Genomic DNA, 144,179 nt, shown 5'->3' with positions numbered 1-144,179 from the left:
TCGAGTTAAACAAGTCAAGGCAGCTACTTAATGATTTCCAAACACTCGCTTATTAAAGTTCAGACGAGAGGCTTGAGAGGAAAGCCATGTTAAAAAGTGGACTCCAAACAACCGTTTTTCACATTTGTTCAGTGACCAATAGCCCTAATGACTCCCTCCAGCTCTGAACTCCATCCCAGGAGTAGGGCCTAGAATGGTCAACATGGGTCACCAAGGAGAAGCAGCCCAGGATTTGGGGAGCCTCCTTTGACCTTTGCAACTTCCATTGTATGAATCACAGGCTTGCAGCCATTCTCAGATCTCGCTCTTTTAACCTGTCTTTAAGGCATCTTCCATAATGTGGAGAGTGAAAAGGACTCAATTTTGCCCAGTTGATGTGATCCCAGTGAGTTGATCACAGCCCAAATTTATGTAAATATAACACAGCACCTTATATGTAGATAGCCCTTTAGAGTTTCAGAGAATGTCCTCAGTATTTTATTTACATCTTCCCCTCTCTCCCTGTCACTTCACAGAAAAGTTGGAATGATCAAAAAAGAACCTTCTTGACACCTTACCTCCACACTACGATTTATCTGCAGCTCCTTTTCCATCCCTGATGTCAGGCTGTTCTTCCTTCTACACAAGATGCACCCTTCCACCTGTCCTGGAATCTGATTGCTTCTCCCCTTCTCTTTCCTAAGATACTTTGCTCTATTAAAAAGCTTCTCGATTTGCAGATACTGGCTACTATATATAAAATGGATAAACAGTTTATACTGTGTATAAACTTATATTCAATACAGTATAGTAACCTATAATGAAAAAGAATATGAAAACGTATATATGTATGCGTATGTATGACTGAAACACTATGCTGTACACCAGAAATTGACACAGCATTATAAACTGACTACACTTCAATTTAAAAAAAAAAGTTCCTCTCCTGGCTCTATTTTCAGCCTCTTCTTTTTACTATTCCCTTCCCATTTGCATTTAAGCAAGCACAAGTCTTCTACAAATTTGACAGAACAAATACATTTCTGCCAAACTCCGCCCCCATCTACTGCCTTATCTAATCCTTCTTTCACTACTAAACTTTTTGAAAGAGTCTCTCACTCACTGTCTTCTATGTTTCACCTTCCAGTCACTCCTCAAGCCCCTCCAGTCTGAGTTCTGTCCCTAAAAACTCCTCTAGAATCTTACCAAATTCACTGTGTAGATTAGAAGACTCTGGCTGCAAGTGACAGAAAATCCAATGCAAGGTCTACACTCCCAAATGAGTCAGCTGGGTACAGAATGGCTGCAGTAGATCTGGGCTGCACATCAACGCACAATGACATTCAGAAGAGAAAAAGCCATCTCTTCCTGCGGCTGTTTGGTAAGTACAGAACCTTTTCCTAGAAACTCCCAGAAAACTTGTTTTAATTATTCCTTAATGTGAATTGTGTGTGTTGTGCCCAGTCCTGAAGCAAGTCTTAAGGCCAGAGGCACACCACGTGAGTGCCTTACTTACAAGCACTGAAATTCTTCTTATAGCAGTGGTTCTCAGCCAGCAGCTATTTTGCCCCCAAAGGGACATTTGACAATGTCTGGAGTCAGTGTTGATTGTTACCACTGTGACTGAGGTGCCAATGGTGCCTAGAGGCTGGTAGTCAGAGATGCTGTTAAACACGCTGTGGTGCTCAGGGCAGCCCCCAACAGCTAAGGACGATCTAGCCCCATATGTCAATAGTGTCATTGTTTTTCTTTATTATTCCCACATCTCATCAATCACAGCCTCTGTCAGTGCCAGATCCCAAAGGTCTCTGTAGTTTGTCCATCTCTCTGCCTCCTCATGGCCACTTTCCTCCTTTAGGTCACTAGCACTTTTCATGTTTTTGTACAATTTTTTACATTGTTTTACTAGCATCATTTTTCTAACTGAGGTGTTGAACTTTGCTGCCACCCCATCCACTTAACCCTACACATCCTGTATCAGTTAAGGTTTGGCTATATAGAAAAGGACATGTCTGCTACAGAATATCTTGTTTTATTTTTTGTCTTTTAAATAGACACGATGAGCAGTTGTGCCATTCCTGCCTCTGAATGCTATCATCAGTATTTCATCCCTGAATCTGAGCTGTCTGAGGTCCACAAGGAGTGCCAACATGCTGAGGACGGCAGAGGGGAAAGACGGAATGCGTCTGATTCTTGACAACATCTCTGAGTGCTGAATTAGTCAACACCAGTACCATCCTATCTTAGAACTTCTTCTTATGTCTGAAACTAAGCATTACTGAGCATTTAAACCACATGAAACTTCATTTTCCTCTTGTGACCAAAAGCATTCTAAATGGAACACCAACCCTGAAATGCACTGAGGAACTCATTAAAATGAATTGTACACTGATCCTTTTGTAATGATAATAACATTTCTAGATGGTTCTTAAGTTTGGATTCAAAAAACAGTAGCAATGCTCTTACATTAAGTGCAGAATACATATTATTGCTACAGGAATATGTTGTATTATCTCTAAATTGTATGAAGCTGAATCCAGGAAAACCTGGGACATACTGCTGTAACAATGAGTGTGAGCTTTCCTAGGATTTTTCATCCTGAGACCTCAGTTTTCTGTTCTCCAGTCCCTTAAACACAACAATTATATTATAAATAACAATTCCTCATACATACCTTGGCCTCAAAAGTATTTAAAAACTTAGGAGATAATTCTCTGGGTCACTATCTTAATAAAATGCATATATTGCTTCAAAATAAGAACCTGCTGTGAAAATGATCCATTTTCCACACTCCATTTCCAATCAAAACTCTAACTCATGTCTTTAGCCTGCTTCACATCTTCCTCTGGAGAGTATGAAACATGCTGTCTTTGAAAATAGTGTTGGCTTGGGCAAGGGAAACTCATTGGTCATGTTTTCAGGTGTAAGTCCTAAATCACATATTTAAAGTAAAATATGCGCTCTCCTCTTGGGAAGGCTGCATAGCTTGACATGGGAACCTGAAATGGCCTGAAGGTTGTACTTGGCTAAGGAATGATTTGTATGCTTTTTTGGTTCATCTCCTATTATAGTCAAAAGAAATCAACTGAGTCGATGAGATTATCTTAGGTCTGGGTTCTAAATATATCCTGGAAATCATTCAGTCTAGCATCTTCATTTTACACGGGCCTGGGTCACTATCAGACAAAGTCAGTGGAGGAGGCTCCAATGAAGAAATCTTTACAGTTTCTGGTGTCACTCTGTGCACTTCTGGGGTGAGAAGGGGACGAGGAGAGGCAGTAAACTAGTTGGACTGTCCAAACCAGTATAAACAGGAGCTACAGGGGTAGCCATAGTATGGGAAGGAGGGAGACAGATGGAGGCAGTGCTTTCTGTGTGGTTTAAGAGGGTGAAGGTTACACGCACATAAGTGTATGCTTAGGTTCAAATCCCAGCTCCTCCATGGGCGACTGTATTAGTGTCCAAGTTAGTTCAGATATAGGCTAGGCTTCTGTAACAAAGGGATCTTATAATAAAGTTTCCAAATAACCAGCTGAAAAGATACAAGAGCCAACCTGAAGGAACTCCCAATGGCTAAATTGGGAAAATCTGAACAGGAAAAAAGAAAGAGGGGAAGGACAGAGGGAAGGAGGGAGAGAAAGAGGGGGAGAGAGAGGGAAGAAAAGAGAAAAAAGAGTGAGGGAGGAAGAAAGGAAGGAGGCTATAGAAAGATCACCACATATTTGTCAAACACCACAGTAACAGTTATTGCAGTCAAGGATCATAATGGACATTAAAATCAGTAGACAAAAGTATGATGAGATACAGGATATTCGCAGTTTCTCAAAGTATCTTCCCACAAGGTAGTTATTAACTGCAAAGAGGAAAAAGTTGTATAGAAACTTGGAAGTCACTGCCTTAACCATGGCATCAAAGTTAGCATCAGTAGAAAGGAGACAAAGCAGTATAAGGTGTCTTCTGATAGGATGCACTGAGAAGGGAGAAAAAAGCCTTTCTGTGGTATCCTTGCTAAAATGAGTGTACTGAATTAATCATGGGAAAGACTCAGATAAACCAAACTGAGGGACTTGTTGAAAGTTTCAAGGTCATAAAATACAAAAAAAGACTGAGGAAGAGTTCTGGATTAGATAAGACCAAGGAGACATGACAGCCAAATGGATCCTGAACCAAAAAGAGGACACTGGTGGGACAACTAATAACATTTGAATAAGGTATGTCTGTAGATTAGTTAATAGTATTGTATCAGGATTTTGTGTGTATGTGTTGGGGGTTGATAATTGTACTATAGTTACATAAGAATGTAATATTTGGGAAAAGTGTTTAAAACGTAGACTTTTAAAAATTATGAATCACTATGTTGTATACCCATAATTTATACAGTATTATACATCAACTAAAATTTAAAATTTACAAAACACAGTGTTGGGGCAATTGTGGGAACTTAATAAATATTAGGTGGACAGATGGTACTAAGAAAGTGACACTGGACTAGGAATTGCCAATAAGCATGGAGTTCCTTGAGATCTGACCAGAGTCACTCTTTGGGGCAAGCGTGGGACCTCTGGGGAGAAAACAACAGGAATTAAGTAGAAGGGCTTTGCTAGGAGTTGATCCTGCAAGAGTAGCCATCTCAGAGCTGCCATGATGGAAGATTTCATTGGCAGGGATTGTCTTATTAAGTCAGGAACTTTTTGTTTGAAAAAAAAAGGTAGACCAAAACATTTTGTACTGATTTGCAAATTTTTCGTAAGTCTAAACTATTTCAAAATTAAAAGTTAAAAAAAATACTAATTAAAAAATTAATCAATCCAAGTAGTAGTCTCAGACAAACAGACAATGAGATTCCAGTTTTTGATGGAACCCCATCAAGAGTCTAAACTTCAAACAATACTTCATTAACCAGTACCGCATCCGAATGAGGCAATGTAAACTCTAACCAAGCCACCCTAAAATCGAACAGCTTTTTCTACGGCTTCTTTCTCTTTACGTAGCTTTACGTCCTTCAGAGCTCCATCATTTCTTCCTGGCATGTGCAGTGTTGCCTGTAATTCTTGTGATAGGTGGCACTCTCACCTTTTCCTGTCCTCCCCGGCTGCCACTTGAGCCCCTCACCTTGTTACTTGATGTCTACAATTAGAGCCTCATTCCTTTGACTTAAGACAATTTATCCTTATTAAAACAAAAGTAAATCTCCTTGTATATGATTTTTAAAACATTGTAACTTAATGATAATTTACATCACTTTGCAAAGGAATTTTTTGAATAATAATCATCATAGTTTTTTACAAAGCGGGTGGTAGAAATAGCCTAAGGGTGTCGTATATCTGAAGTGGAAGATGAGGTAATAAAAGAGAAAGAAAAAGAAGAATTCAGGCCCCTTTGGAGAGAATATTTTCTTCTAAAATAGTGGTTCTCAAACTTAATCCCAATAGAGTATTGGGCAGAAGTGTTCATCTCCTACAACAGTGGCTCTGTTCTTTCAGTTCATAGAGAGGAAAAAAAGTGAATAGAATGTCTTCCTTTTTAATGTGCCTCAAGCTATTGCTCTCTTGGAAAAACAAAGTACTTGTAAACAACCAAAGGTGTTTAGCATAATACCTTGTTTTTCTGTGGGTAGTGTGCTGTGGCCATGACTTCACATTGCATACCTATAACAGAGTCAGACCTTGTGCTAGCAAAAACGTTCATATACGTTTGATAGAAAGAAATAGATCAGCGTACCCTGATGCTTTCTTTACACAGAGCATCGTGGCTTCTAGGTATTTTCCTGAGCAAGTCTGAGGACCACTACGCTACTTAAGAATCTAACAGATAGCTGGCTGTGAGTTTGCATCACACCCTCCTCTTCCACCATTGGCTGAGCCCTTTCCCAAGAGTATTCCAAAGCACAAAGCCAAAGACACCTCTGTGCCTCATTATGCTCATACAAGCTTGCACCCAGGATTTTTCCAGTAGCAGTAAACTTGCTTCACCTAATAGCTTGAGACTGCATCACAGTTTCATGTGAATACTGTTATTCACCATCCCGCATAATGGTTGTCTAATATAAAGACCAGTCCTCGCCTTTCACCAGTTTTATCACTCCTTTTTTCATGTGGGAAGTTCTTTCTGACAATGCCTTAAAGTTTGAATTATTGCTATGAGCTGAGTATTTACTAAAGGTCTCTTTTTTTTGTTGTCTTTGCTAAATTAGAGGCTTATTACTCTGTGTACACATTCTGAATAACTGCAGCTGATACAAAATCATGAAATTTTCAAAAATAAAAATTAAAAGTCAGTAAGCTTAATGGGTGATGAGCTTGACACATTCTTGGTATGCTACTTAAATTTGAGGTGAGCTGTTGGCATCACCAAGCTTTGAGACCTGCACATAACACAAGTACAGGGTGGTCTGGGGCTTCACCACCTATGGGCTGGAAGGTAAGTGGGATGCACAGTCAGAGCATCAGGGGAACACACTCCCACACTGGTCTTGATGAATCTCCTGTACACGACGGGGGGGCTCATAGTCCACAGGACCTGAGTTATATAGGGCCACCTGGCCTCAGCCCACAGAAGGGCATGGTGATGGATCGCTATAGAAAATGGACTGGGCCTCATGAGGCCAAAGTTCTGGACCCAGGTCTAGTACAACCAGCTGCAGGACTTTTGACAAATCGTGGAATCTCTGGGCCTTGCTGTCTTAACATGCATAGTAAGGAATTTGAGCCAGACGACTGCAAGTGTCCCATCCGGCCCTCTACTTCTGTGGTACTATTTTGTAATTTTTGACTGAACGCCTTTTATATATAAGCCCAATTCCATAAGCCTTAAAAACAGAATTCATTGCCAATTAGTAAGTTGCAGTGAACATGCTTAGAGAGAAGATAAAATAACCTTTTTCTCATGGGAAACTCTCACACAGCTTGCAAAACAAATGCCAAAAAAGGAAAGTAGAAATTTCCCACAGAACATTGAGTCTTATCTTATAGATCATTTATATCTTTTTAAGAGAAATACATTATGGATAAAGACAATTTTTCAGTATTATTTCTGTGTCCTACACGGGTCCAACCTCCAGGTGACCTGCGGTTTCACTTTCCTGCAAGTATCCCTCCTCTGACTTGAAGCAGGTGCCTAACCCCCCACCACACATTATTATCTGTGTGTGTCCAGTGATTGGGCTTCAAAAGAACTAGGTCGAATGTGTACAACCTACTTTTTCATACGAATGGCATAAGGATACACTGAATTGAATTTTTTTAATTTAAAATGCTATCTCATACCCACTAACAAGAGAATTCATAAACAGATTTGTGGTTTATCTTTACAATGAAACACTATTCAGTAATAAAAAGGAACAAACTACTTCAACACCATAAATGAATCTTTAAAACATGATGAGCAAAAGACAGACTCAGAAGAAACTAGAAAAAACAAGTCTAATCTTTGCAAAAAGAGACTAGCATAGTGGTTGCCTGAGGTGGGGTGGACAGGGAGCAGCTGGTAAGGGGCATGAGGGAATTCTCCGGGGTGATGGAAATGTTCTGTTTCTTGTTTGGGGTGTTAGTTACACAAGTGTACACATTTATACAAACTCACTGAGCTGTATACTTAAGGTCTGTGAATTTCACTATATGTAAATTATAACATTAAAGCTGTTCATACTTTGTTAAAATCCTATATCAACAGTCTCAGGTGTTCTACTGGTGGGAATATAACTGAGAACAAATGTTTGGAGGAGCATTTTTGTAACAAGTATTAAAAACTTCAAAATATTCATACTTTTGACTCCAAATTTAAAAATTTATCTTAAAATAAGAATAAGAGTTAGGGGACAAATATTCTTCTACACTTATGATCACAACAATAATATATTTTCCCCAGCATTTTATTATAAAGAGTTTAAGCATCTGGAAAAGTTGAAAGAATTTTACAGTGAGTAAATTCATACCCCTCACTTTGATTCTACCAGTAAAATTTTCTTTTTGATTTATGCTATATCCATCTATCCCACTATACTTTGAATATACAAATAAATTTGTGGAAATTTGACAGCTTTTACAATATTCAGCCCTATCATTCACAACTGGAAGGAATACTTTGAAACACTAATAGATATTTTTTTCTTCCTGTGTAATGGGATTCCACAAATTTATAAACCCTATCACGGGTCACCAAAACATTCTTTTAAGTGTATTTATGGAAGCAGAGTTGAATCTACCCAGAAACAGATCAAGTATCTCTGTGTCCTAAAATAAGAGGAAGATACCTCTGCTTTCAGACACCCTCTCTAATCTGCCTTGTTTCCTCAAAGTTCCACAAATAGTTATCTTTTTGAGTTAATGCAGTAATTAATTCTAGGATTAAAAATATGACCATATCTAGGGGAAAAAAACAGGTAGAACCACTCTTACTAGCTATATATTGATATATTCAAATGAGCAGCTATTAAGCAGAAGGGACCACGGGAGTTGGGCAGGCACGCACTGAACTGGGAGGACACAGGGAAGAAAGCTTAGCCTAGCACTGGTGATTCGGAGTGGGGCACCAGGCGACAGGATTAAACCTGGCATTTGTGCGGACTGAAACAGGTATCACGGTTCACATGAGTGCTGGGGACACTGTAGTGTGGAGCTGGCTCTGTATCCTGGAGTGACCATCCGCAAGGGTGAACATCTGATACCTAAACTTGTAGCAACGGGTTTGTGGATAGTCAGATAAAGCTTTTACTTCCTTTGTAATTATTAAAAACTCTGGACTACCCCCAAATTCTAAATTAGGTTTGTATTAGATATTTGGGGATGCCTAGAGGTTGCAACCCCCTTGGCTGAGTATTTCCTGGTCTGTATGTTGTGTCATTTTGATTTTCTGTTGAAGGGCCGTGGGACTTGGAATGGGCATCCTCGGGGGGTTCAGAGGGACTGTCCACCAATTGAATTCACAAGAGCTCTGGCTTAGTTAGCTTGTTTTCAAAATTGTAGGCACTGTTGTTCCAAAATTAATATTTTTGGATATTCGACACATCCCTGGAGGAAAGCAAAGGGCCTCCCCACCTTTGTTTCCCCCACAGAACAAGTCAAGATGAAGCCTTCGCTGATGAAACTCTTGGCTTTCTCTTGTTCAGCTGTGCTGCATCCCTGCAGCCTTCCCTCTTGGAAATCCCAAAGCAGTCATGGAGGCTGGCCTGCAAGGCTAGGGCTGACCTGGCCTGTCTGGCTGTCTCCCAGAAAAGGTTTTTATGAAATATTACTTTTTTTTTTCTCATCAGAGAGTTTTTTTTTTATTACAACCCATGCAAAGCTGTGGACTTCCCTTCTTTATCACTCCTTCATAGTTCTAAAGTCTTTCTTTTCTTACCCTATCAAGGATACATGCTTCCTTCTCTGGACCTAATAGTTTCTTAGAGGAACTTGCAGCGTAGAGACACATAGTGCCTTGATCATAAAAGTGTGAAGACATTTGAGGTCATGATAGGAAGATATTAAAACTGAAAAAATTGTCCTATCCAGCAATCAACTCCCTCTTTGCTTCAGTGGTACTTTGTTAGACTTTACTTTTCACATATACAAAAAACAAAAATAAAACAAAACAAAACATTGCTGTTGACAAAGGCTGGGATGTAATAGAGTCCTACCACCCAGTGAAAAAGATTGGACAATGAACATATGCATGTTCATGTATAACTGAAAAATTGTACTCTACACTGGAAATTGACACAACATTGTAAACTGACCATAACTCAATATATATATATATAAAAAAGAGTTCTACCACCAGTACCTTAATAGTTCTGTTTCGAGCGAGACTTCATTCCCAAATTTCCTATCAGAATGCTGTGGTTGTGCTAACTACAAGTAAGGGCGTGCTACCTCCCACTGTACATATCTGGTATGTTTGGCTGCATCTCCTATTCAACTGTGAGCTCCTGGAGAGCCAGAACTGGGCCTCATTCACCTCTGCATCCCCAGACCTTATGACAATGCTTGACATGTAGAATTGCTCAGCAAATGTTGGATTAGATCTACAGTCAAAGACCAAAGACATGGCTCCTTCATGGCTTACTAGCTCAGTGTTACAGGGAGAGTCGGTTAACCTTTCTGAACCTCTTTTTCATGTGAAAAATGGAAATAATATTACTAAATGCCTACATGAGTTGTAAGAGGCTTAAATGAAATAATTGTATGTGGAAATGATGTAATTATAAAGAGCTATGCAAAAAACTGATTGACATTTTGCAGGCCCAGGGCAAAGGGGCTTTTTCCTTTCCTCCTGTTTGATTATCATTCCAGAAAGGCTGGGACTCAAGAAAAACAAGGCATTCTAGTGCTGATCCCAGTATATACCAGTTATGTGAGCTTAAGCATGTCACTTTTTTGAGCTTCTTTCTTCCCTGTGGGTTGAGGAGATTATATTAGATGAAATGGCCTAATACAGTGCCTTGCCCATTTTAAGCCCTTAGGAGATGGTCACGGAGGGAACCCAAAGTAGTGTTGTGAAAGATATGGACTGTGGAGTTCAAAGATCTGTTCTGTCACTGAAATAGCTGGGTAATCTTGAGCAAGTTACTTATATTTTTAAACTTCAGTTTCCTCAGCTATAAAATAGAGATAGATATTAATATTATGGGATTGTTGTGGGATTGCATGAAATAATGGGCATAAAGTGCTAAGTACATGTCAAGCAAAGGAGTTTTCTGTCTGCCTGTCCTTCCCCCCAGATCAACAGGCTGCCATCCTCCCAGCCTTGACTTTTCCTGGCACAGTGCTCTAACCCCAAACACAATGGACAGTAGAAAAGAAAGGCTGAGCCCTACCCACCCTCCAAGAGAGATTCGTAGGCTAGCTCAGGCTTCTAGCCGTGCCTCCTTACTATTCACAGGCCCTTATCTGTACTTTACCAAATACCAACTACACTGTTCCCCTTTGGACCAAATCCCAACATCTGAAATGATGAATGACTCTACCAATTTGACAAACTATATTGGTTAAGTACCCTTCTCTTGCATGGACCAATTTCCTTGCAGCTATAAAAGTCAGCAATCCCTTCCTGATCCTTGTCAGACCTTCTCAGGGCAGTGAGCAGGGTACACAGACAGGCGGACAGGGAACGCAACTGGCAAATGCTCTTGTGGGTTTGATTTCTGCAGATCTAGGGATCTAGGAGCTGCCATGGAGGCCAGTCCTAACTCTCTGCCTAGGCATCTTCCTCTGTCGCCTAAGAATCTTGGGCTCACTAACTTCTCATTACCGATTTTTATGTCTCAATTGCAGTTAAAGTCAGCAATTGCCCAAACTGACTTCGTATACTTCTAGCAGACTGACCCAGCAGCCAATTACATAAACTATATTGCCCTTTCACTTACATTCTGACATGCCACATTCCTTTTAAACCTGAATTAACTGCTTAAGTAAAGGACCACTGGGATTGTTATCTAACTGGTTTCTAGAATGTAAAATTACAAAATTCTGATTATGATGGCTTCATGTTAGTCCAGGGAGGGCTGTGTATGTCAATGTGAACGTCAATGAATAATAGTAATAAAAACAGCGACAATAACCATAACTACTATTTATTGGGTGCATATATGTACTACGTGATTTGAATAAAGCCATGTTAAAGTGGTTGCCAGGCAAAGTACCCAAAAACTTTTCTTACATGCTTTACCAAAAGTTTGAAGATGGATTTCAAAAAGGTCTGATAATTGTATTGTTAGGCTAGCCTCGATTAGTCGGCAGGAACAGGGACATATGGGAACAAGACAATTAAACCTAAGCTGTAAGAGGGTCAATGACAAATAATGAAAATTTTAATAAAGATTTTGTTTTTTAATCAAAAATTCTGACCTTTTACATCCATGCTAGCTTATCATTCCATACTCCAGAACTCTTCATTATCAATAACTGCAATCCTCTGTCATCTCAAACATCCCATGCTTGGACCTAAATTCTCACCCTTAGTCCCCATCCTTCAGTGTTGTTGGTCCTTTAGTTATTGATCCTATGATCTTCTCACTGTACTCACTCCCCTCCACCTTCCTTATGCAGCTTAAACTCCATGATCAATCACAATATGAGTCCCTTTCACACACTCTCAAATACCATGCCCACCTCTTACTTCATTGAACTTGCCTGGCAAACCACAGCCTTGGTTCTAACCAACCTCTGCCCCCTTTGCACCAGCACCCATGCAGCTAAGGGTGACTGGAGAAGGACACAAACCACACTGACTGGTCTTCCTTACAGTCATTTCCAGCAGCTGAAGTGGGTCCTTAATGCTGCCCAATAGCCATATTTTACTCCCCTTTTCCATCCTCCCTCCTGGTCTCCCAATCATCTTACACTCTCTCTTTCTCCTCCTAGCACGCCACTAAAACTGCCTTATCAGTATTGCAGATGACCTACAAGGTGCTAAAACCAAAGATTATGTCTCAATTCTCATTTATTTTAGCAGAAGTATTTTACACACTTCTTAAAATCAGGGTTTTAGAATAGCTTCTTCTCTAATAGCTGTTCCTTCTCAGTTTCTTTTGCTGTTTTCCCCTCATCTCTCTGTCCTCCAAATGTTGAAGTGCCCGTCTTCAGTTGTTGGCTGTAGTCAGTGATCTCATTCTTTCTCAGTGCTTCAAATGCCATTTATATAATGATGGCACTCAAATTATTACCTCCTAACTTCCATCCCTGGCACTACGTTCTGTGCAGATGACTTCGACAACCTTCTAACCCATCTCCTGCCTGTGCCCTTGTGACTACTGAGGCTATGTTCACCTCCGTATCCAGAGTGATCTTATTAGAATCTTAAAAAAAGAAGAAGAAAGAAGGAGGAGGAGGAGAAGAAGAAGAAGACAAATGAACTTAAATATAAAACGGAAACAGACTCATAGACATAGAATACAAACCTGTGGTTGCCAAGGAGGGGAGGGGTGGGAAGGGGCAGACTGGGAGTTCAAAATTTGTAGATACTGGCAGGTATATATAGAATAGATAAACAAGTTTATACTGTATAGCAGAGGGAAATACATACAAGATCTTGTGGTAGCTCATGGTGAAAAAGAATGTGACAATGAATATATGTATGTTCACGTATGACTAAAAAATTATGCTCTATACTGGAAATTGACACACACTAAACTGACTATAACTCAATAAAATAAAATTTTAAAAAATGTAAATCAGACGATGTCACTCCTCTGCCCAAATGTATTTCCCTTGTTTTGTTTTTTCTTTTTTGCTATTTCCTCTCAACTCCTGTTCCTCATTCCTGCTTTGTTTGTTTGGTTTTTTTTTTTTTTTTTGGATTGAGGGAAAGGCTACAGATTGCTGTTGTATGTTTCTTAAAGATAGAAAAAGATTAGCATTATGTATACATATAACTTCCTTATTTTAAAGGCTTTGTGGTATATTAGTGAATCAAAATGGATGAAATTTCAGTAATGTCAATTAGTAATTTGGCCACTTTTCCCACAGCTGAAAACAGGTTGTTTATCTGAAGAGAAGGCAACGAAGAATTACAAATACATATTTTTAATTTCTACTAAAATGCTGGATGAAATAAAATTGATATACCTTTTGTGGAAAGATGTACTCTTATCATATTTAGTAAATTACTTGCGTTCTAGAGCTTAGTCATATTTGAAGCTAAATTAATAAATCCACATTTGCACAAATCTTTATGCTTATTTTCAGGTAAATGCATTTACATTTTGTTAAGAAAGGCCATTAAACTCCTATAGGGAATAAAATAGCATAAAGATAATGGTTAATACTTAGTTGAAATTGCTAGCATGAAAATTAAGTAACACAATGCATGCAAAGGGCACAAACACCTACTGGACACACAGTGAATACTCAGTCTCAGCTGTTCTTATAAGTGGAGTCGCACTACCTGCAATGACCTGGCTACTTAAGTGCCCCAGGTCTCAGTTTCCTCATTGATAGAACGAGGGTAGTAACAGTACCTACTCCAGAGTACTGCTATGAGGATCAATGAAATGCTCAGAACAGTGTCTAGCACTCAGTAAATTCTCACCAAATGTTAGTTTTCATTTTGAACTATTAGTACCCAACATAAAAGTATCTTGCCTGGATTATTACTAGTGGCATTTACATATATTTTATCTTAGTAATTAGATTGGCATTTATATATATTTTATCTTAGTAATCAGTAATCTTAGACAATAATAGAGGGCCTCATGTTTCTCTTGCAGTGCTCTCCTTTTCTAGCTTTGCATCATAAGCATAAAACTCAGATTCTGTAAATGCCACTGTTTCAATACACAAATGATTTAGTAGATTAATGTGTAACATCAAGAGGTATGAGTTATGGTTAAATTGGCACTAACAGAAATGAAGAGAAAACAAAGGATTCCTTCTCAGTCCCATCCAAAGGAAGGAAAAAGGGGAAAGTCAGATTTTTCCTATCGTTTGCTAATGCTCTATAACTGAAATGACTCATCAGCCCTATCTGTCTTCTCAAAAACGAAGTGCTTCTGGAAAGAGGGACATCTGTGCTCCTCACATCTGCCCCATTCTGTGAACAAGAGGTGTGATTTAAAACAACAAAAACAGATGTTGGAGGTTGCTTAGCTGCTGTGCTGGTTCTAAAGCCATTTATAAATCAACAATGCCACCTGTTGGATAGAAGAAGCAGGCCTGATACAATTTTTTGTTGTTCACTAGGCAAGTGTTTATTCATGCCTCTTCTAGGCAATGAACACTGCTGGACTGCAGTACGAGAAAGAAAGAAAAATAAAAAATAAACTCAATTTGCAATAAGCTTCCTATTTAGTAAAAGCCAGTGAAAGGCTGTTTCCACTCATAGCTAGTGGATGAGTTTCTATTTTAAAACCTGATCTTTTTCCCCAGCAAGTCATGACGAGGATTATTCTCCATCCTGGCATTTGCTCTATTGCTCCTTCATGCCTAGTGTGTTTGCTCTCCTTTTATAGGACTGCTGAAAGTAAAAACAGCAATCTCTAACAACTGTCACTTAACTAAGAGGAGACATTACTTTAAATAAAAATCAGATAATGCTTTAGCACATCAACAAAGATGGTTGCACTTGTGGGGCTTCAGCAGCCTCGCACTTTCCTCTACTTGTCGTTGCTGTATAGTCATGGTTTCGAAAATGTCAGGAAAGGAAAATCAGAGTTTGATACTCTGCTAGTGAGAGGACATGTGGCTCTTACTCCCTGACCTGGAAACTCAAAACAATTTACTTATTTGGGGCAGTTTTAGGACGTCTTCAGAGTTGGAAACCTATCACTACTGTTCAGGATGGCACCTTGTCACTCACTAAATGCATTAGTCTAACAACGAAACACTCGATGCTATTGCTTTTCCATTGCCAGCAAGCACATTAGTTAACTTTTGGTTTGGCATAAAAGAAGCAGAGAAAATCTGGAATTGTTTGCTGCCATTAGCCACATTTATCGAAAACCTAAGTGGGCATGGCAGGGGGGGGAATGAGGCATACTATCAAAGAAGGAAGGAAGGGATCTAAAGGAAACAGGCATCTCCGTTTTTTATTGTTTGGCAAGATAATTACCCTGGGACCTCTTCAGATCAATTTCCTGGCTGCAAAGGCCAACCCAGTGGGTTAAAGGAAAGGATAGGTGTGCACTCAGAACAGCACCTGCCACTTGTGTGTCTGTACAGAAACAGCTACAATGTAAGACAACAGGTAATATCATATGAGTGGTGTAGGTGATTTGGGAGTTTATAGGTCATAGATATTCTAATTAATATATACAGGGAAGACCTAAGCAAATTGGAACAGTGAATGCAAGGAAAATCTGAGATCCAAACAGAAATAGTCAGATTGTGGGAGCAAGCCATTAGGACTGTTCAATTTTTTTCCCCACTTCTCATTCTTCCAGGTAAATGGTAGAATTGCAGTTTCCTGCCTCACTGAAGTTAGGCATGGCTGTGTAACTTACATGAGTGAAATGTGAGGGAAAACAGTGTGTATTACTTCTGGGCAGAAGCTTTAAAATCCAGTACAGCATTTTCCAAGAATCCTTTTCCTGCCTCAGCAATCATGAATCCAAATGTCGAGATGAGGTTTCTCTCAGTCTGGTCTCTGGGGAACCATGATGATCAGTCCGCCTGTTAATCCACGTTGGATGTATACTTTTATGGGGTTAAATCATCAAGATTTTGAGGATCGTTTGTCACTGCAGCATAACCTAATCCTAATACACAGGGTTCCCAAGGAATATATATAATAATTATCTAATAAAAGTAAAAAGAAAAGTTTTAAAGGGGTTAAAACTAGAAAGTATTATTTTGGGGGGAACTAAAGGACAAGGATTTATTTAGTAAGCTGTAGAGAGCTTAGTCCACATCTATATCACCCACACTCTACACATATCTATACATCTGTCTCTATGTAGATATATAGAAAGAATATACAGATATAACTGGTTTAGACATGTATTTCCAAATTTTAACCTTCCTCTCATTGAACACCGTATTGTCTCCCCATTTCCCTACCCCCTAAAACAGCAGCAGCAACAACAAAAACAAAAACAATACAACAAAACAACGAAAACAACAGCCCACAACGTCACCAGAGGGGTTCTTTTCAGGTATCTCTCTTTTCTGTTATAAATCTTCTTTTTCACTTCCCGGACTGGAAATTATAGCATCACCTGGATTCCCTGCTTCTGCCTTTGTCCACAAAGAGTCCCTCCACACAGTAGCAGAAGAAACTTTATGAAAACATAGGTCAGCTATGCCACTCCTGTGCACCATGCCGTCTGATGACTCACCATGCACTCAGAGAAAAGCCAGTCCTTGCAAGGTCCTGCAGCTTCTGGTCCTCAACTACTTGTGATTCTCTGTTCTTTGCACTCCTTACCTCTGTGCACAGATGTTCCTCAGCCCGAACAAGCACACTCTTACCTAAGGGTGTCTGTGGTTACTATTCCCTGTGCCGACAGTGTTCCCCCTTAGACGTCTGCATTGCACACTCCCTGCCTTTCCTTCTAGTCTATGCTCAGAAAGACCCTTTTCATACCTTCTCTGACCCTTTTCACACCTGAGTGACTCTGCCTATCAGACTTACCATGCTTTATTTTTCTCTGTAGTATTAAAGACCACGTGATATACTATGTATTCACTGTGTCTTTGTTACTAATGTGGTTCTTTTGATAGAACCTACGTTCCATGAGGGCAGCTCTTGTGTCTGGAATGCCATCACTCAGAGGAGTACCTGGTTCCCCAGTGCTAAGCTTCTCAGCTCTGCAGTATGGCTTCTACTTTCCCTCCGAGTCCCTGAGTTTGCCATTCAGTGTCCAGTAAGCTATCCAGGGTCAGGCTCAGGGTGACAGCATGCCAGGAGGAGAGCACCAGAAAGAAACACCAGGCTTCCTGCTGAGGTTCCCAAATGCAGTCCATGGCCAAATGTGTACTTGCCCATGGAGGAAAGAGACAAACAAGGGCAAATTCTGAGAATTTTTACATAAAGCTAATTTTTAAAATGTGACATTATGTCCTTACATCTTTGGTGCTAATGTGTCTTTTCATTTGTGAAATGATGATGGAGTTTGATGACAGTTTGGGGGTTTGCTGTTTATTTGTTTGTTTTTTCCTTTTCATTGGCCTTACTTGGCAAGGCTAAAAAGGTTGGAGTCCTCAATCATTTTCAATTTTAAAATATTCTAAAATTAGTTCTTTCATAAGGTAGGAAACTGAAGCCCAAAGGGATATCATGACTCCTGCAGGTTCACAGATCTGGCTTTTCACAGAACTGGAACTACAACTCAGGCTTCCTCACTTCCAGCCAGCTCTGCTTTCTCCACACAAAAACTCCTTCCTCCGAGAAGCTGTTGAGAAAATCCCCTCCCCGACCTGGAGTGCTCTTTATCCCCTGATATTTGCTCTTTTGATTATTAAGCACTCTGGGGCTCTGGCAGAAAAACAGAGCTCCTCTTCTCATTTTTCTTTTCTTATTCCTCTCTAGAAATAAAAAAAAAGGTTAGGATAAAGATTGAAGACTTTCATCTCTTGCCATGCCCCCAAGGATGAGGATCACTGCCTTAAGTCAGAGTGAAATAACAGGTACTTTTTATAAGTAACTGCATAGGGGATACAGATTTCATTCTTACCCTTTAGAAATTTTACTCATTTACTTACATGCTTCTTTGTTGTTTAAAACATCAACACAAAAATGCACAGAATAAAAGTCCCAGCATCCTTCTTTCCCCAGAGAAAATCACACTTAATAATTTTTAATACATCCTTCCAGAGCTTTACATATATAAATGAGTAGGGTTCTAGGAATGGCAAGCAGAAACCCATAAATCTGTGAAAGAAAAGAATACATATGGAAAAAATGAGAGAAGATATAACACTATGCTAATGGTGGTTACATCTGAGTAGCAGAATTAAGAGTGATGCATAATTTGTATACCAAAAAATAGTGTTAAAAAGATGAGTTCAACAGATAGCAAGCTAAGGTTGCATGGAATTTTTAGGGGAGTCAAAGGGTTTAAGAAAGTCAGTTCTAATAGGGTGAAGAGAGTATCAGTGCTGAAGCAAAGCAGAGAGGTTAGGAAGGCTGGGAAGGTGAGTGGGAGGGAATGCTGTGTGTAGGACATTTCTGGATGTCATGTTATCCATGCACCTCCTTTACTGTCTTGGACGTTGTTTTGTACATTTCTCAAGTGCTGTGTGTGTGTGTATGTGTCTGTGCACGTGTGTGTGTGTTGCATTCAACTCATTTGTTGGAGGCAGAACCTTGTCTCCACGTATTTATTATCCCCCTAACCAGAGGGCCTGCATGGTACCCAGCACTAGGTAAACACTGAATGTCTGCCATATTGAGTTCTGCTTTTGTTTATTCTCTTTCTTAAAGATTGTTTGAGCTAAAGATTACCCCAGCTGTTAAGAAATTCCTCCCCCATCTCTGGCACTACATTGGCTCATGAGCTTCCTTCAGTTATGTTTCTTGTTTTATTTTGTTTTTTTTGGGTTTTTTTGGCATCTGACCCATAGGCAGACAGAGAATGCCAAGTCCACACCAGATGACAGTCAGCAGGGACTGGTCATCACAGCTGCCATAGAGAATGGAATGTGCTCCCTTTACAGAGACCATGACACTGGAAAGAAGGTTTGAGTTTTCATGAGTCAAACTGTTGACTCTAGTACCTTACCACCATTCAGAATGCCTTGATTTCTATGTGGGCTCTTATCTGGGCCACCATCATGGACTGTACATTGTGATCATCATCAGTAAACTCAGAAAATAATCAAATTCCAGAATCAAAAGGGATCTTAAAGTATCTTAATTCAACATCTGTCTTCTCTATATTTACTGATGACTGTTAGTCATTTACGTAATATATTTATTGCAAGGAAGTTTTCTTTTCACACATTTGAAGATTTGGAGTCTCCCTTCTTGAAACTTCCACCCACTGATTGCCCATTAATATTTGAAAATTGAACTCTATCAAATGTCAGGTTCTGTGCTATGTCTTGAGGCTAGAAATCTGGGTAAGACATAGCGCCTGCTTTCAATAGCTTCATGGTTGGGTTGCAAAGTAGTTACATAATTATACAATTAAGATACTGTATGTATGTGAAATGATAGCCATTTTTGTATAAAAAGCAGAGTAGAGAAGCACCTTACTCGATGTGAGCTGGCAGGGTAATGAAAGGGAAGATTCCTAGAATATGTGACATGTCACTTCTCTCTCTCTAGTTTGTTAACCACACAGCTATTTAATCAGCTACTAATCAACCTTACTATATCATCTAGACCAAACTTTTACTTCTTTTCCATAAACATAATAACATTTTCTGGGGACATGGTAACTGAATTCCCATCATTCTTTCCCAGTTCACTTCCATCCCTTTGTAATAAACAATAATGTTTGAGGAATTGAGCTTAACACCAGTCATAATACCATATCCCTTGCCAGGATCCCTAACCTAAAGCTGTCAGTGCATAGCGTTTCGTCAATGGCAATTACTGTTTAAAAAGTGGGGATATTATGAAGGGCAAAATTAAGTTCAGTGCTTGGGAGCTGCATGCTCTCTTTCATTTTCTCTTTCCAGAAGGGAATAGGAAACTTGTAACCTATTTCCTCCTGCTGAACAATTTACATTCATGATGAAGCTGACACTGTTATCAAAATAGAGAGAGAGAAAGAACCTAGGTCTTTGATCACATTGTGAACTGCTGGATCTACACATACTTCCAAGCATGTAAGCCAATAAGTGTACACACTTTGGAAGCCAGTTTGACTTGGGTTTTCTGTTACTTGCATGTAAAAGCATCTTAAGTGTTTAACTTGCCTGAAGACTTGGTAAAATGAAAGGATGTGATGTCTATGGGGTTTTTTTTCCTCTCCAAACAACTGATCTAATAATTTTAAGACGGGAATGAAAGTTTCTTTGGTATTCCTCATTTTTTATGAATCATTTATGGTTCCTTGTGTCCGAAGGCACATTTTCCTAAAGAAATGTTCTTCATTCACTTAGACTATGGTAACAGTTGGAAGCAATTCAGCGCTACAAGTATTGATTACATACAACTCTTTGCCCTGCATTATACTAGGCACCAAGGTATATGCAAAATGGTTCTGAATAAGATATGGCTCCTTTCTTTAAGGAGCTTAAAATCCTTTGGAAATCAAATGTAATATAAGGAGCTTGAGCTTCGGTGTCATATACTCAATTTCAAATCTTGTGCTGCCTATTACATGTCTGGAGTAATACATATGCTGTCTCATTTAATCTTCCCATCAACCGCTAAGGTCATTATTTATGAATGAGGAAATTAAGTTCAAAGAGGTAACTAAGTTTCCCAAAGTGACTTGTCAGACATGATGGCGCTGGGAAATGAATATAGGACTGAATCCAAAGCCAGAGGTATAACCGACATTTAGGTGGAATCTGAATATACTGTTAATAGGCAAGCACCCCAGGCGCCAATTTATGTCTATTGTAGTTCTTCTGTCTTGGAGCTATGTTCTGAGGTCAAAGATGGTGCTGTTGGTCTCTTAATGGCAAAAAAACAAAACAAAGAAAAACAAAAAAACCTCTCAAGCTAGGCAAAAGGTCCATCTGATGGCAATCAGTGCAAAAGGCAAACGCATCAAACAAGCTGTTTTGGTTATTCATCCATTTGATGAAGATTTATTATACCTAATATATGACAGGCATTGTGCTAAACACAAAGAAGAATACAAAGATACATAAAGTTCAGTTTCTGCTCTGAAGGAGCTGTGGCCGTTTAAGTACCAATAGCTTCCCTGTATAATCGGTCTACTAACTGCTAAGCACTTTTCATAAATCATCTGTAACACTTAAATGGCACTGCAGTATAAGTATTTTTGTTCCCATTCTATGGATGGGGAATCTGAGGCTTGGAAAGACCAGACCCAAGTCACATAAGCAAAGTCAAGATTTGAAAGCGAGTCTGACCCAAAAGCTTGTGTCCTTTTCATGGTGTCATTCAGCCACACAAACCTGAAGCCTAAACTTGATTGAGAAATGTAGCATCCAATAGGTTTTTATTTTTCATTCTCCACCCTGCCACTTAACTTTCACCCCCTCTCAGCACTGAGCACCTACCAAAGTGCTGAGTTCACTAGGCACTCAGTGAATTCATATCATGTATTTTCAGCTCTGTAACAGAACCTTGTCATCTCTTCCTGATGCTTGTCAAGTGATTGATCTTGAGGAATCTGAGGTCTGAGCATTATGTTTTAAGTTCTATTGGCCACAATAGGCACTCCTGCCTCTAGTGTAGAACTAGCTGTATTATTTAGATTCAACAAATACATTTTAAACACTTACTATATATGCTAGGCACCTCCACATATGGTATTTCATGACCTCCATTTTGCAAATAATAAATTTGAAGCTGTAGAAAATTGCTCAAGGTCACTCAAATTGTAAATGTAGGTCCAAGGTTCAAATTCCAGTTCTTTCTGTCCAGCATAGTTTTATGCATATATCCAAGTTTTCAATATATTTTCAAGGATACTTCCAAGTCAAGTATATTTTCTGTTACACCAGATGTGAATACTGTTGGGTTTCGTATGGTGAGAACTACTTTTATTTAAAGCATTTACTCTCTTCTCATTTCACTTCCATGATTGCTTCTGGAACATTTTATGTCTGTGCAACCTCTGCTTTTTCCCTTGGTGGCTCATAATTACTGGTCCTGGCTCCAAGTCTTCTCCCATAACTATTCCCAGAAGTCATCCCTCACCATGCTACAGTCTATCTATCAGTTAAGTTTTCATGAGAAACATCTCCTTTGTGGCATTTACCAAAGGAAAAAAAATCTCCCAAGCTTCTCTAAATAGCACAAAGTAATGCTTTTCTCATAGTCTTTAAAAAAAGGTTTTCTCTTTTTCTTTTTTTTTTTAACTTGTACAACTTGTCTCATCAGTAGGACCTAGACAGCTTGCCACATGAAAACTATTTGAATAGACTTTGCACAAAACTTTAGTGTGACTAAGACAGTGATTTACCCTCCTTAGCCCAAAGTAATCTTTGGGGAATACTTTATTATTTTCAGAAAGAAGAAAATATCAGATTAAACATGTGATATTTATTTAAAAAAACTAATATTTATGATAAAATTCAGTAGAGGTAAGGAGCTCATTTGGGTAAGGCCACAATAGTTCTTATGTCTGTTGCCTTATGAGGTTCTGGGCAACACGTTATTTTTTTCTACATCTTCATAAATGCATCCTGCTTGAAGGCTTCAATGTAGTGGCCTCTGAATTGAACTGAAAGAAAGAATGCAAATAGAAAGAGAGCAGTGGTCACCCACTGCTACATTCAGAAGCTGTTACGTATTTTTGCAATTCTATCAAGAGAAAGTTGGAGCAAAGTAAGGCTAAGACTATCCTCTATTTGTGGAAAAGACAAGAGGAAAAAATGTCCTAGTCTTCTGAGAGAATATCCAGAATCATGCTTTCAACTAACACCTCTCAGCAAAGTAGTGAAGAACAATCACCAAGGAGTGTGACAGACCAGATTCCAAATCCCATGACAGCTACGTATTAACTGTAAGTGACTTAACATCTTTGGGGTTAATCATAAATACCACTTCAGAATTGTGTGGTTTAAATAAGATAATGCAAACAAAGCACTTAGCACAGTGCTTGTTGATCTTAAGTTTGGTAAATTGTTTAGCTGTTACTGTTAATTATTTTATCTTTTATATGTCAATATTCAGTGCAGTCTAGGTGGCATGACAGGACATTTCCGTTTAGATATCTAGTCATCACCTCCAGTTTATAATCCTGTATGGCAGAAGTGGATTTTTCTGAGATCAAGGTGAGAGGACAGATGGGACAAATAACATTGGCCTAGTAAATAGATTTAAACTGCTCATTGACACCAATCAATTAGGCATTTTCAACGTAGGCTAGCTGAGGCAATTAGCCTTCAGTCTCTATAAGTATAGGTGGCTAGATTTCCCGAGGTATTGATGCAGAGAGATTATCTCATTCAAATTCTCAGCATTCACAATCTCAGCATATATCTTTAGAAATCATATGATTTAAATCCAATATTTTGAGAGTAAGAAAGTTTGGCAAGAAGGAATTAGGAAGCTTTTGGTTGACATTGGGAATGCTCTGGAGAAGAGGGCTACAAATCAGTCAAAGATTCAACTGGCTATCCAGATTCTGAAACATACACCTTATAACCCAGAAATCTTCAGCATAGTCCTTATTAGAATTTTTTTTTAATTCCTGTGTTACCTAGCACAGACCTAGGCAGAAGGATGATTGGAATTACCCTTTACAATCAAGGAGCTTACATGATGTTTCTGAATATAAGAAGGAGAAACAATCCTAAATTAATTTACTTATCCCAAACCATATTTAGCTTATTTATTGTCAAGTTTTGAAGATTTATGGGCAGGAAATAATAGTGTCCCACCCCTCAAACTGGGTGAACTTGCTCTGATTCTAAAGAGCAGAGTTTCTGGTCAAGTAAGCAAGACGTGAACTTAACCTACTCAAGGAAGGCAGCGAACCGCCTGGCAGACAAGCCATTGCCTGAAAAGCTGCCTCTCCAGAGATTATGGAGAACCCGGGAAAGACAGCCAGAAAAGGAAGCCCATCTCCAGCTCCCTCTCTTCCTCTCTTCTGACACCACCACTTTTTTTGTGATATATTGATTAGCTTTGATACAATATTTCAGAATAACAAATGACCTGAAGACTCAGTGACTTAAAGGAACAATCATTTATGTTCATCAGTGTGTTGGGCTGGCCAAGCTGGGACTGAGGCTGGGCTCTGCTGGGTAGATCTGCTTCTCACTGCAGATCTGCGGGCCAGCTAGGGCAGCTCTGCTCCACGTGTCTCTCATCGTCCTAGGACTGACAGCTAGCCAAGGCATGCTTCTCTCATAGAGGGAGCAGAAGCAAAAGGAAGCATGTGAGGCCTCTTAAAACCTTGGTGTGGAACTGGCCCCTGTCACTCCTAACCACATGATCAAAGCAAGTCATATGGACAAGCCCTAAATAAGAAGTAGGGAAATCCACTCTACCCACAATGAGGCCATGGCAAGTGTATAGATGCAGGGAAAAGTTAAGTATTGGGACATTTATCTACCAATCCAAATCACCCCCCAACCCCCCCCAAAAAAAGGTTGCTTTCACCTGGAGAATTTGAAGTTTCTTTATTTAAATGGTTTTTCTTCCTTCACTTTTTATATCATTTTTCAAGGTTCTAAATCCCTTCCACTTCTCCCTTAGCCAGAGTCTAGAATTTTCTATTCTCTTTTCTCTCCATTTCCTGCCTAAATTGGAAATGTTCTCCCTTCATTGTTTATCAAAGCATGATCACTTTTTGTGCCATATTTCTTTGTAATTCTTTGGGAACCAATCTATGTTCTGTTTTCTTGAATAAATGGTATTAATATTGTGGTATTGCCTAAGTTTACTCCACATAAATAATAAAAGATATCAGATATGTGCACACACACACACTAACTATAGAGACTGTATAAAATGAGGAAAAGTTAATTAATCTGAACCACTTCATAACGAATTTGAATGCTGAGTATATTCTTGAAGTAAGTCACTAATCTTAAGGGCTTAATTACTCAAAAAAATTTTAGTCCAATTTTAAAAATCCAATTGCAACATTCTACTCACTATCCATATGATGAGTAAATAGATGTGTGACCTGGTTAGTATTTTGCTGTTTTACTTGTATTTACTACAACCCTTTGTCCAGCCATCTCAAGAACACAGACCATTAGGGTAAAGGCAGGTGAGTGAGAGTAGGGAGAGCTCACACCTAACTCAACACCACAACTAGATAGAGCTTAGAGCCCATGCAACTTTGGTGGGTCAGTAGTACAGCTCATGCGTGTTCTCTGTGTGTCTCTCTCCCCATGTGTCACACATGTGTGTACATATAATCAAAAGTAAATTTATGCTGTGCTTGTTGATTAATTAACGCCCATCAGTGATCAATAAATTGTACTGTATCTGTCTGATTGCTGCTATCATCATTAGGAGCTACTAGTCCATCTAAAAGTACATGTGTTTGAGTCACCAAAGTGATGTATTGTACAGTTGCTTTACTCTTCTGTTTCTAAAACCAAGTTTAAGGTGATATGGTAGAAGCCTCTTCTTGGGTGAAGTACCCTTATTCAATGTTGTGATGCCACCCTGACTACCCTTCACCATAGAATATACCATCCTATATTGCAATTGTTCCCTTGTCTTTGTCCACCTTTCAATCATAAGATCTTACAAGGGCAAGTAAGCCCTAAGTTGTCTTTGTTCATTGTTTTATCTCCTGATATAGTGCCTGTTGTGTGTTAGATGCTCAACAAATAAACAACTATCTATTGAGAGAAATAAACATCGTTCCAATATGTTAAAAAAAAAAGACAAGTGAAGCATTTTGTAAGTTACCAAGATTATATAACTTCTTATAATTGTTCTAATCTCCACTAAAATTACCTAATGAGAAAAATTACAATAAGCAGATCCCAGATTACAAATGTACCAGCTCAAGCAATCTGACGAGTTTGCACAGTATCTAATTTGGGGGTTTTACGCATAGATATCAGCATGAATGTGTACAGCATATACTTAAAAACATGGGCTACAGGCAATATAAACACGCTTTGTGGTCGGGGGCAGGTCTGTACCCACTGCCTACACAGACAACCACGTTCATGACAGACAACCTTGGAGTTAACATTGAGATGGTTTCACTATGAAAGTGCCTCAAGATTGTAATATATAACTGAGATTCAGATGTAGAATAAAAGACTTACGGGGAGGGTGGGGAGAGAAACAGTTCTTCTCTGCATTAAAAAAATAAGAGAGAAGGTTTTTGTTTTTTTTTTTTCCTCAACGACAGGACCATAATGATTCAATTTCTCTTGCACCAATCAGTATCCACTGTGAGATCCAGACCTGGCATATGGAAATTTCAGCCTTAAGTCAAATATTATTTCAAAGTTAATGACAAAATCTATTTTTGCAGTGGTCTTGTTTAAAATATTTCCCCTTAATACTCTTGAAATGCTGTAATTGAAAGCAGTTATTTGAGATGCTAGTGCATACTTCTTTAATTATGTCCTGTACCATCTGTTTCCAATGAAAGGGCAGTATCTGTTTGCAGTTACCAATCTTATGAAAACCAGGCTTGTCCCGAAATAGATTGGAACTAAAACCAGAAAGCATTTCTTTCAGAGGCATCCTTTCAAGCCAATTAACTTTAATCATTATAGAAATGTTTATTTCCCATCCTAGTCTCTCTTCACATGTAAATTCCTCCAGGGGAAAAGATCTCTTTTTGTGACTGTTTGAATAGTTCCAATTTGGATTAATCAGAACCTGCTGGCCTGTTTATGTTCCAATTGTGAATGCTGGCAGATTTCTTGATGAAGGAGGCACACAGTCCCTGAGGAGAGCAGATCTAGAAATGCAGCAGATACACACCTACTGGTCTGAGAAAGTTCACTTAACCTTCAGGCTCCATGCTTGCCCCCACATTGCCTTCTAGGGTGGGGACCAATGAAGTGATTTGGTGAGTGGGAGACCTGCATCGGTATGAAGCCCATCTCCTCAAAGGAGCCAGACATTCTCTTAGACCACATGCCCACACGTCATTCTCATAAAAGCTGTAAGAAGGCTTGGTAACCATGCAAAACACAGCCTCTGTGGTGGTGGCTTATAAGTGGCATCATAACTACCTAGGGGAGAGTTATTTCTGAATTGCTTCTGTTCCTCAGGGTAATTGGCAACCCGTGGGTCAATACAATGGATCATGGCACATTTTTGGATGTTATTATTAAGTAGCTTCATTCATCCAGAATTTGCCTGTAATTCGTCCATAAAGCTCCTCAAGGGCAGAGATCTTTGGCTGATTTTTACACTAATATATCCCAAATACCTAAAACAGACCCTCAGTGAATATTTGATAAATGTATTCGCTCTTCTGGACCATCATAATACATCAATATAAGACACTACCAAGTCTCTGCTCTTTATGGTGTCTGGGAGATGAAAATGAAAGGATCAAAAGACAAGACATAATGACCATAATAAGCATCTTGAGGGAAGGACAACAAAACCATCTCTCTGCCCAGAAGGTATCTGTTGTAAAGTATCTGGGGCAGAGTTGGCATTTAATAAATATTTGATGAATTTAGCTCAGCAAGCATATGTGTCTTGGCCAACACCTTAAAAAAGCTTGCATTTACTAAGCCTTTAATAAGTTCCATTCACTGAGATGAATGTTTTATACACGAGCTCCCATGGTCCTCAAAACAAACACCCCGTGAAGTAGATAATAAATTATTTTCAATGTTCAGGTGAGAAGTTGAAGCTTATGTATGGACAATAACTTAGTGAAGTTGACCAGTTAGTAAATGCCAGTTTGAGATAAGAAAATCAAGTCTGTCTTAGTTGAAAGTTGATATTCATATGTGCTCTATTGTCTCTCCTGCAAAGCTCAAAATGTCCAGGAGGGCCTGTCTCTGACACACCAAAGCTCAGGGATTTCATGGTCATGTATTTAAAAATCTGAAACCACATTATCATCATTTGGAAAATGGCAATTCCTATTCCCATTTCTCCCTTGAAGCTTCTGGGGTTTTCATTGACTGGGCCTCCTAGTAACAACAGCATCCTTAAACTTTGGCTTCCTGAGTATCTGTAGCTTTTGGATCTTATGGGCTCCATCCAAGAAGCAGATATTCTCCTTGTTTCCCAAGAATCATGAGCGTAAGTGGCATATTTTTTTTCTCTTTGGAACTGAAATGTTATCCTGTCAGGTCGGATGGACTTGGAAGGCTCAAATTAAAGAAAACCACCCATCTATCCCACGCTCTCTTCCTCTGAAGATTTAAATGGAAGTGTAACAAAATCCCTTAAACCTTCATAATGTAATACCATCCCCAACTTTCCAGTGAGTTCCTGTGGGAATGTCAAGTGAGAGGCAGTTCAGGATGATGCAACAAAGGGAAACATGGAGGGAGGTGATGGAAAGTTGGGAAGGAGAATAGAGACACACTAATTATGCAGTGACTGAGCATCTTAACGCACTCACACTAATGAGTGGCTTCTGAAATTATGTGGTCAAGGAGGCAGTGGACCTCCATGTTCTTGAGCCTGGCATTCAGGAGCTGTGACTCATATGCTGGGTCTGGAGCAGACTAGTAAGTTATGAACAAAGGGCTAGCACTAATTCTACATTAGAGTGGCTATGATCTATTTGTCAGCTGTTCATTTATCACTTAATAATATCAATCACCATTTCTCAGTCTTCACGCACAGTGTCCTAAATGCTACCCTAGCAGCAAGTGAGATGTATCTTTACCCAGAGAACATCCCATTTAAGTGCATTAAACACACACATACATAAACATGGGATAAAGATATGAGCTCCCCCAAAGGAAAAAAGGATATCAGGATAGGGTAAAAGTCAATTTGTTAAAATGAAAAATACTAATAACAATGACAATAAAATTAATAGTATCATTTATTTAGTTTCTGCTATGTACTAAGCACAATGCTAGAAGCTTCATAGTAACCTTCTAATAATATCATCTTTTGTGATGATATTTTTATCCTTGCTTTACAGATGAGAACATTGAGGCTCAAAGAGATTAACACGAGTTCCAGAGCTAGTAAATGGTCGAAGCAGACTAAAACCAGCTCTTCCTGACTCCAAAGCCTCTGCTCTTTCCATATTAATGAAGCTTGTCTTAAGGATCATATTAGCAGAGGATGCTGTACAGAAAATTTTGTACTGTGAAGGAAGGATACTGAGGAAACAGAGACGCTAAAAACAACACAAGCTCCTGAGATATTCCTGAGCCAGAAATTAAAGCTCTATTTTCTGCTGCTTTACTAACTTTCTAACTTAGATAACATCACTCCACCTCTCTGGGCTTTAGCTGTATCGTGTATTCCACCAGGTTAAGGACATGAATTTAATGCTGTTAAGAATTTCAATGGGAAGTTTTGGTGTCCAAATCTCATCCTCCTCCTATCTCAGGGTTCTCTGTTGAAGGAGATATTTCAGCAAAGCTAAGTAGCCAAACGGGAAATCATATGCCAGCATTTCAGGTGTAGGGCTCCTTGGCTACGTCATTCTAGAGCATCTTGGGCTTTGAGGCTGTACTGGGCCTTCCTTTCCCTACTCCCACCAAGCATGATTAGATCTGGAAGGTATATTCCAAATTTACACAAACAACTAGCCTCATGGATAAGAACAGTCAGTTTGTCTCAGCCACCCCACTGCAAAAATCATAAGATCAAAATGTGAGTGAACTTCCCCTTCTGAATGGACCAAGGCAGAAGCAGGGGAAGGAAAAGCAGCAGAAAAGAAGAGTAATTTATCTCCTCCACAAGTGACTTCTAAGTTCATTCCTGGTATTAAGCATCCGTGGACTGACAAAGGCACTGCTCATAAACAAACAGTGCTAACATTTAACGACTATCCTTCATACTGAGACATGTATGAAAGTGTGAATTACATGTAAAGAAATGACAATGAGATTAAAAGCAGACTTTTAATTAGAACAACAGATATCAGAAGACAGTGGCATAATATATTCAAAGTGCTAAGGGAAAACCTGGAATTGTTTTCACTCAGCTTAACTGTTATTTAAGAGGGGGAGGGGAGAAACACAATTTACTGTGCAGAGCCTTTCACTGAAAAAAGTATCAAATATGTGCTTCATGACATTATCACTTTATGAACCAGGCATCTCTCTTGAGCCCTGTCACACTGTTGCTCTCCTCTCTACCCTTGCTTGTGCTATGCCTCTGCCCACAAGGTAGAATCAATACGGCTAATGGAGTACACCCACATGAAACCTGTCTCTCCTTCTAGATCCTGGTCCTGATACCTAGTACACTAGAATGTCCTGCCAAAACCCCTGAGCCTATTTACAGATCCTGCATGGGCCTCTTTCCCCAGTCTGTTGTCCCAAGAGTGGGAGGTGCCACCAATGGTCACAGCCATAAACTCAGGAGGTATCCAAGAGGTGGCCGTTCGCAAAGATTGTGAACTGAGCTTGGATGTATGGGTAATGGGAGTGACAAACATGTATAAAAAGCCTTTAATTGTGTGCGATGGAACCAGAGTGAGAACAGAATGGGTGCAAGCTGCAAAACAAAGGCCAGGGCTCTCCCCAAGCCATGATTTTTTTTTGGCCTGAAAGTCCAAGAAGTCCAAGAAATCTAATTTTGAATCTAGACTTCCAGGTTGCTAGGAAGATATATTTGTCAAGATGGAGGACAGAATATCTTTTATTAATAATCTGTAGGCTTTATTTAAAAATGTCAGATATTTAGGCACAAGGTATGTGGACCTCCATTTATATCCATGCTCTAGGCCCTGCAAATATTAGGGGAAGCCAAGAAGAAAAGGGAACCTATGGGGAAGGAAAAGAATATAAGAAACAACAATGTATGGAAACTAATAAACCATGCCACTAAATTAATAAATCAATGATCTTAAAAAAACTAATAACTAATTTTTGTGGGTTTAGAGAGTGCTAGCATCAAGAGATTTCCGGTCAGGATGGCAGAGTAATAGGACCATGAGCTTGCCTCTCCTCATGACTACAACAAAACCACAACTGCCTGCTAAACAACCATCGAGAAAAAGACTAGAACCTAGCAAAAAAGATCTTGTTCAACGGGAAACATAAAGAGAGGACCACAGTGGGATGGTAGGAGGAGTGTGCTTGCAATAAAATCGGGCCCCATACCCCATGCCCCAGGTGGTGACCCACAAGCTAAAGAAAAATTAAGTCGCAGAGGCCTTCCCACAGGAGTGAGCATTCTAAGCCCCATGTTAGGCTCCCCAGCTGGGGTTTCCAGCATTAGGAGGAGGAGGAGACACCAGGACATGTGGTTTTGAAGGCCAGCAGGGCTTAGCTCCAGGAGCCCCATGGAACTAGGGGAAACAGACTTCATTCTCTTGGGAAGTGTACACAGAATTTCAGGTGCACCAGGTCCAAGGGCAGAGGCAGTGATTTCATAGGAACCTGAGCCAGACCTGCCTGCTGGTTTTGGAAGGTCTCTTGGGGACATAGGGGATAGCTGCAGCTCACCCAGGGGACATAAAAGCTGGTGGTGGACATTCCAGGAGTGTTCATAGGAGAGTTCATGTACATGAGCTTTCCTGGAGGCTGACATCTTGATTGGTTCTTTAGCACCAGGACCTAGCCCCACACAACAGCCTATAGGGAAGACTCAGGCCAAACAATATACTGGGTGGGAACACAGCCCCACCCATCAGCAGACTTTCTGAGCCACAAATGCCTCTAGACACTGTCCTACCCACCAGAGGTCCAGAACCAAGCTTCATCCAGCAGTTGGCAGGTACCGACTCCTCCTGTCAGGAAACCTGCATAAGCCTCAAGTTCAGCTTCATCCACGAGCAACAAGAAAAAAACAACCCCAAAGCCTCTGGAAGGAATGCACAAACACAGGCCAGACACTACACTGGGACCAGCTGGACCCTGGACCTTGGGTGACAAGAGAGGAGTGTACTGCTAGGATGCATAGGACGTCTCCCACAGAAGGCCACCTCTCCAAGGCTGAGAAATATAACTAACCTACCTAAAAGTACAAATAGAAAGGGGACAATAGGAGGTGGCAGAAGAATATCTCCCAAGCCAAGGAACAAGATAAAATCCCAGAAGAAGAAATAAATGGTGAGGAGATAGGCAGTTTATCTGAGAAAGTTTAAAGTAATAACGGCAAAGATGTTCAGAGAACTCTAGAGAAATATAGATGCACAAAGCAAAGTTTTTAGCAAAGAGTTAGAAAATATAAATAACACCCAAACAGAGTTGAAGAATAAAATCACTGAAACGAACAACACACTAAAAGGAAACAATAGATTAAATGGGGCATAAAAATGGATCAATAAGCTAGAAGGCAGATTAGTGGAAATCACTACTGCAGAACAGAAAAAAGATAAAAGAATGAAAAGAAATTAGAATAATTTAAGAGAACTCTGGAGACAACATGAAGCAGACTAATATTTGCATTATAGGGGTCCCAGAAAGAGAAGAGAGACAGAAATGACCTGAGAAAGTTTTTGAAGAGATAGTAACTGAAAACTTCCACAACTTCAGAAAGGAAACAGTCACCCAAGACCAGGAAGCACAGAGAGTTCCACACAATGTCAGCCCAAAGAGGAACACACCAAGGCACACAGTAATCAAACTGAGAAAAATTAAAGAGAAGGAGAAAATATTAAAATTATCAAGAGAAAAGTAACAAATAACATACAAGGGAACTCTCATACGGTTATTTTTTTTAGATGATTTTTCAGCAGAAACTCTACGTGCCAGAAGGGAGTGGCACAATATATTTAAAGTGATGAAAGGGAAAAACTTACAGCCAAGAATACTCTATCCAGTAAAGCTCTCATTAATACTTGATGCAGAAATCAGAAGTTTCACAGATAAACAAAAGCTAAAAGATTTCAGCATCACGAAACCAGCTTTACAACAAATGTTAAAGGAACTTCTCTAGTCCTCAAACAATAAGAAAAGAGAACAATAAGAAGAAAGAGGGGAAAAAACACCTACAAAAGATTGCTTTTGCAGTTTGGAGTCTTTTATGTTTCCATACAAATTTTAGAATTGTTTGTTTTAGTCCTGTGAAAAATGTCATGAGTATTTCAACAGGGATTGCATTGGATTTGTGGATTGCTTTGGGTAGTGTGGCCATTTTGATATTGCTGATTCTTCCAATCCAGAAGCACAAGATATCTTTCCAGTTCTTTGTATCATGTTCAATTTCCTTCATCAATGTTTTACAGTTTTCAGAGTATACATAACCTCCTTGGTTAAGTTTATTTCTAAGTATTTTGTTGTTTTTGATACAATGGAAATGTTTATGCCAGTTATAAAATTCCGGTTTTTGAAGTGAAAAAAAAAAGTGAATGAAGGACCGCAAGTGGCAAAATAGCCTTCTTTTTTATGGGTGAGTTGTATTCCATTATATATACATGTATACATGCTGCATCTTATTTATCCATTCATCTATTGATGTGCACTTAGGATGCTTCCATATCTTTTTTGTCAATTATAAATAATGTTGCTGTTAATAGTGGGGTGTATGTATCTGAATTAATTCTTATTTTGTGGTTGGCTTTATTCCTTTGATCATTATGTAAGTTTAAAAAGCTAAAGCTCTAAATGTTCTTAGAAACAATGAACAGTAAATGTACATAAATTTTTTAATGTGCAGTATATTGTATATATGTATTTACATGCAATATATTGTATATGTGCAAGCTGTAACAATTCTACCTAATAAAACTGAAAAATAAAAAAAAAGAGTGCTAGCATCTCATTGTTCAAGAGGAGGATGCAAATAATGAATAATTTTATATGCCACTAAAAAATTTAAAGCTAATCATGTATGATAAAACAATAGAAAGTTCAGGGTAAGCACTAAAGGAATAGACATACTTATTTTCTGAACAAAGAGAGGGAAAGAAAAGGGAAATACATTGAACTTTATTAATCCAATGGATGAAAAGGAAAAGGGAAAATAGAGCAAAGAAATAGTGATAAACAGGAAAAACACAAACTAAGACAGGAGTAATAAATCCACATTTTGGTAATTAAAATAAACGTAATGCAATGAAAGCACCTTTTAAAAGAAATTAGTAGTCTGGATAAACTAAAGAATGAAGTCCAGCTATATGCTACTTATAAAATATACAGCTGAAATAAAACAATGCAGGCTGAAAATGAAGTTATGAAAAAAAGATATAACACGTAAATTCAAATGAAATTAAAGCTTATTTTATAATGTTAATACCAATAACATAGAATTGAGGGCAAGATAGTTAATATAAATGAAGTGTGATACAGCGTAACAATATAAGGAGAAATCAACCAAGAAATAATAATCATAAATGTATATGCACCTAAGAGCATAGTTTCTAATATAGAAAGAAAAATTGCTAACAGATATGTCTTTCAAAGCAGAGTGAAAGTAAACAAGGATATAGAAGATTTGAACCAAACATTACCAAGCTTGATCTAAATCCCATATTTCTATCACTATATCTACAGAGATTATCCTTCTACCTTTAGTTAGAAAATATATACTGTTATCAAGAACATAAAATGTATAAAAATTAACCACATAGTAGAGTAAATTTAAATGAAAAATTAATAACAGAAAAATACCTAAAGTATGTCATGTATATGAAATTAAAAAAAACTTTTTAAAAATTCATGACTTATATGAGAAATCATAAAGAAAACAGGAATATTCACAACAAAAAATGGTGAAAATATTAATTTTGTAATTGTTAGGATATAGCTAATATGATACTTATATGGAAGCAAGTAAAAGAAAAATTAACCTTAGAAAAAGAACAAAAATAAATAAAATTTGAATACAACAAAATATTAAGTATCAAGAGAATAGATAGATGGAATTAATTTTATAAGAATGGGATAATATTCTTAATGCTATTTTAAATAAAATATACAACATTTAATTTTACTCTAAGAAGAAAAGTAATTAGAAATAAATTGATGAATGTTAGATAAAAATTTCTTCTGTATCAGAATTATTACTTTTTAAAAATCCCTCTAAATTTAAAGAAGATATATGAAGAAAATTAAATTGGTGTAATTGTCATTTTTTTAAACTACATTCCAATTTTAGTGTGATTTTTATCTCTGCCACCAGCAATGAAGCAATTGGTTTGCTGCATTTCCTTTAGTCCCTTCAGCTTCCTAGTTTTGTTACCTATGTAATTGTTACTTGTTTAAAAGTTGTAACACATATTGTTTTTCTGCAGCCATAATTCCTGCAATGGTTAAATTCTATTCTATTTTTAAATGATTCAACACCTGCAAGTGTTTGTTTTGTTTAATTTTACCACTGTTTTCCAACATGGTGGATTTTAATTTCTTTAAAAATCACTTAATTGGATGGTTTTTACTATTGAATGTTTGAGTCAAGAAATCTTTGTTGACCTCTATAGTCCTTTACTTTGTTCATATGTGAAGTGTCTGCCTTTTCTCATATTTTCCTGAATGGCAATTTGTCTGAGTCAAATATTCTAGGATCTAACAGTTGTTCCTACAGAACATTGGAGCCATTGCTTCATTATATTCTGAGTTTTTTTTCCTCCTTTGGTGACTCAGTTTTTCTGCCTAAGTATCTAAAGCAATTCCTTAAAAATTTTTCTTTTGTAAATTCAGTAATTTATTAGTAATTTAACCAGGATTGTAAAGAACACTAATTTTGTATTATTATTTCTTAGTATGCAAAGTGTCCTCTGAAATTGTGAATTCAACTCATTCCTCAACTCAGAAAAATGTTTGTTATTGTGCTGTATCTTTAGGAGAGGTCTTTATTTCAGAGACGTCAACTGTCTTCAAAACCAGATTATATTTGTCTTTCATAACTATCGTTGCCTCTCTAATTGCCCAAATCTTTTATCTGTGATTATTTCAATGTCTCCCTGATGCCATTAATCTAGTTTGTAACCATGCTGTTTCTTTCCTGGGTCTTTCTAATTAAATAAATTAGAAAAAATTTGCAGTGCTGATGTTTTAGTTCATAATCTGTTTCATTAGTTCTACAACCTCCTTTTCATCTCATTCTTTTGCCTCATCCCATCTTTGAGCTTATATTTTTACACAATTATTTTCCTTTATGAAGCACTATATAGCATTATACCAGGTTAAGATGGAAAAGAGAAGCAGAGGTGCAAGTTTTCCCTCGTATAATACCTAAGAATTAACAAAAAATATTTTTAAGAGGCAAAACTATATGTAATACACATGTTGCCTGTATATGTGTTTAATGAAGATGAATCGTTACATTATTGAAATAGTTTATATTTGGTCCCACAGGTAAAGAGGATGGACTTCAAATTTTTTCATGTCCATTCCAAGATATTTAAAAACAACTCAAAGTACTGTGTTATCTGAATCTTAAGAGTTACATGTGTATATCTATATATAAAATTATCTGTTTCTAAAAGGAAATTTTGCAATCCAATATAATTTATTTTAATCTAATTCAGTTAGTTTATATCAATTCAGTCCAGGTCAGATAAGCTCAGTTAAACTTAACTGAATACAACTGCTTGCTCTCATCTTGGTCCACCTTCATATTAGTACAAGAAAGTAAACATCCAGCCCCAGATAAAACCTCTCTATTGCCAGTGTTTGCTCTTGCCACTCTCCAGCTTCCCTACTTACTCACTTGACTAGCTTTTTCCAGGTCTCATCTCCTGAACCTTTGATCTTTTGGCTTTGTGAGCCAGCTCCTATTACCTGCTCTAGATCCCTCTTTGTTTTGACAACTTATTTGGACCAGTTTCTGTGTCCTATTAATTTTAGTCTATTTCACTAATCTGTTGACTTATGATACATTCAACTTTGATGACTTTGCAAGTCAAAATAAGAGACACTTGGTTAAAGACTAGTTCTAAAAAATTCACCAGAATATGAGACTATATCTTGACCTGTCTACAAGTGTATAATGCACTTTTGTGCAGGCAGACAGAAAATGACAGAGAAAGACCATGTATATTGTGAATTAAAAAGACAATGATGCCTCAACATGTTCACCACTGTGCTTCTTTGTCCTTAACTCTTTATCCTTGATTATTTACACTCATAGCTTCCTCTAACTGGATAGAGCCAAAAATGCTAGCCCAACCAGGAACTCCTTTTATGTGTGCCAATGCAATTCCTAAAGACTACATTGGGAGAAGTAGGCACGTAACTGAGGACCAGCATCAGTTCAAAGTTCTCAAAGTAAATTACCTTCCAAAAAGTTCAAAGATATAAAGAAGGCAGACAGAATTTTTATGGCTGGTAAATGGATTTGAACTGTAGTTTGCTATATTTTCATGCTTTGAGTGACAGTCTAAGTGTCTTTCTGTTAATCTTGGCAAGGCAGAAATTCAGATTTTGTCTTTGGTGTTTTTTCTTTACTTCATTATTTTTTTAACTGTGGCAAAGCAGTATTTTCCAAAACTTAGCAAAAGCATTAAAGTCGTCTTCTTGATTGCTCTGCCCAAAGAATTACTTCCTATTGTGTGTGTTCAAGGACTTTTATGAACTAAATTAACCTTAAATTATAGTAATGTTCTCACTACTCTCTCTGGAACATGTCTCCGAAATCTAGTAATTCTTATTATGTATTAGATATTTCTTTTTGATTCTGGTTTCCAAATTTTCTACACAAGTTTCTTTGAACTACATCTGTCTACATTATGCAGCAATTCTAACATGGGGTTATGACCTTCATATTAAGAAAGGCATTTAATCATACCAGTCAGAATGGCCATCATTAAAAAGTACATAAATGATAAATGCTGGAGAGGGTATGGAGAAAAGGGACCCCTCCTACACTGTTGATGGGAATGTAGTTTGATACAGCCATTATGAAAAACAGTATGGAGATTCCTCAAAAAACTGAAAGCAGACTCCCTCTATGATCTAGAAATCCCACTCCTGGGCATATATCTAGAAGGAACTCTAATTTGAAAAGATACATGCACCCCAATGTTCACAGCAGCAGTATTTCCAATCACCAACACATGGAAGCAACCTAAATGTCTATCAACAGATGAATGAATAAAGAAGATGCAGTATATATATACAATGGAATACTACTCAGCCATAAAAAAAGAATAAAATGCCATTTGCAGCAACATGGGTGGACCTGGAGATCATCATCCTAAGTGAAATAAGCCAGAAGGAGAAAGAAAAATACCATATGAGCTCACTCATACATGGAATCTAAAAAAAGGACACAAGTGAACCCATGTACAAAACAAACAGACTCACAGACATAGAAGACAAACTTATGGTTGCCAGGGGGAAGGGGGATAGGAAAGGAAAAATTGGGAGTTAGGAACATGCAGATACTAACTACTATATATAAAATAGATAAACAACAAGGTCCTACTGCATAGCACAGGATACTATATTCAATACTTTGTAATACCCTACAATGAAAAAGGAATATATATATGCATAACTGAATCACTATGCTGTACACAACACTGTAATTAACTATACCTCAATTTAAAAAAAGAAAGGCCTTTAAGCATTTCCCTCAGTTCATGTACTGAGAGTGGAGATAGGCATGTATAAGGGAGTGGAATGTCATAAAATCTAAACCTCCTAACCCCCAAGATATGACATCTGTTTAAGGTAAACATTAGATATTTCCTTGAAAGAAAACTAAAACATCAAAAGACAGCCTGGTGGATGACTGAATTGGGACAGTTCCAACTCTTCATTAGAGTTGAGTAACTCACCAATTAATTAGGCTTAGACCTCACTGGTTTCTCAAGCTATTCTATAAGGTCTTTCAATTCTTTCTGTCTAATCCTGAATATTTTCCATCCCTGTATGAGCTCAGGTGTTGTGTTTTGGTTTTTTTTTGTTTTGTTTTTTGTTTTTTTGTAGCTCACATCTTCTTGGTAATCATTCTTCTCCCAGTAGCTGCAGCCCAGCCTTGTAGAATCTTGCCCTGAGCATTCACAGCTTATGTTTTGGCTAACTAAAGTTTCAATATAGATTTCTGGAGCTGACAAAGAAAGACTTCTACTTTGCCACTTACATTTAATGTTTTACTGGAGATCCTAGCCAATTAAATAAGGCAAGAAAAATAAACAAAAGATGTACATGTTGGAAAGGAAGATATAAGATATAAAACAGTCTTTATTCACAGGTGACACAATCATGTGTATAGAAAAATCCTAAGAAATCCTAAAAAAAAAAAGTATGTATCTAACACATAGATTCAGCAAGATCACAGGAGATAAGGCCAATGTACAAAAATTTAATTTTAAGTCTAGATACTGACAATAAAACTTAGAAAATAAAGTTAAGAAAACAATAAAATTTACAATAGCTTCAAAGACTATAATATACTTAAAGCCAAATAGTGGTATATAAGCAAGACTTATGCATGCAAAACTATAAATAGTGCTGAAAATAAAGAGCTGGAAAAAAAAAAGGAGAGATATGCCATTTTCATTGACTAAAAGACTCAATAGTATTATGATATCAATCCAGAAATAAACCCATACTATTATAGTCAACTTATTTTTTAACTAAGAATTCAAAGAAATTCAATGGGGGGGGGGGAGAAAGTCTTTTCAACATATCATGCTGAGTCAACTGGCTGCCTATGTGAAAATAAGTGGGCCTCTCTCAACCTGCACCTCACACAATATGCAAACAATTATTTTGAGATAGATCACAGGCTTAAATATGAGAGTCAAGTATTTATAGACCCAAGAAAGAAACAAAGGAAAATATCTTCATGATGTTAGTGTAAGCAATAATTTTGCCAGCCATTACCTAGTAAACACTAACCATAAAAGAAAAAAAAATTCCAAGTCAACTTTATCAAAATTGAAAAATTTAAAAGATTCTGTTAAGATAATCTAAAGATCAGCCACAGAGTGGGAGAAAATATTATATACATCGAACTTAAAAAAAATGGGCAAAATACTTGAACAGGCATTTTAAAAGGACAATATACAAATGGCCAATTTGTATATGAAAAAATACAAAGCACTATACATCATTAGTTATCAGGGAAAAGCAAACTAAAATCACAATTAAGTACTAAGTGCCAATGACTAAAATAGTTAAAATTTAAAGACTGATAACACCTATTGTTGATGAAAATGTGAAATAATTTAGCCCTTTATAATGGGAATATTATAAAGTAAAACCACTTTGGAAACATTTTGGCAGTCTTTCACAAAATTAAACATATACCTACCAGGGTCCAACTATCCCACTTATAGCTATTCACCCAATATAAATGAAAAGATAAGTTTTTAAAAAGTGAATGTTGAAAGCAACTTTATTCACAATAATTAAAATGCTGAAAATAACTTTAACATCCATTAACAGATGAATGAACATTCCATACAATGGAATACTAAACACAATATGGCTGAACACCAAAAAAAAAAAAATGCTGAGTTAAAGAAGCCAGACACAAAAGAGTCCATAGTTTTATTTCTTTTAATAATGTTAGGTTTTCATTCAACTTTTCCATAATAGTGAAAATAAATCTACAGTTCCTGGAGGGCGGGCAATGGGTGGTTAGTAGGGACTGACTGTGAAAAGGCAGAAAAGATATCTCTGGTGTGACTAAATGTTCTGTATCTTGGAAAGAATGAGTTACATGTGTATATACTTTTGGACAAATTCATCAATCCTTAAAATTTGTCCACTTCATTTGATACAAATTATACTTTAAGAAAAATTTATAATGAAAAAAATTCTTGTTTTAATTTTGCTCTTTGATCTCATCTCTTCATAAATGCCTAACCCATATTTTTCTACTCTTGATGAGTATTTGAGTATAAAATTAAACTTTATTTACTTACAAAATTTGTGGCCATCTTTATTTAACCACAAGTATGTATTTAGTACCCATGCCAGGCATTGTTATGTGTCTTGGAAATACAGCAATACATTTTTTCCCAAGGATCAGTTTAGAGTCATCTTCAAAGAAGGCAATCTGACTGGGGCTGAAAACAGAGGCAGAGAGGAGGGAGGTACTTGGCCAACCATAGGAAACACTAAGGGAACTCTTGATAGTTAAGACTGGAGTTTTGATTATTAAATGAAATTAGACAAAATAATCACTTAAATACATTTCATGAATAAAAATCACATTTGAGAGTAACCAGAAAAGTCACAGGCCTTGCTCTAGGTTTTATCTAAGAAGCTGGGGGCAACAAATCTCCAAAAGACAATTTTATCCAGTAATGTGGGTAAAGGAGAAAGACTGTTGTTAATGCTGGTGTTAGTATTGATGGTGATAGTTGACTTCTTTATTTATTTTGCACTTTATCAAGATTTACTCTTTCAATATAAGTTATTTCCTGCTCATTCCTCACAGCAGCACTGTTCAACAGAACCTGCTGTAACGATAAAAATATTCTAGAGCTAAGCTGTCCAGTTTGGTGGCTGCTAGCTACATATGGCTATTTAGAACCTGAAATGTGGCTAGAATGACTAAGAAATGGGATTTTTAATTTTATTTAGCTTTATCAGTTTAAATTTAAATAGCCACCTGTGGCTAGTGGCTACCATATTGGACAAGCTATTCTCAAAGGTACAAGTGCACTGACTGATGGAGCTATAGCCCCCAATAGTCCCTAAAGGCATTGAAGTTCTTAGTAAAATGTTGCCTTGGCCCTACAAGGTGAATGAGTACACCTTTTCTGCCCATGCAAATATGCATGGTTTTACTGTATAGTACACCTTTTTAACTTCTGTATCTCAGTCTCTACAGGGAAACTCATGACTTTTCTTTCCTCATTTCTCATAAAGCCACAGGGCCTCATTGTTGAGGAGTCAAACATTTATAACATTCAATGGTCCTTTAGTAATTTTTATTTCTGTCTAAAACATTGGGAAAGCCACTGGGGATCAAAATGGTATAGTCCCTACCTTCATGGAATTTACTTCCTGCTTCAAAGGTCTTTTACCCTGAGAGCCCCAAGCAAAACCAGACTAAGTAGTTAGACTCTAGACCTCAAGCAGAAACCTATTTTCTTCCCTTTATAATTCTTTCTTCTTCAACTCTGCTTTTACTCGGCTTCCTTATCCTTAGGCTAGTCTTCATGAAGTTTGTTTTTCATCACAGTGCCATAATCTACAGTAACATTTATGCAGGCTTTTTTGTTGAACATTCAGTTCACAAGATCACTAATTTTGTATCAATTTAAAATTCAGCTATCAAAAATTTAAATAACAAAACCTCCTAGTATTAAAAATCATTTATTATAATTAGTACCTTATTTCAGTGACGTTATTTACAAATTATGTCAGCCCATGTGTTTAGCTCTTGATCAGCGGAGGCAGCTTGACTTATAGGTTAGTTAATTACATCCCAAATGTTGTAAAATGTAGTATTTAAAGGAGGGGTTCCCAGTGTTAGAAAGTTTGGTTTCAAAACCTGGTTCTACCTCTTACTGTGAGACCTTGAGTAAGCTAGTTAGAAATGTGCTTCAGTTTTTCATCCATAAAGTACAGAATCAATTTTATAATGTTATTATGAGGATTAACTGAGATAATGAATGTAAGGTGCCAAGAGGAGTGTGGGGCCATAGTATATACTCCATCAGCATGAAGTATCACTTTATCATGCGCAATCCTTCTTTTCTTCCTTTTTAAATCTACTAAATTAGAAAAAATTTCAACTCACAATTACAAGTTGTTAGGAGTAGAAGCATTTGTTGATTCTGTCAGATTGTTCTGGATATTCCTTTGGACCCAGGAACACCAAGAAGGTTTTTCACTGAAGAGGTCAGTGCTACGTCAGTTGCCAAACAGTTCGTTAGCTTCACTTGGTAGACGTGGAAGAAAAGTTGCTTCAACCCCAGAGATTAAGGCAATTGGTTTCCTAACACAGTTTGTTTTTTTTTCATTTGGCTGTGGAAAGCATTTCTTAGTTCTCTCTTGCATGTGTTGTTTTGGTTTGCTTTGCTTTGCTTTGCATTGCTTTCCTCGATTCTTAACACATCAATTTCTTTCTCCAATGAGAGAAGGAAATTCCCAAATGTAGGAGAAGAATCAAGATAATAATTCTCAATAATAAAGTTAGGGTTTAATATTGTCCCAAACCAGTAGGTTCTGCCTATATAAATGCTGAACATGTTGCTGAAATATATCACCTGAGCAAGTCACTGGCAGTTATAAAATTGGCCTAATGAAATTTCCAGTGTCAACAAGAAAGTTTTAATACCATCCCTTATTTCAGAATCTCAAATTAGCACCTTTAACTTGGAAGCCAGAGAACTTTAGTGTGTAAGACAAGCATTGTGTAACTGCATCTCATCTCTTTGCACCAAATGCTGAAAAGACACATATCAGTCACTGAGATTTAATCACATTTCCTTCAATATCTCAATACTTCTTCAGTACTTAATCAAGATCATGTGACATTTTGTTAACCATTAACCACTCTGGGAAAATATACTAATCATAAAGATAAGTAGAAACAGCATTCACCAGCAAGTTTCAGTGAATTTACTATAGGTTAGCTAATTGGTCATTTTGTGATTTCTATGAACAACTAAGGCTTTGTGCTGGCTGTCAAAAGGATTCTGGATTTAGAAATGGAGATTCTAAAGAAACAGACTTGTCAGACTACTTGATTAACTACTAATCTCTGAAATTTCTCTATGTGGTCTCACAGGACCATATACCATTCACATATCATGTCACATTTGTGTAACTGTTTAATTGTTCTCTTTCCCACTGGATTGGGAGCCCAGAGAGGGCAAAGACTATTCTGTTTGGTGTTGTGTAGCCAGAAACGAGCAGCGTCCCTTGCATCTAGTGAGGTCTCAATATACATTTCTTGAACATATAAATAAACAAATGAGTAAACCAGTCCAAAATGGTAATAAGTATAAATTTAATATAAAGACTAAATTAACCATTTTTCATGCATTACAACAGTTAATGAGTTGTCAAAAGACCAGCATATATAGTATTTTAAATTCTATTTTGTCATTTGCCTTTCCCAAAATTAAACAAATGCATCTTACTGTAACTAATTTAAGTTGTACATTGCTTCAGAAACCAAAGATGAGACACATTTGTCAACCACAGAGTTAAAGATAGACAGAAAATGTATAAACTCTACCTTGAGCTAAATAGTTCATAAAGGGAGGGTTTTTTTTCTCTCTCATATCAGAATTCCACCTAACAAATGCAGAAGGAATGATAAAATTAGAAATCATCATTTTTCAAATCCTAATGAAATAATGATCGATGATCATCAATGGAACCATTAGACAAAAAACTGAAGGGGAACATTATAATGGGTAGCTCAGGCTGACAATACCCAAACCCACTAGCTTTAATATCACAAAAAGAAAAATAACCAGACATTTTGTGGCTACTGGTACGATGCACAGAACATTCACAACACCATCTGTGAAGTACAGGCATGCCTCATTTTATTGCAGTACACAGATACCACATTTTTTCCACAGATTGAAGGTTTGTGTCAACTCCACATCGAACAAGTCTATTGGTGCCATTTTCCTGACAGTATTTGCTCACTTTGTGTTTCTGTGTCACCTTTTAGTAATTCTCATGATATTTCAAACTTTTTCATTATTATTATATTTGTTATAATGATCTGTGATTAATGATCTTTGACATTATTATTGTAAAAAGATTATGGCTTGCTGAAGGCTCAGATTGATGGTTAGCAATTTTTAGCAATCAAGTGTTTTTTAATTAAATAGTAATATTTTAATAAAGTATTTTTAATTAATAGTTTTTTTAGACATAATGCTCTTGCATACTTAATAGACTACAGTTTAGGGTAAACATAACTTTTCTATGTACTGGGAAGCCAAAAACTTTGTGACCCAGTTTATTCAGATATTTGTTTTATTGTAGTGGTCTGGAACTGAACCCACAATATCCCTGAGGTCTGCCTGTATTCTTGCCAAAAGTCAAACATGCATCTTATCAAGCTTCTAGATCAAATTTCCAGTTTATAATAACCACAAGGGACAGAGGAACATGTTAGTGACACCACAGAATGCACTAAGCAAATTCGGACTATAGGACATTCTACCAAATAACCAATTCAGTTCCCTCCACAAATATATGGCAAGCAGGAAAACAGGGAGGAGAAACCCATGGTTTGAAAGAGATTTAAAAGACACATTATCCAAATGCAACGTATAAACCCTTTGAGGCTCTGAATTGAACAAACTGTAAAACAACAAATTTTTTAAATTATGAGGTAATTAGGGAAAGTTTGAATACTGACTAAATATTTGTTCATGTTAAAGAATTATTGTTAGTTATTTTAGGAATGACAATGGTATTGGTAGAAATCTTTTAGAGATACTTCCAGAAGTATTTATAAATAAATAATATGGTCCATGGGATTTGTTTCAAAATAATCTAGTTGAAGAAGGTTAAGGGCTACATAAAAACATGTGTGGTCATGTGCGATAATTACTGAGGCTGGTAGTAGGTATATAGAGATTTACTATAATGTTCCTGCTACTTTCATGTATGTTTTAATATTTTCATAGTAAACAGTGTAAAAAGAGGGAGAAAACAGGCAGAAGTGAATACTGGAAACAGTCCAGGGTTGTGGTGGAGAACGCAGCTCTAATCAGCTGCCTGAGACTGGATCCCAGCTCGACGACTTACCAGCTGAGTGACAACAGCAAGTCCTCAATGTTCTTGCACCTCATCTGTTCAATGGGGTAATAACAGTACTTGCCTAACAAAGTTGCTGAGATTCAGTGAATTAATACATGTAAAGCACTTAATACAGTGACAGATACATAGTAAATGCTAACACATGTTGACTATTTAAGGAGAAGACATCCTTATGACTAGGAATTAATTCTGAAGCTCAGCTGGAAAATGTTCCAACTCTAATCTTTTGGTAGTAACTTTGTAAGTCCTGAGATGAGTATGATTTTGAGATTAAATGTGGGCACAGCAAAAGATAACTTAGGCATAGGTCTGCAAGGGTAGAGAAAGTGGATGTGTATAGAGATATTTACCAACTATCTTCTGTGGAGACCAAGAACCAATGACAGGACAGTTTTCATAAAATTATAGAATTTCATAACTGGAACCTACTTTCTCCCTTTCCTTTACCGAGGATACAGCTGGAGCCCAGAGAGGTCAAGTTACTTGTTTAAAATCACACAACTGGCAATTAAACAGTCCTAAAAATCCAAATCTCAAGATTCCAGTAAGGCAAATTATGTGTTTCTTATATCCCAGTGTGGCATGTGTGGGGAAGGCCCATTCATTCATGAAATCAATTATGACTAGAGCTGTAAAGTATCTTATTTGGGGATTTCCCAAAATATTGGGAAACAGAGAAAGGAATCAGTGTGGTGGCACTGAGGAGGTCTGGAGCAGACAACCAGACCATCATTTTCTGGTTAGTAGGAAACTGAATCATTCCCCACAGCTCAGTTCTTTGTTCTACAAGGTCGAGTTTCAAAAGGATTTTGCAGGTCAAACCTTAGGTAGTAGTGCCTAAGGGTACTACTCTGGTCTCTGGTTCACTGCTTCAGGTCTCTGGTTTCCTTCATGGCTAATGAAATCCCTCCAAAAACTGAATAATGACAGTGGCACTGATCATTTTTGAGATCTGTTCAGAGGCATCTGAAAATACCATTTATTTGCCTTGAAATAAAGGAAATATTTGTTTTATTTGAGAGTGTCCTAACTGTTCATGGGGAACATCCAAAGTAAGCATATTCTTTCCCAAAAACAGTTTTCAGGAAGGGTGTATATTTCTTGCACTGCCAAGAACAAAGCTTTAATCTGTGAGGGACTTGAGAGCTAAAGCATATTTCAAAGACATATTAAACTTGTCTCCAATTATTCTTGAGAAATTTCAGGGACTGAATTGAAGAAGTGTTCAAAAGGAAATTAAAAATCGAAGTTGTTATCAAAATTTTGTCTTCAAAATGCACTGTTAATCAAAATGGGCCTTTACAAAGGTCATTCAATCTTTTTTATGTCCCCTTACCAAGTAAATTATTAATGGGAAAGAAAACTGAAGCAGTTACTACTCTTAGATACCAACTGCACAGAGGGAAGCATTTTGTAAACTAAGCAGTAATTTCTACAAAGTAATTTAATGTCTTAAAAACATTTTTCAATAGCAAATATGCCTGCAAAAGAACCACTGTTCTAGTAATTATTAAACTACTTGCAGTGCCCTTGACATCATGTCTTTCCATATGCCTTTTCACATATCTGTGGCTATTCTTTGCTACTGTACTAGAATTTGATAAGCAGCCTATTAAAGGTTAGTTACAATGTGGAATCTGAAGTCGTATCAAACAAACTTTTCATACTCTATTACATTAAAATCCATTGGTCTGTTTTGCACTTTGAGGAGATCTTTCACTCATGCCCAAATTTGTAACATCATACGTTGTAAATTTGGAACATACTGGTTCACTTAGTTATGCAGATCTTCCAAATGCTGACACAGAGTCACATTTGTTAATATCACCACCAATTTCATCAGAAAAGTCTTTAAGTATTGGGAAGCTGTCAAACTCATGGTGGTGGATAAAATTTTCCAAGATTCGAATTTTCTTTTTAAAACTTTAATTTTATCATTGGCACCAGATACTTGTTTTCCCCAAAGTGACAAACTCACTTCACTCATTTTTGAGAAAGTGTCTGCCGAATACCCAAGTCTGAATATCCATAGTGTTTCATCCCTTCTCTTAGATAAAAAATTATGTTTCATGAATAAAGTGTTGGGGTTAGCCTACAACTCAAAAAAATCACACAAGTACTTTTCCTCAAAAATAAGAAGTCATTGTATTTCATTGTGTAGCAGAAGTGTTTTATGTGTGCTTTCCATTTCATCACCAAGAATATTAAAAAGACTAACTTTGCTTGTTTTGTTTTGTTTACTGTGACTAACACAGTTTGGGGCCACTGCAGTGATTAATGCTAAAAGACCAGCAGTTTTACCCACCAATGTTTTTGCACCATAATTACATTATTGTAAAAATGTTTTTGACCATATGGATCCCTCATAGGATCTTTGGAGCCTACAAGAATCTGCTGATGATACTCTGAAAACTGCTGCCCTATGTTAATTCTGACAGAGAATGATTTGAAATAAAGATTACAGGAGAGTGGCAAGGAAGGAAAAACTATCTGAGCTTAGGTTCTAAAAAGGAGAGCTCAATTCCTACTTGGGTTATGTCAAAATTACGCTTAATGGAAGATACTTAAGGAGATTATCTTAGGAGCAGGCTACAAATATGATCACTGCAGTTCAATAGTAAAATGAATTAATGAAATGGATAAAGATCTAATACAAAACTAAAAAAACTAAATTAAATATGATAAAAGCATTTTGCATCTGAAATGTGAAAAATTCATTTGTATTATCCCTGTTGTTAGTTCTTTCTACTGCGGGAATTATCTTGATTTGACAATACTTCACTGGGCAAATTTAGAAAAACACTCTAAGTTCCTGTACAGTATACAAGAATAATAATTCCTTTTTTTAGAATTCCACTTTAACATTTCAAAGAAATGTAAGATCCGTGCCTTCAGTTTATCAGCTCTGTTACTAACCTCAGAATCTGGGGAAAACTTACTCCCAAACTAATGTAAGAGATAAACCCAACTTAGGTGCAAATGTACCTAGTTTTATAAAATAGGTGTGTGGATCAGCTGGAAGGTACATGTTTGCATATCAACATATTAAATATTCATCAAGAAAACTTGGTTTTGTAAAGATTTCGCAAATGAATCACTTCCTATTTTTTAGAACTTTTGCTGGTTGTCTTTTCTAAGCAAAAAGTAAAGCCTTTTCCTTATGTGCAGAATGTGTTTTACATTTTCTTCTAGTAGAAAAAAGGAGGGAAAAAGGGGGGAAAGACAATAGAAAATTATTCTTAATGCCATGTTACCATTTTGCACCTTTTGGATTTTTTAGCGAAAAGTACACATTCAATGTAAAAAAATTGGGAAATATACAAACAAAGGTTGACATAAGAAAACAGGAATAATAAAAAAGTGGTAACCACAGTCAAAATTCTCTCCCTCTCATTAAGCCAGGTAACTAAATAATATGAACTCAATAAAAATACAAACATGAAAGGGTTTTATATCTTCTTCCTCATGATTGCCTTCAACTAAGCTAGGTTGCAGCTTTATTTTTCCATCTCACACGGACGTCTAAGAGAAGGCACAAAGCTTTTCCATTTTATCTTTACAGCCAGTGTGGACTTCAGAACGTCCTGTCACTGGGTCTCACCGGGTGAACAAAATCTGGAGTCAGCTGAAGAGAGTATTTCCACTCACCATTTCCACTCTTCCTCAACTATGGCCATTGCTAAGGTCCTCTCACTGTTTTTGTTCTTTCTGCTTGCTCTTTCTCCATTTAGAAAGTTAGTATTATCTAAACATCCTTCTTATGTCTTTAAAAATTCTTTGAGCATAATTTCATGTTTACATATTACACCATTTGTCATAAGATTATTCCATAACTCTCCATTATTGTTGTGTTCATTTGGTTTTCATAAATCTGACTTCCAAACATCAGATTTTTTTTAAGCAGGTACACTCAGTATGCATTGAAACTCTATAGCACCCTTCTGTGAATTACCCCTCTTCTATAGAATTTCAGTGTGGTTCAAAAATTTTAGCTGAGTGTTATATAAGAAAGAATTTAACTGGTCTTTGTCCCTGGCTCCTGGGAGGGAGCCTCTAAACCCTGGGAATTTCCTGAGTAGTAGGAGTGCCTTTGTTACTCATGGTGGTCCCCTGGGACTACAACGAATTTATGCTAACAAAGTGACACATGCTGGGCCCTAGATAGTCTCTGGTCATGCAGAAAGACCAAGCATGTTACCAGAGGGCTGATGGAAGGGAAGTGGGGCTGCAGATCCAGTTCAATCACATGTCCAATGACTCAATCAATCATGCGTATGTCATGAAATGCCAATAAAACTCTGGACACAAAAGTTGAGTTTCTTTTTTTGGTGACACACATCAATGTAGGGAGATGCTTCTGCAGCATAAAGAGCAATAGAGGCATCAAGAGTGATGTGCAGTGCAACCTGTCCACTCCATTCGATACATTAATTATGAAGATCTTTGGCCAGCCTTAGCAATAATAATAATAATAATAATAGTAAAATAAAATAAAATGTAAGTGAGTGCTAGAGGTGAAAGTTAGATTTTAGTGGATGAGCAGTATAGGGGAGGAAAATTTTTCCTCTACCTTTCTAGGTTCTTCTGGCTGGTCTCTTAATTAAATTGACATAAGATAGATTAACAGAAGAAAAAATAAATCTAATTACATATGTACAGGATCCCGATAAGAATATAAGACCCAAGGGCAAGTTGAGCAACTGAGGCTTATATGTTATTCTGAGCTAGAAAATGGGATAAGGGCCTGAGACTTCAAAGGGGAGGAGGGTAATTCACAGGACAATAAGAAGAGCAGATATTTGATAATTAGATGTTTGCTTTCCTGTACAGATGTGTCATTCAGATAAAAGTTATCTCTGGCAACAGCTCTCTCTCTGAGTCAGGCTCCTTATCTAAATTCTTTTAGACAATAAGAAGGAGGCAAAGTGTTTTTGGTTTTTCTTGAGTCTGCTGGGTCTTGACTGCCTGCAGCTCAAAATAATCTGTATGCCAAAAGTGCCAGATTTGGGGATCACATGTTCTATACCCCTTCAACAGACAATTAAGAATCAAAGTATGGACAGTGTATGAGCTTTTTTTCCTAGAATCTCAGTTCAGTTTAAAGGGGACAAGGTAGAATGGTAGAGAGACAGAAGGTTAAGAAAGGGGGTTTAAGTGGAGAGCTGTGCATGCATGCATGCTGACTGGAGGGCAACAGAATACAAAAGAGAGGGTAGATGATAAATTAACTTCTGTCAAGAGGACATTGGGATAGGATTCAGGTAGTTGAATTGATTTAGGAAAGAAGGTAGGACAACAATTCTCTGAAATGGTTGAGCTTTTCTCTAGATCAGATCCAGTTTATTCAGTCATTAAATAGATTACTTAATCCTATCCAGGAGAACATATTCAGTCACCAGCTACAAAGGACTGCTCCCAGTGAGTCACTGTAGTTGTTGCTGATGGCCCACTCAGATGAGGTGATCTATGTGTCCTCCCGGGCCTACAGTCCATCAACATTTCCGGGATGGTTCTAACCGTTCTTCCCCACCAAACTAACTCCTAGGTGCTTAGGGCCACCAGGACATTCTGGTTTCCTTCATTTTGTTCTGTTGAACGTGGGAAGCATTAAAGCAAATTATCCAGTAGAGTCCTGTTTCCCCCATGAGGCTGCTAGTCAATAATTTTCCTAGGGAATGTTGCTTCCTCTTTGTGTATATGCTATCTGGGATAGCAGGAATGGGAACTCATTCTCCTGGTAACCCACTGAAAATAGTTCTTGAAAAACATTGTGATGAGTTAAGTGTAAATGAATCAGAAATATAAGGACTGGGTTTCCCTGGAAATACAAATGGGCTGAAAAATGAAGGGAAGGAAAATTTTTCACCCAAGGTCCTTAAGAAAGAATTGAACTGTGCTGCCAAGAAATGACAGTCTGTTTTTCCAACACTCAAAAACCATGTGAATTCCCTGCGTTTCCTTTCCGGGCACCTGACAATAAATATGATACTCAGATGCTTTTCTCCACCCTGAAGTATGACTTTATTAATTTAGTTAACTATGGTCCAGGTTTTCTTCCTATTATACAAACTAAAGGGACATCTGGAGTCTTACAAGAATAGCAGATGAAGCAGTGGAGTCAATCAGCACTCACGAAGCACTGAAGGTCTGATGAGCCTTTGACTGTGTGGGGTTAATTATCAGCTTCAGCCTCCTCTCAAAGCAGCATCAGAATGGTATGTCAGACCACATCCTTCTTCTACTCACAGCCCCCAATGGCTTCCCTTCTCACACTATTCTAGGGGGTCCCTCTCTCACCTCCTGTCCTAATACTTCACTCTTTCCCACTTTTGTCCAACTACAGTGATCTTTTTGAGAAGTCCAAGCACGTCCCAGAGCCTCTATGCTGGCTGTTTCCTCTGCTGGAATGCCCTTCCCCCAGGTAGATGCATGGCGCCCCCTCTGATGCCTTTCAGGTCTTTGCTAATGATCACTTTCTCACTGAAGCATTTGCTATCCGCACTATTTAAAACTGCAAATTACACTCACTCTCCTTATACCCCAAATCTCTGCCCTCTCCTTTACCTTGTTTCTTGCAGCATTTATAACCATAGGACATACTACACTTTGTGTTTACTTGTTCATTTTTTGTCTTCCAATTACTGCCCTCATGGTCACTACTAAGGTGACGAGTGATCACGGGGGCAGTAATGTTTCGTTTCTTCACTGGTGAATCTTCAGTCTCAAAGTTTTTAGACTTCATAATTCCACCAACACATTACTTAATGTTTTCATCCTAACACTTTGGAAAAAAAAAAAGAACTCTAGATGTTTGACTAGATCATACTTTTTTAGGGTCTTTTCTGTTTATTTGCTCTCATTGAATGTAGATGAGTTTCTGTATTTTCTATGTACTTTTGCAATTTGGTAGTGTGGAAGGACAGAAAAATTATACAATGTGCTGTGCCCTACATATTATATAAGTCTTCTAAGAATAAAAACTTGAAAAAACAAAAATAAATTTAAAAAAAACTTGGAAAAAAAATTAAAACTTGGTGGTGGAATACCAAAAGTATTACAGATTTTTCATATTTGAAAACTTCCATGTGAGAATCTTGAGTCTTTTTGCAACAACTCTCAAATTTTACTGTAAAAGAGAATGTAATAGATTATGTGCTATACTTGTTCATGGACTTTCTTCTTTTTTTCCTATTACAAGAATTTCATTCTAAATTCATATGTATGTCCTAAGAATTATCATGTCTAAATGAAAATGTGATATAACTCGCCCCTCCCCCCCACCAAATCCACACTTCTCCAGAGAGATAACTTTAAAAATTAACGCCTATTGTTTGGAGAATTTTCTTTAGTGTAAAGGTGGGAAGTTTTTCTCTTTTTACAAAAAAAGTGGCATAATTAGTTAGTCGCAGTTTTAAAGAAATGTCCTTATTAATTAAGACAAAAGTTTAACTAAATAAAAAAAAACAAATACAATGGAACTAAATGATAATGCACATGTGGGGAGGAGGCGGGCATCCTGCCTTTTCCCATCTGGTATTGGTTTCCATTCAGCATTATTTTTAGCTTCATACATTTACCATTCCTATAATTAAATGCTGGGTAATAAAAGAATCAGAATGGTCCCTGCTCATCTTAACCATGTCCTTTCCATTTTGAAACACAATAAGAAGAGAAAAAAGGGAGGAACGTGGGAGGAGAAAACAAGGAAGTTTCTTTATGACTGTTTAGAAACATGGGAATGGCAGACTTCTTAATGTGTTCATTAATAAGAAAGCAATGCCTCCTCTCCCTCTTCTCCCCATCTCTCAAATCCCTCCCTCACTGTCTTTCTGTTCTTTCAAGCTTCCATCCTTCAGTCCAAAGAATGAAGTTTCTCTAGCGCTCCAGTTAAAGTTTTGGGATTCACCATGAGATAGTGTCAAATACAGTTTATTATCATGAGATCTACAAGTAATTATCTGACAAATCTCTGATACCGTGTATGTGTAACATAAAATCACAACCATGGAAACTGCTACTTTGGAAAAATAAGGCTAAATCTAAGTATGATTGGCTCTTTGAAATTTTTTTCCAGTAATAATGCTTGTTACTTGTTTATTTTATCAAGCAGAAAATCAATTGATACCAAAGATTTAGGCAAAATTTATGAAAAAATTATTTTAAACTAAAGAAACGTTCTCCATGAGCCTAACTTTTATTGACAAATTAAGAAAGACCATCATTATTCAATCAGTGATCAAATTCATGGATTGCTGCCAGAGGAAGCACCAGGAGCTCACTGCGACACCCCAGGATGCACAGGGTACTAGGTTTAATGGGTGCTCTTGGATAAAAGGGTCCCACAACCAAATGAGATCCGAAAATGCTAAGTTAAAGAAAGTTAAATACATTTCTGAGAGCACCTCAGGGGTACTCTGCCATTTAAAATGCGAAAGTGCAAAATGAATTTGCAAAAGGAGGCAGTGATCATAGAACCTTTTGTTTGCGGAGCATGTCCTTGAACTGAAGTCATATAGGGAAACAGTCTCAGAATCTGATAGGGAACTGATCTTCCTAGGGAACAAAACCACTAATTTTTTATTACAACTTTTTATAATACACAATTTATCTAAGAGAAGTGGAATTACAGGAAGTTAAGCATGAAAAAACTATGGTAACATTATTAATTAATTAATCTATTTATTTCCCCTACATCAATAGATATCCTTGGGATTTAATAAGAATAAAACAAGGCTCGCTGCCTCAGAGAACAGAGAAGCAGCAGCTATGAAAATGCTGGAGAAGAAATCAGCCTTCGAGTGTTGATCCAGCGTCTCGTACAGGAAGGACGAGGAGGACGTAAGAGTGACCTTGTCGGCAGAACCTCCCCATTTCACCTTTGCACACGCTTCTTCCAGAACCTCACACAATATCATAAACGTAAGATGATGAAAGTCAGGATGCACGTGTCAGGGCTATTTTTCTAATCTTGAGTTTATTCATTAACAAAGCTTCCCTAAAATTAAATCTCATTTAGTTGTGCATTTCTATTAGTTAGGATTTTGTTTGTCTGCAAGTGATAAAAACTTAAAGCAGCAGACTTAGAAGTTTCATGATCTTTAGGAATAAAGTCTGGAGGTAGGCTGTAGAAAGCTGCCAAGTCAGCTCAGTGATCGCCAAGGCCCTCAGCCCACGGCTTCTTCCTCATTGCCAGTCTTCAACGACCACATCCTTGCTGAAGCTGATAGGAAAGAGGAAAGGAAAACCAAAGCAAGCCTCTCCACTTAAGGATGCTTCCCAGAATTTTTAAATACACCATCAGGAGGGAGACTGAGAAGTGTAGTCCTTATTGCAAGTGTCCATGGACTCAGCTAAAAATTGGGAATTCTATTACTATAGAATAAAGAGGGAAAGCGTTTAATACTCAAAGTATTTAATAAATTAAAGAAAAGTATATGAAAGAAAAATTGTGATGTATATTAAAGAAAATAAAAGTATATGAAAACTGAGAGAGAATAGCCAGCCAGAAGAAAATGCTTAGCTTGCATCTTTGGAAGTGTGATTAAATTTCCTAGTAGGGACGTCTGTCTATCTCGAGAGAAGATATACATAAGAAAGAAAGGACATACAAAGAAAGAAAATTTACTTCCCTCTTCATCTCTGCATCTTTCCCACCCTCTCCAAACTATGCTAGGGAGTTCGGAAAGAGATGAGTATGAAAAAGAGAAGAAACATACCTCAGCCCCTTCTGGAGGCTGCCAGACCACCACCACCCCTAGCTTGGGGGAGGAGAAGTTGTGATTCTCAGTGAAACAAGCTGTGCTGTTGGACAGTTTTCATTACTAAATTTTGATGGCTCTGTTACTTAAAGTGATCATAGGACTTTTTAGTAGCAACAGGAGATCAGATGTTATAGGTGTGACTAACGGTTTTATCCAGGAACAGGAAAAGAGCTTTCCTACTGAATAAAGTTTAAAGGGAAAATGAGGGAGGAAAAGTAAAGATTATTTGTGACAATATCCCATGAGTATTACCTGTACAACCCTGATCACAATAACTACCTCATAGGGTGTTTTGTGAAGATTATGTTAAAAAAGGATAGAGAACAAGGCATAAAGAGGAACTAAAAATATTGGCTTCCTTCCCTTGATTCAGGCTACTCATCCAACAAATATGTACTAAATTTATACTATTTGCCAGTTATGTTTTCAGAATAAAGACATAAAAGGGGGGATGATAGCAAAAAGTAGAAATTAATTTGAGGGAAAATCATATCTCAATTTTCCTCGTCTAAACAGAATTCATGAACCTGACTCACTGTTACCTGAGGGCAGCTGCTGAAATTTTAGACACAATTTCCAGGAGGGACTCCAGTACTTGAGGCTTGAAATTTTAAACCCATTTTATTAACAAAGTGATTCTATAACATACTTCTTGAGTTTTGTGAGATCATTTAGTTATTTTTCTATTAAATACCTTTGCCAACTCAAATGAGTCCACACACAGATATGACAGACAGGGTCTGAAATCATTTTCTGGGCGTACTAAGCTAGAGAGAAGCCACTTTCCACTGTGTCACCGAAAGGTGGAAATTTCAGTTTTCTCCATTAACATGATGGATTTCACTTGTCTTTTCTGCTTTCCTGGGTTGTAATCTTTAATGCACACAAGTTTTATCTTTAGTGGCACCTAGTGGTTTCATGTTGTAATGAAACATTTTTGCTTTGATGCTTTTCTCTGGCTGATGAAAAAGTCAAGAGTGGCTGGGCTTGGATTTGTTTCTCATTTCTACCCTCGTCAAATAGTCTGTGAGAAAAATTACTTTGTATTATGGCAATTCAGATTCTCCCACTTCCTGCTTGTAAATAGAATTGATATTTGTGCTCCCATATCATTGATGGGATGCCAAAAATCCTCTCCCTGGAGGAGAGGTGCTATGTTCTTTCAAGTGGTTGTAATTGTAAAGCAACTCCCTTTCCTCCACTGGGAGCTGTGGAGGTGTTGTAAACCAACATCGCGGAGAAAAGAAGAGAAACAGTGTCAATTCCTTCCTTTCCCTGGGTGGAGCAGAGACATACTATGGAGATTCTTAGAGAAGCAGCCAGTGATTCACATTATTCTGTCTGGCTTGAACTTGTGATTATTTAAAAGCAAAATGAAAACCAGAATTTGACAGTCCAGATTTGAAAGCCATTTCAACATCATTTTATAACAGACTCAACTGTGGTTCAGCAGTTATTTATCTTATTCTTGTCTTCTGTTTGCTTTCCACCCATAGATTATTAAAAAACTGAGAGTCAAATGAGTTCCCAGGGAACAGAAGAATCCAATGCATTATGACTTTCTTCTTTCTGCCTAAGTTTTAAATAGAGAAAAGCACAAAAACAATATAGCAAACACTCATGTGTCATATTCTCTTTAATAAAATAAATAAATATTATGGGGAAAGTTGCTCTTATTTTTTTCTTTCTTTCCAATCCTATTCCCTATCACAATCATGCATATGGTATTTATCCTCCAAGCGCACGTTTTGTAAAAATAATTTGCTCTCAATATATACACCCACCAAAGATATTATTCACTGTGTTTTATGTGTTTAAATTATATAAATATTATTATACTGGACGTATCATTCTACAATTTTTTATAGCTATCCATTATTTCAACTACTGAGTTCCACTGTATGAATAGATCACAATATATTTGTCTATTCTCTGACTATAACAAATTTTCCAATTTTTTTTTCCTATCAAAAACAAGGCTATCAGGGGGAAGGAATAGCTCAGTGGTAGAGAACATGCTTAGCATATACAAGGTCCTGGGTTCAATCCCCAGTACCATCATTAAATAAATAAATAAATAACAAGGCTATGAAAGTACTTGAATAGTGGAGTAAGAACCTCTAAAACTCTGCTCCTCCTTAAAAGCAATGGCAAAATCAACTTTTTTAGAACTCAGAGAAATAACTGAATGTTTGCAATTGCCTAAGAAGTGTTTTTGTTTGTTTGTTTTGTTTTGTTTTGTTTTGTTTTAATGGCTGAAAACCAACAACTCCAAAACCACAGTAGCTGTGAAAACCAAGCAGCCTGGCCACTGCTAGAGAGGGCAGAATAGGTTCATAGCTCCCCCAAGTCCCCCAGGGAACCATCACTATTTGACCTTTTTGTTATCTCCTTGAAAAAGTTCCATTCACAGAGCTTGACTTTATTTTACCTGACTCAGAAGTCATTTGGTAGAGACAACCCTATTCCCAGAGCATTTGTCAAAACCAATCAATGACATTAAATATAAATAAAATTAACACTCCAATATAAAGTTAGAGATATTCAGAATGGGTACAAAAAATATTATCCACATATTTGCTATTTGCCAGAGACATAACTTTAGATTCAAAGATATAAATAAACTGAAAGTAAAAAGATGAAAAAGATGTATCATGCAAATAGTAACCAAAAGAGAGATGAAGTGGCTCTAACAATACCAGACAAAATTAACTTTAAGACAAAAATTATTACCAGAGACAAGAAGGACATTTTATAATGATAAATGAGCCAATACATCAGGAAGACATAACAATGATAAACATATATACACCTAACCAAAGAGCCCCAAAATACACTGAGCAAAAATTGACAGAAGAGGAGAGACAAATAGACAATTTAATAACAATAGTTGGAGATTTCCATATCCCACTTTTAATAATGAATAGAATGATTAGAAAATCAGCAAGGAAATAGAAAACTTGAACACTATAAACCAGCTGGACCTGGCAGACATCTACTGAACACTCAACCAAACAGCAGAATGCATTCTTCTCACATGCACACAAAACTAAAAGAATTGAAATAATACAAAGCATGTTTTCCATTTACAATGAAACAAAATTAACAGAAGGAAATCTGGAAAATACACAAATATGCAAAAATTAAACAGTACATTCCTAGGCAACCAATAGATCAAAGTAGAAATCACAAGGAAAATTAGAAAATACTTTGAGATGAATGAAAACAAAATCATAACATACCAAGAGTTATGAGATGCAACTAAATTTATAGCAGTAAATGCCTACATTAAGAATGAAGAAAATCTCTAGTTAATAACCTAACTTTGTAGTTTATAATCTAGAAAAAGAAGAGCAAACTAATCCAAAGCTAGCAGAAAAAATAAACAATAAAGATTAGGTGAACATACATGAAAAACAGACTAAAAGGAAATAAAAGAGAAATTAATTAAAACCAAATGCTGGTTTTTTGAAAAGATAAAAAAAAATCAACAAACCTTTAGCTATACTGCTCAAGAAAAAGGGCATAAGACTGGAATGATTAAAATTAGGACTAATAGGACATTACTATCAGCCTTACAGAAATTGAAAAGATTTTATGGGGATGCTCTCAATTATTATATGTCAACGAATTAGATAACATACAAGATGGACAAATTTCTAAAGAGACACAAACTAGCAAAACGGATTCAAGGTGGGAGGAGAAAAAACTAGTTCAAGCAGAAAAAATTTAATAAAACTAAAATAAGAGATTAAATTAGTAGTCAAAAACCTTCCTACAAAGAAAATCTCAGAACCAGATGGCTTTACTGGTGAATTTGACCAAATGGTTAAAGATAAACCAACACCAGTCCTTTATAAACTCTTCTAAAAAAAAAAAATAGAAGAGGACTGAACATTGTTCAACTCATTCTAAGAAAAAGAAAAAAAACCTAAGAGATCAATATCTCATAAAAGTAGATGCACAGATAGTGGTGATAGTTTTACAACTCTGTTACTACATTTGAAACTACTAAATCGTACACTTTAAAAGGGTGAATTTTATGGAATGTGAATTATATATTAAATTTGTTATAAAAATAATGTTACAATGAACATCCTTCCCCACACCTTATGGAATCTGAATTATACCTTAAATTTGTTATAAAAATAATGTTACAATGAACATCCTTCCCCACGCCTCCTAGTGCATAAATTGTACAAATGTTTCTATGCCTATGGGCCTATGATTGGAAACTCTGGTTTGTAGTTTTTCTGTTTTGCTAGAATGTGACAAATTGCTCTACAAAGTAGCTATATCCACTTATACTCCCTCCAGTGCTGTGAGAAAGTTCCAGTTTCTTTTAGCTTTGCCAATATTTAAATTATCAACTTAAAATTTTTTAGTTATTATTTTATTTTTACTTATTGGTTGTGAAGTGGTATTTCATTGGTTTGCATTTTCACGACTTCAAGGAAGATTAAGCATCGTGCAATATTTATTAACCATTCAGTTTTCCGTCTGTGAATTTCCTGTTCATACCCTTTGCCCACCTTCTACTGAGCTGCTGGTTTGCAGAGCTACCTTTCAGTACTGGTGACAAAAGGAACAGAAGCCTTCCTCCTCAGCAGTGACAGTGAGCATTATCAGCCACTTGGGCAAATCAATACTTTTCAGGCAAGAACCACATCCATTCCAGAATGGAATCTTTGAAATATATGGTTGTCATGACAAGTGACAACATCTCAAAAGATTCCTTTGGTTGATAGACTATTTTGCCTTTCGCTAAGAAGTAAGATACTTAAGTTTCTCTTCACTACTCTGACTCCTATCAATTATTGAGAAGTTACACACAAGTAAGTGAGTTTTCTTCTATTAATCCTTCAGTCAGTCAAAAGCCTGTCTTCTTTCTAACCTTGACTATTTTTCTTAGTTTTTGTTCTGTTAAAAGAAAGAATTATGTATATATTAGAATTCACCTCACCATTGACCCTCTTCTACAGTTCTTCCAAATTTGCCAATTGGAAGAGTTCATCTTTGTTAATTAATCTCCTAATTTCAAGTCTATCTTCTTTTCCATCATCTGACCACATCTCTCCTACCTTACAAGCATCTTGAGCACTTACGTTAACTTATGGCAGTCTGCATCATCAAAGTATGGTCTCACCTCAAGCACTCAAAGTCTAAAATTTGAATTCTCCTCCAGAAAACATTTCATGTCTCTAAATGAAGCTTGATTTCAAGGAGTCAGGAAAGAGAAAAATTCATCAGGTGGTGAAAAAGCTCATGAGACTAAATAGTTTAAACATCAGTTTTGAAAAAATGTTGGTCACAATTTATTAAAATAAGTCATACACACATAAAAACACAGAATAGCAAAAAAAAAAACTGTATCACAGGGAACATTCTAGATCTGTCCTAAAATTTCTTCACATATGTATTCAATCCTGTGAGAATCTTAAGGAGCAAACTTTTGCTAAATCTACATCTTTAACAGGGTAGACTAGTTATGCACATTTAGTAAAATATGGAATGTTTGAAAATAACAAGGAAAACATTCCAGTATAGAAATAGCTGAACTGTGAGTAAACATAGCATCTCTGGAATGAAGCTTTGGCTTACATGTTTGGACACAGGGATACCTCCCTGGAAGATGAATGATGCTTTTTGTAGGGGATGGAGACATGAGGAAAGCAAGGTAAGCAGCTGAGACAGAAAACACACTCAACATCTTCTTTGGTTCTGGTTTTCAATGAAGGATAAGCTGCTGAGGCTGGAGTAACCAGAACAAACAGAAGCTACTGTTGCCAGTAGGTCAGGATAGAGGAGGTCAATTCTGCAGCAGCTCTGAAGGTGTCAAGATCAAATAATGGGGGAAGAACAAGTATAAAAGAGCAAATTTACATACATAGTTCCAGGTCAAGAGGAGAATTTCTCCATTTGAAAGTCCAGCAAACATGTGATCTGAGAGTAGCTCATCTCATTCAACACTGAGTAATTGCCAAAATGGAATCAATAGAGAATGTAAAAAAAAAAAAAAAAAAAAAAAAGACTTTACAAGAAAAAAGCAGGAACATAGTATAAAAAAGAATGACAGTTAAATAATTATAGAAAAATATCACAGAGCAGATAGAAAATACTTTATAATTTAATGAAGCAATTTTATCTGGAAAATGTAATTTTGAAATAAAGATATAAGAATTTAGGGGAAAAACCAGCGCAGCTTAGGACAGAAGTGGAGGGGAAAAAATATTCCCACAAAAACAAAGGCCATGCTGGAAACAATGCAAAGAAAGTAAGCAGTGCTGAAAACGGGGTAGGGAGCACGAAGGACGAGACTGAGGAAGCCAGAAGGACATTGACAAAGAGATCTATATAACCATAACTGGTATAACCAAAGAAGAGAACCAAAAGAATACAAGAAAATATTTTAATAAAAGTTTTAATAAAACCTTTCATGAAGTTATAGACTGAAAAGCAGACTATGTCCCTTGAAGAATTTTTTTAACTTATGACAAAGGAGCTATATCTTAGTAACGTTACTGATTTCCAAAGATAAAGAATACTTTGGAAATCCAGGAAAAGGAAAAATTAACATTTTGGGGAGAAGAAAAACTCCAGCTCACCTTAGCCTTTCCCACATCAATGCAGGATGACAATGGTACAGTGCTTATAAAATCCTTGAGGAAAACACTGTGGCCCAAGAATGTTACACCCAGGCAAAATTCAACCCAGAGTAAGTGGGGAAATTTTTTTTAACATAGAAGAACTCAAGGAATGTGACTCCCTTCTTCAAGAAACTAACAGAAAATGAACTTCAGTTCAGCAGGAGATGAACAGAGAGGCATGGCAGTGTGCACTGTATCTATTTAAATATAGGGCCAGGATATAAAGGAAAGTGGGGATTATTGTCACAGAACTAACTGTAAATATTATAAACCTTGTAATCACAAAAATTATATCACTGATAAAACACAAACATTAGTAAATAAGGAGGAAAGTGATGTAAGTACATTGATTTCTTTATTATTAAAACTTAGGGATTAATAAGTCATCAAGTAATACAAACAAAAAAGTATAAGTGTTTCACTAAGTTACTTAATCAGCTAAAATCATATGAGGGATGAGGGGAGGGGAAGAAATAGAAATGAATCAATTTCATCTTTGCTCACAGCTGGGAATCAACATATTTGGTCTAAAGTTTTGAGAAATAAATATATTACAAAAAGTTATAGTCATCTTAATCATAATCACAACAGGAATATAAACCTTTCATATTAAAGAAACACTCAAAAACACACACACACAAAGAAAGTGAGGAAAAACTACCAAATAATAAAGGATTTAAAAGTAGCAACAACAATAAAAATGCATGACATAAAATATAGAACAAAATTAAGACCAAAATCTGTTTTATAAATAAATTAGAATCAATTGAATTTACCTATAATAAGAAAGGAATCTGGTTCCAAATAAAACCCAGCAATATGCTACCTACCAGAGACAGTTACAGAACTGAATATCTCAGAAAGGCTGTAAAGGGGGAAAAGTGTACCAAGAAAATGTAAACAACAACAATAAAAACAAATTAGGAGTTGGGATCTTAATTCAGATAACCTTGACTTAATTTAGGTTTTGAATCAAGCTTTAAAGCATTAAGTGTGGTTTTTTTTTAATGTACTACATAATGAGAAAGTTTATAATCTATCAAAAGGATAAAATAATTATAAGAACCTATGTGGTAAGAAGAATTTTAAGATTTCCCCCAATATTCCTATCTCTTAGCATCCATGCCTTGTATAAATCCCTCCTCTTGAAGCTGAAAAACTAGAGGATACAGGAGGAAGCTCTAAATATGATGGGTTATGATTATGTTACACAATATAGCAAAAGAGATTTTACAGATGGAATTAGGTTGCCAGACAGTTGTCTTGGAGTTAACTAAAAGCAATATTATGAGTGAGCCTGATGTAACTGCATAATCCCTTTAAGTCTGGGTCTATATGCTGGAGACAAAAGTCAGATATTGGTAGTGTGAGAAGGCCTGTGAAGGGACCACAGAGCAAGGAAGCACAGACAGCTTCTAGAAGCTGAAAGATGCCCTCAGACCCAGCCAGCAACAGAACAGGATCCTCAGTCTTACGGTCTTAAGGAACTGAATTCAGCCAACAACTTAAATGACCTTGGAAGAAGATCCTGAGCTTCAAGTGAGATAGCAGTTCATACTGACACCTTGATTCCAGATGCATGAGACCCTAAGAAGAGCCTGAACTTCTTGATCCACAGAAACTGTCAAATAATAAACGGGTGGTTTTTTAAGCCATACATTTGTGGCAATTTGTTACACAGCAATTCAAAAATTAGTATGATCTACATACCATAGTAGCATTAAAACTGATAAAGCAAAACAAAGCTATAGAAAAGTTACTAGTTTATGTACTAATACAAAGTACTCTTTTGCAGCATCAGTAGTAGAAGACTTTAATTCACCTCCGTCAGCATGTCGTCAAGGAGCAGCAAAGCAAATAAATCTACAGAATATGCTTCAGACAACAGCAAGCGTGCATGTATGTTTATGTGGGGGCGGGGGGGAGAAACCCATATATCTAGCCCTGAAAACAAAGAATGTATCTTTTTTCTAAAGCCTACAAGAAGGGATACTCACAGAAGATAACCAAATGTTAAGCTAGAAATTTCTGTATAAATTCCAGTGTGTAGAAACAGCAGAAATATTCTCTGATCATAATGCAAAAAATACTAAAAGCCAATAATAAACTTATAAAACAAAAAACCCCTACCACTTGTCATATAAGGTATTCTATTTTAAACAATTCTTATGTAAAAGAGGAAATTAATGCAGAAATTACAGAATGTCGATAGCACTACATATCAGAAGCTACAGCATAAAGCTAAAAGAATGCATGAGAAAAAGCCATAGCTTTACATACTTAGAATTATAAACCAAAAGGAGTGGAAATAATTGAATCAAGTATTCACAACAAGAAGTTAGAAAATCAAAGTAATTCCAAGGAAGGCAGAAGGAAAGAAGGTATATGTAAAAATGAAGCTGCATCCTTGAACTTGGTAAGAGAAAAGTAGTAGGGCTAATGAATAAATTCAAAATCTGATACTTTCCCATGATGAGAAGGACACTTCACTTCTGCAGCATTTTTTCCCAAAACCCACATTTCCAATCAAATTATGAGGAAAATATCAGATAAATGCAAATTGAGAGACATTCTACAAAATACTTGACCAGTACCCTTTTCAAAACAGTCAAATTTATGAACAAGCAAAGATTGCAAAACAACCACAGAACAGAGGAAACAAAGGAGACATGATGACGAAATGCAATGTGGGATCCAGAATTGGATCCTGGAACAGAAAAAAAAAATAGTGGTAAAATGGCTAAAATCCAAATAAAGTCTATAGTTTAGTTATTAAAATTGTACCAGTATTAATTGTTCAGTTTTGAAAAGTGTGCTAAGGTTAAGTAAGATGATAACATTAGGGGAAGCTAGTGAGGGGTATATGAGAGCTCTATACTATCTATGCGACTTTCCTGTAAATCCAAAATTATTCTAAAATAAAGATATTATTTTTTAAAAAGAATTACAGAAGACCTAAAAAATTTAAACAAAATTAAAATTAAAGAAATAAAAATAATTATCAAAGGGCTACCACCTCAAACAAAAACATAACCAGTTCTAAAGATTTTATGAGGGAATTTTACCAAATATTTCAGAAACTGGTAACTCCAATTCTAATTAAATCATGCTGCTATCACAGAGAAATTTAAAAGGAACTCATATTCCTTCCCATGAATGGAATGATTTAAAAATAAATCTCTTTCTTTCCAATGTTAATACCCTTCTTTCTTTCTATTTTCTTTTTTTTTCTAATAATACTGGATGAATGTCCATAAATGGCAAATGATAGCAGTAATAATGGTCATCTTTGTCTTGTTCTTTAATGAAAATACTGCTAACAATTTCCTTATTACATTCTGGTTCTGGCTTTTGTGTTTATATTTCACATTAAGAAGCTGACTATATATCTATTTATTTGCCTCAATTAAAATTATCATATAATTTTTTTAGCAATTAATGTTGAGAATCATATTGTGGGTTCTTTTTTATCTAACCATCCTTGCATGTTCGAAATAAATACCACATGGTTATGGTTCATTATTTTAATGTGGCTCTGTATTCTGCTTGCTAATTTTTTGGTTAAGTGCTGTTCAGTAATATTTATAATGAACTTGTCTGAAGTTTTCGTGTGTGTGTGTGCATGTACTATCTTTGTTGGGCTTTGCCATTAAGGTCATACAACACTTCAGATTTGGGGATATGTTCCACCAAGGTGATAAGAGATTAAGTTCATTTCCTTTTAACTAATCTCCTTCTTCTCTCTGACTAGTAAGTAATCTCCAGATTCTGCAGTCCAGTGTCAAATGGCACCACCTGGTAAGTGACATTCTATGAGGACATTAATGTAACTGAAATCTTTTGGGGGGAAAATGAAACTCATTCGCTGTCTCTATTATGAGCCTGTCATAATTAATGTTTAAAATACATTTGTGTGGGTAGAAGGAAAAATGGGCAGTTTGGTTGAAAAGTGTTTTTAGCTTTTTCTTCCCAGCAGAGTCATATTCTTGCTCACCCTTGTGTGTCCCTGGAAATGACCTTCAACACTAATTCAAAAGGATGAAAGTTCTGACCCATCCCACTATTTTTCCCACCCACTCCCATCTCCTGACCGGTCTGCTACGACAGCCTATTATCCTTGCTTCCATCATCACTGTGGAAATCCTTTTCACCAAACTAGGTCAGAAATATTGACCACCAGGAAGAGGACAAGAAGTTATGCCATGGGCAGACAAAAAAAGAAAAAGATTTTTCCCAATTCACAGCCACAACTCCAGAGAAATAGACAGGGGAGACAAGGGGAGCTGTGAGAGAGGGAACCCCACTGTTCCCTACTCCAATAAGAGTAAAAGTAGCCAACACTTCACGTAGCATTTATAACACGTTAGGCATGCGCTGAGTTCTTTAAATGAAAAACTAATTTAATCCTCACAGCAGCCCCGCAGAATAAGTACTGCGGTAATCCCCACTTGGTAGATGAGGAAACCAAGGCAAGAGGTGACCTTCCCATGGGCCCACAATTTTCAAGTGGCAGAGCCAGGATACAAAGTCATAGAACCTGGTTCCACAGTCACTGGTCTAAGCACCAGGCTATAATGTATCAACCCTGAAACCAAGAATCTTGCCTGCCCTTGGGATCAAGACCTGTGAATAAATTATGAGGTTGAAGATTTTAAATAAACAGGGTTCATTATTAATAATAATGGTGAAGCTGTTTTAATAAACGAAAGAGATGAAAAATTCATGGAATCAGGCTTAGAAGTCAAGAAGGGAGATAATCATATAGAAGGGGATCTAGGGTAGGGGATCAGCAGAGAAGAGAGGGACAGAGTACAATGGAAGAGTCACAGGGAAAAACAATTATTTCATAGTCTTCTCAGCCAAAACAGTGTTATTAACACTCTGCATATTCTATCTCTGGATAGACAGAAGGAAGACTTGGAAACTCTGTTATTATCCTTTTGTGCTGTACTGTACATGTGTGTGCATTACTTTTTAAAATGTTTAAATCACTAGTGTATAATGCTTTACAAGTTTACTCAAGAAGATGCTTCTATAGAGAATCTAAGTTTTATCACTGGATCAAACTGTGCATTTGTATCTAAAATTTGAAACCCATCTCTTGCTCTTGTAAAGACGCTGTTTACTACATATGTCTGTGAATGTGCCTCATCTTCAAATCATCAATTTTATGTTAATTTTTATCTTTATTTTCTTCTAGCTTTTATTTACTTTTATATCATTGGAATTTTTTTTTCTTTGTCTGTAAGCCATTCCAAATCCTTCTTTATTTCTCTGAGGAAGGGGGGGAGGCTTAATTAATAAAGTAAATTAGTAGAGAGCAAGATATCTGATTATGTGAATTTAAAATTACTTTTTGTTTTGTTATGTTTTGTTGCTAGTAGGGATTGCAAAGTGGAAATTTGCCATCAGTGAGAAATATATTATGCTTTGATCTAGTGGAATATATACACTGTTAGAAAAATAGAACAGTCCAAACACAATCATTGCCAACACAGCGATGAAGAGTTTTACTGAAAATATTAAGTGAATGGAAAATCTAGAAAGCATACAGAGTTGGTTTATGCTATTTATATTACAGAAACAAGTTTATTAGATTCACCAGTTTGTTTCTGAAGGTGCAGCAGGAATCAGCAAGCTAGTTACTAAGCCTGTAATGTAAGAATGTGGTCCCAAGATTAAAACTGCACTGCACTGACACAACATTGTAAAATGACTATAACTCAATAAAAAAAATGTAAAAAAATCTGCACTACAATTTCAGTTCTTCATTTGTTTTTCAGAAGCAGGGTCTATATTTCACTTAGCTATGGAAAAGATCAAGTCCAGAAACCAAACTATATTCAAGAGAATAATATATACTTAGGTTGGAAATAGCTGTATATGGAAAGAAAGGAGATGGTCAAATGGTTCATGGGACAAAAAACAAACTTGTTTCATGCAGAGGTCACAGTTTGAGCCTAAACTGAGTTCTTGCTAGACCGTGTCTGGACCACTCCAGATGAGACAGAACTGTCGGGATGGAGGAGCCTGCAAGGAAGAGCACATCTTGTGTGAAGAGATTACCAAGGTGCATAAGCGTGATTCAAGGACAGCAGGCTGGTAGAAAAGGGCAAGAGTGACCTCACTGTAGCTCAGTCCCAGGACACAGACGCTGAGTCCTGGAAAGGTGGGGCTGCTGTAGAAGAGAGAGAAACAATGAGTAGCTGAAATGGTGACAGTAACAGAAGTCACCTGTGGCTTTTGCTATAAAGTGAGAGCATCTTTTGTGCAACCCTAGTTTTCTCTTTTTTTTATCCAAATTGAAGTATAGTTGACTTACAATATTATGTTAGTATGATCCAGCAATTCCACTCCTTTGTATTTATTCAAATAAAAGGAAAACACTAATTGGAAAAGGTATATGCCCCCCTCCTCCATGTTCACTGCAGCATTATTTACAATAGCCAAGATACGGAAGCAACAAGGGAATGGATAAAGAATATATAGTACATATATACAGTGGAATATTACTCAGTCATAAAAAAACGAAATCTTGCCACTTGCAACAACATTGGTAGACCTGGAGGATATTATGCTCAGTGAAATAAGCCAGTTCTCTTGATAACGGGTATCAGCAGTCATGGGACTCTATCAGCAAGCGCTACCAGCAGCAGCAATGCCTTTGACAGATGGCAGCAGCATCTTTAGCAGCATCTTTTGGCTTCAGCAGGAATAGTCAGTGTCATCATAGCAAATCAGAGCAATAAAGAAACTATCATATCTTTAAACTATTATAGATACCTCAGATAATAGCATAAAATTTTCTATATCTAATTAGGTGAATCTATCCAATTATTCCAATGCATTGGCTAATTTTACTCATTTACACTTTTAGATGAACTTTGGACTATTCTTGTGAAATTTCTCTTAGAATTTCTTTCGGCATTTGATTAGAATTGCACTAAATTTATAGATTTGTTTATGGAGGATCTATTTAAGCTATTGTCTTGTCATCAGGAACATGTTTTTTCTTTTCACTTACTTGAATCTTCAGTAAAGTTTTTCTTCAAGTAGACTTTAAATATTTCTTGATCATTTATCTATGAGTATTTTAGATTTATGGCTATTGAGTGTAGAATATGTGATTTGCAAAGATTTTCTCTTAGTATGTTTCTTTTCTTTTCCTTAATTGTATCTGTTGAAGAGCAAAAGGTTTCAGTACAGGTCCAATTTATCTTTTTTTTTTTCTTTTGTTGATTGTGCTTTGGGAGCTGTACCTGAGAAAATTTTGCCTAAACCAAAATTGATGAAGATTTTCTCCTATGTTTCCTTTTAAAAATTTTAGTTTTAGCTCTTACATTTAGACCTGTCATCTATTTTGAGTTACTTTTGTGTAGTGTAAGGTAGGAATATAAATCATCTTTCTGCATATAGATACCCACTGTTCCATTCTTTTAACATATAATCTCATAGCACTGTTGCAGCAGAACGTAACCTGCAGTTTCTGTCTCTGAGAACTTAGAGATTGTTTTCCTTGTGAAGTAGACATATGATCAGTTTTAAATGCCTTTGTAGTTTTACAGAAGTGGTATGTTCCCATTTTTTTAATGATGCAATGTAGATGAGTTTTTTAAAATACCACTATAAGACAGCCATCAACATTTATGGTTCCTGTCATTTCTCTAGGTTGCAAGTTACTTTCTCTTAAAAAAAATTGAAGGCATAAGTTACATTTTTTTCTGGTATCCAGTATAGCCAATGATCAATGATCAGTGTCTGATTCTCTAGCCTTTGTCATCTGTTTTCTCTCTGGAAGCCTTTAAAATTTTTCTTTACCTTGGCTAAACTGAAATTTCATAACAGGTTTAGGTGTATTTTTTTTTCAAATATATTAGGCACTTACTCATCTAAAGAGCCCAGCCATTTATCTCGGAGAAATTACCTTGCATTATTCATTGGACAATTTTCTTCCTTATGTTTTCTTCATTCTTTCCTTCTGAGACTTCTTTTAGATAGATATTGAATTGTAACATTTTAATAAATGTTAAGAAGATTCAACTTGAGACAGAACCAAAGTGTTTCTCCTTGTGGATGGATTGAGGTGTGTGTATTAGGGAATTGGCATGTGAGAACGTTAATTGACAAGACAATTTCAATAATGCTCGAGGAGGACTGTTTGAGGAAAGATTAATACCTTAATTATTATGCATTGTTTTAAAATGTAGTTTTGTGGTTTATTCTAACTGCTATTGTTAAATGTCTAATAAGTAAAAAGAAGTTTGGGAGTTTTTTTTAAGTGAGTGCATATTAACATAATCCCAGAACCAACACCCTCTATCTTGCCTTCAGGGATCACTAGACTTCTTGCTGGAATGTCTGTGGTTTTCCACAGGCTAGATTTGTTAAGTCAGCGTTGCCATTTCCAACTACCAGATAACATGGACTGATGAGGATAATAACAAAGACTTTTCTATCCAGTGGAGATTTATTAGTTTAAAGGGAAACCTTTCAATACTGAAGCGAGAAGCCGTTTAGTAACATGATCTACCTAAAATTATTAGTGTTCATGGGTAACATTAATATTGTCAAAGTGGATAGTAAGAGGCATAACAGGTTGCAAATTAAAGTCCTAGATGGACTGGGGAAAGCTAAGTTGAAATTGTTTCAAAATAAGTGAATGGTCTATAGGTCTTTCTAAAATGTAGCAATTAGGAAACAGTGTCTGCAATCACCAGCTAGCCAAACCTTTTTAATTATTTGGAACAAAATTTTTCTGCTTCAACGAATATCACAGAAAACTTGCGAAGAATGTTTATGGTATTACAATAATCCTTAATGATCTAACCCAGGGGTCTAATCCTGGTCTAAACCAGGGATATATTAAAGAAAGGAGTTATAAGCAGCCTTCAAAAAATAAGAGAGTAGCTAGTAATCCTCTCTCTGTTGAACCGTTGAAGTTGATGTGAACATGATGGTTTTCATCCCTGTTTTGCTTAGGTTTTCTTATATATAGGAATTTACATACTAATAATAAAATGTATTACTAGTTCTGAGGGTTTATACAATTACATTAAAAAGATGAGAGGGAAGAGAAACCAGTAAGTTTCATCAGCAGAATTCTGTCAGATACTGAAATGGATACGTATGAATATAGGTCTCCAAAGTGGGCAGTCACCAGCAAGTGTTGGAATGATTACACTGAGACCTGGACTTAAAACAACACTTTAAGTAACCAGTACTAGGCTGATACTACTACAGTGTTAGACATACTAACTGTTTATGATGTTTATGTACACTTAAGATTAAAAAATAAATGTCTCTTTTTGCTGGTCCCAATCAAAGAAAGTGGAAATTTTTCCCCACTAAGGAAGTGAGGGATATTTGGATCTCAGTGTCTGCAGACATTCAGTGCTTTTATAGTCATGCTATAACTTTTGAGTTGCCTCAAGAAAGTATACCCTAGTGGCCGTCAGTAATGCAGTTCAACAGAAACGCTCATTGCTCTGCTTGGTGAAAAGGAATCAGAGAAAGCACAAGGGGCAGAAGTCCAGCTGAGAAAAATGAAAAAGGGGAAGAAAAATGATTTTCTAGGTAGAGAACATCAAGTTTCAATGAATATTAATATTTTTCACCAGAACCAGTAAAATGGCAGGTATTATTCCCAGTGCATATGGTTCTGAAATGGAAACAAATGGTTTTGCCACAGAAATGCAGTCTTACTTTCCCCTGGCTAAGGTGGCATCAGAAACATATACTGTATGAATGTGATTTGAAACATCTGAGATTTAAGAAACTAGTCAGCTTGGCATGACTCCAATTCTTCTGGCCAAGAATGACAAGACATTGAACAAAAATGTCAATGATATAATATACATATAAAAAGCAGACGGATAACTTAGATAAAAAAGCCAAAATAATAAATATGTAAGCTTAAGGCCCACCACACTGGTCATAGAACCCAGTGTTATGAAATACATTACAAAGTACAGATTTCCAGGATGATGACGATTTTATCATTTACTGTGGGTTTCCAATGAAGATCCATAGTGATTAAGGAGTAATTGAAAATGATATAAAAGAGAACTTACCCATATGATAGAAGTTAAAGCCAGAATGATAACCATTTCTTCCCAGAGGGGGCACTGAAGAGTTTCTGGGAACACTGGTGAGCATGGTATATATTCTGAACAATAACAAAAAGCCTAACTGGGAAAAGCAGGTGAAATTCTTGGCTAATTCCCATAACCCCCTAGACTGACACAACTGGAAAACCAGTTTATACACGTTAGACAATACTTACTGCTTTTCCATTTGTGCCCTGGCTTTTGTAATTAGATAAACATTACTAGTACACATGGCACAGGAGAAGGCATGCTTATAACAAAGAAGGGGTATTGCTGTACATCACTCAATCAGCAAAAGATGTGATGCTGCAGTAACAAGGGCAGAACAATAAGCTGGGGATGGTGCTGTGGTAACAACTTTATCTCCAAGAAAAAGAGATGCTAGCTAATAGAGGGCAAACAGAGGTCTGTGTTATCATAGATCAACTAAATGACAATGTATTACTGTACAAGCAAGCTGCAGAATTTAAAAGGGCTTCTCAATTCTGGCTGCACAGCAGAATCTCCTGAAAGGCTTTCTTCTTCTACTTCTTTTTTTTTTAGTGTTGACATCTCGTCTAGAATATAAACCTATTCAATCCAGATCTCTGGAGGTGTGGCCCAGGAATCAACATCAACATTTTTCAGCCCCTCTAATGTACTGCCAGTGTTGAGAACCAGTGATTTAGAGCCTAAGTGTTACAAACTGATTTCCAAGGACTCAAGTCCAGTTGAAACATGTTCTATGAGAAAAGTTCGCATCGAGGCAATAGTGCCAGAAGGACATTTTTTATATAGAGACAATGTTTAGGCACTGCCCAGAGAAACAGGGATTAGTGGATTTCTGCCCAAACTGAATGAAAGTGGTGACAAGGATAAAAAAAAATACATATCTTTTCAAAATAGATGAATCACCATTGTAGTTCCACGTTAGAGTGAAAGTTGTCAGCCATATAGAAGGTTTCATACCCTCTCAGTAATAATTATGTTCAGTGTGTTAATAAGTAACATGGCAAAGAATTGTTCTGTCAAGGTTAAGTAAAATCACGTTTGGTGTTGTCAGGAATCAATGATAGATGTGAATATAAATATTTAATAAGCCTTCTGCACCACTCAGTCTGAGCACAGCCCAGAGAAGGGGTGCGAGAATGCTGATTCCCAGGAAGGTCATGGCAGGGTGCTTATGCCTCGTGGGGAGAGGCCATTTTTTAGTTCAGATCCCCAATCAGGAAGCTTCTCTGACTGTCTCAGTCAATTTAGGCTGGTTTAACATGGCACCACAGAACAGGTGGCTTAAACAACAGAAATTCATTTCTCACAGTTCTGGAGGCTAGGAAGTCCAAGATCAAAGCATAGCAGATTCAGTGTCTGGTGAGATTCCTCCTCCTGGTTTTCAGACAGCCATCTTCTCCTTGCATCCTCACGTGACAGAGAAGTTAGAAGCAAGCTCTCTCATGTCTGTTCTTATAAATGGGCTCTAATCCCATTATGGGGGTTTCATCCTCATGCCCTCATCTAAACCTCGTCACTTCCCAGTGGCCCCACTTCCTAATACCATCACACTGGGGATCAGCATTTCAACAGAGAAATTTTGAGGGAACACAAACATACAGTCCATAACACGAACTTAACAGAAACCATAAAGCTCCATCCATCAGGATAGCTCTCACAGCACATAGAGGCAGAACATAGACCCCACGGGGCACTCAATGCTAGAGTCAGAGGAGCAGCATTGAGCAAACAGAGAAGGTTTTTTTTGTTTGCTTTTTGTTTTTAGGGTGATAGGTAATCAGGGGCAGGCATTTATGTATGCAGTAGAGGGAATAAGTCCTCTTTAAAAAAATCACTATTATGCAGCAGTACCTAAAAGAGAACTTTGAACTACTTTGGAAATAGAAATTGAGAATTTCTATAAACAGCACAATGGCCCTGATATAGGAAAGTGACACTGCAACAGAGGCTTGCATGAACCAGAGTGGGATGCACAGAAGAAAAAATACACGATTCTTTTAGGTCTTCTCCAGTTCTCCAGTTTCTTGAATAAAGAACTGGAAATTCTTAATAGAACCCCACTGATTATCATTTATAAGTCTAAATAGTTATACTAGACAGCTATACATTGACCTGTACATGGTTCTCACTCTATAGTAGTGTGTATTTGGACATTCTTCAGTAAGGCCTAACTTAAATCACCTTGCTGGTATCTTTCTAGGCAGGCTCCACACCGAGCAGACTGCACTTAATAGAGTGGTGTACAGAAGAGCATTCCTAACAAAATTTTGTCTGAAAATGCTAATTACATAAGCACAGTGGTTGGCTATAAATGGCTAGCATTTAGCACTGTGTGTGGGTTTAAATTACAGTTTGTCTGGTCTCAACACTTCTGTGAACCCTTGACTTTATATTCCAAGTCCTGTAAAAGACAGAATTACACACGATGTTATAAGCTTCAAAGGTCTGTCACCATTGATTCTCTTCTTTTTTCCGGTAATACAGGCTCAAACAGCTACCAGCCTCTGGGATGCATATTCAGGCCTATTAAGTAATCAAGCCATGATCCTGGCCATGAATTCCAGGTATAATAAGTTTTAATACACTCTTATTTCACTTATTGAGTACCTTTAAAATGTAATAATATCACAAATGTCCAAAATAAAAAATTATTCCAAATTCCACCATCCTATTTCAGCAACTATTAGTTCTTTCTTTCTCATGTTCTTTTTTAATCTTTCTACATTGCATGGATAGGCAGATACTCTAATTATTGCAAAATCATAAGCAGGTTACACATTCAATTTTCTATACCTCTTTTAATTTTGCTTTGTTAATTTTTAATTTTCCTGTAAATTTACATTTCCATTTTAATGGCAGCATAGTATTCCCAAATTTTGAAATTTTCTAAATTATATTTTACCAACCTTAGATAATTATCTTTGTAAATAAAAGACTGTATCTTCTATGAAATACTTCTTCAAAATACCCTCCTGAGAGTAAAGTTATTGATTTAGTTGAAAAGCAACCATGAAAATGCCAATGCCCTGCCTGCTCTGGGAGATCCTCATTGGTCAACAGCTCCAGCCATTGCTTATAGATCCACCAGCTCAGTCTCTGAGGCCTCAACTCCCACAGGTTGCTCCCACTAACGACCCAGCATGGTAGGACAAATAACTCCAGTGGGTGACTTCAGCCTGAGGAGTCCCCAGCAGCCAGACTGAACCCTCCTTGGAACTTGCTGCAGTCCAAGACTCATCTTAGCCTAATCCTCCTTCTTTCTTTCTCTGCTTCTCTTGGAAATCTCTTGTGCATCTGTTTCCCCTGAACCTAAAGTAATGCAGATGGGCTGAACCTTCTTAGAGCTTTTGATAAATAGTGTCAACTTGAAATAAATGTTTCTTCAAAGCCTAGTCACCTAGAAGATATACATACATAGATACATATAAATAAAATTAGGCGTATTATTTTACAGGGTTCATGGAAAGGCTTGCTCTGAATTTTAATTAAATTTTTTTTGGTCTACCTAGGCACAGCATCCAAGTATCATGCTACTTTCCTAATCCCTGTTCATGACCTGGACCATTTTAGCATTTTAAGAACAGGCAATATGATTTCAAAGCACATTTTAAAACACTATTTTTTATTTATTCCTGGAAGCTTTTGATAGGTATCTGTTCAGAGTCTAATAATCCATTAGGTCACATGATTAAGTCAAATCAATCTTCCCAAAATTTTAAATATCTAACATATTCTAAGAGATTCCATTTCAAACAGTGGATACCAGATATTCAGATCTTCTTGTCCAGTAGAGGAAAAAGACTCTGAGTTCAGCACATGATTTCTTACCTTACCAACTACATTACCATCTTTTAAAAAATATTATTATTTTCATCTCAAAAGAAATCAGGAGGGGCTGTTATCCAGATCACACCTACTGAAGGAACAATAGCTGTGTCTCAGATTGTCTTCCTAGCTGTTGATGGGAAGGCTTCTTTTGCCATCTACTGGAAGATATGTCTCAATATCAGAAATATTAAATGTGAGAAACATAGTATCATGGATTCCATAAAATGTGGCAGAAATGTATTTCAGCTATCTAAATCTCAGCATAGCTTTATGCGCTTGGCTGAGAAGGTAACCACTCTTTACATTATTATGTCTTTGGAGAAATATATTCTGAATTCTAAATAACTGATTACAAATAATTTTTCCCCCAAAACAGACAAGCACCACTGTCATTTTTACAATAACATTTAAAGCCCACGTGTTATATAAAGCCAAAAGTTGGGCCTCATTTTCTAGTACACTCTCTCTGAAACTAAGAAAAAGAAAGAAAAAGCCACTAAAGTTAGGTTGTATTTGTTCTTTCCTCAGTTTAATAATTATGCTTTTTTCTTGTCAGCTTCGTGGATCCCTCATTGCAATTTGAAACTCAACTGAAGATAACAGAGTCATCCTTTAAAATGGTATTTTCTATACCAAGTCTTGACAAAGTGAAAGAAATAGGGAAGAGTGAAGATAAGCAAGAGGACCTGGAGGTGAGACATCACTACGCATCACAGCAATCCCCCAGAATGTCTGCCTAAAACTTGTAATCCTTGTTGTTCTCACCTTCACCCTTTTCAGATACAATAGATAAATAGCATATTCCAGCACTAATCCATACCCCTGGGCTCCTTGTGAATTCTACAACCCGTGAGATTTAATCAATTGTACATGGTTTATGGGAACAAATGGGTGAAGAGATTTCGGTTAATTTGTTCAGCAAGAACAGCAAGTTCACTGGCAAATGCTGCAAAGAAGGAAAGAGGAGCCGGGACAGGTGGAGGTAGGAAGAGTCCTACAGTAAGATTAGCAACATCTAGTGCTTCTATTTCTCAGCACAGCTGCGCAGTTCACTTGCCTACAAGGTGCAGAAGCATGTAGCGTTGGGTGAGATCTCATCTCCACAGCCACCTCCCACCTTTCTCACCTTCCGTTTATGGAGAGAACGCAGGTCCCCAGGATGCAAAACTATAGGCATTGGTAAAATTTTGTCTAAGGCTGGCTGGCTGGCTGGCTGGCTGTGTAACATTCTTGTTTTTCAGACTTTATACCGAAGTATTTTCAACATATATGAGGACACTCTTCTGATCTTAGTGTCTAAAGACTTCTACAAACTGCAAATCTTAAAGGTAAAGGAAAATAAGTGGCTTTGTTTTCCTGTCATAAATCTAAAGAGGGTACTATATTTTACTCATTATTTACCATTTGCCATACTTAGATCTCCTTCAAGGGATTTGGCGACTAAAAAGATTTTCTTTACCTTTCAGAATGTGTCAATATCCCTCAAATGAAATCACTTCCCTTTATTTGAACTACAGAGACACAATCTAAAGAATTCAATTTTGGGAGAATGGCATCAACAGACACTTAGGAAGGCAAGCGTTATGTGGCAATGTAAGAGTGAACACTACACGGGGTAACAGAGCATAGGATGAACGGCCTAAACAACCTTCGGGTTCAAGAACCGTGAACCACACTTTGATAGGGTCTGTATGCATGGTCTTCCCTAACAACCCAGGGGCTAGGGAATCCTGTGAACATCCTGTCTTCATGGATACCATGCTATCAGAGGAAGGTCTAACAACCATCCATAACCCCATTTTTCACATCCAAGACTTCACTGTGTTTTTAACGTCCCAGCCAGAGACACAGACTGATCTGAACATACCATGCTCTTCAATTTTGCACTGTTAACACGATGGCACCACTGAGGAACTAGACTGACTCACTCTATCACAAGCATCTATGGGTTTTTGAAATCATAAAATACATTCAAGAAAAGAAGCAGAATTGTTATCTGTAAAGATAAGGAGAAATGTGAGGGATAATAAAATATACAGAGCTAATTTGTGCCTAATGTTTTCTGTGCATTTAAAAAAATTTTAACTTCACAACCTTTTAAAGCAGTTATTATTGCCCCGTAAGTATAACCCTATCCCCGTGTGTGCTCTTTCAGCCACCCTAGGCTGCTCACTGAGCATTCACCCTATGTCAGGCACAAAGCTGAATAATTACTAAGTGGGTTATTTAATTGAATCCCTATAAAGTAACCCTATACGAAAGTTAAAATTATTTCTCCCATTTTGCAGATAAGGAAATGGAAGCAGAGAGAGGAGCAGTAATGTGTGCACAGCTATAAAGAGTGGAGGGGCTGCTCTAACTTGGGAGTCCGTTACTTAACCACCTTGTTCTTGCATCTACCATGTCTAGAAACTCCCCTGATTCTCAAAAAAGAGCTGAACTACACTGCTGGAAAAGGCAGAGGCTGACCCCTCTGAGATTTACAAAGTCTTCTGCCCTAGGAAATAAACTTCAGAACAGTTTTACACAAGGGGATCAAGTGAAAGGGAAGAGATTGGCCAACCATTGGCATAAACACTAAGACCTCCAACAGTCTGTGTTAAGTCTGTTAACGGTGGCTAAGACGTGAGACATACACAGTCTTCCCTTTACAAGATTATAAATATGTCCCTGCAGCTCAGGATTTAGAGTAGGAAGAAGTTACAGCACAACAGACCAAATCTAGCAATGAATCAAAATTAGCAAGAATTTTCTCACCAAGCTGCCTCCAGGAATGTACTCTAAACCATGAGCCAGAAAATATCTGGATGGTGAGTTCGTAGAGGAAATTCTGGGATAAGATGACATTTCAGGATCAGACAACATTTTGATTCTTTTTTAAAACTGCAAATCAGATCCTACGATTAAAAAAAAAAAAGAGGAAATATATACTTTGAAAGAAGAAGATAAGGAAAAGCAGCTGATGATAATTCCAAATCCCAGCATAGCCTCATGTTAAACTTTTCACGATGCCTGGAAAAGTGACTGTCATAGTGGATATTAGTAAATACTGGATTAGTAAATGTTGGGTAGAATTAAATAAAATAAAAGCCAGGTATAGTTATTATGGTAGATAATGTACTATACTAGATGGTAATATACTAGCTTATTGTCATATTTTTGAAGTAAATATAGGTTAGGTGTGAAACCCTTGGGAGACCATGGGGGACCTTGATTAATGATGATGAAGACCAGAAAGGGACCTGTGGAAATGGAAACACCATGGTTCTTGGATGATTATTGTGTTTTTAACAGGAAATGGCTGTGTGGATGAATGAAGACAGTTCATACCTGCAGGAAAGAGCCATGGTGATCATCAGCAGAGTACTAAGCTTTGCATCCAGGAAAGTCAAAGGATATGTAAGTCATAGAGTAATCATGCCAGCTGCTTCTGAAGACTGCATTCAGTGCTGCTTTCCAAGTCTTGAGTCTTGAGAGTGTTAGATTGCCTGTTTGGTAATGTCATGCTAGTAGGTTGGGGCACTGGGAAAAGACTCAATATCCTACATGACTTTATGTTAATTAGAGCACAGTTTCTCAAACAATTAATTAAGATGCCTCATGCTTTACACAAGCAGTATGAGTGTGTCAATACTAGCTTTTTGCTGACTCACTGGATTCTCTTCTGTGGACCAGTGTTATCTGTGAACTTACAAATTCTTCCATCCTTACTTTCCCTCTAATTTCTTTTTCCTAAAACATTTTAAACCATTACTTACTTTAAATTTGTACAGGTAATTTTTGAGTACTTTTATTGTAAAATATGCTAAAGATATAACAGAAGTCCTTCTTTACTATCTTCTCCACCCCAGTCTCCTGCTTAGCCACGTCTGTGTGATGTGTGTCCTGTCAAACAGCAGTCTGTATACATATCCAAATACACACGCACATGTGGAGATATATAGCTTTGTTACTCAGTTTTTCTTTACTAAATTTGTATCATGTTTACATATGGTTCTGCAATTTGCTTTTTTCACTGAACAATAAGTCCTACAGATGTTTTCATAGATTTACTTCATTCTTTTAACTACACTTTATATCCCATAGTTTTGATGTCTTATGATCTACTCAACTGTTTTTCAGTTGATGAACATTAAAGTATATTTTGGCTTTTTCTACCTCAAACAACACAAAAATGGTCATCTCTCTGCAAGTTTGTGAATGTGTACTTAGAAATACTTAGAAAGATAATAGATCAGAAAGTATGAATAAGTTAAAGTTCAGTAGTGCACGGCTGACCTCCAGTTTGCAATTCCTATGAATATTAGAGTGCCCACTTCCTTCACAGACTTTTTAATTGTTTTGCAATTAGACTTTTTAATTGTTGCTTTTCAGATGCAGAACAAATAGGTACCTCATAATGCCAATATTTACTGAGGTTTTCTATGTTTCAAATGACACTATTGCCTGCCTTCTGATCCTCATGCTATCTCTGAACATTTCTCCCTCTTATGGATAATGTGTTTTCAGTCTCTGTTTCACAACTTATCCTCTATTAATTGCATATCTGATTGCTTAAATCAGTTCAGGGGCTTAAAATAAAGAGGGTCAGAAAAAGGCATTTGTGACGCTGTCTTCATGTATCCATTTTCTACTACATGCACAGTGTCTAGACATATTGAAACAAAAAGCCTAGATCAGCCTTATAACATAGCTAAATTTTTATTGTTTTATCTAAAATCAGCCTTGGAACATTACTGACATAGGGAAATCAGTCCATGGCATCCTTTGATCATGCTGATTCCCTATTTCAGTGTCCAAAAGAGAGACTGAGCAGCTTGTTTAAATCTTCTGATTCTCTGGACTGGGAAGGCAGCCTCCCTCAATTTCTAAGATGAGTTGGGATGTCCAAATTGGCATAGACAATTCTGCAAGTAAGGCTTGAGGGTAACTTTAGTTCACCCCTCCAGTCTGTGTTCTGCAAAGTTCCTAACATGTTTCACGCACTCAGCAAGTATTTGATGGTAACTATTCACATGCTTCTCTCTGCATTTCTAAATATATGTGTACATATATATACTTTTTATTGATATACCTACCATATATTTATATACTATATAAATAATATGTATATATTCTAGTGTGTTCCACTCAGGCTGCAGGTAAGACATTTGCGGGTTTCATCTACTTTTATCAACTCTTCTCTCTTTCAATTACGGTTGCAAAGTTAACTTTCCCCTGCACAAAACTCACCCCTCAACAGTGAAAGAATAACTACGTAAATTCACCTGTGCAGCAGAAGGCTCTCGTAAATTTTCCAGACTAACTCAATCTATAACTGAGACTTGTTTGGGAAGCCAAGATAATCTGCTCTGCAATGTTTGCAAACTGCCGCCAGGTGGAAGCACACCAGCATTTCCCAGAAGGTGGGAACTAAGAGCTGGCTTCAACCAGCTTATCACAGTCATGCAAGCATAAAACTTTACTACATTAACTTTCTCTTTAAAATAATGGCTTCTAAAGATAATTAGGTCAGTGAAATTAATGGAGGCAGGAGACAAGTATATAAAACAATCAAAAATATTATTAATAAGTAAAAAGCTGAGCTTTCTTTCTTTCAGCACTTTAGACAGATTTTCTATAAAAGCAGGGGTATGTTGTATTAAAAGTTCCCAAAGCCTTGTGTCTGAGGCGATGTGACTGCAGTCGGCACACTTCTGAAGGGACTGTGCAGAGAGCATAATCATTGTGCCCCACAGTTCACACAGCCTTACTCCTCTCTTGGCCTCTCAAAGGTCATGTCTCCCTTTCTCCTCAAACACACTAAGCAGTCTAGACATGGCCACACCACTCTGCTAAAGGCACACATCTAGACAGACCAATTCGCATCACTAGTAGTCTCCTTTATAAAGACACCTGCTAAGAGTTACACATCCACCAGTTCATTAGAAGGAATAACCAGAAAGGATGCTCAAGGCAAAAACTATAACACAATAAGACTTTAGAGTCAATCCCTGTAAATGATCCCCAGCTTCACTGAGCTAAGCTGTGAGAGGTACTCCCCTGGTTCTAGGTACTTACTCTGTAAGCATCTTTGCCATAGACATCTTTGCCAAATAACTAATTGGCCTTACGGCAATTTTTCATAAAAGATAAAATAACAAAAAAAAAACCAGGAACATTAAAAAGGATATAATAAAACATGAAAAATTAGTAACAAAATTTTAAATACTTTATTACAAAATACACAATATTTAAGTACATTGAACATTTATTTAAGTAGATTCATGGCAATCCTGACAAATAACTAATTTTATCTTGTGGGTTGTACCTAAGCACCTGTCTTTGAAGTCTTTTATTCATAGTATTACAAGTATTTAGCTTGTTGATTCGTCTCCTCATTCAGCATGGCACTTTTTCCTTTTTGCTAAAATGTCTTCCTTCATTAAGAGAGGTTTCAGTTTCTGAAAACCAGAAATGCATATTTGTAACTGAGCTTTGTGTTGCATTGTAAACATCTCTGCACTGTTTTTTGTTCTTGGCATCTTGTCACATGTGTGTTGACAGATGTTCCAAAGTTCTATGGGAAATGTAGGTTCAGCTCTGCACCTCCTAGGCCCTCAGCCTCTTTCTCCTCCAATGTAGCATGTTTCAAAATAAGAAACCAACTCTTGGGGCAAATCATTGTCATCGGTCAGCTCAATAGGCCATCAATAAACTGCTGACTGGAAGAAATGCTAACGCATTTCAACCAGTTGAAACCAAAGTGTCAAACCAAACTGTCAACTGGTTATTTTATGTTTTCTTGGCAAAATTGCCTTACAGCCAATTAGTCGTGTGGTAAAAAAAAATATCTGCAGCAAAAATGTTTCTAGCAAAGATGTTTATGGCCGAGAAGCTTGTGGCAAAAATACCAGATGTGTACTCATACTCCTCCATCATGCTGAACAGAGAAACAGAACACTTTGCCTTTTTTCCTTAAACCTATAACGAAATAGTGGTTCTTAAAAGCTTGCCATTCAATGGAAAAAGAAACTTGGAATGCAAACCCAAAGAAGAGAATACCAAATGGAAAGTAAAACACTTCTCCCTAGGGCCTAGAGTAAACAGTGACCCCTACTGTCTGCTTCTAGACTGTCCTGAGTCATAGGACTCCTAAAATAGGGAGAGCCCCAGGTAGCCTTACGACGAAGTATCATCCACAGAAGCAAGAGATTATCTTCCCTTCTTCTACTAAGACCATCACTCCTAGCATCCTAATACAGTTATACCCTTGGCCCATGACCCTGGTCACCTCATCTTCTTCTTCATGAATGATTCTATGTGTGTGTGCGTAAGACTGAGACAGACAAAGAGATGTGAGTGGGTCAAGCAATGAGAGGCAGGGATAAGGGTGCATGAGAGAAACAGAAAGAAGGAGAAACAGGTCTTGGGATCCCCCAGAAGGTTGACTCAGACTAATTTTACCACCAATCTTTACTCCAATCATCAAAGCATCTATCTAGGAAAAATAATCGCTTGTCTTACAGACAAGAAGTTTCTGCAGACCCACGAGTTTAACAAACCTACATGTGGGCAGAGTCCTTTTTGTTAAAAAAAAAAAAAGTAATGGTACTCATACCGTCACAAAAGCAAAACGTTGATTCCATCTCTCCTGTTTTCTTTTATGTGCCTCCTCCTCTCTCTGCATTTGATCTGGCCAAAAAATTCAGTCAAGATGAAAACCTAAATATCTGAGAAGCCTATGTGCCAAGGAAGTTGTGGGGGCGGGGGGAGAATACATAAATGTTCAGGTAGTAACTTTTACATCAGAAGTAAATGTTCTGAGTTTTTTTTTTAAACACACACATTTCCTTGGAAAGAATCAGAGCAATTCTAGGAAGAAACGTCACATTTCTCCAGTGACTTACTGAGTCATCTGAAGTGTTTCATACATGGAGAAGGAAGCATGAATGTTTTTGAATATCCATCCCACATCCCAGTATCCTAGGAATTTGCTATGTATAAATGGCTACCTAATTTATAGAACAGAAACTAGTATTAGTTGAGTCACTATCACTCCCAAGAACTTTGCTAGGAACTTTCTTTTTTGTCATAAATCTTACCCTCTTAATCCATACAATAATTTTTATGGGGTAACATCTGTTACCTGCATTTCATAAGTGAGAAAACTGAGGCCCAGTAACAGAGCCAGGATTTGAATACAGATTTTGTGAACTCTGAAGCTCAACTCTAATACTAGTCTGATATACATATATATATGAATCAGATACAGACATTTAATGTTGATGATGCATTGGAAACACATTTTTCTCCTTTGTTTTTTCATTAGACAAGTGTTGATGCTCCATGTTTGGGTATCCTGGCAGCAGAACTGTCTCTTTTGTGTTCTCACACTGATCCCTCAATCACACAACAAGCATCCTTGGGAATGTATCACCTCCTCTGCATTGCAAAGTGTCAGAGTGGTAAGAAGATTACTAAGAATCTGTTCTTAATTATTCTACTTGTGGGTCCCAAGGAGGCTTTATGTCTGGATTTCTAAAATCTGTCCCAAGATTTATAGCTCCACTTTTTAAAATGTATTTTAAAATCTTTTTTTAGAATTGTAAAAAATATTATAGTTGGTTCTTCAATATCTGTAAGGTACTATACTTAAATTAGTGTTGTGTGTTTCTGGTGGAGACAGGAGTGTTAAGTGGAGATAGGGAAGAAAGAGAAGAAGAAAAATTACCAATGGGACTTTTTAAAAAGAAGCATTTTTACCCTCTAATGGAACATCAAATAGAATACTCAGATTCTTGCTTCAGCAGTGGGAAAAAAATCAACCCAAGACTAAAATTAATGCTGCTCTAGTATGCCTAACAAAAGCATAAAAACAAGACCTCGAAGTATCAAACTACTCCCAAGTACCTTAACAGATAATAGATTTCCCCACTCATAATAAACAACTATTTAAAGATTATATATATTAATGGTTCTGAAGTCATTAGACATCAGATAACAAAGGACAATGATTCCTGAGACATGTGAACAAACGAACAAATAAGGTGGAGTCTGCCATTGACTGAGTTTACTACCTAGAGTAAGTTTCTAGGCTACAGCCCAGAAAAGAGTAACCCAAGGGTCTCATCAAGTTGAAGAGACAGCACTGGAACCCAGAAAGGTCAAGATAATGGAGAGTTCACAGTGCAGAACCCCAGAAAGGAGTGCACAGAGAGAGAGCTCCAAAGACCTGCAGAGTCCCCTTTAACTATCCAGCTATGTGGTGATCAGCACACGTATGTGAGGAAACCACCTGATGTTTGTGATGGGGCAGAGGGGAACACCAAAAATGATTAAAGAGGAAAATTTACTGAATTCCAAAAGTCTAGGAATAGTGCCTATGCCTATGAGCTAGAATTTAAAACTTTAGAATTCACAAGTGATGTAGTAGAGTACTCAAAAGGATTTGTCTCATTAGCAGGGAAAAATTATCCCTAAATTATTTGTTTTAGTGCCACTTAACAACGCTTAAAAACAAGACCCCAGAAGATCAACTGATATTCAAATACTTCCATCGCTTATCAGAACAAAGCTCAAGCTTACATCTAGGAATACAAAAATTCCAGCATTTGACAAGTTAAAACTAATGGTCTGACATCCAATAAAAAAATTACTAGGCATGCAAAGAAATAAAATGCAACCCATAATAAGAAGCAAAATGAATTAAAAACGACCCCAAAATAACACAGATGATAGAATTAGTAGAGACAGTAAGGAGTCCATTTACTTAAGGAGTTAGATAAACATGCTAAGGAGAGACAAAGAAAAATTCCTAAAAGACCCAAACTGAACCTCTGGCTTTGAAAACTACAGTATCTGAGATGAAAAACACTCTGACAGGGATTAACAGTGTCATCTTTTAAAACTGAAGTATAGCTGATTGACAATACTATATTAGTTCTAGGTATACAGCATACTGATTCAGTATTTCAGTGATTTCAGTATTCAGTATTTTTCAGATTATACCTCATTAAAAGTTATCATCAGATAATGGCTATAATTCCTGTTCTACATAATACATTCTTGTTGCTTGTCTATTTTATACATAGTAGTTTGTATCTCTTAATCTCATAAGCCTAATGTGCCCCTCCCCTGTTCACTCTCCACCTTGGTAACCACTAGTTTGTTTTCTGTATCTATGAGTCTGCTTCTGATTTGCATATACATTCATTTGTATTATTTTTTTTGTTCCACATATGATCATACAATGTTTGTCTTTCTCTGTCTGACAATTCATTAAGCACAATATTCCTTAGGTCCATCCACATTGCTGCAAATGACAGAATTCTATTCTTTTTATGGCTGAGTAATATTCCATTTATACACACACACACACACACACACATATATACACATTCTTCCAACATTTGTTATTTATAGACTTTTTGATGATAGCCATTCTGACAGGTATGAGGTGATATTCCATTGTTTTGATTTGCATTTCTCTAATAATTAGTGATACTGAACATCTTTTCATGTGCAACAGTGTAATCTTAAAGAGAGCCAGAGTGGGGAAAAAACACATTTCATTTAGCATAACAAAGGCAAGGATGACAGCAAATTTCTCATGAAACAATGCAAGCCACAGGCAATGGAATAACCTAATAATGTGCTTACAGAAAAAGCTGTCATGCAGAATTTATCCAGACGTGCAATGTCCATTTAACATTTGAAAATCAACCAGTGTAAGATACCACATTAACAGAAGAAAAGAGATGACCATATGATCATTTCAGTAGATACAGAAAAAGCACTTGACAAAATGCAACACCCATTCCTAATTTAAAAAACTCTCAGAAAACTAGGAATAGAAAGGGAACTTCCTCCATCTGCTAAGGTACATCTATGAAAAATCTATACTATCATACTTAATGCTGAAATACTGAATGATTTCCCCAAAAGATCAGGAAAAAGACAAGGATGTGCACTGTCATTACTTCTGTTCAACACTGTGCTGAATAGAATAGAATAGAATAGAATAGAGTCCACATATGTATGGTCAAATGATTTTTGACAAAGGTTCAAAGTCCATTCAATGGAGAAGGGATAAACTACAATAGATGGTGTTGAAAAGTTGGTGATTTATATGCAAAAAAAGAACTTTGATCTATATCTCATACATACACAAAAGTTAATTCAAAATGGACCATAATACGATGTGTAAAAACCTAAAACTATCAAACTAGAAGAAATCTTTGTACCTTGGGTTAAGCAAAGATTTCTTAAATACAACACTAAAAGCATGACCCATAAATGAAAAACTGATAAAATCCTTCTCATTGAAAAATACTTAAGAGAATAGATAAGCCACAGAACAGCAGAAAATATTTGCAAATTACATATCTGATAGAAGGCTTGTATCCAGAAATTTAAAAGAACACTCAAAACTCAGTAAAGAATAAATCTGACCAAGGAAGTGAAAGACCTATACGTGGAGAACTACAAAACACTGAATAAGAAAATTAAAGATGAGTTAAAGAAATGGAAATATATCCTATGTTCTTGGATTGGAAGAATTTATATTGTTAAAATGGCCATCCCAAAAGCAATCTACAGATTCAATGTGATCCCTATCAAATTAGCAAGGACATTTTTCACAGCACTATAACAAAAAGTCCTAAAATTTATATGGAATCACAAAAGACTCAGAATTGCCAAAGCATTACTGAAGAAAAAGAATGAAGCTGGAAGGAATAAACCCTCCCAGACTTCAGACAATACTACAGAGTTACAGTAATCAAAACAGCATAGTATTGGTACAAAAACAGAATATGGGTCAATGGAAGAGAATAGAGAGCCCAGAAATAAATCCACAAACTTTTGGTCAATTAATCTTTGACAAAGGAGGCAAGAACATACAATGGAGTAAAGACAGTCTCTTCAGCAAACAGTGTTGGGAAAACTGGACAGCTGCATGTAAGTCAATGAAATTAAAAAAACTCCCTCACACCATACACAAAAAATAAACTAAAAATGGCTTAAAGACTTGAACATAAGACAAGGCACTATAAACCTCTTAGAAGAAAACATAGGCAAAACATTTTCTGACATAAATCTTAGCAGTGTTCTCCTAGGGCAGTCTACCCAGGCAATAGAAATAAAAACAAAAATAAACAAATGGGACCTAATTAAACTTATAAGCTTTTTTGCACAGCAAAGGAAACCATAAGCAAAACAAAATGATAACCTACAGAATGGGAGAAAATATTTGCAGAAGATGAGACCAACAAGGGCTTAATCTCCAGAATATATAAACAGCTCACACAATTCAGCAAGAAAAAACAAACAACCCAGTCCAAAAATGCGCAGAAGATCTAAACAAGCAATTCTCCAGTGAAGACATACAAATGGCCAATAGGCACATGAAAAAATGCTCAACATTGCTAATTATCAGAGAAATGCAAATAAAAACTTCAATAAGATATCACCTCACACCGGTTAGAATGGCCATCATTCAAAAGTCCACAAATGATAAATGCTGGAGAGGGTGTGGAGAAAAGGGAACCCTCCTACATTGTTGGTAAGAATATAGTTTGGTGCAGACGCTATGGAAAACAGTATGGAGATTCCTCAAAAGACTAAAAACAGACTTACCATATGATCCAGCATCCCACTCCTGGGCATATACCCAGAAGGAACCTTAATTCAAAAAGATACATTCACCTCAATGTTCACAGCAGCACTATTTACAATAGCCAAGACATGGAAACAACCTAAATGTCCATCAGCAGATGACTGGATAGGGAAGTTGTAGTATATTTATACAATGGAATACTACTCAGCCATAAAAGTAATGTCATTTGCAGCAACATGGATGGACCTGGAGATTGTCATTCTAAGTGAAGTAAGCCAGAAAGAGAAAGAAAAATACTATATGATATCACTTATACATGTAATCTAAAAAAGAAAGAGAAATAAACTTATTTACAAAACAGAAACAGACTCACAGACATAAAAAACAAACTTATGGTTATTGGGGGAAAGGGGGCAGGAAGGGATAAATTGGGAGTTTAAAATTTGTAGATACTAACTAATATATATAAAATAGATAACAAGTTCATACTATATAGCACAGGGAACTATATTTAATATCTTGTAGTGGTGAAATAGAATATGAAAACGAATATATACATGTTCATGTATGTCTGAAGTATTGTGCTGTGCACCAGATATTGACACAACACTGTAAACTGACTATACTTCAATAAATATATATATAAACTCAGTTTTAAAAAGACAACCAAATTAAAATAATAATAGTAGATTTGAGTCTTCATTTCACTAAAGAAGCACAAATTGCAAGGACGTACATCAAAATATGGTCAATGTACAGTCATAAAAGAAAAGTAAATTAAAACAACAATAAGATACCACTACAGTCCCATTAAAATGTCTAAAATTGAAGATGGACCATACAATGTATTATTAAAGATGTGAAGCAACTGAAACTCTTATACATTTCTAGAGGGAATGTGAAATGATACGACAACTTTGGAAAATAATTTGGCAATATCCTAAAAGTCAAACACATCAACTATATGATTCAATCATTCCACAACTTAGTATTTATCTAAGAGAAATGAAAGCAAATATCCAAACAAAGTCTTGTACACAAATGTTGATAGCACCTTATATTTGCAATAGCCCAAAACTGGAAACAACCCAAATGCCCACCAAAAGGCAAATGAAAAAACAGATGACAGTATATACATATGTATTTTGTGGAATAGTATTCATTACTAAAAAGAATCAACTGTTGGTACATGCAACAACATGGATGAATTGCAAATAATTTTACCAAATGAAGAAATGCCAAACAACAGAAGAATGGCTCCACTTGTATAAAATCAGAAAATACAAACTTGACAGAATGCAGATCAGTGGTTGCCTTTGAATCATGAGGTGGGTTCAGGCAGCAGATGTGAGCAATTCCAAAAGGACATGAAAAACTTTTGGAGGGAATAAATCTTTTCTTTTTATTGCAGTAATGTTTTATGGGCATATACATCTATAAGAACTCACCAAATTGTACAATTTAAATATGTTGCATATTGATTATATCTCTATAAAGCTGTTAGCAAACAATATCACTTAAAAACTACCTTCTCTGGAATGAAAGACATCTGCAACTAAAGCTTATGTTGAGGGCTTCTCTCTTTACTGCTGTACCACTACCCCAGTCTTTGCAAAGTGCCTCCAAGTCTGCTCTTCTACTAACAGACTCTCCAACTTAGGAGTAGCTTTTCCATTGCACTGAAATGCCTTTGATGGCCTAACTGTACTTGATATTTAGTCAGCTATTAAATTTATCTGTCTCCTTTATTCATATTTCAGACAGACCTCTCTTCAACACTTTACAAACCCTGGGTCAGTATAATCATAATATTTTATGTGACTAAACTGTCAGCAGAGGGTTAAATAATCAGAAAGATTCAGATCTCCAGAATTGGGCAGGAAGAGGAAACTGGAAATAGCAATGTCATAGAAAGAATCAATGATCAAATAAAAGTTTTAAACTCTTTTCCTTAATACAGCGGATATTGCAAAAAATAAAACGGCAAAGTATGCTAAGCCTGGAAGTCACTGCCTCCAGCCTTCTTCCTCTGATACAGAATTCCTACCCAAGATCTTGCAGAGGGACAAAACTACAATTGCTCAGGTAACTTAGCCCCAACTTTATCCTATGGCTTTTGTTTCATGTGTTTTGTTACTTTAGTAGCAACTTATTTCAACAAATTTTTTTTTTGATGATTATGTTTTTTTTAACAAAAAAATTTATTTTTTAATAATTTTTTTCATTTTATTTAAATTCAGTAAAACAAAGAGTAAAGGATAGAGTATCTGGCTTCCTGACTGTCATATGTATTAGTAAGAATTACATCTATTATTCCTATTATAGCAATTTTTATTATTTTATTTAAGCCTCGTAGAATGCCAATGAGCAGGTGTTTCCTAGTTGTTATGCTTCTTTTCAACTGACTAAGAAGTCACTGAAGATGGGGGACTTCTGGCTTTCTAGCAAAATTAATGAAATCAACAATGAACACATTTTTCAGTACTATTATAATTTATTCAGCAAACATCAAAATAATGTGATTTATATTTTGTTTTTAAAAACCTATTACATTTAAAATTGTTTTAAGTTTAAGTGATAAACCTCAGTGTCGAGTAAATAGTTTTTACACTGACCCAAGCCTCGGGGAAAACCACAAGGCGCTGTAGCTCTATACACTCCTCACCTCCTCCAGGTATGCAGATTTGTTCATACACCCCCAAGGGACCGGCACTGGCGCCCAGTCGTGCTGTCCAATGCCTCCACATGGCAGAAACTTCTGACACTACCTCTAAGGTTCACTAGGAACTGCTTCTTCTACAACTTTTTAATACACACTAAAATAAAACATTCTGCTGAATAAACAAATAACTATTGAAAAGAGAATATTCCCATTTCCAATGATTTTTTTTTAATTCAGCATCTTGTATCATTAAATCTGGCTTCCTCAAAGCAGGGCAAACTACTTGCGATATTCAGTTCACCTCATCAGGACTTAGTGACGCTCCTCTGACTTTCTGTCACAGCTTTCCAAAAACACTGTCCCTCATCCCGCCGCCCCGTAGGAGGGAGCCCGGTGGTCACCCATTTTCACTGAGACCTCAGTCCTACCCTATTGGCCAGAAAAAGCCTTGCTCCACCCCTTTAAAGAGGATGCAGAAAAGCTTTTATTGTCAAGATGGAGTGCTTTCTGTACTGGGGAAAATAGCACACACACACACAAGAAATTTTGTATACATGTACATATACACAAAAGGATAAAATGCAGTTCATTCTCCCTTCTTAACTGAGAGATCCACATATTATGTTCATATTTTATGGTCCATAGATACTCCTCTAACTTGAAAAAGAGATTGTTTGAATTGCAGTTGTTGTACCTCAATCATGGACACATGGGCCCTTTTTTCTCTTTCTGCTTCTTGATCCTTCTCTGAAAAAGAGAAAAGCCCACACCCTTGTGCCGCTCTGGCTTTCTTACCCTATCCCTCCTGCATCTTCTACAAATCGTGCTTGTTTCTGATCTGAAAAAATTCATTTCCAAAGCTGAAGAAGTTCACAATAAGTTCTACTATTTAAATAACTGAATTGGGGTAAAATCAATATTTTACAGGTTCCTCTAAATTTTAATAATTTTAATTCCATGGTTTCCCACTTCTCCCTGGCTTACCCTCAGACTTACCAGGATGGAAATGTTTTAAATGCTTTAAAAATCAGAAGAAAAAATAAATATAATTCAGCTTGAATTATAGTCATCATAATAGCAACACAGTTGTAAAATGTTTTTTTTTCAACATTATTTAATGGAGGAAGAGGCCCACAACAGCAAAGGTGTCTAGGGCCCCCCAAAATCATGTGGCCCTGCCTGGCCCTGGAGCCTCCCCCAGGATGTCTGAGCCAGGCTAACCATCCACTTAGCTTTTGCTCCACCATCCAATCTAGAGCAAAAGCAATAGGATTAGGTCTTTCTTCTGTTGATATAGGTAAGGCCTGAGGTCATGGCTCTCCCTTTGGTTTCAGAGTGTAGGAAAAACCTTATTGCCATCCTTGCTGACTGACTTTGTGTGGACTCTCCTGATGAAACTCTCTGTACCTGACCCTGTAACTGCATCTGAGGCAGCAGCCATACTGAAACTGACTCTGGAGTATCATGCACCTAAGGTCACCATGGTAAGACACTTGACAATGGGCAGAGGAGCACAGGGTTTATTCTCTAATGGATTCTTGATGCCTTTGTTATGTATCTACTTCTTTTCATACATATTTTTTACCATTGTTCATTATGTTACTTTAATCAAATGAGGATTTTTCTGTAAAATAGTTTAAGCACACAGAAAAGTTTCAAAAATAGTGTAATGAACATTCACCCACCAATACTTGCCTCAAATTTTAAAGACTTTTTTATTATTAACAACAATAAAATAGTGCAGTTATAACTGAAATCCCCTGTGTAGCCATTAAGGAAAGTTTTCAAGAACCGTCAGCTTGCTGTGGGGCTAACCACGTAATTTGTGGCCCCCAGTGCAAAGTGAAATGTCAGGCTTCTTATTCAAAACGTTAAGAAAAAAGGACCGTTAAATGTACAAATACATGCGGTTTTTTTCCTTTTCACCATAGTGTGTCTCTCGCTCGCTCGCTCTTTCTCTTTCTCTTTGTCATGGTGTTTTTATTTTTCTAGGTTAAAAAAAAGCTAAAATTTTAAATGATCAGCATAAATTTTGCCATCCATCTTTATATTGTGCAGGGCCAGTTACAGATGCAAGTATAAGAGCACAGAACTCAACAAAATCCTGCAATTCATATTTCATAGCTCAAACACGCATATGCATCTCATTCTTACCTGAAGAACAGAAACATTACACAAAACTAACTCAGTTGTCTTTATTATACTTACAGTCACTGACATTCTATTAACCTGCTCTATCTTCATCTTATTCATGAGTAAAGAAAGATTGAATAGGAAAGGATTTATGGATTGCCCCATCTTTCTCTTTCCTTATGTCATCATTTTCAGCTGAAGTGGTTGAGGCATCAATAAATGCTTTGATTTTACCTGCTTTGATTTCCTATTGAACTCCTACACATTGTGGGTCCATCAGAATTCTGTATACCTAAGGCAATGTGAATGCTGCCTATGAATGGGCTCCAAGGACCACAGCTGGCTTGCACATTGCACTTATCTTCTCTGCTCACACACACTCACACACACATGCATGCTCCACTGTCCCACGGGATACAAAGCACACAAAATACAAGCTCAAAGCCAAAACATTAAAAATTTCAAGATGGTGACAACAGAGGTTTAAACAAAGTGAGGGACCTTCTGAGTGTGGGACCTTGTGCAAATACATGGGTCATATGCCCATGAAACCAGCCCTGATGGTGACCTAAGGGCTGAACTCCCAGTTCCCCCTCTTGACATAGCAATGTTCTGTGATTGCAGATAAACTGAGTGCTTGCCCTCAAATTCAAAGAGCAGGTAGAGGGGAGTAATGCTTTTTACAAATTTCTGTGCAGCTACAGAAAGGAGCATTCCGAAAGGCAAGCAGAACCAAGGGGAAAGCTGGAGAGCAACGATCATTTCCTTGTCAAAATAAAGCTCTCCTCTCATGTAGTGAGAAAGGGAGGCTAGATAAAGCCATTCCAAGTCCTGGAGAGGAAGAGGAGCCAAACAGAAAATTGGATGTGTAAAACTAGCCGGCTCTACAATAAAATGATTAAAAACAGGGGGAAAAACTGAACAAAAATGGGGTTTGACAAATTATCTCCCCACCCCAGTTCCCACAAACAATTGAACTACTGACTGCAGTGGATTCTTGTCTTAAACAGGGTTAGGTTCTAAAGTCAATTATAATGAAAAATTGTGTATGATTAAAATTATTCTGAAAATATCCTAAATTGCACATATAGTTTGTGGACTTGCAACCTTCAAATAAACCTAACACAGTAAGTCTTTCCTTCAGCTCGAAGGAAATCATCATTTCCATAACTTAGCATACAGTACACATAGCTGGCTTGTTGTAGGGGCCTGCTGCAATTAAAGGAGGCAGCGGAGGGTGAGAAGAGAAAGCTCTGAACCCAATAGTTAAGAGATCTGTGGGGAAGGACGATTGTTTAATGTCTCCCATTTCATGTCCACCCTGGAGCATAAGCAATAGGACAAATGTTCTAGACACTTCATTTTTTCATTTGTTTAGAGTAGAGGATTGTACAAAGATAATTCCATTATGTATGAGGCAATTGCAATGGAATGTAAATGTACATTAACCAGCTTTTCAGTTTATGATCTTCGAGAAGTATTTTCAAAAAAGGTGAAATGATCTGGGTGCATTACATGTGACACTGAATATACAACCCCTGATTTGAGAAAATTTTAAGTAAAATTCTAGCTAAAAGTCTCCTTATTCAAAAATGAATAAAAAGGGAAGAAAATAAAACTAACATGGGGCCTATAAATAGAATTTGCAAGATTATGACTCAGTTTTCACCATTCTGGGCCATTCCTCCAACACATAGTTCACACCTTCAATGTATAGATTTAAGTCTTCAATTGTCAGAAAGTTTTTGAAGTATATTGTTCCACTGTTATTATGTTCCATTATTTTGACTTTCTTTTTAAAGGACTCAAATTATACAACTTCTTTCTGAATTGAGCTCATACACTTTACATCATGACGTCTACCTTCCCGAAACAAACTTTTAAAAAATGGCTACTCTCCCAGTATCAGTAAGTGCACAGGTTGGGAGGTGGGCCAAGATGGCAGAATAGGAAGACCCTGAGCTCATCTCTCTCAGCAGGCACACCAAAATTACAACTATTTACAGAGCAGCGATTGATGAGAAAGACCAGAAGAGTAGGAGAAAAGATTTTCTATAACTAAAGATATAAAGACGGAACCACAGTGAGATGGGTAGGAGAGGCAGAGACACTGTATAGTTAAGACACCTTCATATAGGCGCCCCCACGATCCAGGAGATAATCACAATTTTGGAAGTTCTCCCAGGAGCAAGGAGTCTAAACCTTACATTGGACTACTCAGCCTGTAGTTCCTGCACCAGGGAGATGAACCCCCAGAACATCTGGCCTTGAAGGTCAGTGGGACTTGCTTTCAGAAGAGCCAGAGGGCTGTAAGAAACAAAGACTTCACTCTTAAAGGGTACACACTAAACCTAACCTGCTCCAAGACCCAAGGCAGCAGTAATTTGAAAGTAGCCTGGGTCATACCCACTTGCTGATCTTGGAGAGCCTCTCAGAGAAGCAGAAGGCAACTTGGACTCACCTGGGGACACAGACACTGGTGAGCTATGGGGACAAAATGTAGTGTGGGGAATACGACCTGGGGACACAGACACTGGTGAGCTACGGGGACAAAATGTAGTGTGGGGAATACGTATTGTCAATAATAATGTAATATCTTTGCATGGTAACAGATGGTAACAACTTATCATAGTGATCATTTTGTAATGTACAGAAATACGGAATCGCTATATTGTGCACCAGGAACTAACATAGAGTCGTAAGTCAATTATATTGCAAAAACAAACAAACTCACAGAAAAGGAGACCAGATTTGTGGTTACCAGAGGCAGGTGGTGGGCAGAGGAGAAACTGGATGTAGGTAGTCAGAAGGTACAAATTTCTGAAGATAAATAAGTACTAGGGAGGTAATGTACAACATGACAAGTGTAATTAACGTTGCTTTATGTTGTATATGAAAGTTGTTGAGAGAGTAAATCCTGAGTTGTCATCACAGGAAAATATTTTTTTCTCTTATTTTGTATCTATATGAGGTGACGAATGTTCATTAAACTTACACTGGTAATCATTTCATGATGTATGTAAATCAAATCAGTGTGCTGTACCCCTTAAACTTACACAGTGCTGCACATAAGTTGTAGCTCAATATAACTGGAAGGAAAAAACACATAGGTTTATTTCTCACTCAAATAAATATTTTCACTGGGTAGTAACACACATAAATATGATTTCCATTGGTGCCTATCTTTGTGTGAATGCCTTGGTCATTCTGAGAAGGACTGAATTCTTATGTGTAAGAAATGCCTGGGCTTAGAAGTGGCCATGGAACAAGACTCTGGCTGACCCATGAAATTGCTTTTCCAGGTGTCTAAAATTGTGGATGCTATTTATAAGCAACTGCGTGCAAATGCTTCACACACTATGAAGCAAGCCATGTTGCGGGTCATCACTCTGTTGACACGTACTTCACCAAAGAAGGTCATCTTTCAACTTATGGACTACCCAGTCCCAGCAGACAAGTAAGGCCCCAGTGGCCCCTTCCACGGGGTTTAGTCACAGTCTCCAGAGTCAGACAGCCCTATACAAGTCAGATCTGCTTTCTTTTCTTCTGAAAGAGGACATCTGTTTTCACGCCACAAAGGATAACTGCAAGGCTTAAATAAGAACACGTATATTATTCATATCTTCATAAAATATCTAGCACATAGTAGACCATCAAGCAATGATCACTGTTACTATTATTTATCTGAGGCTTTAAATTGTGTTCTGCTGCATATCCCATATACAAAACCTCTCCTCAAAGTAATAATGTTTTTCCCCATATGTGATAAAATTCACAGTATTTTTTCTCATCTATGAAGGACAAACATAAGATATTTCCACCTACCAATAAAATAAAGCAACATTTAAAATCCCCAAGTTTAACTGGGAGCCCCCTGTCCCTTAAATGTTTATCTGAAATTCATGATCCAGGATCACAAGAAATACTTAAGAAGAAAGGATGCTAATATGAACTTATGGGACACTATGAATCTAACAGGTATGTTAGAGAGCTTAGTAACTCACATCACTCCATTTCTATAGTCTGTACGTTGGAAGGGAAGGTGTTACTTCTCTACTATTAATGGTGTAAAAGGCAAGAAGTTACATTATAGAAAGGATTCAGGCTTTGGAAACAAACAACGTGAACTGCATCCTAGCCTTGACCCTTACATCCTGTGTGACATCTCACAAGTTTCAAAAAATCCTCGATGCTCAATTTCCTCATCTATGAAATGAGGAAAATTCTTTTTTAACTATAAAGCTGTTACATGAATTAAATTAATGTCTGTGAAAGGGCAATGAAATCAACAAAATGCTAAACCAATTATATGACTGACACTTTATATGAAAAAGAAAAGTTTCCCAACTGAAAGACTGCATTTTCTAGGAAGCTTAAACTCACAAAGTATTTTACTACTTAGAAAACTCCTGGAAACTAAAAATCTTCATAAGACTCAGTGTTTTCTCATTCAGGAAATAAATACCCTCTGTATGTAAAGGATTACCAGTCTCCAAGTATTTTGTTGAGATATAAGATAAAAGCTGCCAATGAATCCAGTACAAGCAGTATGTAATGAGGAGGTACAGAAAGCAAGCATGATTAGAACTGGGTGAACTCAATATGAAATAGTTACCAGCAGGTCTTGTGCAATAGTAAGTGAGGATTGAGGTAGAAAAGACTGGGATATGTAGGGAAGCTTAAAGAGAGAAGGAGAAAGATCTGATCAGCCGGAAGGTATGATTAAGAGGTTAAGGGAATGAGACAGGGCATGTGAGATTTGATGTCCATGTGGTTCTAAGTATGGTTCTATGAATAAGCCCTGCAAGCAGGAGCAGTTGAGTAACTGTTCTAAAGAGCTGGGTATGTCCATGTGACGGGGGACCAGGCCCCCATATTAGAACCTAAATACAGACAGACAAGCAACAGGGTTCAGAATCCAGCATGGATTGACATGGTGTCAAGAATATACCAGCGCACAGGTGTGTAGCAGTTTTTAAGATAAGCAACAGAAAGAATAATTTTGAAGAGTGGCAGGTACATAAGGAAAGGAGCTAGGAAACTGGAGATTGAGAAGCCAGGATTCTCATCACAACTCTGTCATTAATTAAACGTGTGACATCTGGAAAAATGGCTTAGTTTTTAATTTTCTAATTTTAAGTTACGTAGTTTTTTATTCAGTTAGGCTTTTACCAATTTATTTTTTAATTTATATATTTATTTACATATTAATTTATATTTCCATGCCACTTTTAAAATATTCTATTATCCCTGGACAAACAAGGTAACAAGGTGGGAGGAAAGAGTATGGGGTACAGAAAGCTGATCAGTTCTTGACATTGAGCTAAACAGGTATTTTAAAAGTAGTAGGAAATGAACCTGCAGGCTTACAGACTGTATTTTCCATAAGATTTGACCAAAATTCTTCCTCTGTTTTCAAGGGCCAGAAACTTAATTGGATCATTTGCAGATGGGAATATCAGTTTGTTTTGGACTTATCTGCAGTGTCTTTGCTATATAAGGGTGTAAAACCAAGACTGCCTGACTCATGTCACAAGGTTGGGTAGGAAACGAAAAACTAATGATTCTCATGTTCGGGGTGGGGGCTGTATTCGCAGCACTTTGATACTGATGTGGCATGCAGCCGGTTCTGAGTCAAGTGTGGCCCCTCACGTACTGAAGACAATCTTGCTGATACTGAAAGGAAAGCCTGGGGAAATGCAGGAGAGAAAAAAGGAAAGAAAACGTTTCTCTCTCGACATTACTAACATGATGCCTGTGGCGGTAAATAATCCAATGAGTGTTTCCTTTTTCTCATATTGTTTTCTTAATCATGAAAATCCCTACCTGCCCACAGACACAGACATGCTTCCTTGACACAGTCTGGCTCTCATTCATTCATTCATTCAACACATATTTATTGAATGCCTGCTATGAGCCACATTTCGATCATGAAGCTTATATTCTGTTAAGAGACACAGACAATGAACCAAAAAAAGGTGTCATATGTCAGATGATATAAAGCTCAGAAGAGATATAAAGTGGTGTGGGGGAATGAAAGTGACGGGGAGAGTGTAGGTAAATTGGTCAGAGCCGATCTCTGCTGCAGTGACATCTAATCAGAGACCTGAATGAGGTGCGGGAGTGATCCTTGCAGATATCTGGGCAAGAGAGTTGTAGACAGAGGGAAGGGCAACAGCCATGCAGTGATGGGAGCCTGCCTAGTATGTCAGTGAATGCAAGGAGACCAAAACATGGGAAGAGAACTGAGCAAGGGTGAAAGTATAGGAGATCATACAGGAGAGGTCGCTACCAGTCGGATCACACAGACTTCACAGGCATGTGAAGACCTGATCTCATTTGTGTCCATCATTATGTATCTCCCAAGAGCCAAAATCGCCACTCCTGGAGTAAATTCAAGTCTCAGAGAAATATAAAAGAAAAAAGTGGATAATGCTGTACAAATGTGAACTGGTGGGATGTAATGTGTTTCTCTGACATAGTGCGTACTGCAGTGGTCAGTGGGCCAAACAATGTCAGTGACCTGGCCTGCCCCTCCTTAAATATCTCACTGCCCTGGACTGCTGAAGCATGGGGAGGACCTGGGTATTGGTAATACTATTCTTTGTGGCCTCATATGAAGGGAGCCTTGGGTGGTGTGCCCTCCTTGGGAATCAGTCATTTGGCAGCCAGGGCTGTAGATTGTGCTCTGGGAGCCAATTGCCATAGAATGCTTGGTACAGCTCCTGTTTCAAAATGGACTTAGTAACTGTTGCTGAATGAATGAATGCACCTGCATACTTCAGGCTTCCTTCAAGGAGGTTGGGAGAGAGGTTGCAGAGTCCCTCCCTTCCCACCCTTCTCACTAATGCCGACTGTGTTTAAAGGGAAATGGTTGCATTCTTGACTCCTTTTTCCTTCCCTTCCAGGCATCCCAGGCCCTGTGCACATTGCTGCCTGTTGGTTGTTACAAGAAAGCAGTGGCCCAGTTTTTCCCCCAGCTTTTGATGGCCCTCATGCTTCAACTCTTTTACAGCAGCAACCTGAGACTGTTGACAGAGGACAGGCCTTTGTGAGAAAGTAGTGGTTATGTCAGACTGAATAAGAAATGTTCTTCTAGCTGTCAAATTGTTCTACTCTTTTGGGTTCATGTAGAAATCTTTATACTCCCACATGCAGTATATTCAATTATTATAGTTTTCTCTCCTCTGAAGGGTAGATGCCTTCAGAAAAGTGACTTTCCTAAGTACCTAGAAGTTAGCCAGGACCTTCTCTGAGTGAGTGGGTAATGTATAACAGAACTACTTTCACAGAACACAGTTTATTCCTACCCTAAAGGGAGGCCACTACACAGAGAGAGAGCAGGGAGGAGCAGTAGGTCCAAAGCGAGACACATTCTAGCTCTGCCATTTACTCTCATAGTGATCTCTCAGGGTAATTTATGTGTAAGATAAAATAATGTGCACAAATGTGCTTTGTGAACTGTAAAGTCGTTTCGTGGTTGTGATATAATGTGTGGTACCATGCAGTCAGTCTGTCCACATGAGGCAAAGTTCAGCTCTTCTCTTTTACCTGAGAGTACAGTTAGCTTAGCTGCTCTCCAGGAAAATCTGGACCCAACTGTCTGCCGTCCGCCCTTGCCTGATGTGGATTTCTAGGCCAGGCAGAATTCTAAAACACAACCAGGCCCACTAAGATATTTAAGCCACTCTCTGTCTTTCAGGCAGACATACACCAAGTCATCCCAAGTCAATAAGAATGTATTCTATTCATTTAAAGCATCCAAGGAAGAGAATCGACAGGCACCCTTAGCAAGTTTTCACATCTTTTAACATCTTTTGCTAATAAGCTTCAGGAAGTTAATAAACTAATAAGCTGCCCTGTGCTTGTTCCTAGATTTTACATGCTGCAGCTTCAGTTTCACCTCACGTTACTGTACTGTACTGTCAGTCAGGAGAGGTGAAGAGCACTTAGTAGTCTCTTTCCTTTGAAGCATCCCCTTTCCCAAAACCAGCCTCCTGCCCAACATAGAATGAAAAAGCAGGTCACGTGTATTTAGTTACGTAAAGGCCACTGACAGGTGGCAGGTGGCAGGTGATGACTGTGCTGTTCTTTGGGCCTTAGCTATGCCTGCGATGCCCTGAGAGTTCTGCTGAACTGTTCTGGACTACAACAGGTCGATACTGCTCTACAGAGAAAGAACTGCTGGAACCAGTTTTCCCAGGTGCTGTTTCACCATCACGGAGTCTACCTTGTTGCCAAGTAAGAACAGGGGCTTGGCATCGGGTTCTTGGTCTCTTTCCCACCTTCTCCATCTTCCTTCAGCTAAGCTATATGGGAACACAATAATATCCACTCCAACCTCTACGTCTTCCCTAATGATCTGAATTGCCACTTGACTTCTACGTCACTCATTTTGAGGGGTCTTTACTTCAGGGTAGTTCTTCCTTGCCCTGTCCTCTACCTACTGATAGAGATACCAAGTGATACTCCCTCCACAGAACAGAATTCTCCTTCAGACATAGAGAACCAGCGGTCAGTCTGCTTCTTCCTTCCTCTGCCATCAACTGATTCCTGCTCTGCAGGCATCAGACAGTATCAATGTGCTCCCACTTTAAAGATGTCTGATAAAAACCTGTGCTCAATGAGACAAATTTGGGAAAGTGTAATAGAAGAGGACTTTTATTTTTCTCATACCAGAAAGTTTTTTTTTCTAGTTAGCTCATTAGTGAATAGCAAGCTTCTGATTATAAGAATCAGATTTTCTGATCAAGAATTAACATGGTCTTGACAACATAACAGACCATTTGAAATAGTGACTGACTCACAGTGTACAGCCTATGTGGTTTCTGGGTTTTCAGTGCTTTTAAAAATGACATTTTATTTGCACATAGATTTCAAGAACACATTATTTTGTAAAAGTGTAGTATATATGCACCCTGCAGATTAAGTCATTCTATCCCCAGTACCTTAGTACATTTGGATCTTCTTACTCAGAGTGTGAGCCACACACCAGCAGCAACAGCATCACCTGGGAGTCAAACATGCAGAACCTCATGGCCTGCTTCAGACCTACTGAGTCAGAATCTGCATTTTAGCAAGATCCCCAGGTGATCTGTATGCATATTAGAATTTGAGAAGTACTGGTTTAGAATACCAGCCTGGAGTCTTTAAATGCAACCTCTGTAACACCCTCCTTCCTAGTCCTGCCAATCTGATCCAGGCCAGCTTGTCAGGACAACTGTAAGCCTGGCCTGCTCGAGTGTGTTACAGAGAATGGCTCAGTGCATCAGGGCTCACCACCGCTTCTCCTGAGTAACCCAGGACAGCCCCCAACTCTCTCCTTCACCACATCATTCAAAGGAAGGATTTGGCCTAAAACCACAAAGGTGACCTGTGTGGCCACCTTGGATTGCCAAGGTATTTATTTTCTCTCCCTTTGATCAGGCATCAAAGGAAGCTTGCAGTAATAGAGGGCATTCTGTACTGTGACACAAGAGGGAAGAGACAGGAAAGAGGAGTGATGTTAAGGAAAGAGATGTTATCAGTGATCCAAATATATATAATTCCCTAGAGTCTATGTAGAATTCACAATGGGGCTGCAGTTGACCTTGGATTCGGGAATATTCAAGAATATCTTTCTTTGTATTTGGGTCATATAAAATACGAGGATGATGGTTCTCTCTTTTCTACAATTAGCATTTGCTGATGCAGAAAGTGGTTGGTTTTGTTGTTGTTGTTGCTAATTCAGTGTCTTCTTCTCCTTTACAGAACTCTCAGTGAATATAACTTTCCACAATTTCCAGAGACCTTGCACTATCTCTACAAGCTCTCTGTGGAAGGTCCTAGAAGGTCAGAAGACAGTGTCATCATAATAATATTCCTCACTGAAGTGAGTTTTATTGGGAGTTCTCATTCCTTTTCCTTATACAAACTTCAATCAACACTCTTACCCTTTATCTCTTTCTCCGAATATTGATTATCAAGAGTTAAGACAGTGACAGATATGTGAAGTTGAGGGGGTAAGGAGGAGGTGGATCTGGATTAAGAGAGAGTTGTCCCTTTCGACTGCTACGGGAGTTGGCCTCTGCAGTTTTCTAGGGGTGTGGATTTGCACAAACTAGTTATTTTGTAGTACTAGTTTATATATCTCTGCATGCTTATTACAGTATATAAGGGTAACTGAGTTGACTAAAGTTAGTAGGTAACACCTGAGATCTAAATGATACTTCAGACTGGGGAAAAAAAGGAATGGGCTAAAAGGGTAAAATGAAAATGTGGAACTATATTACTTTGTATATGAATATTACACCGTATCTTGGAATGTCACACCAGAGTCAAGCAAATTGAGGCAGTTCTTTTGCTTAAAAAAGGCATGTATAAAGTTTCATAAATTGAAATCATCTCAGTCAAATCTAATTTTTCTATAAAAGTAATGTATAATAAGCAAGTATTGATCTAAGACATGATGCCAAATATTTTCAAAAGTTTGACATGTTGTCAAACATAGCAAAACTGTTAATAAACTACAAAAGACATACCCATACACTATACTATATACTTCTAAAGCTTGCAGGATACAGGAATCAGTTTAACCAAACATTGCAGTAGCAAATCACCAATACTTTTCAAACTTGCTTAATCCATTTGAATCTCTCATTAATTTTATTATGTGACTCATTATTTTTATTGCACTGTCTTTCAAATTGGTCTAAATATGACATACTTAATCCCTCCAATAAAATGACACATTAGAAGGAATTTACAGACTACATAATATTTGATTAAGCATCATGAATGTGGCTGATGATGTTCAGTGAGACCTAGCTGTTTGCATCCTCATGAATGTAGTGCTTACTGCTATTGGAGATGGCATGCCTGTCCTGCCAAGAGCTCAGACATGACCACATTCTTTCACCACCTTCTCTAACTGGAACTTATGAGAAATTGTCAACTTTCTGGATCAACTGTGAGGTCCCTTGGCCTTCAGTTGTTTTGAGCACATAATCTATGTACTTTACCTTATTTAGGTCTCATCAGCCAGTGATACCTAAGGTAGTATTACCAATGCCTATGTCATTTTTTAAATATGTTGCTTCTAGTTTTCTAATATAAACAGCAGTAGAGCTTACATCTTTGTGCCTAAATCTTCTTTCCTTTGGTATTTTAGATCATTTTCTTGTAAGAGGTTCTAAGAATCTGAGATAATAACTAAAGGGTATAAACTTTCTCAAGGCTAAGGATTTTTAATGTCAAACTGATACCTGGAAGACAGTGCCAACGAGTGCTCCCCACACAGCTCGTGGGTGTGCTCACCCCAAGGCACTCTCGTCACCACGGACAATCTTTCCAATTTGAGAGACAGACATGATGTCTTGTGGGTGATTTCATTTGTCCTTATTTTTTAAATTTTTAGAGAGGTTGAACATTTTTAAAATATTATTATTTATAAATTAAAGTTCTGTAATGTGAACAACTTGATCTCTCCTTTACCCATCTACCTGTTATGATCTTAGTGTTTTTCTCAATGAACTGTATGTTTCTCCCCACCACCTTTCCCTCTCCCTCTCTCTCACACACACACACACACACACACACACACACACACTCACACAAAAATCTGTGACTATCAAGTGACATACACACACAGTGCCTTGTACATCCTTAGTGAGATGAATTGCATGAACAAAAAAATCTATAAAGAAATATTTATTTTTCCTCAAGAGGTTTATTAATCTTATATGTTGATATCATAATTTTAAGACTATGGTATACATTATATAGCAGAAAGCAAATAAGTAAATATAGTAATGCTATTAGGCGCCAAGGTTTTCCAGGTAAGAAAAGAAAGTATAAAAGTATAAAAAATTAACATAAACTCTATTATATTAGATTTGAATTGACTGTACCAACATTGTCAAATGAACTCACGACTGAAAAAATAGTACTTCCTAGCTCAAGTAAAGGCCAAGAAGACACGATATTCCAACAGCAGTGCGTACACCCTAGCACTCATTTCTAAAGGTTTCTACATACCATTGCTCACCAAAAGAAATCTTGTCTCATTGAAGAAGTGGCTGAATTCAGGGGGCAAGGAAAATATGAGCCTGGGACATCTAATTTTTCCACAAGCAAAGAAGTGCTCAAAGGTAGATGACTTATTTCAAAAGGACACGAGAGTCAACTTGAAGGGTCTACCAACTAGACAAATTTGAGCATCAAAAGAAATAGTAACTGCAAATAATTATAATATATTGGAAAAAATTTTTAAGGCACAAGGCCTTGGTAGTACTCAAAATTGTAGATCTGGAAAAGAGATAGAGAGACAGAGACAAAAAGATAGATGTCAGCCACTAAATGCAGAAGGAATGCTGGAAGTAGAAAACCACCATTTTGCAAGTCCCTAAGTAATAACTGAATAAAGAAAAAGACACCAATGAATTTTAAAACCACTAAGTGAAAGTTGTGGGAGAACAGAATATTCACATAGCACTAAATTTAGGTTAGTTACTAATTATAAAGGGAAATATGCCTTCACATTTTGATGTGTGGTGATCACTCAAAAACAATTGAACTTGATCCTGTTTGGCCATAACACATTGATAACTGTCTGCTATCATTCCTAATCTACTTCAGTTATCCAATTTACTTTGCCTCATGACTGGGACAAAGCCCAGGCATAAGTAATATAGAAATCAGAGCCTCAAAACATCCTGGTATGCATCCTTAGTTAAGAACCACTGACACACGCTTTCTTCCCTAAGCACAAGACATTATATCTACTAATTTCACTGTTTTTCTGTTTCCCAATTCAATAATCTCTACTATTATCTTTATTATTTCCTCACCCCAATTTTCTTTAGCACTATTTCACTTTTTGCAATATTTTATTTTTCATAATTTCAGGAAACAATCAATTTGTTCATTTTTAACATTTCTTTTTAAGTAAAGTTACACATTAACTTCCAACTATAGTGTATCTATCTTATTATATAAATTTTTATTATTTTTATTGTTTTGTTGTACTCTTTATTGTATTTTGATTTCCTCTGTGGTTTACAATTTCACCACAAATGGACAAGGATTCTCTTAAATTTCCAAGTGCTTATACGCTTTCTCATTTTTTTCCATTTAAATTTTCTTCTTGGTGTCTTCTTTTATTATATATACCATGAGTCATTTTTAAGTGTTTTTAAATGTTTTGCTTTAGGGAAATTATTGATTTTTTTGAACTGGTAATAAATTTTTGTGCAAGTGCTTTGGAACTATGCTGTACCCCAGAAATAAACACAATATTGTAAACTGACTATAATTTAAAAAAAAAAAAGTATGTTCTCTCCTTCCCTCTCACTTTCTCTTGCTCTCACTCTCGCTCTCATTTTCTTGCTCTCCATTTTTCTCTGTACTTGAACTGTCTTAGTAATATTTTTAATTCTTCCATGAAATTGTTTTTTAATTAAACTCATTGTGTTTCTAAGAGATTTTTTTAAATATGTCTATTTTGCCTGCTAGTTATTCAATGAGTAAAAGGCTCATGATAATCGCATCTTCATTTGGCATATTAACTGTTAAACACTAAAACTCCTTAACTTGGCCACCAGGTCCCGGGCCACCTCACCTGCCTGCCCTCCCACCTCACCACCCTCCAGTCTATTTTTCCATTCTGTCACTCTGGCCTCCTTCCATGTGCTCAGACACACCCTGCTTCATCTACTCAGGGCCTTTACCCATAGGTTCTGCTCCTTGGAGATGTGTTCTCCAAATACTCGATCTAGTTAATGACAGCTCTGCATCAAGTCCAAATCTAAGTATACTTTTTATTCTCAATGCAGGCTACACTACACAATCTAAATTCAGCACTCCTTTAAATGTTCGTGTGGTACCTTGTAGCTTTCCTTCCTAGTACTGATCACAGCTAGCAACTCTGTTCTCATGAGAGTAGTATATATACTATTGTGTAGATAGTGTCAGTGTACAGTATCATTCTCTCCAGCTACTCTGTAATCTCCTCAAGGACATGAATTAAGACCGTTTTGCTCACTACCGTGTCCCCATCTGCCAGTACAGTGCTTCACCCATAGTAGGCGTCACCTCAGTGTATATAAATATTCACTGTCAAGGAACTAACCCACCTGATTGCAATCTGGGAGAAGGAGGTAATTTAAATTAGGTCACTCAGTTTCCAACAATGGAGAGAAAAACAAACCAAACTATAATAGGAATAGAAAAGAGTTTTATTCAAGCCCAACTGAGAACTATAACCCAGGAGACAGCCTCTCAGATAACTCTGAAGAACTGCTCTGGAGAAGCATGGTTTTCAGCACAGTTTTATATCTTGTCAGAATAAAGAATATCAAACAAGTCAGGAATGTATTCCTTCAAGGTTTAAAAAAAAAAAAACCAGATCAGCATATGCACAGCAAGTCAGTATGGACTTGGCACCTGGGAAGGGAGTCTTATCATCAAAGGAGGACCAGCACTGGTGTCCCAGGAAGGGAGGCATTTAATCATTAATTTTAACACGGACATTCTTTACTTCTGGTCAGTGTACCCTTTTCTTTAAAATTAAAGCAGATGTACAATTCATGCTTGATAGGCCACAAACAGGCTATTTTAGTTCGCATAAAATTAGAGTTAAATCATAAACCAGGATGACTTCACCATAACTCCATATGTGAAAATTTCTTTCCTCATATATATAAAACAAAGCATGTATTTCCTACTATATCTGATACTTCTCCTTCACTCTGTGAGCACAGAAATACATGTAAAAATGCATGTTAAGTATTTAGTTTCAATGTGATGTGTATCCCTGCTTTACTGAAAATGTCTTGATTCTTATGACTGAAGCAGAAATCATGCTTGGCCATTACTCTGCCTATGAACCTAACTGTCTTCTTTTAGCTTCTCAACAACTTTTTCAAGGACCCATTCCCAGAGGAATTTTTGGTTCTCTTCAGAAACTGGGTCAATGACTCTGATCCTGCAGTTAGCAAACTGAGCCTTCAGAAAATCGCCAGCATGGCACCAGTTATCAATGAGGTATGCGTGTGTGTGATTTGTGTCTGCAGGCACCGTGAAAGTCATAATCTGAGATTTGACATAGCTCAATATCCTTACTGACAAAACATTGGTATTTTTTAGTGTTTGCATATCTAAAACAATATCAAAGCCAGTTGTTTTATCAATAAGAAAACTGGGTTGAATGAAAGGGCTATGTTAAATCAACTTACTGACTTTATCACCTTATTTATAAGTTTTTCCCAGAAAATCATTCATTGCACTCAGAATTTATCAGCATTGCCTACCTGAGTACTCTTACTACAGTCTAAACCACACGTACACAAGTTGTTTTCCACTCCAACATACACACATGCATACATATTAATTCCTTTCTCAGAGCAGTCGCTCAAGCTTCTTCTTCCTTTATACCACTTTTCTCCTTCACCCAATCACATTTTTCTTATTTTTCAATGATCAGCTGAAGTCAAATTTCACTGAATATTCTGCTCTCTAGCAGCCTCGTCCCTTTCAGAGCCACACCAACTATATATATAAGCAACTATATATAGAAGCACTTGCTTATATAATATTTTATATTAATGGTTCTCTACCTGTGACTCTTGAGCCAGCAGCATCAGAATCTCTTGGGAAACTTGTTAAAAATGCAAACTGTCAGGCCCTATCACAGGCCTAGGGAATCAGAAATCCTGGGGGTGGTGCCCACTAATCTGTGTTTTCAAAAGTCATCCATCCAAAACAAAAAGTAAAAAAAAAAAGTCATCCAGCTGATTCTAATACAGTTTAAACTTGAGTCTGCTTATATATATATATATATATATATATATATATCTCCTATATCATTTCCCACTGAGTCATGTGAATACTTCTAGCCTTCCAGGAAGACTGAATCAAAGCATACTCCTATGTTTTGTAATTCTCTTGTAAATTCCAAAGTACCTTGTACAGTGCTGATACTGCAGATGTTCCATAAATTATTACTGATTTAATAATAAATTTAATAATAAATCCTAGTATATCTATTAAGCATAGTCCCTGAAAGCTTAAAGCCTGTCACTGGGCACTCATTTTGCATTTAGAATCAAATGAGCCATGGTTTACTTGCTTTAGATAAGTCATACAAGTCAACAGTATGTACTGTACACACAGAGTTATTGACTGCCATGTCCAGTGCTCTTACCAACATGAATAACAACTGAAGGGCCTGTGTCAAGGTTATCTAGGAGAGTGAGAGCGAATAGCAGGGAGTGATCTGGATTGAGGTTTTAATACCTCTATTGGTAAAGTCTCAATTTTCCAGCCAGATACAAGTGGCCTCTGGCTATTATTTTGGCAAATAGCATTTATTTCTTTTATTTATTTATTTATTTCGAGTCTTTCTTTCTCTTCTTTGGTGTCTCCTTTTCATGTTTTGATTGTCTTATATTCTGTTTGTCTCTGATCTGCAATTGACACCCACGACTTGGCTCAGCAGCTCAGTGGCTTCCATGTCCAAACAGATTAGTCACGTAGTTTAGAGGTTATACTGCCAGTGGTGTGTGCTGGTAAATGTTTAAACAATCAGCTGTCTGGAAATAAGACCAATTTCCCTGGTGTAAGTATTTACACCATGGCTGATTTCAAGCTACCAAAGGGACATCAGTAAACCCAGATTTGGGCAGAGATGCACAGTAGCACATCATTATCTAATACTTCTACCATACAGATACAATACATGTAAATAACCTCAAGGGCATAAAAGAGCAAAATGTAGCAAAGGAAATGGTGATGAGTTTTGAATATTTATTACCATTGTTTTTATTTATTTCTATATTTATAAAATTTAATTTTTAATAGTGACTTTTTAAAAATAATCAGTTGCAAGATTTTTGACAGTTTGATAATTGACTCTTGTAAGCCAGCTCCAGCACACCACTGCATGCTGCCCAAACTCAGAGGTGGCCATACCAAATGCTACCTCAAGTCTCCTTCCAGTTCCCAAATCCCATCATTTTCTTTCTTTCACACATAGATAGAAAATGTCAGCAGCTTATTATTATCCATCGTGGATGCCTTCCTTTCCAAAGACAAGACTGTTGTTATTCGGGCCTTCATGACCCTTCGAAGTCTTCTAGTCAGACTGGACAAGGTGACCTACTCCTCCCTGTGTACCAGAATTGCTTCCAGCTACTGTCCTCTGATGGATCATGTGAGTTACACAGAAATGTGAGATCATTAGTTTTTATCATTCAACTGAAAGCCCCAGCTGAGGCAATGATATTATACCCCAAAATAAGTCAACAGAAGGCAGTCATTTTGTGCAGAGCCATCATTTCTTTTCCAGAGATGATAATATTCATCAGGTAAGCACTATGTTTGTTTGTTTGTTTAAACTATACTATGAGAACCTGGAAAAGTCTGCCCATAAGAAAAAAGAATCAAAGAATAGCCTCTGTTCTTGGATGAAAGAGGAAATGTAGCTTAGTGTCTATGTATTGGTTAACTCTGAATCTGGATGGAATTCCTAGGTTCAAATCCCTGTTCTGCCGCTTACTAGCTATAAAATATTGAGCAGATTATTCAGTCTCTTAGTGCATCAGTTTCCTCATCTATAAAATAGAGTAGCAGGCACATTATTGGTATTAGAGTTGACATGTATAATGCCCCAAATGAATATGTTATTATCATATAAAAATTTAATTAAAAAGTATTTCATCAGAAAGTTATGCATTTTGAAAATTCTCATTTTGTATAGTAAACATGTTCCAGAAAAGTTGGATAACAGAAATATAGTATTTTAATAAACAAGAACATTTTGGTATGCAATGGGAAATCTATTTATTTTTAAAGATTCCTATGATGAGTTGTTTGTGAACCAGAAAATTATTTCACAGTAAATTATCTTGCCCAAATTTATAAGTTCTTAATTATGCAGGTTTCATTGAAGAAAGGCTCAATATTATTTAATTATAGAGAGAAGAAATTTAGTGGCAAAAATGATTTTCATAAGGACATAATGATAATAATAGTAAAAATAATAGTGGCTAGAGTTTATTGAGCATTTACTATGTACCAGGCACTATTCTACAAGATTTACATGGGTGATCTCATATAATTCTCTAAAAAACTTCATTACTGTTATCCAGTTTACATATAAGGAAACTTAACTGAATATTTGGCCAAGTTCATACAGCTAATAAATAGCTGGCATAACCATGTAAAGAATTATTTTCAAAATGAAATCATAAACCTTTTTTAAAAGCTGGAAGGTGATATTATATTTTTTAAAATTACCCTCTTCCTCTGACTCGCAGTTTTTCTCTTCTAGAGTGTTTGTAATCCAATCACCTTCCTTTTGGCATAAATGAGCCCTTGGAAACCTAGAATTACGCCAGCCGGTATGCCAAGAAATCCCATTGGTATTCACTGACAATTCTGCAAAGGCCTCCAGCATTTGAAGACAGTCTCTTTTTTAACAGAAATTATTTCTAAGTTATACATATTTTTACAGGTTATATTTTTAGGATGTTATTAAATATTAACTATTTTCCTAAATTTAAGAAACTCACTTTTCACAAGGGATTTTCCTTAACATAATCTGAATTTGGGTAAGTAAATCTTATTTTAAAATGAAAAGAAGAGCTGACTACTTGGACCCAAGGTGAATCTTTTCTAAAAATAAATGATAAAAATTGTACGTATGTATACATACATATATATATAATATACACATATATATATATTATGAAGTGCATATGTATGTATATATACTATATATAGTATACAGTGTGTGTGTGTGTGTGTGTGTATATCCTCAAATGGGATCTTTTCTGTGTGCATATTTCAGAGTAATGGAGGCATTAGGAGTATGGCCATTCGACACTTTGGTGAGTTACTCAGGGACATGAGTCATTACACATGGATGCTAAATGATGTGGTTTTCAGAGGCTTGGTGCCTCTGATCCTGTTTCTGGAAGATACAGAAGCAAGAGTAGTTAAAGTAAGTCTTGTGATTTTGTTTTTCTCAGTTTTGCAGAGAATCATAATGTTTTATGTAACACTGGATGAACAGGTATTTATTGTCCTTTTTCTACTTCACAGGCATGTAAACATACACTAGGAATCTGTGCCTCAGAATTAAAATGGTCGGCATCATACTTGTTCAATGACGAATATTACAGTTTTGAGCTGGTAGTGCTCAACATCTGTAACAACCTTGTAAGTGATTCCCCAGGGTTTACTACTGTAAGAGTTACAGAAAGAACTTTAAAGGCTATCCAAAGTGATGAAAAGTGTGATGGGCACAAGAGTGGATCTTGGAGAAGGAATGTGAAGAGAGATGATAAATGAGCAGTCACAGCTAGGGCTTGAGACCAGAGAAAATTAAAATTTTCCACTTTCTCTGCCTCAACATTGATCATCTATCTTTTCTTCCTCCAACCCACCTACTTTGAGCAGTGTAAAACTAGGAACAGCATTTCAGATCAGCAAAAGAAAAGCTGGAATTATTTTCCCACGGCCTAATGAGCCAGTTCTCTGAAAACCAGCATGAATTGCAATGACAGACAAATGAAGATGGAAGAATGTTACCCAAAGGTTGGAAACACAAAGTTTGTGTGTCATATAACAAGCTGAATAATACCTGCAAGCAGAAGAGTAAAGTTCACACATAGAAATCCCCAAGTTTTAAACTGGTCTGGATTTGGTGTAAGCAACCAAGTTCTTTTCTTTAGAAGCCTCTCTGGAGAGAGCAAATGTGCTTTTTCAAGAAGTGAGAGAGTATTTTTTTCCATTTTATTCTCAGCTTATTTCTCACGGGAACTACATTACAGATTTAATATCTGATACCTTAGGATACCTGAGGAGCTCCAGAACACATCTGAGGAGAGCATCAGTTATTTTAATAGGTAAGTAAAATTCAATTCTCATTTTCTAATTTGTTTTAAAAGATAAAGAATAGGGTAGCAGCTGGAAATTTTCCTTGAAAAAATTAGGGACTTGGGTACTGCTCAGTGGTAGAGTGCATGTTTAGCATGCACAAGGTTCTGGGTTCAATCCCAGGCACCTCTACTAAAAAAAAAGAAAAGAAAAAGAAAAAATTACAAATGTTCCTTGTTTTGATGGACAGCACTTGTCATGATGATATCTATAATTAGCAGAAGTTAATATGTATGATGAGAATAGAGTTCTATTTTATAATACACAATGAGTGTAGCCATGTGATTAAATTATCATACAAAGTACATTCAACAGGATAAATTCCAAAATTTAAGATGGTGACAAACCACTACTAATTATTCCCTTTCACTGCTTAAAAATCACCACCCAAAGAGTAAGAATAATATTTTTAAATCCCATCTGCAACAAAACATGAACACTTGTAGCCACAAACTGCAACAGAAGAGGAAGAGCTACCAAATCCAATAAAATTTAGAAAAGAAAATGTAGCGTTAGGGAAGTGCAGGAAGATTCTAAAAGAGGACAGCTCAAGTTTTTGACCTTGGACAAACCTGACCAAACAGTTTTTTTCCCACTAGATTCTCACCATGAAGAGCAGAACTAATAATCCTTTATTTTGAATGGCAGGAAGTGAGTTCCCAAGTTGGTGGTGGGATCCTCCCTTGACCCCATTTGGCATCATGGAGTAGTAGGAGCAACAAAGAATGAGGAAATACTGAGTCACATCACATTTGTGCAGAGGAGTCTGTCATTAAGATAGAAAACCAATCAAATTCTGATCAGCACTAGAGCTCACTATCTGTGTTGATTAGAGAGGAGTAAAGAAACACACACACACACACACACACAGAAACCCTTGTATTATAAGACCTTTATTTCAAACCAGAAAGAATTCATGCTACTCTGAATTCTACACTGGAACATTCCACAAATATTCCTCTGTATGTAATACTGCAAGATCAAAAAATAAGTAATTAAAAAAGGAAATGGTATTATCATTCTAAAGAGGTATTTCCAGGTGGGGAAAGAGAGGAAAGAAAGAAGAAAAACAAATTTTAGAAAATGTTTCTACAGAGTAGATAAAAATCATGGTAAATATATCCGTGAATCCAAAACTTTTTAAAATAAAGATCTAAAAAAAAAAAAAGATCTAAAGATACAAGTGCACAGGGACTATATAATGGGATAATGGGAGTACACAAAAAATAAGCTTTCAAAGTATAGGGCAAAAGTATAAGAAAAATATATAGCGATTATAAAAAAGACTACATTGCAACCAATAGAAGAGAAAATACAAACTATGGATAACCCAGTAAAGGACAGAGAGTAAAGGACTGAGAAATGTTAGCAAAATAAAATGTAAACCAGCAAGAAACAGTTTGAAAAATTAGGGCACAATGAAAGATACAAAAGATAGATCAAAGAAGTGTAAATATGCATAAGTAATATCCTTGAAGAAGAAAAATGACAAGTAGAAAAAAGTATTCAAAGACAGAATTTAAGAACTTAAAAAAAATTTGATTAAATATACTGAGAGTAAATAATTTTTCAAGAAACATTTTATAGAGAATTAAGACACTTCTAATAAAGTTACGGAACTTCATAGTTAAAGAATTCTTTGAGGATTTAGGCAAAAAAAAAAAGTCACATATAAGTTACAAAATAAATAAACCTGGCACGAGATTTCTCCACTTCAGTATTCAACTCTAAAATATAGTAGACCAGTGCCTACAAAATCCTAAGTAGAAAAAAATTGTGACTGAAGAATTTTATACTCATCAAAATTACATCCAACTGTAAGGATAATAGGAAAACATTTCCAAAACACAAGAATTCAGAATAAGTTCACTATCATGAATCCTTCTTGAAAATATTATTGATGGATGGATTTCAGCCAACTAAAGAATAAATGGATAAACTATTGCACAAGGACATAGAGTATCTACTTAACTATAGGACTTCCAGGTCCCAAACCATTCCTCACTATTTTTTTTGTTTTGCATTTTTCTGTCCCTCAAAAAACTGCCTCTATGGTCTACATCTCCCAAGCTCCCTTGACAGCTTGCTTCTAGGTTGGTATAGTATTTGATGTTAAAGGAGTATGCTTAATATTTGCTAATAATCTAACAGTGCTATTCACAAATTATCCCATCTAGAGTCCCCAATAAGCCCCCATTGAGAAATACTGATCAATAAGTTCAATGCAATCATAATAAAAATAACAACAGATAATTTCACAGATCTTGATGAGTTGATTCTAAAGGTATGTGGAAGAGCAAAAGACCAAGATATGAAGATATATTATAACTAACAAATTTTAGATAATCTTTGTCTCACTCAAGGAATGACAACCAAGACATGTGAAACAGAATAGAAAGCCTAAAACAGATCCACACATATACAGATACATAATATAGAAATCAGAACTGGGAGAGTACATCAGATCAGAAATGATGGGCTGTCCAGTAAAAGATGCTAGAACAAGGGGAATACACACACACACACACAAATTCCTACCTGACACCCTATACAAAAAGTAATTCTAAAAAAAAAAAAGTAATTCTAGGTGTTGGCAAGTCATGCAGACTGAAGGAAGGAAGACCTATAAAGAAACTTTAAAATATATGCAATATTTCTATGAAGATTTGCAAACATTACTGAGAGACATAAAGAAAATTTAAGTAGAAAGGTGTAAACCATATTTTGGAAAAGAAAATCAAAATTTTAAATGTTCTAATTCTTTCCTAAGTGAGTCTATACATGGAATGAGATACCAATCAAAATATCAATAGGGCCTTTTTTCAAAATTGACATGCTAATTTTAAAATTAATGTAGAAAAGTTACCATGCAAGAATATTCAGGCAAATCTAACCAAAAAAGAATGAGATAGGACTAGCTTTATCAGATACTAATTTAGCTACAGTAATTAAAAACATGTGGAATGAACAGACAGACAAATGGAAGAAAATATCATTCAGAAATAACTGCCAGAACATGCAATATTTTAAAGTGAATCACTGGCTTTAACTAACAGTGGTGAAAATGTGGAGTATTCCTTAAATGGTTTGAGGACACCTGGTGAGCCATGTGGAATTTTTTAAATTATTATATTCCTATTCCACTCTTAACACTAAATAAATTCCAGATGGTCAAAGGCTCAAATGCTAAAAATAAAACTATAATAATAAAATTAGATAAAATAGTATGGAAGAATTTGCTGTATAATCATGGGGTATGTAAGATCTAAGTAAAAGAAAAATCATAAAGACAAGATTGACCAACTATGTAAAAAGTAAACATTTCTGCAAGGCAAAACCACTATAAACAAGAATCAAAAACCAAATTGGAAGAAAATATTTATGACACTTATCACGTATAAAGGGTGAATGAATTCTCACTGTCTAAAGAGTCCTTACAAATCCCTAAGAAAAGACAAACAACTCACTAGAAAAATGGACAAAGTGCATGAAAAGAATTACTTGGCTCATATGCATAAAATTTTCACAGCTTCATCCAAAAAGTGATGCAAATTGAATTGATAAAGTGTTTCCATCCATCAAACTGACAAAGAACAAAAAGGTTTATACCACGCAGTTTTGTCCAGGTTGAAAGAAGTAGGCAATCACTTACATTACTGGGCAGAGTGTAAATTGCTACAATCTCTAAGAACAGTTTGGCAATATTCATCGAAATGTGAAATGCATATTTTTTGACTCAGTAATCTCCTCATAAGAGAATTTATCCTCTGATATATTCACATATGAGAAATGATGTGTGTTACATAGGTATTTATTGCATCAATGGTTTTATAATACCATCATCCCTAGCATGTGGCTTTTTATCCTTGTGTTTTCTTTTTACCTTCAGCATTTTAGCAGGGTTACACCAAGAAAGAAACAAAGTAAAGGGCAAAAGGTGTCACTGGGTCAACCTTACAAAGCTTTACTCAAAGTCCCAACCAGTGATTTATCTTACACTGCCAATGACTAGAACAGTCACAGTGCCACCATCAGTTGCAAGAGATGCTTGGAAATGTGTTGTGTTTTTTTGTTTGTTTGTTTGTTTGTTTTCTAATGGGAAAGAAGGCGACGATGATACTGGATTGACAGCTAGCAGCATGTCACAACTTCCAACATTTAAAATTTAAGAATTTGCTCATAGGTATTTACGTTTCTAATTATTTGATGAGGGGAGGAGATAAAGCTACACTGAGCCTCATTTCTGCCTGGTAGCAGTTGAGCGGAACTGACCAGCAGCCCCGTTCGTGGGTGGAGCTTGCCCTTCCTGTCCCTCAGCTCCCCACCACTACCAGCTGCATTCTTCCACACAGCTGAGATCCCACCCACGTGTGCCACGGTGACATTTTGGTTAATCTGTCATGTTTTTCAGAATCTCAAATTCTGTGTGAAAGTTTGTGACTTTTGGAAACACCATTATCAGTAATTTAATTTTGGGGTGTTTTTGCCTAATTTTGCCACCTATTTTGTTCCTTTGGTGGTAATATTGTATTTATGAAGTAAGTTCCTATAGTGTAAGGAAGACCCAACTATAACTACAGCTTAAACAAGATAGTAGTCTTTCTCTCTCATGTAACAGTCCAACTTATAAGTTGACTAGGGCCAGCTCTTGTGTTGCTCTAACAGTCTCATCAGTTTTCTACATTAGGTCCACGATGTTTGCTCCATCTAGTTGATTGGAAAGGAAAAAATATCAAGAGCCATCTCTCTAAAGAGCAAATATAACTTCTGCTAAATGATCATTAGACCAGAACAAGAAGTCTTAAAAAGCCTAGTCATCTGCTGGACAACCACACGTCCAACTAAAACCCAGGAGTTTTTTAGTAAGAGAACTAAAGATAAAGGAGTAATTTGACAATAGAGGAAATCAGTACTCTGTAGCATGGGAAATTTTCATTCATTTATTTGGCCCCTCCATCTAATTCTAAAAGGAATTGCATTGAATTACAAAATTAAGCAAAAGTATGCTGATTAAAGATACCCCCCCACAACACAGGTTTTTGTTTCCAAGAATTATTCTTACATTTTAAGCCCATATGCCACCCATCAATAAGAGTATCTTGAGCTTTACTATCTGTAAATTGCGTTATGAAAATAATGAATTGTTGTGATTTTGTGGTCACTATTTTGACTGAAGCAGAGGCAATGTGAAATGCTGGTGAGTGTACATAAGCTTCCATTCAAATTTCAGAATGAACACCCACCCACTGGCCATGTGACCTTCACCTTTGTTGCTTAATCTCTATTAGCTTTTATCATTTGTAGAATGAGGGTAACAGGAATGCCCACAAAAAGATTTTTTAAATCTATCTGAAAACATTTAAGAGCTTTTATAAAGGCAGTGATCTAGAACAAAATAACAGAAAATCCAAAAGAATTAGACCTGATATTTGGGAATTGTTTTCCTTTTTAGCTTTTGCCAATTCTAAATGCAAAAAGGCTAGTTGGGAGGCTGTAAAATGCAGAAATTTTAGCTGTCTCACTGAGCTGGAGGAATAAAACTCAGAACGGACTGCCAATGATGAACCCTAGTAAATACTTCCAGGTTTTCATCTGGGATCTCTAATATCTCTACCCTAGGAGTCACAGTAAACTAAAATTAGATCAGCTCTTATAATTATTGAACCTTTCAATATCGAACTTCCTGGTTGGATTAAGGAGAACTATTTCTAGCCTAACTGCCTGCCAAAAGCAAAAATAAATCCTCTCTGGGAAAAGATAAATTTTCCAGAGACTCAAAATCATATACACAATAGCTGAGATCTAACCAAAAATAATCAGACATATAGAAAGGTTTTTTTAAATTACAAGGGAAAAAAACAATTGAAGCCAGAATCTAGTATATGTAATTACTGAAGTTATCAGATATGAATTTTTAAATAAATATGACTAATATGTTTAAAAGATTAATGAGATGGAATGCAGAACTCAATGGATGAAATTAGCAGCAGATTAGAAAGAACTGAAAAGGGAGAAAGAGAATTAGATATGTCTAAATAAAATATTCAGCCTCAAGATCAAAGCTTGAAGAGATAAAAATGGAAAATACAAAAAAAAGCACAAGTATGTAAGATATGGTTAAAAGGTCTAACATACCCATTCCATAAGTATAGCAGGAAAAGAATGAGACAAAATAAACATTTGAAGAGACAGCAACCAAGAATTTTCCCAAGCTGAAATAAGGTAATAAAAGGAAATAAAATGTGTAAGTTTGGGGAAAAAAAATAAAACTTTTGAAATTTACAGATAAATAATTAAATATTTAGAACAATGGAAAAATCAGAAAAACTATTGGAACTAGTACATTTAGGAAGTTTTCTAAATACAACATCAATATACGAACCAATTGGGTTTCTACAAACAATAGAAAATTAATTTTTTCAATGCCTAATACCTTGAGCCAGAAGCCATCAAATACCTGAAAATAAAACTAAGGAAAGATGGGGGGAGGGTATGGCTCAGTGGTAGAGTGCCTGCTTAGTATGCACAGGGTCCTGGGTTCAATCCCCAGTCCCTCCACTAAAAACTAAATGTAAATAAATACATAAACCTAATTGCCTCACACCCTCCTTCCCACCCCACCTCCCCAAAATAAGGAAAGATGTACAAGACTGATACACAAACTAGAAAACACTGAGAGAATTCTAAGAAAATGGAGTGATATACTGTGTTTACGGATTAAAGGATTAAATATTATAACAATGTCAATTCTCCCCAAATTGATCTGTATATTCAATGCAACCAAAAAAAAAAAATTTCACCAGGGTTTGTGTGTGTGTGTGTGTGTAAAATCTGACAAGTTGATTATAAATTTTACATGAAAATTTAAAGGTTTGCAAATAGCCAAGATAATTTGAAGAAGAACCACGAAGTTGAGGAACTTATACTACTTGCTATCAAGACACGTTAATACATTACGGTAGTATGGAAGCGACACAATGATAGAATGGAATCAAGACACTGCCCACCACACAATTTATGATATAAGTGATATAAGTGACCCTGCAAAGCAATAGGGAAAGGACAGTTTTTTCTCTTAATGGTGCTGGGTTAATTACACATGTAATTAATCTCAACCCCTACTTTATGCCATATAATTCCAGCTGGATTTGTAATCCAAAAGTGTTAAAGGCAAAACAATAAAGCTTCTAGAAGTATACACAGGAGAATATCTTTATGATCTTGAGACAGCAAAGGTTTCCTAGCACAACCCCAAAATTCACTAACCATAAATTGGACTACATTAAAATTAGAGACTTCTGTTCATCTAAAAAAAAAAAGCCAGAGTACATAGTGCTCCAACTGTACCTACGTACAGACTACAACTACTGCTCATTCATCTGCTGTCCAGGAAAGCATTCCTGCTTTTCTACAAGGGAAAAAAAACAGTACAAGTTTTGGAATTTTCTGTGATTAAACAAGGCATATTAATGTATCACACACCAAAAAAAATTAAAAAACCAATATGAATGGAAAAGTTTAGCCCTGGGATAGGAGAAGATGTTTGTAATCAGTGTAATATTAAAAAAGATTAGTATTTAGAATTAAAAATGCCTAAGAATGAATAAGAAAATATAAATATAAAAACAAGCAAGAGACTTACCTGAACAGACATTTCACAAAAGAAATATCCAAGTGGCCAGTAAATATACAAAACTCTTATTAATCATCACAAAAAAGCAAAGTTAAATCACAATGTGATACTACCACCAAACCCATGAGAATGACCGAAAGGAAAAAGACTAACAATATCAAGTGTTAGAGAGGATGTAGAGCAATGGAAATGCTCATTCAGTACTAGTAGGAGTGAAAAGTGGTACCACCACTTCAGACACTATCTTACAGTAATGATTAAAGGTGAACATAAGCATATCCATTAACCAGTAAGTCAGTCCATCCCTAGCTATATACCAAATAGCAATGCATGCAAACGCACACCAAAATTCATGCGTAGGAATGCCCACCATAACATCATTATTCATAATAGCCCCAAACTGGAAACAACACACGGCCCATCACTAGCAGAATGGCTAAAAAGTGCTGCAGTCGTAAGATGGAATATCCCATAAAAACATTCAGCAAACTTTCTGTAACGAACCAAACAGTAAATATTTCAGGCTTTGAGTATCATACGGTCTCTGTCGCAACTATTCAATTCTGCTGTTGTGGGGTGAAAGCAGCCATAGAAAATCCATAAACAAATAAGCCAACAAGCATGGCTGTGTTTCAGGGAAACTTTGCCAACCTCTGTCATGTAGCAATGGAAATGAATGAACTATTGCTATGTTAAAAAAAAATACATAGATGAACTTCACAATGTAATGCTGAGCAGAAGAATATGTTCGGAAGGGTGAAGGAGATTGGGAAGGGCGTGAGGGAAGCTTCTGGGATAACAGTCATATTCTGTTTAATAATCTAGGTGATAGCTAGAAGTATTCACTTTGTAGTCATTCGTTGAACAGTACTATTATGATTTGTGTACATTTATACACATGCATATATCTCAATAAAGAGTTTTATTAAATAATAATTATTTGAAAGCACTAAACGATGATTCAAGAATAATTCAGAGATGCTTTGCTTTGAAGAAAGCAATGAAGGTAGCCAGATAATATCAGAAAATGTATTTTCAAAATGTATTTTGGGGTAACTTTAGTTTTACTTTGCGCATAGGATACTTGGCAAAATTGGGTGGTTATTTACTGCACAGAGATGAACTTGAAGTCATGCTTGAGGGTAAGTGCTGAAGTTTTAATGAAATCTTTATGGATAGGCCTAAATAACCTCACTATTTGTGATTCAATTTATATACGAGTTCCATAGTGGTGCCAGGGATGGGAGGATGGTGGTAATTGTGGGTAGGTGGTTAAGGGGGAATCAATGGAAGGGCTGGTTTAAGGGCATCCTTTTTTCTTTTCTATTCCTTCTCTTTCCCTCTCTCTCTGTTTCAGTCTCTCCATCTATCCCTCTCATTATTTGAGGCCCAACTATCATTTTAGAATCCTTAGGAACTACAGAGAGTTAAGAATTCATTCATTCATCCATCCAAAAAATATTTTTCTAGCATCTACTATGTGACAGCACTACTCTATCTGCAGGGCATCCAACAACAAAGCAAAGTCCCTTCCCTCAGAGAACTTACATTTTGGGTACAGCAATGTATACTTGCACCAGAGAAAATTAAAGTGAAACGTTTATTGTATCAAAATGTTTGGATCTTCAGCATCTCTCTCAGCCTCTGTCCATTTCCCCAACAGGATCAGAATTACAAACAGGTAAGGCAGAAAATAAGGTGGCTGCCTTCCTTCTTTTTTTGGTAATAGACTATAATTTAAAGCAGTCTTAGATTAATAGTAAAATTGCCTGGGAGATACAAAGACTTCCTGTGTATCTCCTGTATACTCCTACACATGCATAGCCTCCCCTGTTACCAACATCCCCCAGCAGAGTGGTACATTTGTTACAACTGACGAACCTACATTGACACATCACCATCTTCCTTCCTATTCCATTTTCTCATTCATTCACTTGTTTGCTCAGCACATATTTATTGACTGTCTGCTAAATGCTAAGCATGATCCTTCTCCCGCCACGTCTCTCAGAATACTTTTCTCCTTTCTCTCTTCCTCCGCCTTCTGCTCCTTCTCCCCTTTCTCTCTTCTAAATCTGTCCTTTTTTTCCCCCTATTTCTTTTTATTAAGAAAGAATATTAAATCCCCACAAGATAAGCATCTGGATATAATGATATTAGCATTTTGGTTTATATATTATCCCAGATATTTTTAGAGAATATAAGCTGTTATTTATTTTTAAAACTATCAACTGTTTTATAACTTCTTCACTTACTCATGTGTCATAAACATCTTTTCATGCCAAGAAATATGAGTCTACATCACCATGTTAATACGTATGTGCTATTTCATTTTATGACATTTATGATTTTTAAGCACTTCTCTATTAATGAACATTAAGACTGATTCCAATTTTTTCACTTTTATGAGCAATATTGAACCTCTTCATGAATATATGTTTATACTATCTAGCAGTGTGCTTAGCACATAGTAGGCACTCAGTAAATGCTTAGTGAATATTTCCATTTTTCTTTTAATGGGGTCTGATGAGGATAGATGATAAAAACTTCCTGAATGCTATTTGTGAAAGTAACACAAATTGGTGTTGGGGAGTGAAGGACAGGAGCTCTGTGAAAGGTGATGAGGCTGTTTAGGGTTAGTTTCTCAGATTATAAGAGAGATGCCTTGAATTAATGGCCTTTCTGCTGTTACAGCTGTTGACCGAGTGCTTCGGGATAACGATCCTACTATCAGGGAACTGGCAGGAATAACACACAAACTTTTTAAGGAAATAGCCCATACGCTGACCTCCTCAAATATTAAACAAAGCTTCCGAAGATTCTTTAACTTCATCTACATCAAAAAATTAAAGCCTCTTTATAATTATAATCTGCCCAAGCACCTGACAGGCAGTCCTATGGGGATTAAAGAAACCAAGAATGATTAGGAAGCCAATGTAGAGGATAATTATGAAGACGAACTGGTAAAGAATGAGAGGTTCGCCAGTGCTATGGAGCACACCTCAGAAAAGGAATGATTTTCCTTTCCCTCTTAGTAACTTGAGACTATTTGTAGCTTTTCTGAAGGACGCTAGAAGACTTTACTGTCTCTTTGATTCTCTACTCAAATACAGAAATTTGTTGCCTCTTTGTCTGACAGTGATCAGAAGCCTTACTTCATCAAAGCCACTAATAAAATTGAACAATAATATAAGCAAAGAGTTTGATGAGAGGCTCTTGGAGCTTGATATAACAACTAAGCATCTATCAAACATCTTCTAAGCACCAGACTCCTCTGTGCTAGACATGGGAATATTTGGATGATGTAAGCAAGGTTCCCGTCCTCAGGAAGGTCACAGTCTAGTGACACACAGTGTGGCTATTTCCATCCTGCTCAGACTAATGCTGCCTATGGCAGCATTTGCAAAGGAAGAAATGGAACTTGCAGGGGAAGAAGAAGGAGAGCAGGCAAATTATTTCAGGTAGAGATACTGAGACAGTCAAAGAGTGTAGGGGGAAGCTGGGGAGCTTTTGTGGATACAGGCAGTTAAGGAAAGAAGAATGGAGAGAGCTGAGACTCAAGCGAAAGACTGTGTTGTGCTAATTAATGGCTTTAAACTTTTTGAAATGAAAATTGAATAGTCAACATAGTTAGTGGTTCCCATGGCCATCAGGATCCAGTTTAACACTTTCCGGTTTGTAAGAAAGTTGATATATAACTGTTGATCTGTAGTGATCTTACTTGACTCCAGGCTCCAGGCTCACCTCTCACTCCTCTCACCTTATCTTCCTTCCACCCCTGTATCCCACCCTAGTATAAACCACCCAGGCAAGTACTTGTAGTTAGATGCAAGCCCCTTTTCCTCTGTCAGCTCGGGTGTTGTGGCTTTGGACTGTGTCAACTTGCAGTTCATGCACGTTTTCATTTCTCTGCTGGCTTCCCCTGCTGCCATGGGGCAGTAGCTGCTCCACCTTCTAGTGGGTCCTCCTTCAGATTCTCTGACTTCTGGGCCAGGTGGGTTTGATTCTATTGACAAAGGACACCAGCTTCTCCTGCAGGACGCCCACATCATCATCATCAGTGTTAGAGGCAATGAGAGACTGACACAGTCTCGAGTTTGTGGGTTCCTGTTATTGTCCCTCTTCTCCACTGTACACCCACCCTCCCTTCCCAACCACCTGCCCTTCAGACTTCAAACTCCAGCATCAGATGTGAAGATGACAACTTTGCAGAAACTCCTTAATCTGCTCCCACAACTGCTTATGGTCAAACCTCTCTTTCTGCTTCTCTAATTGAACCCTCACTGATATATCTGAGAGGCATTTCCAGTCCCCTTTGATCAAGTGGCTGGGTGTTGCTACCATGTTTTGCCCTAATGCTGTTTGTATCTGTCATTACGTTTATCAGACTGTAGTGAAATCATACTAGGGTCCTTCTCTTTCTGCCCCACAAAATTGAAGTTTCCTGAAAGCAAATGTATCTTACACTTGGTTAAGTACTCTGGAATTCATAGTGCCTGGCACCTAATATATGCTCAATGAATACTTGCCAAATGAGCAAAATGCTAACAGGACATGTTGCTCTCATGCTTCAATAAAAATTTTCAGGTATTTATGACTACTACTTAATATTAGAAATAATGAAAGAACAGATGACTTTAATTTACCCCTAAACCCATATTATTCCATATTACCCAGATGTCCCAGATCTAACTTTTCAAAATCAGGGCAAATTTTCTTTCCCACTCTCTAAACTAGCAGGATGCCAAGTATGGTAGGCTGAATAATAACCTCTCCAAAGATATCCAGTTTCTCCTAAGTCCAGAATTTGCAAGTCTGTTACCTTACACGGCAAAAGGAACTTTACGGATACGATTAAATAAAGAATCTTGAGATGGGGAGATGATCCCAGATTATCTGGGCTGGCCCCATGTAATCAGAAGGGTCTTTATAAGAGGCAAGTGGGAAGTTAGAGAGGAAATATTTTTAAAGGTTCAATGATGCTAGCTTTGAAGATGGAGATGGGAAACTTGAGCCAAGGAATGCATGGAATACAACTCTAGATGCCTGAAAAGGCAAGGAAATGGGTTTTCCCCTAGTGGCTGCAGAGTGAGCACAGTCCTGCCAGCACCTTGGTTTCAGCCCAGTGAAACCCATCTTGGACACCTAAACTCCAAAACTATCAGATGATAAATTGGTACTGTTTTAAGCCACTAATTTGTGGTAATTTGTTAAAGCAGCAATAAGAAACTTATATACCTACCTAGATTTCCACAAAACAAAGAAACCCAACAAAATCATAACCCCTCTTCCTTTCCATCCTTAAAGGACAGATATATCAACAAGTATAGTGGACCTTACACAAATGTTGAGGGTTTTGTAAAAGATCTGATATTCTGTGATATTTACATGTTCTTCAAAGTCTTTCAACCTACAACAGTAACCTCCTCCATGATCTCTGGCTCTCTCTGCTCCTTTCTCCTTCTCTAAGTTTTGTCATTTTAATTATAGAATGTGTCTTGATGTGTTCTTTTGGGGTTCATCCTCTGTGGGACTCTCTGTACCTCCTGGACTTGGATGCCTGTTTCTTTTCCCAAGTTTTCAGTTAGTATGTCTTCAAATATGTTCCAACTTCAGCTTAATTCCAGCTGAGACTCTGGGAAATGGAACAGCACCAAAAGACTGTCTTAGCACCACAACCCCACAAAATCTATCAAAGCCACCAAGATAAGGATCTCCCTCTAATGAGCCGTAAAACTGATCATCCTTTTTCCTTAAGCCTCCTGTTCTAGATGGAAGGCTGTTGGCAATTGCTGCCATTTTCCTGGTGACTTACAGTTATTTGTAACTTGTGCAATAGATGGGAACTCAGAGATGCAAGATAAATTCTTTTTTATTTAGTTCCTTTAGTCACCTTTTGATTTTCCTGCTCCTGGGGTAATACTAACAGTGTAAAAGCAACCTTGTCATTTTGTAAAAGAACACCAGGTGGAGGAACCACTCTGCTTATGGTTAGACCCAGCTTTCAAGTCTGTGTTTCTCAACAGTGCATCCAAGGGCCAAAATTCGTAGTGAATAACAGCCAAACTCTGTCATAGACTTCTGTTGCAATTTTCACCTCCTTGTTAGCTCCTGGATGAAATGTAATCTTTTATTACCTAAGTTCTAGAATATGTTGGTTTTATTATTTTCCTGATCAGAATTTTCTAGTTCAGTTTTCTTTTTTTTTTAATTTTATTCATTCATTCATTCATTCATTCTAGTCTTAGCTCTTTCATCCATTCACGTATAATTACCTCCTATGGTAAAACATATTAACAATTTGGTATATATTCATTCATATTTCCCTCACTAATCAAAATCTATTACAGATTAAATGAGTGATTGTGTGCATGTGTGTCCATACATATACAGAATTCTTTTAATTATTGCTTATTTTTGAAATTAGGATTATATTATAAGCACTTTTCTATTCCTTGCTTTTATTTCTAATACTTTTTGGGGTATTTCTCCAAGCTATATGTAATAGCTCTAATTCATTCTTTTGGGTCCCTGCAAAATATTCCATGGAGGGGATGGAATAATTTATCTATTTCTCTAACAATGAGCATTCATTTTATCCTCAGGTTTTTGGCACTTTGAACAACATGGAAATAAACTTCTTTATTCAGTATTTTGAAATACACTTGTATTTGCATTTCTGTAGGATGGATTCCCAAGAGTGAAACTGCCAGATCAAATAGTAAGAAAAACTTTTTAAGAAAAAACTTTTTTTAAAGAAAAACAGTGAGCATGTTAGTTTTATCATCTTCATCATCATCATCATAATGACAAACCTCATTAAAGGAAAGGTTTTACATAACTTTACATCTGTGATCTAGGACTCACAGATACATGACATAGACAGATAAAATACATGAAAAATATATCTTTGTAAATAAACACAGCATTCCTATGAATGTGAAACTTAAAATATGGAAAGTTCTTAAATTTTCAGCAGAAAGTGCAATGGACTCTAAACCTAATTCAGCACTGCCTGCACAAAGTGTTGTGCAGTTGTCCCTTCCTAAGAGGCTGAATCTTTGGAATGTTCCACAGAAGCACTAGGAATCCAGTCTGAATCTCCAAAGGCTATCATCATTTTGTATGAACTTTTCAGCCATTAAGCATTACCAGACATGACAACATAGTGTCACAAGAATTATCTGCCGCACTAGATAAGTCAACTAGAAGATAAGAAAACAAAAGTTTTCTTTGAAATACAGAGCAAATCATGCTCCTCTCTCAGGAAGCATTAGAGAGATTGATAGGACCAGACATGTCTCTATTTTTACCAACTGGCAGATACAGATTTGATAATGGCACCAGCAAGTGTAGCAGTGTAGACACTGCCAATCTGCAGCAAGTTGTAACTATGGGCAAGGCAGCCAATCCAGCCTGCACTCTCCACAGCACTGTTTCAGAAGACTTTAACACATAAATACATAAACCAGTTTCTCCGCAGAGCACTCTAGACTTGTCCCCCAAATAGCAGTGTGCAGTATCACTCTACAGGAAAAATGTGTGAAATAATTTAACACAATCTGACAGGCTTACACGATCCTACTATCTATTTTCAACAACTTAGGAGATGTTTTGGCTCTAAACTTTTCCATCCTAATCTTAGCTACCACCTCAGTACTTTATTCATCAAAACAACGAAGCATAATATTCTGACCTCTAAGCCAAGGCTGATTCTGAATTCCTGTAGCAGATCTTTTGAAACTAACATGAATTGGAGGTCATCCAGTTGAGTAGCCCTTTATTCATACTGCCCAAATAGCATCAGTCTACATTTTCTTCTTATCCTTCTGATTAAACAACTTTCAAGTTTAACTGAAACTAATCCCAAATTAAGAGTCCCTGTAGTATATTTATTACTCTGGATTTTTAAACCAGACATGGAGAGAAGCTTCTTCCTAGGACAGCCAAGAAAGCCCTCAGCTCCACCCTCAGCACCCTAAGCTAAAACTCTACTTTAACTATTCCTTATATGCTCACATGAAAACAAGAATCATTATTGTCAGTGCTATGTCAGTATTGAGGGAAAGAATTTAAAATCAACCCACCATGAACATTGTGCATTATGTGATCCACCACATACAAATACATCAGTACACATGTTTAATTATATATAATACATACCATATGTAATTGTATATTACACTATCTGCCCCATTCACATAAGCATGTACATTAAACTACTAACCTTATATATTATGTATGATGGTTTATCACACATAAAACCCCAGACCATATGAATAGTCTATTCTACATAGCACCATTACTGTTACAAAGGACATCATTACTCCTCTCTCTCAGTGCAGGAAGGAACCTCTCTCTCTCTCTCTCCCCACTCAGGGCAGGGAGGAATCTCTGTTTCTCGACCCAGGGATGAGAGGAAACTCTTTTCCTCTCCTTTTCCCCACAAACATACACATACACACACACACACACACACACACACACACACACACAGCAATAAGTTTATTAATTTATCATGATGATTACTTACGATTCATTAAGTGTAAGTGGGTCATCATAAAGATCTCATCCGCACGTCGCCACACTGAGTAAGCCGAGGAGGAAGAGGAGGCACTGGTCTTGCTGTCCTGGGTGGCAGAGGTGGAGGAGGTGAAAGGGGAGGCAGGAGAGGCAGGGACACTCAGCGTAACTTTATGGAAATACATCATAGTTTCTGTATGACTTTTTTGCTTTTTCATTTCTCTAAAAATATTTGTATATGGTAGTCCTTCCACCATTTGCTTTAGTTCCGGTGCCTGTATCATAGAAGGATCCATGCTGTAAAAGCAGTCAGAAGCAGCCTTGAATAGTCAAAATCCTTGGGGGTTGTCTGATGTCAATTTGCTTCCTAGGACTGCTGCTTCTCCGTCCTTCTCATCTTGTTCACTGGACTGGTTCAAAAGCACTCATCTCCACCAAGTTGTCCTCTGTTAATGCAGTGTCTACTAGCCCTGAATTTACCGTCGTAAATGATAAAATAGGCAAATATCCACATATTTATGCATTCCTGGCATACACAGTTTTTCCTGAAGTTTTCTGGATATTTTTAGGCTGCTAGGTTTGTCTGTGTTTTTTTCAAATTACCGAAAATCTCCAAAATTTTCCAATATATGTATTTTAAAAATCCATTTATAAGTGGCCCCATGCAGCTCAAACTCTGCTTTTCAAGGGTCAACTGTACTCTCTTTTGGTCACATGTCTTGAGACCTCATGAAACATCTAAGAAATGCACAGATGTTACCCAGCGCCAAACATCAGTCACCTCGTCCACAGAGGAAAGGCACACACATCCTTTTTCCAAGGCCTGCTCAGAACCATTTGGTGGGAAAGCGCTTTGCAGAAGCAAAGGACCGCAGGAAACTGAGGGACAGAATAAATGAGTCGCCAAACAACACATTCCTGGATGACTCCTACAGCTGCACAAGAAAAAAAGGGAGGAGAGCACAAGTCACATCTCCGTCCCTCGCTGGACTCGGGCAGTGGGCGCTGTGGTCCACCAGCCTGCCGCGGCGAGGACGTGGGTGCGGCTGCGGGGAGGGTCCCTCCTGGCCGCGGCATCTGCCCACGGCCGGGCCTGGGTGCTCGCCGCCACAGGCCCTCTGCGGGCCCTGGGTCGCCCTCCCTCCCAGGGCCTCAGAACCTACTTGGGTCCTGGGTATTCGGACCTGCAAAGACCCCGCATAACGTGCCCAGGGGGCGGCAGCTCCAGGACCCAGCCCCCTCCCCTGGTGGTCAGCGCTTCCAGGGCCCACGGGCCCCGGGGAGGGAACTCCCGGGCGGGTGCCCCTACTTCACGCCCCTCCTTACCAGCTACCCACCCTCCGCCTTCACCCCGTAACTGCACTTCACCCTCAGGCTCTTCCTGCCTCAGTCCTCTGCTCAGCGCGGCCCTTCAGCCGTCCACTTACGCCCGCCATTCGTTGCCTCACTCCCCGCGGCCCTCCCGGCGCTCTTTCCGTTGATCCTCGGTCCTACCGTGGGCCTCGGCCTTTTCCTTTGACCCTGGGCCCTTTCAGTCATAATTCGGCTGCCTTGGTCAACGCAGTGCCCTTCAGCCAGCCTCGGGCCGTTCCGTCGCCCCTCGGCTCTCCCCGCCAACTCTCGGTTCTTTCCGTCACACCTCGTCTCTTGGCCTGGATCCACGAGTTATCCCTTGCACAGTCAGACCGTGGGATCCACTCATACTTAATCTGAGATTGTTTCCTTGTCTTTACTGAAATCACACCTTCTCAAAGAGGTGTTTTCTTCTGGAAGCCCCAGCATCGTCTCGGGGTTAGAGGTCAGCGGTCAAGGGTAATGGCCAATATCCAGGTCAGGGTCAGGGATCACAGTCAGAATCATGGTTAGAGAATTAGGGTTAGGGGTAAGAATTGGAGGTCAGGACTGGATCAAGATTAAAGGTCATGGTCAAAGGTTGGGGTCAGGTGTTAGGGATCAGAATCACATCAGGGTTAGAGGATTCGGGTTAAAGGGTCAGGTTCAGGGTCACAGTCAGTGTAATGGGTCAGGATTGATGTTGTGGTCAGGAGTCAGGGTGAGGACAAGGTCAAGGATGAAGGCAAGACCTGGCTTAGGGCTTCAGGGTTAATTATTAGGGGTTAGGTTCAGGGTAGGTTTAAGCATAACTGGCCTTCTTCGCCTTCCTCCCTTCTCATCTCTCTAAGGCCTCCAGGATGGAAAGGAGCCTCACTGGTCACACATGAGTGTGGGGTTGAGCTGGACTTTTGGTTTTCTGCCCCCTAATCCTGGGGTCTGGTAGAAGATGAGTGTGAATCTGACCTTTTGACCTGATGGAGTCATCCAAAACATCTACCACACAGAGGTTATGTAGAGTTTCCCTCCACCCTCCTATGTAGAAAAGGTGGTGCTGGCCCCACTCCGCCTGGGCAGCCCCAGGTCCAGCTCAGCCCTGACATACGAGGGCACTCAGTAGGCACTGTGGATTTATACAGGACTGGGTGCAGCAACCTGTCAGCCCCCAGGTGTTGCCTTCTTGAGGGCTTCTTGAAGATACTTCCTAGGACTGACTGCATCCTATGTCCCGTCCAAGTGGGCAACAGTAGACAAGCAGGTCTTTGACACAATATCCCTTGACCTCTGACCATCCAGGCAGGCAACTGCAGTCCTCCAGCTCAAGTCAGCCTGGGCCCTATTAAACCTGCATGACCAATTCCTCAGCTGATCATCTCTGTGGGTCTCAGGACTGCCCTCCTCCAGGAAGGCATCCTCAGTCAGGATTGAAGCCCTTTGTGTTCCAAAATGGCCCATGTGTGAGTAGGGTGCTTGGCAGGGGCTGCTGTCCATTGGTTCCCGGCTCTTCCATCCCTGCTTCTCCCAAGAGGGGCCCTTGTAGGAAAAGCTCCTCAGATTCTCCTCTTTCAGTTTCATCTTCTCTCCCCATTTTGGAAGGCTCTGAAGCACATTCTCTGGTTCCTCTGTAAAGCCAGCGTCAGATTTTGAAACACCACCAAGAGATCCCTGAGCCCAGCATTGCCATGGCTTAATCAAAGGGGCTCAGGTGGAAAACAGAACCACACCAGGCCCTGCCGATGTCCCTACTGGGAATGAATCACGTCAGAGCACTGGGGCTCATAGACTTCAGAGGAACCCTACCCTTGGACTGGTCCTCCTCCTTCCTCTCACCTGCTGGTTAGAAACCCAGGCACCCCCCATCCTGGATCCACCCCCTAGGGCCTGGATTCTGGGACAGCTTAGGGGCAATGCAAGACCCTCACACTCCTTTATCTGCCTGAAGGTGAGAATGTCTTTAAAGCTGCAACTGGCTGATTTTGGAGGGCTGAGTGTTTCCAGCAGGTATAGGCAGAAAGTTGGAGTGTGAGGTTCCCGTATCTACAGGGCCTCCCCCGTGGAAAAAGCTGCTTATTCCCTCTGTCAGTCAGCTCCCCACACCACCCTCCCAGGAAGCTCAGATCTGGGATTAAGAGGGCAGACGTTCTCCCGCTGCTTGTCTGTAAATTCCCACTTCCACAGGGAGGAGGCTGGCTCCCATCATCTGACTTTAATTCATTGCTCACTCTGTTCCAGATCACAGTTAGAGTACTTTCAGCATTCTTCTTCCCCATGGAAAAAAAGCTTTATAAATTAGGGTCCACTGTTTATGTACAGTACACTTTGCCTTTATTCTACAGTTTCTATTTCCAAGTTACTGAGGTCAGCACCACAACAGTCAGATTTTTCCATTCATTTTTAATACAGTTAGATTCTTTGTCACATTCTGTATTCCATCCTGTGACACTCCGCTTCCAAAATAACTAGATTTGAATCGGCTACACTTTACTCCTTGGGCTGTAAAAATCCATGAGTTTAGACAAATGCATAGTGGCAGGTGTTCATCCTAAATGAACATGGTGTACTTCAAAAACCCCGCCCCGTGATCTGTTTACCATCTCTGTCGTTTTGCCTTGTCCAGAATGTCAAATAAATGGGGTCATATAGCCTCTTCCAACTGGATTCTTTCAGCTGTGAAGGGAAAATCAAAATGGAGTTGGTATTGCTAAGAGAGTTTTTTTAAATGGAGCTGAGAGACCATTTGGGAAGTGCAACTTATCACGCCTCAGCCTAAATGGAATCTGACCCTTTGACCTGATGGAGTCATCTGGAACATCTACCACACTTTTCGTAGATAGGCTTTTGGTGTTTTGTGTTAAAACTCGTCAACAGATCCAAAGTCATGAATGTTTTTTTCTGTTTTCTTCTAGAATGTTTATAGTTTTGCAATTTAAATGTGTCTATGACAATTCTGAGTGACTTTTGGTGTCAGTTGTAAAGTTTATGTCTACATTCATTTCATTCCATGTGGTTTCTCACGCACAGGCAGAGCACATGTGTGCACACAGGCACACGCACACACATAGCACACATACAGGGAAGATAGTGAATACCGTAAAACATTAATTCCCGGACACAAGTGAAGCTCATATATGTTGTTCCCTTTTTCTTAGCTTTGGTTGTTTTCAAAATAAAAAGTTTAAGAGAAAAGCTAATGGCAAATGACTTGATTCATAGGATTTTCTGAAGGAATTCCATAAATATCGTAAGACATGAGAAATCAACATAACTATTACATGTGTCCATTGACGGATGAATGGCGAAGCGAAACATGGTCCACCCATACAGTGGAATGTTATTCGGCCTAAAAAAGAAGGAAATTCTGACACGGGCTAAAGCATGGATGAGCCTTGAGGGCATTATGCGCAGTGACATAAGCCAGACACAAAAGAACAAATAACCCAGAAGTCCAAGATCAAGGTGTCAGCAGGGATTTATTTCCTCTGAACACTCTACAGAAGTGTCAGAGAGGAGAAACTTTCCTTCTACTCTCTTAGGTTCAGTTATTAGCGCTGTGAATTAAACTAACAAAAGATAGGTTAAAAGGAAAAAAGGAACACAATTTTTAATTAAGATTTACATGCACATGGCTTCACAGAATGAAGTGAAACTCAAAGAAGTGGTTAGACTCAGGGGTTGACGTACCCCTTTAGCCAAGGAAAGAGGGTTTGGGTTTCAGGGAAAGGTAAGTTGTGGGGACATGACTAGGAATATATGGGGAACTGATGGAAGCTAAATGTTATTTTATAAGGTCTGTTTATGCAGACTTGTCTTGAGGCCAGTTCTCAATCTCTCTGATAAAGTCACTTTCCTCGAGCTGACACAGGAAAGAGGGAGGTGTTTGTGCCACCTTCACAAAGGGATATTTATACCTGCTTTCAGGCAGATAAGGGAGGGCAGACAACTCTTCATGCATTTATTGATTCAATTGCCTTCAGCTCAAAATAATTCTTATGCCAAAGTGGCATGTTTTAGGTTGGCAAGTTCTGGTCCCATTCAGAAGGAACTCTTCCAAGACCTCTTTCCTGGAGCTTCTGGAAGTCCCTTAGCTTATGGCAGCTTCACTCCATTCTTTACCCAGTGTTCTTGTGTGTGTGTGTGTGTCTGTGTCTGATTTTTCCTTTTTATAGGGACACCAGTCCTGTTGGATTAGGGTTCGCCTTAATGACCTGGCTTTAGCTTGGTTACCTCATACAGACCCCATTTGCAAATGTCATCACATTCTGAGGTCTGGGAGTTTGGACTCCCAACTACTTTTGCAGTGACACGTTTCATCCCATAATAAAGTAATTTTCTGGAACACAGAGGTGGGGGATTCCTTTCATCTTTGGTGTTTTCCAGGAGCACAGGGCCAGGTGAAACTACACACCACAGGGTTCTCACCATTTCTCCCCAAAGCTTGTTCCTTCTCTGTTCCCTCGCCCTTACTCAGTCCTTGGGCTCTGTGTTAGAAACACAGGTGTTGTTGGTGAGCTGTCAGGTGGAGGCATCCAACCCTGCAGAATGCGTTCTGGTCCAAAGCTGAAGACCTTTGGCCCAGGACCGTGAGCCTGGAGTGGGGAATGGATATGTGAATTCCTATTCTGGTTCTGCATCTGTGTACGTGTGTGTGTGTGTGTGTGTGTGTGTGTGTGTGAGTGTGTGTGTGTGTGTGTATGAGACTGAGAGAGACAGACATGCACCCTCAGGACATGACTCACCCCAGGGAGCAGGCAGTGATAAAACCCTGCAGACACTTGAGTGGGAGCTGAAAGGCATCAGGCACAGTGAGGACATTGTTTTGGAGACTCTTGGAAAATATTAATAAATTTTCCATCCAACAGATTCCAAACCTCTGATTAGGTTTAAAAATTCTCTTTGAAATAAACAGAACCTAAAGTCAGCAGAAGAAAGGAAATAATAAAGATCAGAGAGAAAATAAATAGAGATTTTAAAAAATAGAAAAAAATCCATAAAACCAAGAGGTTTTTTTTGAAAGAATAAACAAAATCAACAAAATTCTGACCAGGTTCATCAAGAAGAAAGAGAGAGGATTCAAATAAGCAAAATAAGAGGTGAAAGAGGAGAAATTACAACTGATACCACAGAAATTTTTTAAAAAGACGTAAGAAAACATTATAAACAGTTATATGCCAACAAAATGGACAATATAGAAGAAATGGAAACATTTCTAGAAACACACAACCTGCCAAAACTGAATCAAGAAGGAACAGATAATTTGAACAGACCAATCACTCAACACGAAATAGAGTTTGTAATAGAAAAAAAAACACTCTTCAAACAAAAGTCCAGGACCAGATGGCTTTACTGGGGAATTCTACCAAACATACAAAGAAGAACTCATACTGACCCTTCTCAAACTCTTCCAAAGGATTGGAGAGGAGGGAATACTCCCAGACTTATTTTATGGAGCCATCATCACCCTGATACCAAAAGCAGACAAAAACACTACCAAAAAAGAAAATTATAGGGCAACATCTTTGATAAATACAGATGCGAAATCCTCAACAAAATATTAGCAAGCTGAATTCAACAACATGTAAAAAAGATCAGACACTATGATCAAGTTGGATCATAAGGATGGTTCAATAGACACAAATCCATCAGTATGACACACCACATCAACAAAAGAAAAGACAAAAGCCACATGCTCATCTTAATAGATGCATAAAAAGCATTTGATAAAATTCAACATTCATTCATGATAAAACTCTTGCCAAAGTGAGTATAGAGGAAACATGTTTTGTAAAAGCTATTTGTGACAAACCCACAGCCAACGTGATACCCAGGGGTGAAAGCTGAAAGCTTTCCTGCTGAATTCTGGAACAAGACAAGGATGCCCTCTCTCACCACTTCTAGTCAATATAATATTGGAAGTTCTAGTCATAGCAGTCAGAGGAGAAATAAAGAAATAAAAGGAATCCAAATTGGAAGGGAAGAGGTAAAATTGTCACTAAATGCAGATGACCTAATAGTCTATATAGAAACCCTAATGACTCCATGCAAAAACTATTAGAACTGATAAATGAATTCAGCAAGGTAACAGGATACAAAATTAACATATAGAAATCTGTTGCATTTCTTTACACTAACAATGAAATACTTGAAAAAGAAAGTTAAAAAGTCCCATTTAAAATTGAATTAAAAAAAATCTAAGAATAAACCTAACCAAGGAGGTGAAAGACTCATATGCTGAGAAGTATAAAACATTGATAAAGGAAACCAAAGATAATTCAAGGAAATAGAAAGATATCCCAGGATCCTGTATTGGAAGAATTAATATTGTTAAAATGGCCATACTACCCAAAGCAATCTATAGAATTAATGTGATCCCTATTAAATTACCCAGGACATTTTCCACAGGACCAGAACAAATAATCCCAAAATTTATATAGAATCACAAAAGACCCAAAATTGCTAAAGGAATACTAAAGAAAAAGAATAAAGCTGGAGGCATAAACCTCCAAGACTTCAGACAATACTGCAAAGCTACAGTAATCAAAACAGCATGTTATTGGCAGAAAAACATATATATGGATCAGCAGAAAAGAACAGAGAGCCCAGAAATAAACCCTTATACCTACAGTCAATTAATCTTCAACAAAGAAGGCAAGCATACACAATAGAGAAAAGAAAATCTCTTCAGCAAGTGGTGTTTGGAAAGTTGGACAATCACATGTAGATCAATGAGGTTAGAACACTCCCTCACCTCATACACAAAAATAAACTCAAAATGGCTTAAAGACTTAAACATAAGACAAGACACCACAAACCTCCTAGAAGAGAACATAGGCAAATCATAGCTGTTTTTCTTAGATTAGTCTCCTAAGGCAAAAGAAATAAAAGAAAAAAATAGATAAATGGGACCTAATTAAACTTAAAAGCTTTTGCACAGCAAAGGAAACCATAAACAAGGTAAAAAGATTAGGAGAAAATATTCGCAAATGATGTGATTGACAAGGGCTTAATTTCCAAAATATATAAACAGCTCATACAACTCAGTATCAAAAAAACAAACAACCCAAACATTCACGGTGTTGCACATACACATGGGGGCACCCAGCAGTGTCACCCTGAGGTGAATAGAATTCAGGCTTGTCACCCGTTTCGGGCTGTACAAAGGAAAGGGGTTTGGGCTTCTTTTGGAGGAGTTAAGTTAGGGGAAGGCAGCCAGGAAACCATGGTGAACAGGGGTGTTTAGTGGGGTTTGTTCACTGGGCATTTTCTCTGTAAATGTAACTTTCCTTTGCAGGAGCAAAGCTTATGCCTTGTTCTAGAGCTGCACCTGCTGATTCTCAGTGGCCATTATGTCAAATAATCCACATGCCAAGGAGATACATTCTGTGGTGGTGTGTTCTGGTGCCCTTGTTTCTCTGCTGACTCAGCAGGACACTTGCTGAGACCACATTATGAAGGCCCAGCCAGGATGGGGCCAATGTCAAGGCCAAGGTGGAGTCAAGGACGGGGTCTGGGTGCAACATGGTCAGGGAGGGTCTTGGTCACCTTCATGATCCTGGGTATGTGCTTGGTGTCTCTGTGTCCTCATCTCCTCTTCTTATAAGGACGCCAGTCCTATAGGATCTATTACCTCAGAGTGAAGGGGGATTGTGTACCCCGCAGGGAAAGAGTTGTCCATGTCCTGATCCCAGAGCCTCAGGACATGAACTTATTTGAAAGTAGGGCCTGGTCATATAAGTAGGTGAGACAAGGGCATTAGGGTGGCCCCAATCCTGTGTGACTGTTTACTTGTATGATGAGGGGAGACAGACACAGAAGAGAAGCCATGTGAAGATGGAGGCAGAGATGAGAGGGGTGCATCCGTAAGTCCAGGGACGCCCAGGGCCCCCAGAAGCTGGGAGAGGCAGGAAGGACCCTCCCCTGGAGCCTCAGCACTTCCCAAATAGACAGTCGCTATGGGTAGGTCTGGAATGAAGGCAGTGCTGTGGCCCCAGGCAGGTCTGTGTTCCCCACAGGGCGCCCCGTGGGACAGCTTGCAGGATGCTGACCGGAGAGTTGGTTTTACATGAGACCATAGGGTGCTGGTCCTCGGAACACGCAGGCCCGTCTTGCCCTTCCTCCTGGGCTCTGGTCACATGGGGTGTCTGTGCGTCGTGTGGGGCTGGACTCTCTGCCTCTGCACAGGACCTCTGGGTGTTGGTTGTAAGTGCAGTTATACACCCCAAGAGTGACAAGAGATGAATTTCTCACCAGCCCCAGGCAGTGGGGGCACGGAGTCACAATTAATTATTGAGTTAAAAGCAGAAAAAAATTTTCCTCAGCCATGAAGACGAGTGAAGCATTGACACAGGCTACAATGTGGATAAACCTCAAAAACAAGGTAATCACAGAAGAGAGAAGCCAGACACAGAAGAACAATTAGAGTGCGATTCCATTTCCATGAAACAGGCAAATCCATAGAGGCAGAAAGTGGATTAGTGCTGCTGGGGGCTGTGGAAATGAGGGGTGACCTCGAAAGGGCAGGGATTTGTGGAAGACAAAGGAAATGTTCTAAAATAGCTTGTGCTGATGGTTGCAGCACGTTGTGAATACACAAAACACCACTGAGCTTTAGACTTAAAATGGGTGAATTAATCACATAAATGATTATGTGAATTAAATTTCAATAAGGGTGTTATCAAAAGTGAAAAACTGGAGGCTTCCAGTTCCACCTCCACAATCTGACCCCAGAGGTGTGGGGTTAGGCAGGACACGCTTGTCTGAAAGCTCTGGTGTGTCCACCAGGTGCTCCGAGGGAGCCTCACAAAATTCTCACCATGGCATCAGACACATCATTGGTTAGACTTCAGCCAGTGAGACTGGATCCCATAGCCTTGCCACTTTCTCTTAGGGATGCTGGCATCACCCCTGTTGGAGGAGGTGGGTAAGCTCGAACACCGCTTCTTTCTTCTGCATGTTTCTTCCCTCGCAGAAGTGGTGATGGCCAAGTTGTGTCACAGCAACCAGTCATGCACAGAATGACTGAGAAGTCTGACCAGGTGAGGCGGGCTCCACGGAGGCGATGACCCAGGACGGAAGACCCAGAGCCCCCTGAGTTTCGGGCCCCAGTGTCCTGCTCACAGAAGCTGCTGTCACACTTAATGGTTGAAGCAGCCATGGCATCAAAATTTCACTGGTAGAAACTGTCCTCTTGTTCTTCCCTGGGAGAAGCAGGCCTCCCTGTACTTTGTTGGGGGGGGCCTTTTTTAATAAAAAAAAGACTAATTACACATTAAAAATTACATTGTATACATGTGAGGAGTAATCATAAAGATAAAGAAACAGAACATGAGGAGTGGGCACCCAGGGGTGCCCTACCCTCATCACAACGCCCTCCCCACCACGAGAGAGCTGTTCTCCCGATTTTGTGACAGTCATCCTGTCCTCACACTTCACCCCCAGGTGTGCATGCGTAAATAACCCAGCCCAGCTTTGCCTGGTCCCAAACTCCGTACCCAGGTTCACCGTGCCTTCTGCTTTGTCCCTCTTGGTGGCTCAACACTGTGTCCATGAGAGCCTTTCATCTTATGGATATAGTTTTTTTAAAAAATAATTTTTATAGTTTTTAATAACTTTAAATTAAAAAGTACTCAGGTGTTGTGGAATAGTCCTTTGTATGAGCCTGCATGGTTCATTTCTGCATCTGCTTGTGACGGCCATCAGGTTTGGCGGTGGAGTCCTTGTCCATGTGTCGCAGTGCAGTGCTCATGGGTCTGTGTTTAACTGGGAGCAGCACTGTGGGTCCGTGTGTGCACAGACTTCACTATCTGAGTCCAGAGTGCCAGGCTTTCCATTGCTCCACATCCTGCTGATATGTGATGCTGTGTCTGTAATGTTTGCCAGTCAGGTATGTGTATGCATAGATATTTCTTGTGGTCTTAATTTCCTGGGTTATTAGTGAAATTGTGCATCTTGTTGCATTCATGGAGTGTGTCCTGTTGTTTTTTAAAGTTTTTAAAAACATGGTCAAATACAGGTAACATGAAATTTACCATCTTGACCATTTTTAAGTGCACATATCAGGGTCATGAATTAATTCACACTGTTGTACAACCACGACCGCCATCCATCTCTAGAACTTTTTCTTCTTGCAAAACTGAAACTGTCCCCATTAAATATGAACTTCCCATCCCCCCCCCTTAGCTCCTGGCACTCACCATCCTAATTTCTAGCTCTGGATCTGACTGCTTTAGGGGCCTCATATGAGGGGAATCAAATGGCCCCAGAACTGAGAAAATAAATACACTTCTGGTGTTTAAGCCACGTGGTTTGTGGTCATTGGTTTTGGCAGCCTGCTAGGCTAGTTCACTAAACCTCCTAAGACTCAGAGAAGACCCACGTTTGCCAGGGCAAGGTTGGATAGACCTTCCAGGTCCTGTTGCCTCAACAACGACTAACCAGACTTCCTGTCCCCATGGATCAATCAGAACAAGGTTTTCAACCACACTGGTCCAGCTTCTCTTCTCCCTCCAGGCCTCTGGACTTTGGCCACCCTCAGCCTGAGTGAGTAGATGGCCCTCCCCGGGGGCCCCTCCTGAGAGCTAGCTGAGGGCAAGGACAGACATTCCCTGACCACTGTCCCATGACACCACCCGCTCCCCACACCCAGTCCTCTGTTTTGTGTACTCCCGATGCTTGCACACTTGTGGTCACAGTGTCCTCTCTACCTCAGGTCCAGTACCTGCCAAGTGCATATGGACATTTTGAACCAAACTCTCCCTTTAAAAGTAATCTGATGGATTCTACATCCCGTAATGACTTTATGCTCAATATCATCCATTTAAATCTCTGTAAAATCCATGGCTAACCTCTTGGCTTTTTTCTGATGGACCACAGTGGACAGAATCAGATAATCATTCAACCAGATCATGACTTGTTCTTAGCCCTTCTGAGCTCTCTTTCACATACTTATTTGCTTATTAGAGTTTAATAAGCACCTGTGAACCCACCACCCATAACGAAGCTATGTTCCCCACCCCCATCTAATCCAGGCAACCACTTGTGTGTGCATCCATCCCTGTTTTGCTTCTGATGGAATTTGTTACCATGTGGAGTACGGCCAGACTAGTTTCCTGTGGTTGCTGTAACAAGTTACTGCAATCTGGGTGCCTTAAAACAGTAGCAATTTATTCTCTCAATTTGTGGAAGCCAGAAGTCTAAAATCAACGTGCGGGCAGGGACAGTTCTTCCAGACACTTAAGGGGAGAATCCATCCAGGGCTCTGTTCCAGCTTCTGGTGCTTCCTGGGGACCCCTGATGTTCCTCACTTTGTAGACATATCACCCCCATCTCTGCTCCATCGTCTCATGGCTTCTTTTTGTGTCCCTTCCTCTGTGCGTCTCTTATAAGGACACTGTCATTGGTGTAGAGCCACCCAGGTAAGCCAGGATGATCTTTTCTCAGATCCTTCACTAAATGGCCTCTGCGAAGACACTATTTCCAAATAAGGTCACTTTCACAGCTTCCAGGAATTAGGAGGTGGGCGTGTCTGTCTCGAGGTCACCATTCAATCCACTACAATTCCTAAAAGAGTGTACATTTTACCTTTTAATTTGCATAACTTTTTTAAAGTTTTATGCTGTATGTAACCTTTGGGGACTTACTTTTCCCCTTAATGGTGTATTTCTAAGCTTTGCCCATGTTGGGAGGGGTCTGCAGCTCGTTCATTCTGATTGCTGGGTGACCCCTCATGACGGGAACCCCGTGCAGCCTCCTTCCCTCCTCCACTCTCCTGCTGGGTGTCTTTGGGAGTGTTTCCACATCTATGCTGCTCTGGCTGGGGTTGCTGCAAACACTCCGATGAACACACCATACTCTTGGATTTGTATCAGGGAAGATTGACCAAGAGTTCACGCCAAACAGTTTCCTGAAGGGTTGCACCATTCTGAACTCCCACCAGCAAAATTCCAAAGTATCTTGTGGATCTAGAGCCCACATGTGGTCTACTGTCCAGTGTTTCAGTCTTGCTGTAGAGGGCGCAGAACAATTTCTCACGTCATCTTAATTTGCACCCCCAACCATCTCACACCTATGTCAATCGTCCCATTCAGTTTGCTCTCATGTGAAACAGTGTTCATGACTTGGCCCAATTTTCTGCTGGGCTATGTATTATTTTGATATATGTATGGCTATTGATTATTGGGTTATTTTATATGCATGTGTATGTAAATTAAGTTAATACATATAAATTTAGACAAATGCATAATGTCATGTATCCACCATTATAGTATCATACAGAGTATTTTCACTGCCCTGAAAATCCTCTGTGCTTTGGAACGCTGTCCATCTCATTCCACCTTTCCCCATGTGGTACTTTATTTTCATAAAGGGCTCTTACTGTAGGATGTGCTTGAAGTGCAGTTCCTTCAAATCTATGTATTTAGCTTATTCTGCTTGTAGAAGATAATTGGTGTGTCCATCCCTCCCTGCCTGGCCCACCAGCCTGGGCAGATTCTCTTGTAGCCAAAACTCATTTCAATGTTCACTGAAAGAAAAATGTGTGTGTTTGTGTTGAGAGGAGGCACACAAACCCAGCAAGAGACAAACTATAGGACGCATCCCTAAAAGCAGCCCCATCGAGTTCAGAATGAGATGGATCCCAGGTGAACACAGTTCCTATTTAAGTCACAAAAAACGAGATCAAAACGCTGCTTCTCATTAATCCACTGAATGTGCAATGATGCATTACTACCTAGAACTCTGAGTTACTTTAACAGCTTTATCGAGGTGTAATTGACATAGGGCAAATACACACATTTAAAAGGTACAATTTGATATGTTTTGAAGTATGTGTACCCCCATCATGATAAAGGATATACTGTTGACAAAAAAAATTAATCAATATTCAATAGAAGAAAGATATGGAAAACTTCATTCAAACCAGTCTGAGGATTATAACCTGGGAAACAGTTTTTCAGAAAGTGACTCCTTCCAAACCACGCATTCTCCTGCTCCCTGGATGAGGGGCACACGTCCTGGCTTGGGAACCTCTGGTCTCGGCTCGGTTCTCCCAGGAGCATGTGGAACTGTGCATCTGTGGTCAACACAGAGATCAGTGTTCTCGAGTATATCGTGGAGGTGCCCTGAGCTGCCAGGCAGCCTGCAGGAAGGGCTTCCCTGTGCCTGCCCATGCAAAGGACCTATCTGTAACTTTCTAAGCTGAGAATTTGATTCTGTTCTACTTCACATTACAAGTAATTTACAAGTTATTACATTCCAATATATTTCTGTATGGCTTTAAGATACACTAAATTTTGCATGATTATAAAACGACAACGTGAGTCTAGAGAAACTTCTTCTCATTGTCATTTAGAACATTACCAAGAATTTGCCAACATCTTGGAA

At 37.7% G+C, this 144,179-nt stretch overlaps 1 protein-coding gene across 1 annotated transcript; it reads left to right on the top strand.

Moving 5' to 3' along the window:
• Positions 1-65,838: 65,838 nt before the first annotated feature.
• Positions 65,839-124,153, top strand: MROH9 (maestro heat like repeat family member 9). Its single transcript, XM_072945882.1, has 20 exons — positions 65,839-65,880; positions 74,664-74,743; positions 76,564-76,699; positions 77,249-77,335; positions 79,302-79,406; positions 84,319-84,454; positions 90,566-90,690; positions 92,602-92,751; positions 96,703-96,857; positions 98,998-99,163; positions 100,309-100,451; positions 101,504-101,641; positions 103,151-103,271; positions 108,284-108,421; positions 110,412-110,588; positions 112,227-112,379; positions 112,481-112,597; positions 113,184-113,286; positions 122,030-122,092; positions 123,642-124,153. The coding sequence occupies exons 2-20, from the start codon at positions 74,721-74,723 to the stop codon at positions 123,872-123,874; spliced, it is 2,469 nt and encodes an 822-aa protein (XP_072801983.1). The 5' UTR covers positions 65,839-65,880; positions 74,664-74,720; the 3' UTR covers positions 123,875-124,153.
• The last annotated feature ends 20,026 nt before the right edge of the window (positions 124,154-144,179 follow it).

Source organism: Vicugna pacos, chromosome 21 (assembly GCF_048564905.1).
Source record: "Vicugna pacos chromosome 21, VicPac4, whole genome shotgun sequence".
In the NCBI taxonomy this organism is placed as follows: domain Eukaryota; kingdom Metazoa; phylum Chordata; class Mammalia; order Artiodactyla; family Camelidae; genus Vicugna; species Vicugna pacos.
This window is presented reverse-complemented; position numbering and strand designations above follow the sequence as displayed.

What these genes read in the sequence shown, in the direction of transcription:
- MROH9 (XM_072945882.1), top strand. Translation starts at nt 74,721, where the DNA reads ATGATCCTGGCCATGAATTCCAG. An exon ending in ATGCACCTAAGGTCACCATG is followed by an intron (nt 92,752 to 96,702) that starts GTAAGACACTTG and finishes TTGCTTTTCCAG; the next exon opens with GTGTCTAAAATTGTGGATGC. An exon ending in TACCCAGTCCCAGCAGACAA is followed by an intron (nt 96,858 to 98,997) that starts GTAAGGCCCCAG and finishes CTGTATTCGCAG; the next exon opens with CACTTTGATACTGATGTGGC.